General features: G+C 39.0%; 1 protein-coding gene across 1 annotated transcript; it reads left to right on the top strand.

Moving 5' to 3' along the window:
• The first annotated feature begins 14,041 nt into the window (after nt 1–14,041).
• On the top strand, nt 14,042–59,835 carry IL17REL (interleukin 17 receptor E like). The gene is made up of 17 exons (XM_061467519.1): nt 14,042–15,432; nt 32,188–32,215; nt 37,870–38,019; nt 38,822–38,931; nt 40,344–40,458; nt 42,075–42,119; nt 44,112–44,251; nt 44,411–44,482; nt 46,721–46,775; nt 47,741–47,904; nt 50,194–50,241; nt 50,890–50,947; nt 51,282–51,427; nt 53,833–53,892; nt 54,880–54,937; nt 57,222–57,276; nt 58,870–59,835. Exons 1-17 carry the CDS (start codon nt 15,331–15,333, stop codon nt 58,895–58,897), a joined length of 1,434 nt encoding a protein of 477 aa, XP_061323503.1. The 5' UTR covers nt 14,042–15,330; the 3' UTR covers nt 58,898–59,835.
• The last annotated feature ends 41,610 nt before the right edge of the window (nt 59,836–101,445 follow it).

The following is a 101,445-nucleotide window of genomic DNA, read 5'->3' as shown; positions in this document are numbered from 1 at the left end:
GCTGCTATTGCACAATGTCTTAGAAACTGTTAGTCTCTTGCCTATTTCTTAATTCTCTGGTTGCCCTTATTGTGTTCTCAAATTTCCCTGGTAGACTTTAAAATGGTAACACTGATACATGACTGTGGGATTTTTTTTATTTTTTAAGGAAAGAAAAATATGTTGTGATAAGAAGCAACTTGTGTTAACAATTCAGATTACATTCATGCCTTGATGGTAAGATTAAATACCTATTGTTTTTCTATTTTGAAGTGTATCTTTGTTACCTGTAATATTTGTCATAACAACTGTTTCTTTAATTTTCTTTTATTTTCTCCCTGTCAGAAAATGTTGTTTGTTTTGAGGTGTTTTTTTTTTTTTTTGCTATTACAGTTGCAACAGGCTAAATTTTGCTGAGAACAAGACACATGACAGGTATTTACCTGAAGGCTAGCGGAAAGTGATGCCAGTAAATACTTGTTTATGCTGGAAAGAACTTGGCACTGTATCAGCTCAACATATCATTTTGGAGTAAATCAGGCATGTATAAATGTGAGAGGGATCTGTAGCCCTTCTTGAATCAGGTGTTATATATCAGATTGAATTTCATGGGTAAGTACAGAGCTAGTAATGATGGACAAATTTGCAGCTGTTAAGCAGTTAAAATGATCATTTGTACTCCTGAAATCAACATCTGTGGGTCATACCTTGTCTTATTATGTACTTGCAGAAGCCAGTGTCATTCTCCTTATTGTCCACAATGGGGGATGGAAATTCTGTGCATATTTTCTAGAAGTGAAGCTTCATTGTGCCTGGAGAGCAGGTGAAATGATGAGCTCCTCTGGCAGTACAGACAGTGTATAGGCAGTACAGTGGTCTAAATTGTATTTAAAAGATTAGCTTGAGGTTGTTTCATAGTCACAGTGTGTAAACATGAACTGCTGCTCAGGTGCAGGTTTTGAGTGAACTTAAGAACTTTTGAGGAGGAGGGAAGAGAGATGGTTTGAGGGCTTCGGGTGTGTTTGGGCCTACACTTAGCCCAGTCACTTTCCATGACTGGCTTTGTTAAAGTATTATGATGGCTTGATGAGTGTCTTGGGATATTTTTTTACAGAGCACTCTAATGTTGTATGGCTCAAAGACAGGTGGGATCTACATGTTATTTAGATTTGGGCAGTCTTTATAAGTGTGTACCTATATATAAATAATCTGCACATCTGCGTCTACCAGCATCAGCGTGTCTTCTGCCAGCATTGACTGTTGTGTGCCCCATATATCAAATCTTTATGTTATAAAGACAGTCTAATACTCCAAGAAAAACGTGTTCTTCTGACTAAGTGATTACAGTAGTTCATCCTTTCTGTGACTTTATACAGAAATAGTGTGTAAAACTCTTCCCAGTCTAATATTTCCAAGGATTTAAGTCTGTATGATGATAACACAAGTTTTCTTTTTATATAACTCTAGAATGATAAGAAATGAAGACATCTCTTTGTTCTTGACTGTAAGAAAGTGTGCTGTAACTGCCATACTTGCGTTATAACCAGATGTTGAATTGTTATGGAAAAGCTGGTTCTTTCACAGCTGAAGGTAATAGGTTGGTGAAACCGCGTGGTTTCCAAGTTGCAGATGGCAATTAATGGTGCTGCTGGGTTACATAGAAAAGGATCCAATTTCTTGATCACCAGTGAGATAAGAAGCTTTTCTGTATTCAAACATGAATGTAAATATTGCAGAGATGTCCCAAATGTTTCTAAATTAGATTCTCAATTACATGTTTTTGCACAAAGCTAAGTATGTTAATATGTACAGTGAGATTTCAGGTAGCTTTTTTTAGATTTGGCTTCAGAATTAAAAGTTGGCTCTATTGTTGGCTTCAGATAGAAGACAGTAATTCAGGTGCTTGAGAAGTAACTTGCAATTTTAATATCTCAACAACGGTTTAACAATGGCAGAGGAGTAAGGACAAGAGAAAGAGGGCAACCATAAACAGTGGCATTCTAGGGGTTAGATCTTGGTTTGCTTTAAATCTTTTCTTGGCTTCAGACCTGTTTTTTTTTTTTGAGAAAGCATGGCAACATTCATGCAAAGGGCTTGGACTGATTCTCCTGCACTGCATAAGGGGCATGCAGCTTTTTCTCATATTGTCAAACTTTCTGGTTACTTTCATTGCAGTACCCAGGTTTGGAAATTAAGTTCTGTTCTCTAGGTGATGAATAGAAGAAAAGGACCTCCAGGGGGCTTCAGATTCTATCTTCCTCTGTTCACTAGGGAGAGAGTCAAAGGAGATTGGTTACTTACTGAGGCTGTAGTTTTGTGAGATGGTTTGAACTGAGTTATGTGCTGGACTAAAATTTAAAGCCGTATTTTACTTGATGTCCTCTCCTTCCCCAGTGTCCATTCCCAGCCCTGCACCATTGCTGTTTGTTTGCCCTGAGTCAATTTAGGTATTCATTTCATTTCAGACTAGATTTAATGCAGCAAATAGATTGTTTTTTATTCTTGCAATAATTAAATTCATTCATTTTTAATTAAATGAGTGCCAGAGTCTGTGCAATGGCAGAAGGAAGAGTGAAATTTTGAATGTGAAGGATAAAAGACCCAGGAAGGAAGGAGAGAGAAGTAAGCTGACTTATCTCTCCAATGCTTAGTTCCAGCCATGCATTCCCGTCTTGTCCTCTAGGCTCTTGTGTATCTGAGCTTTCTGGCCAACCCAAAGAAAGCTGTTCAGTTCATTGGGATGGATTATTTTTTTAATAGGTCAACAAATTTAATCAAATTAGCAGGTAATCTGACAAACAGGGCTGAGATTGAAGGAAGCAGAACTGCTTGTTGTGGCACCAAGCAGCTAGAATTGGATTATCTGTATGATTGCATCATAAAAGCGTGAAATGGGATCCTTTTTACACTGGTATGCTCAAGCAAATCCTCTTACCCTCTTTCCCTATTCTTAGGGTATTTACATGAAATATGAAAAGTATTTATGATTAACCGTTTAACCAGGAGTATTTTTATATACCTACAACTTAATGCAGGAAGGTACTGAACACTTGCCCATTATCTACTAAAGTGCCTTTGCATGTACCATATAAAGCATGCTTAGCTCTACTGAAGTAATTAAAACATGCCATTAAAACAGATCCTAAAATACTGTGTTGATTTGGGTTCAGAAAACTCAACACCTTGCAACATCAAGTACAGTCATACATTTTCTGATGTTTCACTGTGTATCTTCACATCTTTGAGAACATACGTATAAGCAAAATCTATTGGTTTAGATATGCTGGTAAATGCAGAGAAATGCTCTTATCATGATATTGGAAAAAACCAAAAATGTTAAATCTTAAAATACCTTATTTACCTCAGAAGCTTTCAGAAAGCTGAGGTAGATTCCTTTGTTATACAGCTATCTACTCCAGCATTTCAGCATAACTTACTTAACTAAAGAGTTTGGCTTTAAAGAGGCAACATTTTCTTTCTATTGCATGAGGGAAAAGAATGAAATTTTCTAGCTTTTGAAAGTGACCTTCTTGTATTAAGTTGCACAAGTTCCATGCCTGTTGTAATTTTTACAGTGCCTTTGAGATGGATCAGCCTGTGGGTCTTGGTCATAGCCTGTCAGTTATTTGAAAAGTGCATGCATAACTTGTTTGTTACTTTTCTAATAGCTATGCTGCTCATGTGTACTAAAGCTGAAGATAGCTTCAGCCCCTGAAGACAATGCCTTCCTTTTTTATGTTTTCAGGCTAAGAGTCTTCCCTGCCACAGAAGGGTACTGCTCCCATAACAGATACTTCAAGCACAGCAAAGAATTACAGAGGAAACAAGTATTTTGAATTTATAATTGAGTATCTAATTTAAAATAGTCTTACCCTACTGATATAATGTGCTAAGGAAGATCCATCATACTTGACTATGAATAAACAGTTCACAGAGCAGTTATGAGGTCAAAGAGTTTGAAGGGGCATATAATGCACTGTACACCTAGTTTACAGAGTATGTTCTTTTGCTTCGCCTTTGCCAGAGCTCTGTTGATCAGCCACCTGGATTAGTAAAGCAGCTGTAGATTTTTAAACCCTGGCCGGCGTCACCACTGCTGGTTTTGCACACTAGAAGCTTAGGGGAAACATATTGTTGATAAATTTTTACTGTTGTTAAAGTGGAAAATGGCCACAGTGCATGGGATGATCTTAGGAAGTGCATATAGTCTCTAAAGAAAATTTCTCCTTTTTTTTTCACTTCCACCCAGAATAATGGGTTGTTTCACTGGACTTTCCCGAGTCCAATTTGTGCTTTTCATTAGGGGTATTGTTGCTAAGTATAAACCCAAAGAGATTATGCAACAGTTCAGAAAGTATGGGCACAGATTTACTTTCTTCCAAATGTGCAAGACCACACATATAGAACTTTTAAAGTAAATGTTAGAATTCCATAAGTGGCATGTGAATAGCATTCTGTCTCTTAAAATGTATTTCAAATCAATGAATGATTGATGACATAAGGAGAGGAACTTGGCAGGGTTTTAATTTTAGAGCTTGATCTAGTTCAGACAAATGCCTTAGAGTAAGGAGGCTGGTGCCAGTCCACTGCCCAAACTGAATGTCTTTTTCTGTACTAGATTGAGGGTTAGTCAAAGGATTGATTTACCAATGTTTAATTTCCAGAGGGCAAAGAGGCAGTGGAATTCCTTTACAGTTATTAATGGATTGATTAGATTTAGTGAAACAGAACTCACAATGGTGTGATTTATTTTAGAGGACTTCTGGAATACAGCAGCTTCTGTATTCTTTTTCAAGTGCACTATTTAAATGCCAGCAGTAGAATACCACGGGAGGCCAAAGAAAAAAATCAACAAGAGAGATGTAGACACAGATAAAGGTGTTTCTTAAGTAATGTATTTTTTTAGTTGTTTTTTTTAAGGGACAAATACTGTTGTGGGGTTTTTTTGTTATTTGTTTTTTTCCCCACAGATGTAACCAAAATGGTTGCAATTTGAATTTATTGTTGTGGCAGCCTCTTACACAGTTGTACATGTTTACTTGTAATATAACAGTGTAAATGTAGTGGTGAAGGAATAAGTTGGTGGTTGTTATTATTACTACTTTTATACTTTCCTAAGCATAGTAAGAGTCCCAAGTTCCTATTTTAATTCAAATATAGTTTTTAAAACAGAAAGGTTGACCATACCGTGGAGATGACTCAATATATCTTTGAATCCAGAAAGAACAGTTTTGAGTATAATGGGGCAGATTTTATTCTTGTGCAGGACTTTAACACCATGGGTGACCAAAGTCAGCACCAACCAAATCTCCTTCAGCCCCAGTCACCACAAAATTATGTATGCAGGTACAAGAAAATGCAAACAGGGTTGTTCTCAATAGTAAAAAGGATTGAAGAAAGCAAGGATGCAGAAAACTTAATTTCTCTGGAAAAAGTATGGAGGATACAGCATTACATTCAGGTCAAGGACAGTGCATTCTGGAAATTGCTTTAAAGTCTAAGAAATGTTTTATTGCTCTTGTAGTTTCAGTTTAATATGGAGCACTTAAGTCAATTTTATATGTTAGAGAATATTCCTATGACTTCTTGTGAAACCTAACAAATTCCTTCTTCCAGTATTATACAGGTCTCATGACAATGACTTCAAGTGAATAGGTCAGTTGGGAACTCTGTAGTGTACAGTTCAGCCCCAAAATGTTTGTTGCAATGAAGTAATTCTGTGTGGTGTGTGTGTGATTTTCAATTTTACTAAAGACGTTATTAATTTTACTACATTTTTGGTACTTTTTCTATGTTTAATTTACTTAAAAATAGAATTTAGTTGTATTCAGCTTGTATAGCTATGTGGAGTTGTTTTACTGTTTTCACTACAGTTGTGTTTGAGGAGCTAGATAAAAGATCCAAGTCCCATTGTGCTGGGCTCACTACCAGATCAATGCCAAGGGTAAACTTACCTACTAGGTGTAGGAAAGATGCAACTGACAGACAAATATGTCCAGAGGGATTTTAGGATTAGTTAGCAATAGTTTACCAAGAAAGCTGATACTTTACAGGTTTGTTTTTTTTCTCTTACTTTGTGTTTATTGTATACATATGTTCTTAAGTTTTTAGGTTTTCCATATTGTCTGATATGCATTTAGAAGTAGTTTATGAGACTGTACAGTATGTAATATTTTGACTCTGTCACTGATCTTTCTCTTTGTCTCCAGAGTACTTTCAATCTGCTTTCAATTAATGTTACAAGTCTCAAGACAGAAGGCTGTTCCCACCACTAATGTTAATGTTACAGAATCAAAGATACCTGAGAGTCTTTTCAACCAGCTGCCAAAAGTAGTCAGTAGTACCTTTAGGTTATGACAAAAAATGTCAATATGGAAAAGTTTAAAGTGTTCATTTTCATGCACAAGAGTTCTCAACTAGAGAAAGTAAAAGATGTGCAGACAAAATCCTTTGGGCACACTGATTTCCCCAGCTGTACTGTATAATCTACATGGGGTGTTCCAGATCCAGACCTTTTCCCACCTATTTGTAAAAGCAAAGCAGAAAAAAAAAGCAAGTTTCTGGAAAATAAATCATGCATTTCTTCCCTTTCAAAGAATGCATTCCTTTAACTGACCTTTACATCAGTATTCTAAAATACCAGATATTCCAGTACCCATTTAGGAAATATTTAACTGTCATGAACAGCATTTGTCTGAGTATAATGCTAATAACATAGGATGAGTCTTAAACTGATTTGTGTAGTTTATTGTACATCTGTATCATATCCACTCTTTGTTTCTTCGCTTTTTTAGCTGCCTCTAGTCTTTCCAGCTTTTTCTTTTAAGGCAGTTCTCTTAATACCAGCTGAAAGGTAGGTTTCCTCGAGAGTCTAGGAATAACTAGGTGGCAATCCACCTAAAAGCTTTATTCTAGGAGCATGTTTAATGCACTGTTTTGATCAGATCCTGGTCAAAAAGTGGCTGTGACTGCTTTAAATAAAATGCTGATGCCTGTGATTTATGTACTGGCCTTAGGACCAGAGCACTCATTTGAGAGGATGAGTACTTCGAGCCAGTATTCTCGGCTTAGAGGGGTTTTAAACTTGAATTTCTTGTCTCTGAACTGTCAGTTCACAGATGAATAGGATGAAATAGCTGATTGATGTAAAAGTGGAAGCCACCACAGATTATATATGTATCTAGTGTTTGCTTTCATATAATTTGTGCATTTGTTTTAATTCAGTCACTGTTAATGAAAAATGCCATGCTTAATTTTTCTTTCCAATGTTTAAGTGCCTTAAGGGGCAATATAATTTCCTTTTAGAACTGTGGAAAAGTGAACATAAAAGTCTCTTTGCAGTAATGAATTCTTGAGGTGTCAAGGGGTTTAAGCATGGCCTCTTGTTAGTATTTCCCAATAGTCTAGCACTAGGCAGATCTGCTCAGGATGCTTGCAATTCCAGCCCCTCTTCTCAACCTATGCACAGTCTCCATGTACTATATAGAGAAACCTAGTATATAAGTTGGCTTCAGATTCCTTTTTGAGGAGTAAGTGCCTAATTTGCAGCTTAAGCAGCTACAGCCATTTGAAATCTAAGAGCACTTGCTTATACTTGAATGATGATGGCTTATATATACTGTGCATCTCTATAGCAAGTATTTTCAAGCTGAATTTCAAGCAGAAGCTGACTGAAATGATGTTTTACGACTTCTCCTCTCTGAAGGTAGATGGACTAATGAGCAGAATAAATATATCTGGAAATATTTTCAAGTGGGAGAAAATACGTAAATGCTACAGCTCATTTTGTTCAGCTGTATTGTAAATACATAGATAAATAAAAGTATTTATCTATGAATGCCTGCCTTAATCCCAAAAAGATAGACAACAAGTCGGTAAGTGATAGAACTGTTTTCTGTCCATACATCTGGAGTCATCTAGAGCACTTTTGTCTTTGAAAAAAAAAAAGTGGGGTTTGTTTATTTCCGGGTTTTGGTGATTTATTTTTGTTTATTTATTTGCTTTTAATTCATAGAATTGTGCAAGAATTGAATAAAATGATGTTGAAGAAGATGATTTGTCATTAACAAACTTGCAATATTTTAAATACAACCCTTAAAGTTTTAGCAGCATTATTAAAGCAAAAACTGATACTGCTGACTGGCACCAAAAGTGATAGATCTGTGAGTCAGTAATCTGTAGCAAATTTTCTGTGTATGGAAAGCTCAGAATACAGGCAGTTTCATTTTTTGCAAGAGTTCAGTTATAGAATCATAGAATCATAGAATCGTTAGGGTTGGAGAGGACCTTAAGATCATCTAGTTCCAACCCCTCTGCCGTGGGCAGGGACACCTTACGCTAAATCATATCACCCAAGGCCTCGTCCAACCTGGCCTTGAACACTGCCAGGGATGGAGCATTCACAACCTCCCTGGGCAACCCATTCCAGTGTCTCACCACCTTAACAGGAAAGAATTTCCTTCTTACATCCAATCTAAATTTCCCCTGTTTAAGTTTTAACCCGTTACCCCTTGTCCTGTCACTACAGTCCCTAATGAAGAGTGCCTCTCATCATCTTAAGTGTCAGACCAGTGCTGCTGGGAGTGTGCAGAGAAAGAGCAGCACTGCCCCTTCAGCTGCAAGGGTTGCTCAGCCTGTCTTACCCAGCATATGCTTGAGGCTGTTTCTATAAACAGATCTGGATGGAAAAGAATGGTAACAGTTCACAGATTCTTTGTGGGTGAAAAAAACACAGCAACGGGCGATCCCTCAGTAAGTCAAAAACTGCATGTAGATAATTCTATATATGCCAATTCAAACTATTCATTGTGCTAAGTGTCTATTAAGGGATGTGTTATAAGAGGCTGCCCCTCCGGCAGCTCTGGGGATGGGGGTGCTTCCTGCCTGGCTGCTGGAGCCCAGCCTGGGCTGTCCTGAGGCCCAGAGGTCTCTGTCCCAGGCTGATGGACATAACTGCTGCTTTTCTGATTGCAGGTTTAACCAGCAGCAAGTCTGAGCATATGTCCCAGAGACACACATGTAGAGGACACTGACACAGCCATGAGGAGGCAGTGCCTTCAACAGTACCCATGTATTGTACCACAGGACATATGTAAGTGCAGACAGGCAAATCTCATCCTATTCAGCTCATCAAGATTGAAGCTCACTAGTGAAACCACACACCGTCACTCACTCTATTCACAGGGACATTTGTGGATCCCTTGAGCATCAGCATGGCTTCTCTGTCCACTACCCCTGCCCAGATCCCAAGTGCTCTTACCTGGTCCATAGGTCTGCTACTTGCCAGCTGGTCAAGCTTGGTGTGTGCTGACAAGCACACTCATCTCATAGGCGCCCTGTGCTTGTGTTTCCTCCCAAATACCAGCATGGACCCCCTTGCCTGTCTGATACCTATGGTGGGTGAACTTTAGCTAAGGGCTAAACTCCAAGTGCTCGCACTCCTCCAGCAGAACAGGGGGGTAAAATAGGACAAGGAAGCATGTGGGTCACAATAGAGACAGAGAGGGTGCTTACCAGTTACTGTCACAGGAAAGCAGACTTGGAGAAAATTCATTTATTGCCAATTAAAATTGATTGAGGTAATGAAAAACAAACCTTAAACCGCCACCTTTCCTCCCTTTCTGTCCCAGGCTGAACTTCACTCTTTCCATCCTGATTCCTTTCCCCAACCCTAAGTGATGCGGGGAGGATGGCAGCAGTGCAGTTGGTACACAGTTATTCCCCTCTCTCCATCCTTGTTCAGGAGCTTCAAGGAAATAGTTGCTCCCCCATGGTCCTCTCCATTGGCTGCTGTGGGTGGTCAGAGGAGAAGTACATACAAGGAGGAACTCTTGGTTACTCACTGAAAAACTCACCAGGAAAAACTGGCTTTGTCAGGGAAGCAATATCACTGGACATAATACTACAGCTAGTAGTTCTACCTGGAAGTAAGCCACCTCTTAACCAAACATTGTGGCCTAATACAGTATACACTGATTTTAATAGTACATAAATAGGAATTAATCCCTGGGTGTCTGGTGCACTGACCTGCCTCTGCTGAAAGACATAGTTTGAAAGTTGCTTTTTCCACAGGAGCACAAATGCAGGATAATTGCAAAATGTGTAATATCATCAAACTGGGTCTAACTGTTAAGTGCCTGCTTATAGTACAGCATAATCCAGGTGAAATAGGAGCCTTCCTGCACCACACTGAGCTTTTTGTTTGCCTCATGTACTGCAGATTTACGCATGAATAACATTTCCAGCCTCTACCTGCAGTTCTGTGTTAGGGTTAGGATTTTGACTGATTCTACAGGTTGTTGGCAATGCTCCTAAGGTGCTACTTACTGTAACATTTGCCATCATTGCTGAATACTTGTCACTCTTGTAGGAAAGGAATGGGGTGGGGGAAGAGAGTGAGGGTCCTCTTGGATCATGTAGTTGAAATAAGGAGCAATTGTTTTTAGACAGTGAAGCTGTAATATGCTGGGAAAGCAGTACAGCACAGCTCCTGCTTCACCAACCTGTCTTGTGGCTCTGTGGGATTTATATGCCCTGCTCATACCCTCTGCTGAGTACCTGACTTGTCCATGCAGGCTCACTCTGGACAGGAGATGTAGGCACACTGCTGGAAAAGCGCAGCTCCCAAGTAGTTCTGAATCATTGTGCATATCTGGGTGTGATGACAGTAGCACCCCACACAGCTCGGCTCCAGAGCTTGCCTAACATGACAAGAAGCTGTTAAGTTATAAACACTCAGCTGTCCTGGGGTTGATGTGAGTGGCCTTAAGGCAAGATGTCTGTTGCCTGGTACAGGCAGCATGACTGGCATACTAAGTTAAAAGAGGAGCCATGGGACTGTACTGGCCATGGTACTTCATCTCAAGACAGCTCTAATAATAAGATATGTGTGTCTGTGTTGGTGAGACATGAAAGTATGTAGTGCCGTACCACAGGATACTCTTGCAAAATGTAGTGTGAATGTGGCTATTGTGCTCAAAAGGAGGCTGGGACTTATCCAGTATGGAAGGGACAGGGACATGCCTTCCAGCCTGGACACTGACATGGTATTCTCAACAAAGTCAGTGAATATGTAGCCAAGGTAGAAATCTGTGTGGAGTTCTGTGCCTAAACTCCTACACAAGTGACAAAATCCATGTGTGGCTGCTTAGGTATGTCTGTGATACACATCCTAACTTTTATTTCCAAATACGCTCCTTGAACTCACTTGAAAAATAGCAGAATTATATTAGTGGTATCTCTTGAAATGGGTCAAATATGTAGCCAAGTATCAAAGCTGATGAAGCCAGAGAGCAATTAAGGAGAAGGGACTTGGACTGATGGTTCTGAGATCAGGCTTGAGCCAAGAGAAAATGGAGAATGTGAAATACTGGATTTTACTCTGTACTCCAGGGTCTGCCTCTGCATTTTCTTAAAACAAACAAAAAAGAGCAGCCAGGCTGCCATCCTGAAATGTGCAAGATTTGGACTCAAACCTTCTTGAATGGAGAAATGTTTAGATTTTGGCTTTTCTATATCCTTGACCAGTGCTCTAATAACATGTTAGGGCACAGTGTCTAAATTACCAAAGGGCAAAAGGAGGCACTTCTTATTAAGGGTTTTTTAACGAGTCGTTATTCTTAAGATGGAGGGAACATTGTTAGAAGAAGGCAAGTACGTACTTTGCCATGATTTGTTCTTCGGGTAATAAATTTAAATGATAAAACCATCAAGCACAAGACAAATGTTGATCAAATATAGGTGAGGTGTGATGAGGAACAAGGAATAAAAGAAATCTGTTATCAAAAATGGTTTTCAATAATTCTTGTCAATAATTAGAGTCACATTTGAGCAGGGAGCCCAGCAGCCAGTGCCCATATACATTTCATGTGCACAGATGCTCCTGTGTATTTTTTTCAAGCAGCTTGGCATGGGTCCATTATACTGCCCAGCTTTTAGTGGGAATATTGCCATAATGGGGGTTCTATAACATGACATAATAAAAGCAATGGATGAACACTGTGATTCCAGGACACAAATGATGTAGGAATGATAAAATAGATTGTGCTAGTTTAGACATCTTTTTTAAAAAGCTTACTGTAAAATGAAGCAAATAATAAGGTTGTTACCTGCTGAACTTAATAACAGGTATTACAGAAACTGTCTGGACTGAAACACTGTTTCTGCTTGAAAGAATGTACTGCTAGAGCAATGCTACCAACTGCTTTATTCAGAAGGTGACAGAGGTGTGCTAAGAAATACCAGAAACAGTAAGAGAAGAAAATGCAAAAAGTGAGTAACATCACTCATTTCTATGGAAACTCAAGGAGTGTTACCTCAGGGCTGGATGCAGAAACTTAATTTGTAAACACTACAAAGGACTGTTGCTTGGGGCAAGTAATCACAGACCCCAGAGGAAGAGAAAGAACGCTTGTTTTCTTTCCAGGCTGGCACCCAAAAAGCTGTTCTTCAATATTGACAGAGTTCAATATCCAAAAAAATGTGTTATGTTAATGCATAATTAAAAAAGGAGCTATATAAAATTAATATGTCTTCAAAAGGAAATTAAAAGGAGCTATTGAAAGATTAGAAGCTTTCCAGGCACAAGGAGCGTTTTTAAAAGTAACAGTACATATATAAGGTATTCCCCAAAATGCCACCTGTGAGAAAACATCCTTTTGCAGCCCCCAACATGGTATTTTAAAGAAAGGTCAATACCAACCCTTTTTAACCAAAGATGAGAAGGAAGCCACCTAAAAAAAATCTATGAAGCTGATTAGTAATGGAGATATGAAAGGACCTCTTTTCTCAAGCAATCTAATGGCTGTAAGAGACTTAACTGAAATCAGACTCGATCATGCGCTGTCTCAAAGATGAGTGTGGGGAGCTGAGGTCCACTATATCCAAGATGGCTGTAAGGAGCTGAGATGGGACTCCACCATCCATTCCCTGAGAGATGGGTGCGAGGAGCTGAGATAAGACTCCACCATCAAGGATTGGTGTAGGGAATTGCTGCCCGTTATGTCAAGGATTGCTGACAGACATGTGCAGTTGAAGAGCTGGCTGCAAGATCAGCAAAACTGGATGCACGTGATCCACCAGGAACATGCAGTACGTGACAGTAAGAACAGAGGTACTCCTCCCAGCACAAAATAAAAGGGGAAAAAGTTAATCACCATTCTGGCCACCCATCTCTGATGAGGACTATGGACCCTGGGGGACACCCACCACTGAAGATGATGACTATGGACCCACAGTGGTGACTATCTCTCTGCACTCTCAGTGCTTGCTTGATTTCTATCTTTTTTTCCAATCTGTCCTATTGCTAGATTTTTGTATAATAATTTCATTTTTTATAATAATTATCTTTCTGTAATAATCATCTTTATAAAAGAAACTGATCAATTATGGTACTTGACTTCACTTGCATCTTAATTTCACTCTTGGGGTCACAAATCAAGTAAGTCAGATACTGGGTTTTATGCAGTCGGACTCTGGCAATGACACAGTAAAAAAAATGAAGTGCTTGCTTGCTTGCAGTGGAGTTCATTACAGGAGAAGCTACTGAAGAGTGGAGCTGGAGGAGTTGTCTCAGATCTAAGTTTAAAACAAATAATCCAAAAGATTTAGACTAGTATCTGAAACAGTAGTCAAACAGTATTCTACAGGGACCCATAAATTACAATGGAAATTGAGGCTGCAAAACTACAAACTGTGGAGTGTGCTGAAACTGGCTTGCTTGCAGTAGACATGCTGCTAAATGACCCACTAAGCAGAGTCAAAATGTCTTTTTGGTAGAGGAACATCATGACTCTGATCATTCAGTAAACATCACTGTGCTATTGTGTAAAAGATCCTTGATCTGCTCACTCCTGAATATTGTGTGTTGGACCTGCTATCTCAGAAAACAGTATAGTAAAAATGAAGGGATATAGTCTTAGGAAAAATTGGCTGATGTACTAGAAATCAATAAAATTGTGGCTGTTTTGGCAAAGGTGAGGTGAGAATGGATATTCTCTATTTTTTTCTAAAACATGAACAAGGGGGGAACCCAACTGAACCATTTGGAAGCAGTTTTAAAAACAAAACAAATAAACAGTTTGGTTGTGTAACTTGTTGCCACAAAAGTTTTCAAAACTGGAAGGATAAATAGATGCAAAGAATTGTGGTATAAATTCATGTAAGAAAGGTCAATAAAAGCTATTAAAAACAGTACTGTGCACATGGCTTTCAGCTCAGGAAATCTGTAGGACCCAGGTCATTGGAACTGGTAGCATATAGGTTAAAATAATCCATGGAAGTAGCATAGTTAACTTCTTTCTTATTTTTCCTAAGCATCTGCTACTCTAATCCTGTTAGGCACAAGAGAGTGGGCTGGGCAGACCTCTGATCTGGTGTATTTGATCAGTACTGTGATTGATACTGCTCTTTTTCTTCCAAAAATGAAGTCTTACTGGAAAATTGATAAACTGGACTCACATGAAAGTATCTAAAATACAAGTACAGTAGATACATTGGCAGAGTAGACACTGTCTTTTACCTGTTTGTTAAAAAAGAACATTGATGAAATCACATCCTAGCAGATGGTGTTAATTGTGTATTCCCTACTTTAACTGTTGTAAAAGGTTTTGCAAGAGCACCGAGAACTTGGATTCTGGTACTGTCCTACTAAATAATAGCTCGCTTAGTTGTGAGCAAGCCCTCCCTATGGAGTAATAACTCCCTAGTTCACCTATGGGCATAACACACCACATAGAGCCATGTGAACCAGAAAATGTGTTTTTGGAATACTTGTTCCTTGTGATGAGTAGTGGGACTATGTAAGGCAGCACCCAGAAAGACATTCCTGGGCATTTTGTTGTGCTAACAGCTATTGAAGTGCTGGGACTCACTTGCACCCTGCTTTTAGAGCTGGTGATGTTGAGCTGCTTTGGCAAAGCTGTTTTTCTTTTTATTTAATGCATCAGAAAGCCAAGAAAACAAGTAGATGTAAGAATGCATTTGGATTCCAGTGAACCTGCCTGGTACATCACTCTAGAAACAAAATTCCTGCTTACACACAGAATTTACAGAAAAGAAATTTGTTAAAACTGGTATGAAGCTGCCATGGTAAAATCCAGAAGGAAAATGCTTTGAATGTGATTGTCAGAGATTCATGTTTCCTGTTTTTCAAAATGGGACATGAGTTGAACGTGTTGTATGTTTCCTACAACTAGCAATTTTCTTTCTTTGAAATGTGTTAGAGGGAGGAGTCCAGAAGTGCTGTGGGAGGGACTAAAATTCATATTAAAGTTTTAGCATGAGAGGGAGAATTGTCAGAGTAGAAGGTTTCTTCTGAGGTTTTGCTTTCTTATTTTTTTTTTCCAATTTAGGATGATAAATATTCATGTTCAGATTCTTCTAACAATTCTTTTTTGGAATTCTGATTGTCAGATTATTCCCAGGATTGAAGAATGTGGACTTTCATGTTCTCAGGTAATCTCTTGCTTATTCCTATTTGCTACCTATTAATTTAGTAGTTGTAGGTTGCCAAAATAATAGTGAGAAAAGCAAGAAAGAAAAATGGAAGACTAATTCAGCTGTCCTGAACATTCACTTTATATTTCTGTCATTCTGAATCAAGTGTCCAAAGTGGCAAAAATGATTGTTAGGAAGGGAGTAAGAAATGTATCTTACAAAATTTCCAGCTGCTGTTGTTAGTACCTTTTAAATCTGTCCTTTGTATTTGAAAAAATTTACTAAGTTCGTATTCATTGCTTTGGAGAGCCAGTGTTTGCAAGAGCAGTGCTGCCAAAGAGATGAAGGAGGAAGGGATGGAAGGGTTCAGAAACTGCTAACTATGTTGGGAGTACATAATACTGACTTTCATGTGAAAAAAAAAATGAATTAAGCTTGAGAAAGCGTAAAAACTGGGTTTAATTTTGTGGGATGAATGGAACTGCAGTGTTAAATTAATTACTTATGTATGTGCATAAAGTGGAGTCTGAACCATATGCCATCTCTTTCATGTATTTGAAATTCGTATGTTTCCAAATATCCCCACAAAGGGGCAGTGTGGAGATATCCTACTTCTGTTGGCATTTTGAAACTGTAAGAATAATCTGAAAGATATATAAATAATAATAATAATAATAATGAATAAAATAATAGTGTACTTGACTTTTAGTCTTAGTTGAGAATGATAACTATGTACTTTCTACAGAGAAGCAGAATTGATGGCATGAAAGACAGTGGCTGTCTGTTCAGACTTCTTGAATATGCCAGTGTTTATGAGAGGCAATGAGGCATCCTAAAGTGGTACTACACAGATATTAAGTTAGTACATGTTTCAGCAAGTTATTCTATATTTTATATGTTTATCCTAGAAAATATCAAGAATAAAGATGCTTATAAAACACTAGGTTGAGGGACCCCTCCCTTGAAGTTGTTTAATATTCCCACATTTAAATTCTGTAGTGTCTATCTACTTAAATAATGTTTTCAGAATCATAAAGTATAGTCATAAGATGTTAATCTCTAGATGTGGCTGAGGACTTTTAAAGAATTTTAATGTACTTAACATTTATGAATGCAAACGTGCATTTTAAATAATTTATGCTCCTCAGTCTGCTGCAATGAGAGTTTAAAATAGAGATGATTAACCATTCTAATTTATCCCTCCACAGAGTGTGTGACTGTCAGGCTCAGCATGTGAAAAACAACACCACTCTTTTTACGGTGGGGCTCTCTCTAGCGGATAGGGTTTACCTCTGAGGACCTTAAACAGCATCTTTCCCTGTCATAGGCATGCATGTAAGAAGATTGATTCATTGGATGCTTAAGATATAGATTTGTCCTACAACATATTAAATGAATGTTGGATAAATGAGAAAGGTGTCGTATTGTTTGGTTTTTGTGGTTTGTATTTTTTTTTTTTTTGTCATTTTGTGGGATTTTTTGTTTGTTTGTTTTGTCTTGCTTTGCTTTAGTTTACAGGGGAAATACATTGTTTCCACTATAATGGAATCAATGAATCATCTGTGATGTTAAAGACAGGATTCAGTTCATGTTCTCTATGTGATGTTTTTGCTAGTTGTATTCTGTGGAATCTTGAACACATTAATGACTTTTTAAGACAAAAATGTTTTCTCACTGGAAACAACAATGATCTCAACAGGATAAATTACTGCCAGCACAGCATTTCAGTCTACTGCAGAGCATTTTAGCTACATGAAATTAGGAGTCTCACTACTAGCTTGGTAGAGAAAACTCCTTCCTTTTCCTTTGGAAGTAACTTCAATTTCCCTACAAAACTGACCACAATTTGTGGCTTCCATCCCATTCTTACCTGTGTTAGTTTGAAAGGGAGCTGTTTAACTTCCTCCATAATTTTGCCTCAATGGTCTTTATAGGGGCACTAACCAGGGTTTAAAATTTGTCTTTGTCTATGTGCAATATGTGTGCTGTTTTCAATGCCATGTTTTGTAGCAATTTGCTTAATGTGATAGTGAGATACTGTAATTTTAAAACCACCATAAGTTTTCTGTAGCTGCTATTGCTACAAGTATTACAGAAAATTGTTTTTTTATGAAGTTTTCTGATAAGTTTATATAAGTGGATTTCTCTTCTGCAGAGTCAACCCTGAGGTTGTGTGGCTCTTCATCAAGCAACAGGGGAATGAAAAGCTATTGATTTGCATTTTGCTACTTTTTTCGGACTGTGGGTGCTGTCAGAAGGTTTTGAGTAGCATTAATAACTAAAACCCTAGAGTTTGACCAGCAGATCAGATTTTAAGGTGGCTGTGTCTCCTGAATATTTGTAAGCAGTTTTGACCTCCTTGGCTACTCCACTTTGGTTATTCACTTTGAGTTGTTCATTCTATTAAGAGTAAAGCATGGGCTGCGAGAGGGAAATAGTGACACAACTGTTTTGAGGTATGTGACTTAAAAACCCTTCACTGATTAGATTTCGGATCTTATTATAGTTTTATGAGTCTTTCTTAGTTTAGCACATGTATTCAAAGACATCTTTGCATTGCCTTATACAAGGCAACATCCAGGTTTCATTACTATACCACAAGCTGTACTTCTGTTCAGTACACGAAAGGAAAAGACAAAAGAACATTGGACGTTTATGCAAGTAAATGAAAATTTAAACAGCATGAAAATATACAATTGTGGGTTGAGTTATGACAAAGGAACAACCAAGCTTTTATTATGCACTATGATTTATTTCTCCTTCCTTATTTTAATGGCTTGGCTTTAGAACTTGTGTGGTATTCTGGTATTCAAAGGTTAAATACAATGGGTTTGGTCTCTATGCCTCACCCAATAGAAAACACAGTTATCAACCAAGTTTCCCTGTAAAACCATAGGGGAATCCCAGCCTGCAATTGAAATTGGGTTTGTGCCCTACTCATTTTACAATCCGCATTGTTTGCAGGCTGTACACAAAGAAACAGGCTTACACCAAATTTGACTGAACAGCTGGTAAAGATCAAGAGCACTACATTTAAAAAGCTCTCCAGAAGACTATGAAATAGTATTTGTATTGTTTGCCATTAAATGTAGTAATGTTTCCAAAGTCCATGGATAAAGAAGGAAACCCAAAATGGAATCTGGGATTTCCCTGCAATTATAAAGGTTATTGGCAACAAATTCTTGATATAGTTGCTCCCTGTTCATGGTATTCACAGTTGATGTATGTGGTGTTTCTTTACTGGATATTTATGCCAGAGATCAGTCTATTGTTGCTGATTACTACACCCTGCAAAAACAGTGCAAAAACCAGCCCTTAGGCCACTAACTCAGCTGGCATAGATTGGCATACTTTGGCATTCTTACGGTAAGCAATTCGTATTTTGACAGTGATCCCAAGCCACTAAAAAATGGGCCTGATAAGCTAGGTGACATAATTCAGTTGTTCCCTGAAATATGTTTGAAAATCTATTTTCAGACCTAGAAAATCTATTTTCAGACCTGGCTTCCTCAGAACGAGTGAGAGAGATGCAGTGTGAAGTCCTGACATAGGACGATGATTCACCACAGACTTTTTTGTGCATTCATTGACATAGTTGATGACCAGAGGAGATGCATAGAAATATAAAACGTACTCTCTGCTAATATTTGTTGAGTATAATCCACAAGAACATGCACTACATAGAAAGCCTGGGTTTTGCACTCCTGCCTGTCACTGACTCACTTGTGTGGCCCTATTAAAGTAATTTCCTCTCTCCAGTTTTCACAAGTACAAAATAGTGCTGACCTTCCTGTGTGATGTCTTAATTACATGTTTTAGTTAAGTGCTTTGAATACTATGATTAAGTGTTAAGTACTCATTAGTCAAAACAATCATATTGAGTCACTGTATTAGAGTGATATTAACCCATTTGCTTAGATATCCCTGCTTGCCTTCTCTGCTGAGAGGACAGCTGCACTTCAGTGAGTTAAGGTGACTTATCTCTTGAACTGTGTTTTACATTTGCTCTTAAGGTCAGAAATAGCTTAACAATGATATAAGACACTTAACTTCCATGTTTCCTGCTATGTCCTATACCATCCCATTTCCTCACCCCCTGAGAAGAAAACAGCCCGTGACAGATACAAGCAGGGACTTACAAAATACTTCAATGTTCCTCATTATTAGAGCATCTACCAACACTTTCAGGAGTGGTGGAGATGGAGAAAGCCCTGCAAGTCCCAACTTGCAAAAAATGCAACAATAGCTCTTGTTTATTTTCTTTCTCACCTCTTCCTTCCTTGAGAGCTCTGGAGAAAAGTTAGGTTTGAAAGAGGTAATCCACTGGAGTAGCAGGAGCTGAGGCACTACAAGAAAGTCGTGGAAGCTGGGGTCACAAAATTAACAGGTGTTGGAACTGGACCTGACAAGGTATCCTGAAACTGAAACACAAGGCAGTGCTAGAATCTTCACCACCATCATATGTCACATAAATATGTGCAATCAGTATCCGTAGCAGGAAGTAGATTTAAAAAAAAACCAAACCAACAAAAAAGGGATATGTAAGCAGGCTCAGCAGGAGATGGGAGCAGGTGACCTTTATTATTGGCTGTGAATGTTAGCTCACAGATCTCTCTCAGCCCTGATCTTAAGGAGGGAAGATGTTCGTCAGCTCCATTTGAGCATACAGTGATGAATATGGAGATCTGGGAGTAGGTGCTTGCCACAGCTGCAGAATATTGTTATCTGACTGCTTTGCAGTTGGAAAGCTACTTGTAATTTGATGAAATCTAGGCTGACAAATCTTTTTTAGGAGTGGTAGTAACTATAATGAGACCATGTAGTGTGGCCTGGCTGGAATTCATGCAGTGAGGTTTAGGGTTAGCTTAATTTGTACATTTGCTGAAGCTGACAATGCTGTACCTGTTACTTTGTCATGTTTGTTTATACTATCCTGGTATTCCTCTCTTGCCAGAATGCCTATTCATGGGAGAGAACCAGGGATGGTAAAAAATGAGAAGGAACAAAAAGAGGGTTTAAACACTTATTTCGAAGGATAGCTTGTGACTTTTTGGTTCAGCATTGAGAAGCTCACCTCATTCCCAGATAGGCAGGTAATTTGGACCTAAGAAAGAAGTTTCCCCCTACTCTAACCATAAATAATTTGGTTTCTAGGAGCCCTGAATTCCTGTGTGCTGTGGTTACAAGGCTGTTCAAATCAGGAGCTGTTATTTGAAGTTCTGTGTGTTTTGTTACCATCATCCTTGCAAGAGATGCCTAGGTTTTATATATCAACTCTGGCACAGATGTTTTTGTATTAGTCTTCATACTCTCAGGAAAATATTTTTCTTTGTGGAACTTTTTTCATTTTTTGGCATTTATTTGCTTTCTGTTTTTGTGTTTTTTTTTTTTTGTTTGTTTGTTTGTTTGTTTTTGTTTTTTTTTTTTTGAAACCAGGGGTTTATTTGCCATCTTAAAAATACAAAGCAGAGAATATATCCCGAACAGCAGTGTGTCAGTGTCCAAGTTCTAGACCAGCTCTATGATACGGACACATCACAAAACTGACCCTGCTTTTACAACTGCAGGAATTCAGTGGTCTAGAATTTTCTGAGGTCATGAATAAGCTGGAAAGTCACAGTAACTAATGATGATGAGATCTGGAATGGATTGCTTGTGGAGCTTATAGAGATCTCCACACATGCTAAGAAAATCTCAGTTGTCTCAGATAAAGGTCCTTCTTCCTAAGGCTGAAACGTAAAGTAGATGGCATCTTGAGTTCTTTCTCACCCCAATATCTCTGCTTTCATTCATAATTTTCTCTCTTGTGGGATGTAAAGATGGTCTGTCAAGTCATATTTAGCTTATTCCTTTGGAACAGTCAACAGAGCCGAGGTTGCTCTTGCTGTATGGCATATCCTGCCCTTTCAGCATGCAAAGTACTGAACTCACCATGAAAACTGTATGGGACATATAATCTCCCTCAGGAAGTGTCTATGCAAAAAAGATGAGAGTTTCAGTTTTACTTTGCAGATTATCTGTGGCTCTTGCAAGAAAATGTTTCAACTTAGTTGCTTTGAGTATGTGTGGTAAATTTCAGTCATTTCTGGAAAACTGATTGTCTTGGAGTTGCCTCTACTTGCCTGCATATTTTCAGAAAGTATGAATCATATAAACAACATTGTACAGTACTAGATGTGCATTCATTGTCTTTTCTTGGAAAAACTTTGAGGAAATAGAATTTATTGCACTTAACACATTTCACTGTCTTCAGTTTTGTTTTTCCCTTTCATCTCCACTTATGCAAACTTCCTTGATCTTTTTCCCACTTCCTCATCTCCCTGACCTGCTGTTCTTCCTTCCATGACTGCAGTGACAGTTTTCTGCATTACTTTACAAATGTATATATCTTTCTATTATATCTCCTTTTAAAAAAAAATAATTTTTGCTAGTCTCATTATAGTATCATGCTTCATGCTTAGTTTTGGTCCGTGGTGTGTTAGTTTATCTATAATATGGCATTTTTAAGTGTAAGAGGACCAGAAAATAGGTAAGCAGGGTTTTTAGCTCTTACCAATTTGTTCCAGGAAGAAATACTTCTAGGAGCTTATAGGGATTACTAGAATTTGGAGCAGGGGTTAAAGGAGCTATAGCTCTCTTGTCTCCACTAGCTGTATTTTCCCTCATTTTCAATATATTTAGATATAATAGAACAATTTTTGCAGCATGGTCTCATCTGTGTTACCATTCAATGCAGATGAGGCCATTAGTGACACGGTTTAGGGGTGGACTTGACAGTCCTGGAGTAATGGTTGGACTTGATGATCTTAAAGGTCTAGTTGATTCTATGATTCTATGATTATTTTCTCTTCCACTTAGGGGAAAAAAACCACATACTTTTTAGCCAAATGTGAGGCATAGGTGGTTTTCAGTGAGTAAGAGCTATCATTAAAAATGAGACATAGAGTGAAGCAATATATGAAGGTACTGAACACCGATGGGTTTATTAAGCTGAGGCAATGCCCAGGAATTGTTTCTGCCTTTAGGGACAACAGCATGATCAGGAGAGTCAGGTGAAACAATGCTGCTGTTGAAACATTGGTAGAATCCTGCCTCTTTGGAAGCCCTTCTTTTGGACCTCTGCCTTCTTTAGTTGGACTGTGCTAACTTTAGCAACTACAGTACCTGGAAGGTACACAAGATGAAGCCAAACATAATTATTCCATAATTTGGTCCTCAGCCCCCAGCAAAGTTAGAAGTTCACAGTAAAAAAAGAAATAGACTGTGTAATGACTTTTTGAGTAATTATTTTTTATTTTGTCTTTTATATTATTTATTCTTCCTTAGCATTTCCAAATTTATTCCTAACTGGCTTCTATATTGGTTACCTCGAACTGCAAATGTTTCAGCTGGAATGCACAGTATAGATACTTTCAGTAGAGCTTTTGTATATGGCATTTTTTGAATGTGTTTTAATCTTTCATGTACATACACTGCTAGCTCTTTCAAGGAAAGCTATTTTGGCTTTTTGTGGCTCTTGATAGGAGAGGAAAGGCAAGTATAGAGGGATTCTGGTGCAAGATTTCTGTTGTAGGATTAAGACTTTCAGTTGCCATAATAATACAAATAGGAATAGTTAGGAAGTAATCCTGTGAAAAAATTTCAAGTGTGCAGCTGCAAAATAAATGAATGTATGTTTTCACCTTTGTGTACTAGTCTTTTCCTCATTTTGCTGTGGCTAGAGTGTTTTTGTAACTGAAGCAAGCACAGTTAGAGCTAGTCGGGTGTCTTAGTCATTAAGTCTTTAATGGAAACAGTTCCTTAACTGATACTGTGGCATCAGGAAGGAATGCAGTGGACTCTCAGGATTGCCATCAGAAACTACTTTACCGCTGCTTCTAGCATGACCTGAGGTATCATTTGTACAGCCGTACGGCCTTACAGCCTTACACAATCATGTAACAAGCTACAGCTAGAATAAAACCAAAGGCAACATTTTAAATATTTCCCATCAGGAAAAGCTATAATCAGGGGTAGTTTCAAGGTTATTTAAGTTTGAAATTCTTCTGTTTAAGGAGAAGAGGAAGAAACACATTATGTATGGGAGCTACAAAAAATCAGAAACGTGCTCCTGCATATATTTCCATGGCTTTGAAGGGTGTCAGCCCTGACACGTGGCCTCCAAAGTCTTGAAACTGTTATAATAAATTATTGGCAAGTGTGCTTCATAGTTCTAAATTTTGGTATTTGTGATTCATGCTGGCAGGGTTGGGATTAGCAAGTGAATTTTTGGTTTTAAGCCCTTCTGCTCCCAGCATTTCTGCAACATTCACCCATTCTATGACCCTGCTCCTTTCCTGTTGTTCCAGGTTATTAAATACAGATTAAATGGAGACAATGAAAAAGCATTAGTGACTTGTCAGGGCAGTATAAGAAACCTGCATGCTCACCATGGTGCTGCCTCAAGTTAGGCAAGGGAAAAAGTTAAGCCCTATGTTAGTCTCGCCTCCAGTCTCCACAACCCAGGCACCTGAGTTAGGAGCCAGACTTTGATGTTCTTTCTTCAGAGTAGCTGCTGAGTCACTCTTCCGAAGTTTCAGCTTCTGGTTTTGGGGTGGTTTTTTGAAGAATGCTGAAAATAAAATATAAGTGGCTTTACAGATTTCCCACTTGAACGGTGAAATCATTCAGTGTCCTGGGTTTAGCAGCAGTGGTCAATTTTCAAATTGACCGCTACTGCTAAACCCAGGACACTCAGCTTTAAAAATTACATCTTGCCTGTCCTTCTCCCAGGCCATTTTTTTCATATCCTCCGTATGCAGTATCACTGCTTTGACAGGAGGCCTGGGAAACCCTCTCCTTTACTGGGCAGTGTAGCAAACTTAGTAGCAGACCCAGCTCCCTCAGCCTTTCCTCATGCGAGAGATGCTCTGCACCCTTCGTCATTCTTCTCTTCACTCCTCAAGCTGGGTTATTCTTGTAGCCTTTTCTGTGCTACAGAGACCATTATTCCATGCTAACCTCAAAGCATGGGGTAGCTGTAGTTGTCTGGAGAGCTTGTGGAATCAGTGTCCTCCAGTTTTTCAAGAAATGGTAAAAGAAATGGCTGACGTGATCTGGTGTTGGTGACAGTACTGCTTCTAGCAGGAGGCTGGACTTGGTGACCCCCAGAGGCCCCTTAAAGCCTAGATTTCTTTGTTTTTATTTTATCATCCTCTGTGTGAGATCTCCAGTCATTCACTGAACTAACCATTAATGCTGTGTTAGAATGTCCCTGTCTCATTGTTAAGACTAGAAGTGCTGATTTGGTAGATTAGTCTTCCTTTCAAGTAGCTGAGTAGTCTGAAATTTTTGACACTCTCTGCATGGGATAGTGCTGATTTATACCAGCTGAGGATATGGCATTCAAAGTACATTTTAATTTTACTTTGTCTATTGTATGAAATTCTGATTTGTTAACAACTTTTATGAATGTTTTAGGAAACATGACATCAAAATGATTGGCATATATATATTTTTTTTTTTTCCTAAAATGTTGCTTCAAGTAAGTTTTGCTTCTAGTCTTGTAGTTGAAGCATACAATAGAACAGGCAGCTTTTATTTCAGACTGTCATAGCTCCCTTTAGTCCAATAAATTTAAAAGCAAGTGGTTTCTATATACATCCTTTTTGTATCATGTTATTTTTACATACAATTCACTTAAAAATATGAGGGGGCATTCTTCCCAGTTTTGAGACCTCGAAGCAATATTATTTTGTCTGGATATTCACTTATAGGATAAATGCATGTCTCTGCAAAGAGTTCTCAAAGATATAATTACTGTGCTGCCAACTCTTTCACTTGTCCTGCTCTGTAAAAGAGGTACAGCCATGCAGCCACAGTAAAGGTCAGAAGATATTATATGCTGCATGCAGTCTAGCTAAAGTACATGAGAGTCCAGTTAAAATACAGGAACAGGATTTCTCTGCTTCAGTATGGTGCAGGAGGAAATAATACTGACTTGAAGACAGAAATCTCTGTTATACTTGCATAGTAGCAGGTAAAGAGAAGGACAAAAATCAAAGGGGCCTGAGGGTCTTGTGTCAGTCGTGTTCCTACATTACTGAAGTACTGCTAGATGGTTATGGAAGTGCTGGCCGTGTGACAAGCAGCAGGTTTTGGAGGATAGGTCCATACATTTGCATGTGCATGTGAAATGGCAAATGCAGGAGACAAAAATTGGTAAAAGGCTCTGCTTTAGACCATTGTGAAGCATTACTGAAGGTTGTCCAATAATCTTCAGTAGCCCCAGTAGTATCTTCCCTGTTGTCAGTTCACTGTTTAGCTGAGAGCACATCAGCATGGCATTAGCACAGGCTGATGTTACCTTGCTCTGCTGGACACAAGCCAGCTCTCATCCAAAAAGCGTGTGACCTTTTTGGCACTCTACTGAGCCTGAGCATAAGATCCCACTTCTCAGTAGTACTTGACCTCTCAGGTTCAGCACCGCACTAAAGTCATGGGACTGTTTTTGTTTGGCTTGGAACACACAGAGAGAGACTTGGAGCTGGATAAGGCATACACATGATTCAGTGTTTTGTTTTTAGTGTTCTGTTAAAAAATCCAGCAGCATCCAGGCACTCCTGTAGAAGCAGTAGTTCAAAGTAGTCCAAAATAAAGCTTTGCTGTAAGTTCAGGTGCCTCTTCCTTTTCTGCATGAACAACAGTCCAAATGTTTCCTTCTATGATTGCTTAGATGATCCCATTGCGTGCTGTTTACATGTATCTGATCACCACGCTGTCAGTAAAAGTTGAAGAACAACCTTGTGGTATGCCAAAAATTAAGAAGGATCAAGAGTAAGAGAGATAGTTTTACCTTGGCAATGGAAGTAATGCCACATGATATCAAAACAAATACAGATGCTCCTTTTGAGAAAAGTTCTTCTGGGGACACTGCATCAGCAGCACTATGAATTTTTAACAGTTCTAATTTATCATATTATATGTATTCATCATTATAATTCCTGTTTCTCAATAAATATAACCAGAATTTCTCTAAGCCTATTATTTTTCTTTTTCACCCATTTCCAGTAACATGTCTTTTTGTATGAATTCTTGACTATGATATAGTTAAGATTATTTTCTCTTAGTGGGACAGGAATCATTATGTGATCCATGTGATTTTTCTTACTGTAAAGAATCCTGTTTCCTTATATTTGGGAAGATAAATACAGTGGTAACATTTATAAGAATAGAATGAGAAAAGTCCTGTGATGTCCCAGTCCCCACCAGCAACAAGGACATGTAAAGTGCAAAGCTGTTGTCTCCTTTGCTTGTGCAAATAGCTCTGGAAAAAGCTAAAACATACTCTGTTTCCATTTGTGAAGTTATCCCTAGATACAGTTTTGGGGGCTGAATGTCTCTGTGAAAGAAACTGCAACTATTTTTGGTAGTCTGAGAAGCTTTTGATACTGCTCGTTTCCTCTCATTTCCATTCAAAGTTCTTATGTTGTATAGAGCCATATAACTGCGGCTGTCCACTGCTCAAAGACTTTTTTGTTTATGGAGGTGACTGAGGTCGCATCAGCATGTTCAAGTTTTTCACTAAAGGCCATGAGAAAGCTTTTAGGACTCTTATGGCCCAGTATCTTTAGGCTTTTCCCCCCCATGAAACAAATGGGGTGAGCAGATGGAGAAAAGAAGGCTGCTGCTGGATTGCTGACATAGAAAGCGGTAAATAGCTCCATCTCTGTATTGGAGGATAACTACTGATATGACATGGTTTTGGTGCTTCCAATTGAGACAAAGATTACCACTTTCTGACATATCAAATAAACCCTAGTGGGAAACTGGCTTTGGAACTGTGTGTGGTTCTGGTCACTCCATTTGGACAAATGCGTAAAAGTAGAAAAAGCTGCTGAGAAAGGTGATGGTAAGAAGGAAAGCCGGTTTTATTAGAGAGGAATAATGAGCTTGGCTTTTGTAGTCACAGAGAAAAAGATGAGAAAAGGTTTGAAGATAAATGGAAAGAAAATTCCAGGGTGGAAATCATCTATTTAAGTGAAAAGATAATGGGCACAATGAGAAGTCAGTACAAGCTAACCATTATTGTGTTTACATTAGAAATTAAGATTTGGTGATGGCAGAGAGCAGGGATTCTGAAATAGCATTGGCTATTGGAGTAGTGCACACAAATGGCTGACTGGTTTTAAAATGAAGCTTCACCACTTTTTGAAGGGGATTGGATGATGTTGTTATTAGGGGACTAGACCCAGTGATCTGGGACATCCTTTCTAATTCTGTGCTGAACAAGATGGATCTGTGCAGAACATCCCCTCTGGACTGGAAAGAAAAAAGAACATGATTAAATTAATCATCTTTATCAGCCTTTTGGCTACAATTTGAGCATCAGTTGTTGCAAGGCTACACTTTCCCTGTGTTGTAATAACACGCACAGTCCCATGCTTACTGTTAATGGTGGCCAAAACCAGAAATTGCTGGAATAGAAGGAAACGTCAGAATATGGTGTGTTCCTTTTTCTCTGCCCTCTCTGTTATTTGAAACTAAGTAGAAATGCAGATAATAGCTTTGCCACTGAGTATCTCTCAAAGGAGGAAGAACTCTTCACTCTTGTCCTGGGTTCAGCAGTAGCAGTAGTAGCTACTGCTGAACCCAGGGCAACTCTACGTACACTGGCTTTAATGTAGACACCTTAACAGATAATTGTTAAGTGTCTAACAACCTTGTCTCAATTAAAGAACAAATTTTAAGGCATATTCAGGAATAGTACTATTCCTTGTGGAGTTATGGAAGAGCTGCCACCAACTCTTCTATGGACAAGGTACAACAGTGCTAACAGGTGAACTGTGAAACTGAATTTGCCTCAGATTCTTTCCTACATGACAGAACATTCAGGGAAGAATTTCCACAATTCTGCACTTGATTCATTGCCTGGAGACATGAGAGGAAATGGGCAACAGGTTTAATCTTTGTTTCTTATCCATGGCAATTTTAATTTATGGAAATGCTCTCTGTGCCCCCAAATCCAAGTCTTTCTCTGCTGATCTCACTTTCTTCTCTACAGTCTTTAAACAAAAGAATTTGATATTACAGTTGGCTTAGACTGAGAAATTGCTGTGCTAGCTAAAAAGTTGGCACCACACCTCCTATTCAGAGTGCTGCACGTTGGTGGTGTCTGTTCAGATAACCTCTAGCTACAGTTGAGTAATACCACAAATGGGGAAAACCCTAGAGAAATAGGAAAATCCCTAACTGTTTGTGCATTGTGTAAGTATATTTTGCTTAGGCTCTTTGCCAAAGCGGATAGGAATCAAAGATGCTCTCTGTATAGGAGTAAAATGTGCTATCATGATCAGGATCTTATTTTTTGCATAAAAGACACCCATGGCATTTGTGAAAGAGGAAGAAAATTTCCATTCTGGTTTTAGTGTGTTATGTTTTTATATTGCATTCATCACTGAAAATTCCTGAAAACAAAAGATATGGAAAGTGGGAGAGGAACTTGATTAATTTATTTGAGCTCTTCTTTGAGACAAATGGTCTCTTTTGGCTATTTTGCAAAAGGATTATAAAAGAATATACTGCCTCCACCCCTCCCCCTTGGTATTGTACAATAAAAAGAAACACTTGTTAAAAAAGGAGGAATTTAGCTGTGACAAAATGCTCTCTGTAACTGGCAAGTGTTTGTGCAAATGTTTGATTCTTTATGTAAACCTTCCCCACAACGCCTCACCCAGAACAAAACCAAGTGCTTAGGAAGGACAAAACATCTCCCTACCAGAACAGAAATCACTTACGGATATGTTTCTTTTTTTCCCATGGAGAAGATGAGAAAATAAATGCAAGATGGTACTGGGAAGTGCTCAGATGGTAGCATTCATCTGAGCAATAGTATAAACCAGTAATTAATTAAGATAGACCAGAAGGTACAGGTGGATTTCTGCATCATCCAACAGCCTCATGGAACTGGGTGATTGTCTTTTTTTTCCATGTTTGTAACTTAAGACAATTTATTTACATGTAATTTGCATTCTTCAAGTGTCATAACAGGGGCATCAAAGCACCGGCCCTTAAATAAAAGGCTGAATCCTCTGAGTTTTGTGAGATTTTTGTTTATTTCAGTGAGATCTTTATTTTTTCTAATGTATTTTTGCACCCTGATTGTAACCAGACAGAACGGTTGGAAAACTTAATTTAAAGATGATGTTCAAAGAAATTTTAACTGGCAATTGGGAACTCTCTCAAGCCACCTAACCAAAATATTTTCAGTAGTTTAGCTGCCAAATGGGAAGTTAAAAATACAGAAGTAATTTGCTAAATTATCAACCTCATGAAAGATTAATTTCTTCCAGTAAGCAGTGGCTCAGCAATGAGCTGATCCAACAGTTAGGTTTTCTCAGTAAGAAAATTAGCTCCTTAGCCCACTCAGTTGAATTTTTGCAGTCATTTTGTATATTTGTCTGTTCCACACCCTAAGGCCATGGAGAACCTCAAGTTAAGAGGCTGAATTCAGATTGTCCTTCTGCATACTCCTGCAGGGTTCTATTAGAATGAATTCAAAATTAGGGCTTTGAAACAGCAGTTAAAATTCCAGTAGTTTTATATGAGCTGGCATGTTCCTTTTTTATTGGTTTAGTGTTGCACTGAATTATTCAGGAAGCTGTGGTCTTCTTTCTGTTGATCATTGTGCATTAGGAGAATCAGCAAACTACCAATGAAGTTCTTTTGTGGGGGGCAGAATTAATATATGACAAATATTTCTATGAACATATTAGAGCAAAAATGAGGTTGCATCAGTTACATTTTTCAGTCCTTCAGGGGAATTCGAGGAATTTATGAAACCACTGAAATAGAAGTACCCCAGTTTTAGAAGAGTTGTGCAAAGAAGTTTGATTTCCGTGATAGAATCATAGAATAATTTGGGTTAAAAGGGACCTTCTACTCCAACCCCCCCGCAATGAGCAGCAGCACCTTCAACTAGACCAAATTACTCAGAGTTGCCTCCAGCCTGACCTTGAATGTTTCCAGGGGTGGGGAATCTACCACCTCTCTGAGCAACCTGTGCCAGTGCTTCACAACCATCCCTGTAAAAATTTCTTCCTTATGTCTAAATTTCCCCTCTTTTAGTTTAAAACCATTACCCCTTGTCCTATCACAACAGGCCACACTTTTTTGAGTGTTGATGTAGTATCGTGTAGAAGCAGCCAAAGTAATACCTTTAACAATGTCACAAGTAATTTTTATAATCTCCAGTCTGAAAATATAGGACCATCTTTGTCTTTTTATAATGAGTGGTTTAAAATGCTACCTTTAATGCATCTGCACTTTTATGAGTCATAGTGACAAACTGCCAGTTGTAAAAGGTGACAACTTACCTCCAGAAGTTATTTTTAAAAATAAAAGTGCCAAAAGGACAGAGGAATGAGAACTGATACAGTTTAGATCCTGTTGACTGGTTTTCTAAAGGCCTCCTTTAAAAACAAAATTACCTAGCTAAGAACTTAAAAGCAGCAATGAAGGACAGAAAACACTTCTTGGGTACTCTAGGCAGCTGCCACAGCGTAGCTAACATGCTGTCATTTCTCACCTGAACAATAATATGATTTTGCTCTACAGCTGTGTTTATGAGGAGGACAGAATTACCTGTGGATGAGAATGCCTCACGGATGACCAAACAATAGTTATTTTATGGTGTGCTAACGCTTACGTGGGTTGCAGTCTGTTTGTCTGCAACATGGGAACTTCAGGCCTGGGAGACTCGCTGGCTCTAAACCTCAGAGGTTGTTGTTTTATTGACTTAGTATGTTTTAAAAAGGCCGAGAGCTGCCAGTCCCTTTGAGAGCAGAGGAGACAAGGTGATGCCTGCTCCTTTTGTGGGTGTGACAAAAGTGTCTCTGTGAATGAGACACTGATTTTAGAGGGAAGCAGAAAGCTTTGCCCTGTACAAAGTACTACTGGTATAAAAGTGCTATGTCAAAAACTTGAGTGCCAGAACAACATAAAACAGTATTTGCTGGCTAAGTAATAGCCTTTCTTTAGTATACCATGCATAATAGTCAAAATAAGATTTGTTATTTTTATACTCTACGGAATTTTAGTGTGTGGTTAAGTACTTTTTTTTACTGGGAAAATGAATGTAATCTGTCTGAAAGATAGTTGGAAACTCACTAAAATCTCACTGTCACATTCACTTTGCCTCTTACAAAAACACTTTCCCACCTGAGCACCCTAAGTGCTGTGCCTAATTTTATTTTCAGGATTCCAAGCCAGATAGTTCTAAGAAATAAAAATGAAAGTCTTATTTCTAAACTTCATTTGCAATTACTGTAACACTTCCTTCCACTGGCCTAGTGTGATCCTCTAAAAAAATCATATAATAGTCATTAGTGTTCTAGATATCTTCCATTAAAAAGTCACTTGGTTTCTTTGCCCTGGTAAGAAGCAGTCCATTGTAAAGAATAAGCTATTGGTCACTGTGAATAGCAGTACCTGATGAAATGACATCTGTATTTGATTGAACACTTAAACTTGTTAGAACAATTGCACCTCAGTAGAAATACTTGAAAATAAGGATATTACTGATCTTGTGTCCCCACATATATCAGGTTGTCATACGGAGTAGTGATGTCCATTTTCAGTGTATTTGAAAATCTTTGTTTAATCTCAAAAATTATTTCTGTTGTGGACTGTATGTTTACTTGTTTAAGGTATGTTTGTATTTGTGTACAAAGATTAAGCAATATTTATTTTTATTGTCACCTCAGCTTTTATAATATTTTTTGTTTCTGTTTGCAGGGGATTCATTGTAAAAGCAAGCCTTCCAGTGAGTATACCTCATTCACATTTTTACTACATTTGGTTTTGTAAGATAAAGAAAATTTATTGCAGCTAATAAATCCACTTGGTGACATCCAATCCCTGTCCTGCCAAGATGTTTGCCACCAGTTTCTTTCTACGAAACACTGCAAATTGGTAGGCTCCCATAAATAATAGGTTAATAATGACTGTGCATTGTTGCTTTATAATTTTCCTTACCATAGATGGTCATTGGGAGAATTTGCTTAGTCATTTCATATGTTTTTATTGCTTCTACTTATCATTATTACCTACAGTAATAATACAGCTCTTGAATTACCTGAACCTGAGCATCCATGAATCACTCCCCTAGTGCACATGGTCACTTGACAGGGAAGTATGAGGCAGGTACCCTGTAGACTGTTCCCTCCTAGCTGGAGGCCCAACTCTGAGCTCTGCTTGTCTCCATGGTGCCATTCCTGGATGCATTTGGCAGAGTCCACAGGCAGGGAGAAGCTGCAGTGCGAAGCTGCAAGTATGTGAAATGCTGATGCTATGGCATGAGGTGTGAGTTGGATATCAGTGCCGGGAGTCTTACTCTGAAAGCATGGCATTTATGGGACACGTGTTGAAGTGGGGAGAAAGGACATGGCTGTGGAAGGGTGTAGTTAAAAGTCCCACCTGAAAAAGTCTGTAGTCTTCTGCTGGTGAGCAGAGTGAACCGTTGGTGGCTGGTTCCTAAAGAGAATGAATCTCTTTAGGATTAGGCAGCTGAGCTCCTAGTTACACAAACTACATGGAAGGCTGGAGAAGAAACAGGGACACTGACCTTTGCTCTGCCTCACTGAAGCATGCCTTCATGCCCTTGGGCGGCACAGGCTGAGGAATCCAAACCCTTCAACCTTGATCTCAAAGGGAAGGACACCTGCAATATTGTTGGTTATGAGTTAAAATCTGTGCTGAGTGTTACACAAATTTAGATCTAGATAGTGAAAACTCATTACATGTACCACGAGGTGGTGATTCACCCATCTTAGGACAGGGTCTTTATGGGCTGGGAGGGAGGTGAAAGGGGTTCTCCCTCTGTTGACTGCCAGAGATGCTTAGATCACAGGCTGGTTGAGGCTGGAAGAGACCTCTGGAGGTCATCTGCTCCAAAACCCCTGCTCAGGGTCACACAGGTGCAGGGTAACGCATATGATGCACATAAGCTTAAAATAGATGTTTAGCTCTTAGCTGGATATACACTTTGGGCACAGAAGAGTTTGTAAGCTAAAGATCTTATCTTTCAAGATGATGTACATGAAGCAGACCTGGTTGTAGGTTTTCAGTGCTGCCTGAAGATGACTTATCAGCTATCTTTAATACAAGTAACACGCCAGATGACTCAGCCTTATGGGGGTGATGAAAAGACATTTTTCTAGTCTTCATCCTAACTCACTTGTGCAACAATGGGTGTATACTCATTTCTATATTTCCTTTTCCATGGTAATTCTTTTTATTATTTACTGAGATAAAATTACCTTAAAAGACCTTAACTGTATAATAGAACACCTTTTCAGTAGTCGCTGCTTTTAGCTGCCACAAAAAGATTATTTCCTTGAATTCACAGCTATGAGATGAGTGGTATTTGGCAGTAGCTTTCACTCTGCCTTCTCCCGCCTGCTCTTCTACACTATTAGTAGTCCCTAAGGGCTACTGTAGTATTTGAAATTCACTGCAATATATCCAGACATTGATATCAGTATGTCTATGATTTTTAAAAAGCCTTACATTTGGCACGGCTTGTCACTGTGCTGCCCAATATCCTTGAAAATTTGAAATGTTTCTGAACGTACACCTGTGAAACTCTTCTAATTTACTGTGCGTTGAAATCTATTGGGAAAGAGAGGCTGTCAGTCTGAGATCTAATCAATTTCGTAATTGGTGTAAGTACTTTTAAGTAGTCAATTTTGGTATTTATTAACTGAAGTGCACCATGTGGTTATCTTTAGAAGAGGATATCTAGTTTGTTTATGGTTTTGTTGAACCATCCTAACACACAGATGCATCAGATACTGTAGTAAATCATATGCAGATAGGTTAGAAATGCTACTATATTTTATACTCATGGAATGATGCTCCATTGAAGCAGTTTTAGTGTCCTTTAGATATGTTCACAGTTTTAGCACTGTCAGCATCCTAAGTAGTTCAGATTCTTATAATTCCTGTAGGGGAGAAATACAGAACAAAAAACAGTTAGGATTTTCTATTGGGTGTTGGCCTGGACTTGTTAATGTGTTTCCTCTGCAATTTTTTTTGCTGTTCTCCAATTTCATATTCTTGCCTGAGGCTTCAAATTATCCATCTAGTAATTTCTGTTACGTATTCATTGCTCAGCTCTGGCTTCTATTATCCAAGTATACATAAGGTGTGTTTTGCTGTCGTGACAGTTCTGGGTAGATTGCTGCATCATCAGATAAAAAAATAATCTGCTGTGGTTGAGCTGATGGCGAAAGTACAAGGAAAGTGTCTACATGCTGAATGATAAGCCTTGGCTTCTTTATGCCTGGGCTTATATGTGTCCATAATTAAGGAATCTTTTATTACAGCAACAATCCCTCTCTCATGTAGGGCTAATTACAGTTATAATTCATAAAGATAAAGTTTAGGCAAGATTTATCCAGCAGATGGTTTGTGTAGCAAGATGTATCTTTATGTCTTCTGGGGTGTAGATCAAGCTACTCGTGAGAAAAGGAAAGAGGTGTATGTTCCAGAGGAAACTAAGGCGGGGGGATTAAATGATGATAAGGTAAGAGTTTACTGAAGAATTAGTCAGAAATGAGTGTCATACTGCGATGATTTATAGAACTAAAATTATTTTCTGACAGCTTTTCCTTGTATCATATATTCTTTTTGATCCAAAACTAATATCCTCATGCATGATATGATCCATTTAAGTTATTAATAATGAGTTTTGCAGCAACTTTTGCAACTCTCAAAATGGATCATAATGGAAAAAATCCAAAGTGGAAGAATCATTTTATTTTATCCAGTGTATTGCTTATTTGTTCTGACTTTGAAGGCAGAAACTGTGAAGAAGGACAGTGTCCCTGCTTACGGATAGTCCCCAAAACTGTGTTTTGGCATCTGCCTGATGCTAATCTAATGTCAGTAATGCACCTAGTCATGATTTAGAATTCTTCTGAGGTAGTTCCAAGACTGAGACATCTGGTAATACTTTACCTCAGACAGTAATAACTAAGGACCAAATTCAATTAAGTCATGATAGTCTCTCCTAAAAATTAGTAGGGTCAAATAATATAGTCAGATTCACTCAGACAGAATAATTTGTAAAGAACTGTCAGCTGTGACACTGTATATAGATACACATTGCTCTTCCATTAAATTGTTTCTACACAGACATGGGTATTGGCTAGTTTATAGTCCTGGATTGAGAAATTTACACCAACAGTCAAAGAATTGAGCAGAAACAATTGCTCCTAAATACCATTTGGTAATCTCAACTGCATGTCATGCAATGCAGTCAGGAAAGGATCTTTCTGAGGAAAGAGACAGAGCTAAAACTAATTATCACTTATCACATTATTAATAATAATTATCAGGTAGTTCTGCAGTATAATAGCCTCCCAGTTAACTGTGGGTGGATTGATTGGGTGATGTACAGCAGCTCTTCATCCTGATACCTTCAGGATTATTACACCACCCATTCTTGACACATGGAATACAGTGCTCACATCTGGCAGCTGTGCACTGTACTATAAGCCTGTCTCATCTCTGTGGAAGCAGGTTTACAGATTCTTCAAAAGTCTATGTACTCCTCTGCTCTTAAAGCCTAATTTGTATGTTTTGAATGATCTGTGCTTTTTCTTTGGTTTGCACAAATTGTCTTCTCTTGTTGCCAAGATTACCTTGGATAATCAAGAGTTGACTCTACTGTCAGTTGAGGTAAAGTGTCATTGTTTTTCCATTCTTTTCCACTTGGCTCATATCAGTAATCCTGTTGCCTCCAAAAGATGCTTAATGGCTCAAAACCAAGATGATGGAGTGGAGATTCAGGTGTGAAGTGTTTGTTTTTTATGACATTTGATGTGTATCATGAAGGATTTATTTCTCCTGATACCAAGTGTGAGGGCATCTTAAGGCCCGACATGTTCAAGCCTTATGTCAGCCTGTCTTCACATCCTCCATGTATCAGTATCTGATCCTTGACCTTTAAATTTAGAGCACTTTCCTTCACTGGAGTGGTTGAAGGGGTAAGTATGGATAAGCTTTGTTCGTCCTCCTCCACACCCTACCTTTTCTCTGTGAGAACTGTGGATATGTCTTCTATGTGAGTCAACAGGCATCCATGCTTGACAATTCTTGGGTAGGCATTGAGGGATGCACCCTTTCCTGACAATTTAAGAGTGTTATCCTGTCTTTTATGGTGAGCATAGTGTTGTGGCACTGCTGTTTCATCCTACGCTCTTCACCATACTAGTTGAACTCCTCCTAGGAGTATGTTAAGCAGTGTAAATAACAAGAGTCGAGTGTTTTTTTTGTTCTCTCCTCTCATGGGGAGAGGAGAATATGCAGTAAAATACTTTGTTTTACTTGGTTGACTTTTAACTTCCATGCTATGTACCAAAGTGGAAGGGTAAGAAATGCTTCAAAGAAATTGCTATGAAGTAATTGCAGCTACACTGAGGTGTGCTGTATTGTATACCACAAAGCCCAGGGGCAAACCCTAATTCCCTGGCTATTTGTTCTGATAGTTTCTTGAATCTCTTAATTTTTGAGACTAAAAGCAGTGTATGTGATATAGAGACTGCCAAGGAATGCATTTGGGATTAAATTTAAAGGTTGGACTTTATGATCTTAAAGGTCTTTTCCAACCTATTTGATTTTATGATTCTGTAAATCCACTGAACCAACATAAATTCATACATAAATACTTGATTTCTGTGCAGGGCAGTCTGAGAAATAAAAGCAGATAAAGTATCATTCACTGATGAGATCTGGGGCCTCTTTGGGGGGGATTTCCATAGGAAAATAAAATGAGACATAGTAGTTACATTCTGTGCCTACTGTTTGCACCTTGAAGAAAGCCTGGATAATATTTATCCTGCTCTTGCTGTTCCGGCCTAAAGCGGAAGGAAATCTTGTAGGTGTGAGGGACTTTTCCAGGACTAGGAATACAATGGTGCCCTCTTGTGTGAAAGGGATATTTTAACATTTAGCATTTAATTTAGCATTAACTAAATCTAAAATTAAAATGCTATCTATGAGAGTGCTAATAAGATACAGGTAATGGTTTTGAAAAAAGTTTAAATGGATTATTAGCCTAGCCATGATCTAGCAGATATGATTATTTAAAATCACTTTTAGTATAGGTGTGCTCTTCTAGCTTTAATTATTAGAAATGTGATTCCTTTCTCTTATGGGTTAACACTTCCCTAAGCCAGGAAATGTATTATCAAACCCCATGTGCAATTTAGTTTTTTCCAAATCCCCCCTGCATTGGTAGTGAAGCCAACTAGCTATATTGTCCATGTGAAAGTGTTAAGTAAATTACTGGCTTTGCTGAAGTCAGTGGTGACTTTCTTATTGATTTCAGTAGAACTGGAGCTTTATCTTTGGTGCTTTCTCTGACTCAGGTATCCTGTGCACAATGAGATTTCTCTTTCTTTGAATTTGCAGGTGGTATTTTTAACAGCTTCTGCCATGATGCTCCTGCATCCTTATCTTCCATGGTACTGAAAAGCATGAAGATCTCAACAGTGATGAAATGTGCCCAAGGAAGCCCATGCTCTCTTCATTTAAACATTAAAGGAATACTGAGTCTGGATGGTAGGAAGCACATTTGCTACTGAATATTTCTGTTTACTTTTTGTTTGTAGATTTTCAGCCAAATTTTGTTCCATATTGCAATATTTGTGTCCAAGCTGTTTTCATGTAATTAGAAAGATATTTTTTTTTGTGAAACCATGTTACTACAAAACAGGATAAAGCTGTGGCCCTTCTCAAGGGAGTGAGAACTGAGATAGTGAATTAAAGACAACTGAATTTTTCCTTCCAACATAATACACTTATCCTCTACCAGTGCCCCAGGCATACTCCTGCCCTTTTCTTTCTTGTTCTGACATGCATGCATGCACACACACGCTAATTCTCTCTGCCCTGCTAACCCAGATGTGAGTGACTGCCCCAATAGAAGGAAAAAACAGATTATGTGTCTGAAGTTACAATTCTGCTCTAAAATAAAATGAAAGCACTCAGACTTTTGGGGCATAGTCTATTTTTACTAACACCTCACCATTCGTGCGCTTAGTGTGTTGCTATTTAGATATTTCCTGGTGTGCTTCACTCAGAGTTAATAGGTTTGGTTTTGTTTTGTTGTTGTGTTGTTTTTTTTTTTAATTTGCATGAGATTTTGCATAGTTAAAGTTTTAATTTGTAGCAATCTGTATTAAATCCTTGCTCCTACTCCCATTTGTGTGTTATATATAATGTCCCTTTTTTTAACAAGATAAAATACATGTGCTTTTCACTCAGAAGGAAAGCTTACAATATGATATATTTTAATTTATTTTTTCCTTTTCTTAAAGATGCTCAAATTATGGTTTTGAAATCTATTCCTAACTCATTTCAGAGAATATCCGTGGGCTGGAAATCTGTTCTCTTTCACTGGACACACAGCAATCTCAGTGCATAAATGTGAGGTTTGCTAGGAAAAAAAGCAAGATGCTTAATGGAAAAAAGGTAGACTTCTTTATTTTGGGTTGATATTCTTTTAAATGTTTATGAGACTTTGGGAAAATAAGGATTTATGTCTCCTATTTTCTGTTTTTATTAATTTTGTGGAAAACTGCAATGAAATGTATGCTTCAGCATTGTTAGATGAAACTAACAAAATGTTCTTTTACAACCTATAAGTTGAATTCTCCACCATTTTTGTACTTCCTCCACTTACCTTTTTTGCAAGAGAAGCTTCCTCTGCAAAGCCTAATTTTCACAACAACCTTGCTAGCTTTCCTTTTGCACCCACCAAATTGTGGGAAAACTTTTGTAACTCCAAATGATAGGAAGCACAATTCCACAGGGATTTTAAATGCATACATATGATTTATGTGAGTCCAACCATCTAAGTGGAATTTACACATCTAGAAGACAGCCATTGTGTCCTAAACTCATGGTAATAAATGCAACAACAGAGTACAATTTTTTACTTTATTAAACCCAGACGTATTTGTTATTAAAATTTACAATTGGGGATAAAACATAAGAACCATCCTTGACCAACTGTTTAAAAGACAGTTACTGGTGGGTAACTGTTATTAAAATGTGTTACTTCATGTGCTTTGTAAATGTTACACTGATTGCACATGTGAAATAAAGTTCTTGTTCCAAACTGCAATTGCAGTTTATGCTCTGTACCACTTGATGATCAAACGGTCTTACAGGCAATGTAGGGCCAGCATTGAACAACTGGTAGCTTTCAAAGTAAGCTAAGTTTATAGGCAAGAATCAACAAACACATTTAATTAAATTTTCTTAGTTTTAGCTCAGTGACTAGAATGGTGATGTAAGATGCCTTTTCCCCTCCAAATGCCTTGTACCAAATAAGAATATACACAACATGAAAACCTACATAAAATTTAATAGTTACTGCTGTCAGAATGACGTGCTGTAACTGGACCTCAACTTTTGTTACCTAAATTATTTTCTCTTTCACAAACTGTTACTGGAGTGAACACATTTGCTGATGTTGCCATTAAATCTTTAAACAGACTTTTTTTCCCCTATCTTGCAAGTGTTTGTGCTTGTAAAATGCCTACAAATTGGGACTTTTGGCAGTGTGAAAGAAGTTTTTGCTTTTGAAGTCCAACAAGCCTTGGATACCTGTATGCTTTTAGGATTAATTGATGGCTTGTAGATATTCGGATTTGTGGAAGTGATGAAGACAGCAACATCCTGAATTAGAAATAATGATACCCTTTGAAATCTTGATTATTTTACACTCTTACTGCTAAAATATCTGAGACTGCTTGTTGCTCCTTGTAAATATAAATAAATATGATCAAAGAATATTACTTGCTTAGCTCTAATGACCAGTGGTTTTCATGTATTCTGGAAGTCACACACAAACTTGATTTTGTAAATGTTTTAAACAGGTACAGATACAATTCAATTGCATTGAAGTCAATGTAGCACAACACATCTATGTGACCATGAAAACAGTACCAAATTACTGTGAAGTCAAGCTGAGTCAGGAATACTATGTTGAAGGTAGGAAAACATCTTAAACCAGATGTTTTTCAAGAAACATCTTCTCAAATAAAAAACTCAACAGAACCCCAAAAAAAGCCCAAATGCAAAGCCAAATCACATTCTGGGATACACTGATCTAATTGATGGTCGTTCATGTATGCAAAGACCAGTCTTATTCCGCATTTTGATGATTTATTTTATGCATATGAATGTCTGACTTGCTATAAAAAAGAGAGACCAGAGTTTATATCTAACAGTATATGGGAAACTGAACTACACTATGTGTTCATCCTAATTGGCCTTGTAACTGGCATGGGCTCTTTCTCTCCCTGCAGGTTCAATTCTCTGTGCTCTCTGTGCAGAATGTTGAGCCTCTGCCTCTCTTCATAGTTAGGCCACAGGTGGTTTCAGAGGCTGAAGAAAACTCAATAAGAAAATGCAAAGAAATTTCTTTTACTTCCATTAGCTAGCTGTTCTGTCTCTTGATTTCATGTAACTAGATAAGGATAGGTATCACTTTTCCATGGTTTTAGGGTAAAGCGCCTACCATATGCATATAGAAATAGTTTCAGTGCTGTGGTCTAACCAAGACGCAGTGTGGCTAGTGGAGACTAAATGGTGGTGCAAAAAGTGAAATGAGACCCCATGTTTGATCCAGTGCCTGGGACTGTCCTGCCTTCCCATCCGCAGGGCCCGTGGATGGGTATCTCTTGCCCTTTCCCGTTGGTAGAGTGTCATCCCTTCCACACAGCATCAGGCACATTTTAGCACTTTCACGCTTTCCTTGGAGTAAAGCCTTTTTGCATCTAAAAAGCCTTTCATTTTCTTGGTAAATCCCGTTTCACTGTTGAAGTAGATATGTACTTTGTGAATAAAGAGGGGGAGGAAATACGGTTTTATAAAGATGAGTTTTAAGACACTCTTCAGACAGTAAGGGTGAGTAAACAAACGAAAATAGGAAATATTTCCCAGGGAAAAGAGTTGTGTGGGAAATGACAGCAAAGTGCTGCCCTGAGTTAGGCAAGGAGAGGTGAAAACAGTAGGCATATTACGAGCTGATAGAGTGTTCTTAAATCACAATTTAAGTTTTGGAGATACAAATATTAGGTATTAGTTCTGAAAGTATTGCCTGTGCTGTAATTTTTCCTGGGAGCTAAATAAGGTGTTTCTTTCTGAGCCTAGAGTACAGTCAGAATAGCAAAAATACAAAGTTGTTTATAATAGAGGAACGTGCTTGGTAAACAACAGGAGTAGCTTTCAAGGGAAGGATAACTGAAATAATAATAGTAACAACAGCAACAATTATTATTGTTAATTAAATTACTGTTAGGTACTAGGTAAAGAAGTGCAGTGTTATAATCTAGACTGCCACCGTAAACTGCTGCTGAGGTTTTCCAGTAGACATCCCCCACCAGTGAGACAGTTGCTTAAAGCAAGTTGTGATATAATCTCTGTGTGTGGCAAGGGTACTTTTCTTTTTTGGTGTTTATCTAGAAGTGGATGCAAATCTGCTTTTAAAAACAGGCATAAGAGAGAAGTTTCTGGTTGGGAAGCTTTTGGATAATTTGGCAGTTTGTTTACACAGTTATATAAATAAAGCAGCACTGAAGAAAACTCTAGCTTCTATTTTGCAGATTGCAGAAACAGTGATGTGGGAAAATATATTCCAGCTTGTTCAGGTGAGTTGATCTTTTATAAGATTTAAAGCTGTGAGATATTTCTGGTGACATATACAGAGAAATGTTTTCATAGCTGAATAAGCAGGGGAAAAAAAACAGTGATTTACAACTACCATTACTTATAATTACCATGTAGTTGATAGGTAATGTCCTGGAAGGTGTATTTCTTTATATTGACTTGGAAATTCTAGATAGCAGATAAAGATACTGACAACCTATTTAATACTTAAAATTTTGGAAATCAGTTTGTGTCCTTTTAATTCTTTTCAGATTGCTGGTTTTATATTTTGTCTGTGGACAGATCTCATAAATAAATTTAAATTAATTTGCCAAACTGCTATCCTGATTTTGGCACACCCATGAATAAAAAAAAACCACCATCCCCACCACTGTATTTGTCTGACATAGCTGCACGTAGCAGTGGTGGATGTACCATCCCTGGGGACATTCAAGGCCAGGCTGGCTGTGTTTCTGGGCAACCTGATCTAGTTGAAGATGTCCTTGCTCATTGCAGGGGGGTTGGACTAGATGAGCTTTGAAGATACCTTCCAATCCAAACCATTCTATGATTCCATGATATTTTCTATGTAATGAATCATAGAATCATAGAATCATAGAATCATTAGGGTTGGAAAGGACCTTAAGATCATCTAGTTCCAACACCCCTGCCGTGGGCAGGGACACATTACACTAAATCATATCACCCAAGGCGTCGTCCAACCTGGCCTTGAACACTGCCGGGGTGGAGCATTCACAACCTTCCTGGGCAACCCATTCCAGTGCCTCACCACCCTAACAGGAAGGAATTTCCTTCTTATATCCAACCTAAACTTCCCCTGTTTAAGTTTGAGCCCGTTACCCCTTGTCCTATCACTACAGTCCCTAATGAAGAGTCCCTCCCCAGCATCCCTATAGGCCCCCTTCAGATACTGGAAGGCTGCTATGAGGTCTCCACACAGCCTTCTCTTCTCTAGGCTGAACAGCCCCAACTTCCTCAGCCTGTCTTCATACAGGAGGTGCTCCAGTCCCCTGATCATTCTCGTGGCCCTTCTCTGGACTTGTTCCAACAGTTCAATGTCCTTTTTATGTTGAGGACACCAGAACTGCACACAATACTCCAGGTGAGGTCTCACAAGAGCAGAGGGGCAGGATCACCTCCTTCGACCTGCTGGTCACGCTCCTTTTGATGCAGCCCAGGATACGGTTGGCTTTCTGGGCTGCAAGCGCACGCTGAAGCTGGCTCATGTTCAGTTTCTCATCAACCAACACCCCCAAGTCCTTCTCCGCAGGGCTGCTTTGAATCTGTTCCCTGCCCAGCCTGTAGCTGTGCCTGGGATTGCTCTGACCCAGGTGTAGGACCTTGCACTTGTTATGGTTAAACCTCATGAGGTTGGCATCAGCCCACCTCACAAGCGTGTCAAGGTCCCTCTGGATGGCATTCCTTCCCTCCAGCGTATCAATCAAACCACACAGCTTGGTGTCATTGGCAAACTTGCTGAGGGCGCACTCAGTCCCACTGTCCATGGCAGCGACAAAGATGTTGAACAAGATCGGTCCCAACACCGATCCCTGAGGGACACCACTCGTTACTGGTCTCCAGCCGGAGATTGAGCCATTGACCACAACTCTTTGTGTGCTGCCATCCAGAGAGCTGAAATTGAAACCTTGGTATAATCAGCTTTTGTAGTAGTTGTAGTGTATATATTTCAGGTATTTGTACATTAACTACATGATATTTCAAGTACTAAGGTTGAGGTACAATCAGTAAGTGTCCTGGCCTCTCAGTATTGCCAATGCTAATTCTAAACAGAATAATATTGAAATTTATTCCATGAAAATTATTGTATTTCAAAAAATAATAATATATTTAGGAATATCAGAATATAAAGTTATAAAATTCATTCTGTACCTTTTCTAAGGAAATAACAAAATACAAATAATAAAGTAAAAAAGAAACAGATGTGAATTTCATGCTTGAATTTTCTTTTTCAGCTGGAAAGTTTGATTATAATGTGGACAGAGCAAGGAAAATTATTTCAGTGAATGTATCCAACTTTCTTCGAGATCAAGATTATTACATTCGCCTGTGCCACAAATGGTTTACATGTGAAGATGTAGGATCATTTGCTATGGTGAGTTAAACCTCAAAGCAGTTTGTTGAACTGGTGTGAGGTGATATGTGGAAATGCTCATTGAGGTCATAGTCATAGGAAATGGCTTTCTGTAGCTTTATTTAGCTTTATTAAAACTAATTTACTGTCCTGGCTTCATGGCTGTCTTTTTAATTTCAGATAAAAGGGAAGGAATCACTAAAATCAGTTTCTCTGAAATATTCTCAGCTACTGCCTTGTCTTTGCATTGAGGTAATGCAATCTGGAATTTACTATATACTTGTGTTTCTGATTAAAGAAATTTTATCTCTGATTTGTGCTAAGAAAGGAGGAAAAATCTGTAAGAGAAAGGTTCTAGACCTAAGTTTTTTACAAAGGCTTGTCTAACTTTATGATTATGTAAATGAAGAATATATTTTTTAAGGAAACACTAATTAAAACACAGAGATAAGAAAATGGGAGACAATTTACATTAATTTATGGAAAGTATTGTGTAAGATTAATTTGACTGTTTTTTTTCTAAGCAATGAAAAGAAAGAAAATTTAATCTGACTGAATTCCAGCATAGCATCTGATATAGTACTGCCTGAGAAACTAAAAGAGGAACTGAAGAAGCTGGGGGTGAGAACAAGATTTATATGGTAGATAACACCTAGCTGGAGGGCTAACTTGACTACTCCTGTTGAATGGGGCTGTGCTAGTAGGAAGGTTATTTAAGGACCACACTTAGAGCAGTTTTTGTATAAATATTTTCCTCAATGACATGGGCACAAAAAGTGTGAATGTGTTAAAGAGGTTTGCTGATAACACAGTTGAGAGGTGTAATCAAAATGAAAGAGGGTCGGGATAACTGGAGAAGACTAGAGATCTTTATATGTGACATAACTAAAGGTGGATAAAGTGTAACATATGAAGTGTAAGCTCATGCACTTGTTCTAATAGAAGGAGCTCTTGTTGTAAGATGCAAGTCTTCATTTAGAAATAACAGTGGAGGAAAAAGGATTTGGGTGTAATAGTTCATTGCAGGATGATTAAACTAACATGCTTACATGATGTAAATATAACAAAGGTCTAGTGCATTAGGTTATTCTAAACTAACAGGAAAGTACAGGCAAGGCCTTCTTTGAATATTTCTTGTATCTGTACTCAAGAAAGAATGATTCAAATGGAAGATGTACATAAAAAATCAAAAATGGTTGGGGAATGGAGAGACTGTCTTATAATAAAGATTCAAAGAACATGTTTTCATTAGCATAGTAAAACACATGAAAATAGAAAATACATTTGTGGTCTAAATACATATCAGAAGGGTCACTTATACAGAAAAAGAACAGCTTTTTAAGCTAAAGTCATTCTTGCCACAAGAATGGAGAAAACATCATTTCATGAATATATTCAGGATAGCTACAGACTTTTTACTTTTTATTTCTGATCATCTGAGAAGTGAGATTTTGGAGTATCTTTCATAAAAAGTTATAAAAAGTCACCAGCCCAATTTAAAATGATCTTGGTAAAAGATATAAAGATACCATGTGAACCTAGTTTCTCAGTGAATTTTGGGATAGGATTTAAACCTCATGGATTAAGACACCTAAATGTTGATGTCCTCTTGTAGATATCTACAATTGAATTAGATGTCCAGACTCTTTATTCAATGGAGATCTAGTTAATGTAGTCAGTTAACCAACCAAATGTTGATGGCTATTCTGAGATGTGATGGATAGCACTGTAGACTGCATTGGCTTGACTCCATTTGGTCATTGTAATAGTAATTTGGGCACTTCAGTCACACACACTCAGATGTGTGCGCTGTAGGCACCAAAAATCATATACCTTAATATGCAAGTTGAACCACAGGGTCTTTTCCTAGCCTAGGGATTTTTTTATTCTACTCTGAAAGGTATGAGGTCACCGGAAAGATGTTATTCCTCTCAGGGTATATGCAGAGAATTCCACAATACGATTGCTGAGCAAACAGATGGGAACTGTGAGTAATAGGAACATCTGCACATTAATCTAAATAATTAGGTTATAATAATAGCCATGCACATATACTTGCAGATTGGGTTAAGCTTTAGTCCTCATATTTTAAGGATACATCTTTTACCACTACAAAGGCCAGAAGGTCTGATACTGAGATTCTTGAATGTCTTTTATTACCCCTGGAAAGTAATGACACTGTAAGAAACTTAATGAAAATCAAACTGGAAGACTTTCTACAGGAAATTCGCCTAAATATATGACTCAGAAATAGTAACAATATAGTGTTAGAAGGGATCCCCGTGGTTCATCAGCTCCAATTCCCGTAACAACAAACAATAAAATAGATATCTAGTGCAAAAGTTTCTTTTAAAAAAATACTTCCAAATCTTTCTAATAAACACGACATCTTTATCTTTGGCGGAAAGGTTTTGTGTCTCATTCTGACTAAAAGGTTAAAACCTGTTGTATCTGAGAACCTCTAGCTAATGACCACTTTTTGGGTTGTAGGGCTGGCTGGCAATTCCAGATGCAAGGAGGATACAACTTTGCCCTTTTGAAAATGGCAAGTACTATGTGATTACTTTTTATATGAGTAGCTCCAGTGGCATGTCACAATTTGAAATTCACTTAAAACCATACATTGCAAAACTTCAAGGAAATCATCATATTGTTTTGTTTCACTGTGGGTAGACTAAAGAACTTACTCTCAGACCAAATTGTTCACCAAGTTTATGCCAATATAAACACTAAGTAACTTTCCAGTAATTTCCCACATTTTCTAAATCACACACAAACTGGCAAGAAGAAGGAAAAGCCACTGAGGTCAGCTTTGCAATACTGCTATGAGAAGAGGACTTCAGGGAGAGATTTTCCTTTTTATTGAGCCCAGTCTTCATTCCCAATTTATTTTATTGTGGAAGAGTATTGAGTTTATGACAATACCATTCCTTTATAGCAATGGAGTGCAGTTTGAATAAATAAATTTTCTCTATTTATGCAATAGAGAGCACATACAGGAGTGCTCAAGCTCTGTCTGTAGCTGTGTATATGCCATGTAGTCAGATCTGGCTTAAAGGTCATCAAAGCAAAGCGTATTGGCCATCTGCAGTATGAAGTTCTAACTTCTATTCTTAGTAGCTGTTCAGCCTGAGAATGGGTCTCATGGGGCACAGGTTGTTTTTTTCCAGTTTTACCTATTTCCTGCGCTTGGAATAGTTATGATTTGCAAGCGCAGGAAATCTGGATCATGGATCCCATGATTCTTTTCTTCCTTCTTTATTCTGCGTCTTTTCCTTCCCCTCCAACTGCAGTCATTCTCTGATGCCTACTACAGGGATAGCTGAAGCATAGGTTACAAACCTTTGCGTTGCCACAGGAAGGACAACACTGCAGTTTTGATGGGTGAAAATACCAAGGAAATGGAAAAGCAACGGTTTTGGTTTTAAGCACATGCATAGGTACCAGGTTTATGAACAATTCTGTTTCATCTTTGACATCTTTAATAACATTTCCACTCTTTGTGCACAGATACGAAGGCACTATGGGATAATATTGTTTATAACCCAGTGACACAAACCCTAGCTTGGGAGCCAGCCTGTCCTGTGCTTGTCATTGTTAACCTATGCAGGTTAATGAAGTCTAATGACTACTGTGAAGACATACAAAACTCTTCCAGAAGTTCTCCTGAGAAAGTAAGAGCTGTGCAGATTTATTCAAACTGTGAGATTGAAAGCCACTACCAAAGGCATAATGTGAAGAGCTGGACTTTGGAAAAAAAAGCAGTTGCAAATTCCTCTCTTCTTCTCTGAGACTTAAAACTATTCATAAACACAGTCTGTTCTTGTACACTAACCAAATGATTTATTCAAAATGCTCACTGACTCACTACTAAGAAATAAAAAGTGGAGATGACTGTGAAGCTACTAATGTTTGCTAAGTTCTTTGGGGTAAATTGGGTCTGCTTTTCATTTATAGTAAAGGCATGATTCATCTGCCCTGACATTTTTAAAAGATAGGTGTTCAAGTCTATGCTATTCATGTCAGATGCCCTTTAAAGTGAGTGAAAGACATACTGAGAGAACAATTCTTTTCATTTGAAAATAGGCATAAAAGAAAGATAGGAGGGATTTCCCTCTGAAGGTACCTCTTTCTTTTAACTGAGTCTATTATTATTGGGTCAGATTTGGATATTTAACATTTAGACGCCTAAACTGTAAGTGACATAAGACTAAACATCATTAAATATTACTGGAGACATGACAGTGCTTTGGTAAGGCAGAATTGCTTTGTACCCTATTAAGATCTCTTTGAAGTGTCTTCCTCAGCCTGGTCTGATGTCTCAAAATTGGGCATGTTGAAATTCTGGGTCCCTGAGTTCTTCCAGCGCTTATGTTCTAAAATTGAAAAGGGTTTTTACGACATGTATCTTTCAGTGCTTCATACTTCAATCTGAAGTCTCATGATGCTGATTTATGGATTTATTAAGTAGGTTGGTTAGAATTCTAGCTTTTGTCTTGAAAAGTAGGTTTCAGGCTTTGCTCTCTTTGTGGAGATGAGCCAGGAAATTTGAGGTAACAACTCAAAAGGCAAATAAAATCCAATAAAAATTCTTAATTTTTTGAAACTTTATAAGCATTATTCTGATGACATGATCTGGGGGGACTGACTCAAGCCTGTTGAATGCTTTTTGATTAGGAGCTCCTGGCCAAGTGTTTAGTGATTCTTCAGATTCACCATTTTATGGCTTTCAACAAAACTTTGATCTTGCAAAGGCAATTATATTTAATTTTACACATGTGAGTGGCCCCTGTGGGATTTGTCATCTGCTGACAACAAGCACAACTCTTTGCTTGAAGAGGAGAAAAATAAAAAAGCCTAAAATGAGGTTTGGCTGGCAGTGCTCATCTCCATTACCCGGAACACAATCCAGTGTTAGTTTATTACAGACAAGGAGGGTATTTACTCATTGCTTTTACTGGCTGAATATTAATTCATGGACAGAATGAATTTCCTTTTTCCTCTAATTAATTCTGAAAGTTTTGATATTGAATTTGGTTCATTTATTGTGCAGTAACCCTGAAAAACTTCTCTGTAGTGTGCTGGAGATGGCTGCAGAGGTTACTCAGGTAGTGCTAGCTCCCCCAGTAAATCTACACAATGCTCCATCCTCTAATACTATGTCCATGTACTGACTTAGGCCCAAAAGCTACATAACTCTTCAAATTAGGATAGGGCTTTCTCTGTTGATGGCAATGCTGTCTCCATATCTGAGTGAACTCTTACAGAACTATCTTCTGTGACCATCTTGTAGGTATACATGAGGATATACATTATGTTCTTATCAAAAAGTTACAGGAAAGAGGTGTATGGTCACAATGCTATGTGTTGTGCTCACTCACTTGAGCAACAGTGTTTATTAAGAAAGATCACTTGCATGGGTAATAATTGTTCATAGGATACAAGGCTTTTTATGGTGAAGCCCTTGGTGGGTAAACAGTTGTTAGGAAAACACATTTTGTAGGTCACTTTAAATGGATGTCTAAAATTCAGATTACTTTTAATGCTTTTCTGGAATAGGGGTACAAAAAATTTAAATATTTCTGAACTGAATGTGGAACGGCACTTGAGGGTGTATGTCTCAATGTTCCGCTGAGTTGTTGATGAGTGGTAAATAAGGGACCGAAACAAGGCTGTGTAATCAGAATTTTGCACAGGCACCACCACAGAATCAATTCATTGAGCTCTAATGGGTCAGACTGACTGCATAAAATGTTACATGTTACAGATAAAAAGAAGTAAATTGTTACTCCAAAGTAATGATTGTTTCTATTCTTACTGTTTTATGTGCTTAATTTCCTGGGATGTTTATAGAGGAAACGAACCAGTTCCTGTCTCAGTAATCAAACCATGAATATTTTGGGCAATTGTTTTTGTGAAGCTAGTTAATGAAACCAGCTAATGCCGACTGCTCTCTTTTCAAGCAGGTTAAATATTCTCGTGTGGACACTCACCCAAGGCTTTGCATGAAGGTAAAGGGATTTCTTTGTAAACCACCTATTACCTGCCCTCTTCCCGTCAGCTCTAAAAAAATGAGTTGCTAATATTCTTTAGGATCCATATTTTCTTTCATAGCTCTGCTGAATGGGAAGTAAGAATGAAGGAAATGTGAAAGATTGGACTAAAAGGAGGTTCTTTGGAAGTGCACCAGCAATAATACATAGGGGACAGGTCAGATTGTGTGCTCTGTTTTCTCTGCTTAAGAAAAGCAGGGAAAAAATGTTTTAGGTCAATGCAAACTCTGAAGTATACACTACACTTAATGTTAACAGGTTTTCCATATTAGGTACTTGTTAATAAAAATGATTGACACACTACATTTAATGGAGTGTCTTTTATTATTCTAGTTGAGAAAAAGATGCCACATAAGGTTAATATAGGTATATTATTGCTTTCTTTTAGATTACTTTTAAGTCAATGCAACTACATGTTTCTGTAAAATAAGCATGTGTATAAATACCTGAAGTACTGGGGGGACCTAATTTAAATCAAGGGTCGGAAGAAAAGCTGTGAATTCACTTTCTCCAACTTTCTGGAATACACTGATCTGTATGAATGAATCTGTAGCCACAGGCTGAAACTGAAAATTTAGTTTTCCTAACAGATTTCTCTGCTTTCAGTTTACAACCAAACAAGGCTCTTGGGTTAAATGTCCATTTGCTCATGGAGAATTTCCAGGTAAATACAGACTTTTTAATTACATAATATTAAATTGTGAAAAATATTTAAATCAGTCACTCTTTATGAGCCTTCTCTAGTAAGCAAATGAGATGTGTTCACAACACTGTAGCTTATAAATTATGGCAAAGAGATTTGATAGCTTGTTATTTCTATGTAACCCCAGTAGATCAAGTGTTTATCAGTATAAAAAGTAACTTGTGGGAATCAAAAAAAATTACTCGCATATCACTTGATGGCACTTAACAAACTAAAAAGGCTTTTATTTTAGATATAACAACTTAGAATATATGTCCTTGTACATCTAAAAGTAAGTCTTTTCCCCTAATATCAGCTTGGAAAATGAGAACTGCTGCAGTTGCAGAACAAATACAAGTTTTCTTCACATCCCAAACCAAGGCACAATTCTCAGTACTTGTGTGTAACAGGACGCAGCTGGCCTCATGTGAATCTCTTGGGATGCACCATTCAGTCTCTGTGGTTTGTATATATTATTTCTTAAACACTCTAAGACTTTTTGACAGATCTAACTGCATTCATTTATTTATTATTCTGTTTATTGCTCTGCAGCTTGAAAGCATTAATAAACCCATGTACATATTGGAACAATTACTGGAACTTTTTTAAAGTTGTAGTTCTAATTCTGATCTCACACTGAAGCAAGAAATAAATAAAGATCCTGAAGTCAAATGGATCACATCAAAGGAAGTGACTATTGAGCGGAAACTTAATATTCTTTTAACATCATTTTGTGGTGTATTATTTGTATTATGTATATAGCAAAAGTTAGTGTTAGTGTTTCATATATGGATCACTGGTACATCTGACCTGGCAAAATTCACATCATGAAATGTAAGACTTGAGGCATAAATCCATGATGATCTTGAGCTACTCTGACTTCCACAGCTGCCAAAGCAATCTCAACACTCAAAAAAGGTAAGTTTTCAGCCAAATTAGCTTTTTGAGCCAGCAGGCTGTGTGAGTACACAACTGCTTCTTCCAGCAAAGCTGGGGGAGAGAAGGAAGAGATTATGGGTGGGTGATTTCTGTTTCAGGCACAGCTAGTGATTCCTGTCTTGCAGCTAAGCCTGTATCATGCATTTTCAGTGCAGCAAGTTGTCCTGCCCTTGCCCTTCAGCACAGCCTGCCAGAGTTACCCTGTTGGACTGATCTGTGATCTAGCAAGAGGTACATCTGGAATGTGGGGTCAAGGAGCAGAAGAATGGCCATAGCATTATTTTTCAAATAGGAGAAATATTAGCAGGATAAGTCCTAGGAGCTACTAGGACCACCATGCTGAAAGGTATCCAGCTGGTTCAGGAGCCAGCTCCTTGGTAGTGTTATGTCCACCCCCAAATGTGTGCTCCTGCTGTCCGCTCCCCTGACCAGGTATATGAGATGTCGTATGATGGACTTTGAGAAAGCTGAGAAAACCAGATATTGTGATTTCCACTGTTATTCCTGACTGTGTGCATTGACTTCACTCTGCTGTAGAGGGATGTGCTTTTGAAGAGAGAAGTATGTTGTAGCTCCTATACCTCTCCTTTTTAGGATACTTACCAGCTGTACTTCTTTCTTGCCACTGTATGCAGGTATATGCTGCAGCTGTGACTTTTTGAAGTACCTCTGATGCTTTCACTGTGCAGGGTGTACATACCAGGGGGTATATACGAAGCAGGCCTTTATGCGTAAGGGTTTCTTAAACTGAAAAGGGTGGGCACTGACAGCTGAATTAATTTTCTAATGAATCAGTTTAGCTCTTACACCTCTGGTGCTGAATGCAACAAAGCAGCTGTTAAAAGCAAAGTTTCCTAACTCAGTTTTGCTGCTCAAGCCGAGAACATACTTTAGTGGAACAATAGAACTGCTCCTGCAGGTGATCCTAGAGCTGAATAATCATGGAGAAAAGCCCAGGAAGAAACAGCTCTCCAGATCAACAGACCACAGAGGGCATTGTGGTGCTATGAAGAGCCTGTCCTAGTGACCTAAAGGTTTCCTTCGTGAATTGTTAAGTGAGACGGGGTACCAGTAAGTCACAGCTAGGTTTTGAAGTGTGCGTTTTGTGAAGGGGACTGACGCATTTAAAAATGCTGTTTTCTTCCCTCTTTTACAAGCTGTTATATCCTCAGCTATTGTAGCAGAATGGAAGCCCAATAAATTACATACATTTTCTGTCACAACGCCATGAGCAATGTACACAAAGTTTTCATCAAGACTTAGCTCTCTGCTGCGAGAAACCAAGATTCATTCTGCACAATCCCTGTGAATTTGTGCTTGAAAAAAGAACATATTCATCTAATTTGCCCCCAGTTATTTTTGGAGTTTGCCACGCTAAAAAGAGCAGTGTAGGATTCATAGTTATTAGTGGAGTACACCAGCATTATTTTGAGGACAAACCAGAAACAATCAAACATTAAGTTTCAGGACAGTCACATAGGACAGTTTTACCCCAAGGCTGAACTTATTCTTAGCATACAATGTGGTAGGAAGTCCAGAAGAACTGTAAAGAAAGAGTCATTCCTTCAACTCATGTACACCAGGGAAATGAAATTAAGATGGTCATTGGCTAACATGGTGTGAGCAGATATGGCAGGGAGGATGTCCCGACTTTTGGTGCTTCATAAAATGGGGGAACATTAGCCCTCTTCCTGTGCTGCCCAAATTGTGCTTGGCAAAACTACACCACTACTTACGGTCATTGAGATCCGAGGATATCTCTGAAAATAAATGACCTTCCAGAGTGAATATGTACTTTATTAATTTTCTGACAGGATAGAACGTGTAGTATTACTGGCAAACAAACCAAAATGCTGGAGAGACACAATATATTTCCATTGTTCCAGGGTATGGAAAATAATAATTTTCAATTCTTTTATTTTCATTAGGGAGATTCTGTATCAATTGCTATGTCACAGGAAATGTGTGGGTCAGCGTTTTGCATTCAGGTATGTGTCCTGATTTTGCCTGGTACTCTCTACAAAGTAAAGCATCAAAAAAAGGAAACCCAGCAGGCACTCTCACTGCTTTCCCTTCCCAGCCAAATCTGAGTACTGTGAAAACAGAGCTGGCAAAGAGCATTATTTATAGCTTGATGTGCTGCCACCACCTCTTGTTGAGATGACTTTAATTAACAAAGAAGTTGCTCTCCATGATCTTGCTACTTTGTCAGTGGCATATAAAGGGATACCAACAGGAAATTGCTAATCCTGTCTTTATACATTCCTTTGTAATAAAAAGTTCCAAGGTATCGAAAGATCCAAGTAAATCCTAGATGAGTTTTTCAAAGATGATTGGCATTAGCTGAAGAAAGTTAGACATATAGCAAACAGCACGGTAAGTGCATCATAGCAGGCTAGAATTAGTGCTCCTGAAAGCAGAGCTGAGCAAATGATTTTTGACATTTTTGCACATTGTTTCTGTAGCTGAACTTTATTAGGACAACATTAATAGAAAATGAGCATGAAGCTGGTAGGTTTACTTGTCTCTGGAGTTAGTGTTCTCAACAGACACCAGGACAAGCTGTTGTCAGCTTCGCTTTCCAGTGCTAGGAAGAAAGGGAAAGGTGAAAGTGAGACTGACAACAGCCTTCTGGGTAATGACAGTTCTTCTTTCCCTAGTGAAAATCAGATCTGGTGGTAAAACTGGTGTTTACTTATATAAATAGTTTATTTTGTAAATAAGACATTATCTGTCACAATAAAGCCCCCACCCAAGAAAAAAAATCTGATTAGCTTTATCATTAGAAACCTAAAAGTGATTGAAACTCACTAAATATACAACAGACCATCAATCTCCATATGCATATATTTAAAAACAAATTAAAAAATGTAGTCATTTGTGTAAACTAATAAAGCAACCTCATTTTGTCAACACAAGTGTTTAGTAGCAGTGCTGCTGAAAGGGGAATAAGCCTCAATTCTTTCTTTTAAAAGGGCTGGAGGACAGATGTAGATTATTCAGTTCCACTGCAGATCTGTGATATCCACTGCGGTAAGTATGAATGATAACAAAAGAAAAATTAGGTCTCAACTGTATAGAAGAGAGCACTCTACGTGAAGTGCATTTTCATTGGGAAATCAAAGTGTGATTCACCTGACTGAACGCAGAAGTCTGCATGTGAGCTGGATATGCTCAGCTTTCCTCATAGATAATGGACTCATACCTCAACTAGCATTTAATTAGCTAGGGCAAGGACAACTTGTGTGGCTGGCTGTTTTCTCTGCTTCCTGGGTGAATTTTCCATCACACGCCAAATTCTGCATGCCACATCTCTATTTACCTTGCTGTCGGTACATGAGGTAATTAGTTAAAAACAATCCTTGGCAAGCAGGCACACAATGCTGTCATTGTAGTGATTCCAGCAGAGCCCTACTGTTCATTCTTCACCTCTGCAAATGGGACAGTAGTACTTCGCGTATTACAGAAGTACAGTGAGGATATTGTTATGATTTGAGCTCATGGAATCAAAATCTCCAAACCCTGGAAGTAAAGCCCTGGAAGTGTAGAAGTTAGTGAGTTCAGGGTGAACTATGGCTGTGGGGTTTATGGTGAGGAGGAGTGGATTGACTAGTTTAAAACCAAAAGGTCTAAAAGGACTTAAGCTGAGAGAAGACTCAATCTGAGCATTGCCAAATTGCCTCAACCCCCCCCACCCAAACTTCCCTTCCCAGTTCATTGTAAACATAGTGATTCCTATGACAGATGTTCTTTGTTGTCTAGAAATACCTGCCAGTTAACAATAGCTTCAGATTTGGAAGCCTGACACTAAAAAGGAGGGTGCTTGAATTTGCAGTCTTGAATTGGAAGTGTAGCTCTCTGTGCAAGCACTTGCATAATGCAAGTTCTGGTTTCTTCTCCACTTAAAAACTTGCGACAAGCCCGCTCAAGGTGAATCAACTAAATAATCAGTGTGTTGTGATTCATGTAATCTGGATGCATTTTCCTTGTTCATATTTTCCTTTTAACAAATTGAATGGTATGACAAAGACATGTAAAATACAGAAAGGGTTCAGAGACGGCAGTCTGAGAATGCCCTTCTATCTTACGGTAGGAGAGAATGGGTCTGTGTATTAAATGAAAATGTCGGAATACTGAAAACTGACTAAAGAACTTTCGGGTCACAGTATTTTCTTTAATTGTGGAATTTTTTGTCACAGGTTTTGTTCTGATTAAGAATTTGTAGGGATACAGAAAAATGATGAGAAACTTTGTATCAAGAATATCAGAATATGTGATCAGTGTTTGTTGTATAGAAGATATGAATTATGCCATGCTTTACATTTTTGGGAAAAGGTAGTCCATCTCTGTTGGCTGAGCAGGAGAGGGTTCCCAAAACCTTCCTCTGAGGCAGATTGGTACAAACTAGTGTCAGAGATGGGACAAACCTAGGTGGGTCTAACTCACTGCTGTAATTGTGTAAGATTTCTAATGTAACAGTAATAGCATTGCTACTAAGGACTTTTGCATACTTAAATGTTTATTTCCTATGACAAAGATATTTTCTCAAGCTCTAGCTTTTTCAAATCAGAAGATGATGAAACTTTCTTGAAGATGATGTCCCCAAGGGTGATAATTCTTACCCTGGGATGCTGTTGTGTTTGAACCTAAGATGTTAAGAAAAACAATCCACGTAAATTTGAAGGGAATATTAAACCCAAGATTAGTCCATAATTTGTGACAATTTGGATTATACAAAATGTCAAAATAAATGAGAGATAATCTTATAATGGCATAGTGAAAATATGTCACTGTTAAAAATACCAAGCAGCATCATGGTGTTATTAACACATATTTTGTTACTCAAACCCAAGATTCCAGTAACAACAGTATCTATTATATAAAGATCAGCATACTTAACCATCACGAAGGCTGCTTTCTTTCCAGCTGCAAGAGTTTTCTGACACTTAGTATGCATTATACTGAATTCCATTGCATTTTTCTACCAGTAGTTGTGCTTTTGAATTAGAATGGCTTGATGTTACTTGCTTTACAGAGGATGGAAATGGGAAAATACATATTTAATTTATTTATTTTGTTTTAAATAGCATTGGCTTAGAGGCACAACTTTGTATTCTTTTTAAGTTTTATTTTCCTTTGGCCATTTTTCTGGATTCCATTTAATGTAGCCAAACATTTTGAGACATGATTTCACGCATTAAAAAATAAACTTATCTATTCTGAATGGAACAATAATCCAAAACAGTTAATGTGAGAATAAATATGTGAATCTTAATGAAACCAAAATGCCAACTGACATTTGAACTTGTTTCTTCAGGTTTCCGTGGTCAGACATATAGTGATGGAAACCCAGCAAAGGCTATGGCACACAGGTATCCATCCAATGTATATTTTAAAACACCTTTGTGAGTTGTTTGAGTTGTTAATCCTGAAAACATACCACTGGCCTCTTTAAAGAACAGAAGTGATGTCTGAGAGAATTTTGTACTAGCAAACTTCATCTGAGTTAATTTTGTGCTATCATCTCTCCCCTTTCCTTGTCCTCACTGAAAACATCTCTTGCTCCTGTGGTCTTTCTCTTCTTGCTCTCTTTTCTATTGCGCCACAGTGCAGTCTGGCATCAGAGGCAGCTGCCTTGCTGCCAAAGAGAGAGGGCAAAAGGAGACAAACAGCCAGTAGAAGTAAGAAGTTTACAAATTAAGAAGACAACCTTCAAGAGCCCTGGAACAATCTCAGATTTGCTGAGCATGACATTGTCATGGTTTAACCCCAGCAGCAAGTACCATGCAGTTGCTCACTTGCTGCTCTCCTCTTCTCCCTGGTGGGATGGGGAGGAGGATCAGAAAAAGATAAAACCTGTGGGTTGAGATAAGAACAGTTTAATATTTGAAATACAGAAAAATATAATAATCATAATAATAATGAAGAAAAGGAGTCTGTATGAGAGAGGAATAAAATCCAAAGAAAATAGAAAAAATCCAAGTGATGCACAATACAACTGCTCACAACCCACTGACTGATGCCAGCCTTTTCCTAAGCAGCAATTGGTCCATCCCAGCCAACTCTGCCCAGTTTCTATATTGGTCATGACGTGCTGTGGTATGGAACACCCCTTTTGCTACTTTGAGTCACATGTCCTGTCTCTGCTCTGTCCCGGCTTCTTGTGCCCCTCCTCACTGGCGGAGTGTGAGAGATTGAAAGCCCTAGATCAGGGTAAGTGCTACTGAGCAACAACTAAAACATCAGTGTGTTATCAGCGTTATTCTCAGAATAAAGTCGAAAATACAGCACCGCACCAGCCACTAGGGAGAAAATTAACTCTATCCCAGCTGAAACCAGGACAGAGATTCATATTACTAGCACCTGCCCCCTGCTTTCTCTTTGACATTTGCAGGCAGATTAGTTCCCTCTGTGCTTTCACGCATTAGACATGTCTGCTCAGCTATTCCAGTGTTTCTTTTCACTCCCACAGCCCTTTGAAAAGCACCTATTCCCAGATTGTAAAAAAATCAATAATTAATGCAGTCCATGGGTGTATGATTTGATAGACCCTGAGGTCTTTAATATTTTTAGGATACCCTTTTGGAGAAAACCTTGAATAGTGGGAGTAACCTAGAACTCCAAAGAGAGTAGAGATGCTCTGAAAATTCCTTGTTCAAAGGAGGGAAAAAGATGCAGCTTTGCAGAAGTTAATACAAGTCATGAGGTTGACAAAGTGCTACCATCTTTGCTTGGAGGCAGTCTTTGGCTTTTCCCTTGTCAGGAGATACCATTCAGAATAAAGTGTCTTGGATTTGTTAATTTGTTCATATGAGTGCTGTTTGGACTGCGACAGGCAAGTCAACAAGCTGTAAACAAATGGTTACATGTATTATTTAAGTCCAGCAATGTATGAATGCAATGAACTCACTCACACTTAAGAGAAAAAAAAAGCCAATGTTCTTTCCTCCTCTGTTTTTCCCTAGAATGAAGAGTGTGCATTCCTTGCATTGAATTTAACAACACATTTTGAAGGTCCTTAGTATATTCTCGACATCAGGTTGTATTTTGGTGTAACTTGCAAATCTTGTCTAAATGGTCATCTCTCATGTTGGTAGTTTCTACTAATTACTGTGAGATTATTGTTGTGAGGGAAGCATATAGCAAGTTAGACTTATTCTAACATGTCCAAAAGAACACGAATTATCATTCCTTATTTCCTAATATTTAAAACCAAAAAATGTCTTAGATCACTTAATCAGGTTCACATTTTCTTCTAAATTAATATTATACATACAATATTCTATAAATGAGTATTGTCATAGTACCCTGTGTACCTATAGAACAAGTATTTCAGATTTTCTTATTTGTAACTTTTGTTTTTAAACCATAAGAAAAAGTGTCTGAGAAATTAAGAACGGAGGAAGTCTTCTCAGCTTCTTTACATTATCATTCTTTGCAGTTTCCTTTGTTTTCTGATGCCATTCTGATGAATTCACCATGACAGACCATATTCCTTAAATATATCTAACAACTGCTTTCTGTGTTTGCATTTGTATTTGACTTGGAGATAACTTTCTTATTTGTCTGAGGAGGTACATGTCTTTGGTTTGATAGCTATTTAAAACTGTCATGTGGAAATCCAGCCTAGAAGGAAACAGTTTAGTTGAAATAATTGAAGTATTTTTTTTCCATTATATCAGTATTTATACTCAATTATTCAAAATAATATTACACGCTGTACTGATTATCACGTTTGGCCTTTATTTCCCTAAATACTCCCTTCAAACATCCTTACTTCCTGTTGTGCAACAAAGAAAGGAAGAAAGTCAACTAAAAGATGATTATTAACAAATCCTGAAACCATGTGGAATTGCTCATATGGGATCAAGAATATGGGTGGGGAGTGAGGGTCTGGAACAAGAAGCTGATCAATAAAGAAATACTTTCCATCTGAGTGTGGTTTTTTTGTTCCAAGATTTTCAAAGAGCAATTTATAGGAGACAAATATGGTGTAAGAGACATATGTGTTGTGTTGAAACACAAGGTTTTTGAGGTGACCTGAAGAGAACGAATCCTGCTTGACTCCTCTGATATCAAAGCTTCGTTGTGTAGACTACACATCTGTTGGATACATTCTTATTCCAGCAGTGCTACAGCTCCAAAAGCAGAGGTGGCAAGGCACACTTCCTGAAGCATTTACTTACTTGCTTTGGCTGTCAGGTAGAAGCACTGATCTATTCAGACATCTGCTTTTCCTTCATTACCCTCCAGACTGCATCCAGAAACAAGACATTCAGCCATTCAACTGAGAGAGCATCATAACATTACTCTCTTCACTTTCCTCAAGTGGAAAAGTCTTTTCTGCAGGAAAGGTTGATTTGTACAGTGTGCTTTTTTTTGTGAAGCGAAGTCTTAAGATCAACTTTTGAGTATGTCGTCAGATTAACAATGAAATAAAATGATAGCGGTGTGGCAGGATCTGAAAACCTAAGTATAGTTAAGAAAAAACACCACCTCCGATGGCAAGCTTGTATGAGGTCCTGAAGCAGCAACAGCTGTACTGAAGCTGAATGCTTTCAATGATAAGATCCTGTTTCAGCTGCACTGATGCTGAATATCTTGCAGTCCATCTTCTCTTGCTGGCTGCAGTGCTGGAAATATCAAAGAGAATATGACCAGCCATGGTCCTCATGACTTTTGTGCTGTTTTAAATGAAAGCTTGAATAGTGATTATAGCAGACTTATCACTTAAACTAATTGTCTGAAAGTAAAGTGTTCATTCAAAGGCAGTACTTTAGGTTTCCATGATGGCCACTGGAGAGACACAGATACTTTCCAAGCATATTTCATTCTGCTTGGGTACTTGCTTTTGAAGGATCATGGACAATGTAGTCTAAATGCTTCCCATTAAGATATTCCTGCTTATGGCAATGTTTGCAAATAATCCCTAATAGAATTTCCATACTTTGGCTCAGGTCTGTTCATTTTATTTAGGTAGTGAGAAAAATCGCTTCTAGCTTTTCTGATTGACTTTCAAGCTGATCTTTAAAAGTCCTGTTTCTAATACACTACTTCAGATACAAAATTCCTGCTCTACCTGAGACCAACTCTTCCCGCTCTCTCAAATAGTGACTGGACCACTCTATACATCTAATGCACTAGAAGGAGTTCCACTCACATGGTGCCATAGTGCCTTTTCTAGAGAAGTTAGTTTGGCATTACTAAGCTACCCAACACTACTGTCCTTGTGACATCACAGCTGCAAAAATAAAGGGGTTTGTTTGTTTGTTTGTGTTTTCCACAGGGTGTTTTAAACATTGGTAGGTCAATCCCAAAAGAAGAAGGTCTGAGAATCTTTCCCAACTCTAAAAGTATTCATTTCAATCTGCTGACCACTGAAATGTTTTCTTTTCTCACCCAAACTACGCAGCAGTTTTCCAATATTGACTGATGCACAAGTAAATGTTCTGTAATAACAGCCAAATGCAAAAATCCCCTATGTGATTGCCTATAGACCTGGCTAATTCTGTAGAGCCTTCATTCTTTTCTTGAAGAAAATTCCTCTCTTGCTTATTATGGGCAAAGTCCAATCACCCTCTTTTGAGATAACCCACAGTTATTTGGTTTTCATTTCATATGTACATTTGTAGTATTATCACAGAGCACCAGTTCTTCTGAGATACTAGCATATATCAGAATATCATTGAAATATAGCAAAAGCACTGATAGATGCTTTGTAGCAATCTCTTCAAAAGACTTTCAGTGCTGTCTCGTGCATTGCACAAACCTGAAAGTAACATTTAAAGTCACCACATAAAGCAGTTTTCCTCCTCTTATTTAGGGGCTTATTTTCACTTGCTACACCAACAAGGGGTCTGGTGTGGGAAATCAGACTGCTGCTGCTGCAGTATTTTGGATGTCTTTATTCAGGTTAGCTGTAAGGAAGAAGCTCTTTACTGTGAGGGTGGTGAGGCACTGGAAGAAGTTGCCCAAAGAAATGGTAAATGCTCCATCCCTGTCAGTGTTCAAGGCTAGGTTGGACAGAGCCTTAGGTGACATGGTCTTGTGTGAGGTGTTGTCAGGGTCCGACTGGAGAAAACCCCAGTGTCAGACCCATTTCCTTCCTGATCCCAAGAGTGAAATTAAGACAAAAATGAGATCAAGTACTGTAATCAATCAGTTGGTTTATTACAAAAAGTCAATTATTATAAAAAAGGAAATTATTGTAAAGGAAAGAGATAGCAATGGGACAAATCAGAAAAAAGATAGAAATGAAGCAAGAATTCAGGGTGCAGAGACAGATAGATAGTCACCACTGTAGATCCAGCGGTGTCCCTGGGATCCGTAGGCATTGTCAGAGGTGATGGGAGTCCTTCAGGATCTGTAGTTGGTATCAGAGCAGAGTGTCCCCAAGAGTCTGTAATAGTCGTCGGAGGTGGGTGTCCTCGTGGAGGGTGTCCTTGTGCAAGTGTCCTCCTGGAGTTGTACCTTTGAAGGTGAGCTCATGCTGATGTTTTTTTTCTCCCTTTTATACTGAGTCTGGGGTGGGGGAGTACCTCTGTTCTTAACATCACATATTACACGTTCCTGGAGGGCCAGTTTCCCTGGTCTAGTGGACAGCTCTTCAACTGCACATGCCTGCAGCAATTCTTGGCAAAATGGACAGCAATTTTCCTCACACCAATCCTCAAGATAATGGATGGAAGAGTCTTAGCTCTTCCCACCCATCTCTCAGGCAATGATGGTGGAGTCCAGGTTCAGCTCCTCACACCCTTCTCCCAGGCAATAGACATTGGAGTCTTATCTCAACTCCTCCCACCTATCTCTGAGACAGTGGTCAGTGGAATCCCATTTCATCTTCTCATGCCAATCTTTGAGACAATGGACAGTGGAGTCTGATTTCACGTCAGTCTCTCACAGGCGCCCCTGCCCATGGCAGTGGGGTTGGAACTATTTGATCTTAAAGTCTTTTCCAACCCAAACCATTCTATGACTCTAGGATTTGCAGTCATGGATACATTTCCTTGACAGCAAGTTAGGGTTGAGTGGCATGCTTGAACCACCACACCCTAATGAGTAGTTAAGCTTGAATCACCACACTAAGCCATAGTAACAGCCACAGCAGGTCTAGTCCAGTGGTCTGCATGCTGTGTTCCTGACTCATTTCTCTTCTGGACTTACAATAAACTACTTCAGAGAAATAAATAGGAAGAGAAATAATGACTACTTTTGAAGGGTTAGTTTACTGCTGATTTCATGCCTTGAACTACAAAGTCAGACATATGTGAGCCAGCACATTGGACTAAATGACTTCTTAATATATACCTGATACAACAAAACCAGGACAGTTTATCTACTGAAAAGCAGATGATAATTTCTTTAGACTGCATCTTTCAACAGGTGGAATTTGTAAGATATACTTCCTGACTCACGAAACCTAAATCATTCTCCTTTAAAGCTGTGTAAATTCCTATCTAACTTCTAAGGGTCCAGTTTTCAAAATCAGCTTTGGGTGGGATCATGTTCCACATTGCTGTCTCCACATGAGTGCTGGAAGGTTTTGGATGTTTTCATATTGTAGGCAATATAGTTAAAAAACTCTTGGTTTTGACCCAATAGCCACGTAAGTGTGCATATGGGCTTCCTCCCTATGGGCCTTCATGTTTTGTTCGGTCGTCAGCAAGTCATCTTCTCAGCTTCTAAGTGCAGAGCATGAGTTAGAGAGGGTGTGGAAAAAGCCTGTAATATATTTTTTAAGTTCTTCAATAATATCAGTCCTAAAGTCCCAACACTGGGGAGGGACAGCAGAGGTGTGATTTAGACAATGGAGAAACACTGAGTTACACGACAGCCATATACAACCTTTTTATGTTCATTTTCCCCTTTGAAAGTACTGGAACTTGACAGAGCTGATTCTCTCATTTTTTGCATTCCTGTCAGTTCCCCTTTACTTTTAGAAGTAGAATTCTCACTTTAGTTACTTAAGATAATGAATCTCTTCCTCTCTTGCAGTGTTGCATTTCATGGCAGTCAGCTTCCTCTATGGTGGCTTTATCCTCTCCTGTTCTCTATTCAGATTCTTTGTGAAATCCAGAATATCTTCCTTCATCTACTCACTGATTCTTTATCTGCAAGACCCTGGCCAGCTGAGTGCCTTCAGACTAGGCTGTTCCCAGCTTACCCTGGAAGACATGATTGTATGTCTGCAGATACCAACATCATAAAAACCCTTAAATGTTCTGCTTCTTATGTTGATGTACTCTTTATCTACCCAGTTTCTTTTCTGTGCCCTACTGAGGTTACACTGACGAACCTTACAACCATGAGTGGCTGAATATCTCAGAATATTTCTAGACCATGCATGATTTTTCTGTCCATGCTCTACAATGGCTTTGTATGAGTCCTGAAAGTCACTTAACTGTATTTGTGTGGGAATATGCTTAATCTAGTAAGATTTACTGAAAGGCAAAATAGATAATTTTGATCACAGCACTAGTGTGGTTTCCAGATTGAGGATAAGCAATCTGGAATCTGTCTTCACCTTGCTATATAAACAAAACTTCAGCTTTTTTTTCTGGATTTGTGTGTTGAGTTGCATTTACCAAATCTGCTCTGTCTTGGCTTATTTAAGGTATGAGACAGAGACAAACGAGTTACCTCATTTGGGGTCCCTTCTTTCAGAAACTGTGGGCTGTTTTTATGATTCAAGCTGAGGTTTCCTTCCTGTGTTTCTTTAGTTTCTGTGAGTTGATGATGAGCAGAAAATTGTCATAAATATCTAGCCTGACTCAAATCCTTTGGCCTGTTTTCAGGTAGCTGAATTCTATGGTGCTTTGTGACCCTCAAGTCTCATCCTAGAGAAACACTTCTAGCTGTTTAACGGTGTGCTACAGATCACCTTTATTTGTAAGCTCCAAGGTGCTCAGACTTCATCTGCTTCTACTGCCAGGAGAATGTTCACCAAACAGCTAGCTATTGCTGGCCATCTTATCACACACCATCCCCACTTCCCAGAAGTGCTGCAACAGGTCTTGAAAACCGCACCCAAATCCAACCAACATTTTATTTCTGCTTGACTTTATGTCCTTCAACTATTAATGCAAAATCTTCAGATGCCATCTTGCTGCATTGTCTTTTAATTTTGTTTGCTAATTTTTATTCCTGGGAGCTGCTCCACTGCAGCAACATCTGTCTTCCACATGAAAATGAGCTCACAAGTTCTTGAATTGGATACCTTGGTCAGGGGGGAGGGGGTTGGAAATTAGGCCTTTGTGGCATGCCCAAAATCCAACAAAGGCCAGGGACAAATCAAGAACCTATGCCTTCACAGCTGAAGCATGTGTTAGTTCCTCACTGATGAGCAAGCAATCTTCTGATTTTTCTTCTGTAAGGGTAGAATCATAGAATAGTTAGGGTTGGAAAGGACCTTAAGATCATCTAGTTCCAATCCCCTTGCCATGGGCAGGGACACCTCACACTAAATCATATCACCCAAGCCTTTGTCCAACCTGGCCTTGAACACTGCCAGGGATGGAGCATTCACAACCTCCCTGGGCAACCCATTCTAGTGCCTTACCACCCTAACAGGAAACAATTTCCTCCTTATATCCAATCTAAATTTCCCCTGTTTAAGTTTTAACCCATTACCCCTTGTCCTATCACTACAGTCCCTAATGAAGAGTCCCTCTCCAGCATCCCTATAGGCCCCCTTCAGATACTGGAAGGCTGCTATGAGGTCTAAGCAGAAGTTCAGAAAGCTTTGTTCTTCTGTCTTTCTGTACTCCAGAAATGGATTTGGAGATCTCTTCTTGCATGAGTGAAATTATTAATGGGTTTGTCTCTTTCTCTCTTGTCCTCCTATGTTTTCTTGTATCGTGTGAGGTGAAATGCCTCCAAGGAGGCAGTTCTTTCAATCACAGCCAGCTGGAACTGATTAAATCAATACTTTGGAGAGACAAACACCAACAGGATGCTGAGGTAAATGTGTTCCAGTTGCTACAAAGGTCTTATCAGGCACTTAAATGTGATACAGGGCTAGCTTTCAGGAAATCAATCCTGAAGAGGCATTGTGAAATGACCCTCAGTCTCTGGGGAATACAAAACTCTGATATTCTGTTATTTTCTTTGTCTAAAAAATATGTCGGAGTCCCTAGAGTGAACTTTATTGTTCCAGTTTACTTCAGGGTTCTGATCATCCATATTACATACATATTAGCTCAGTCCAAGGCTTTCATTTGGAGCAAACTAACTTTTCCCATCTGAGACAAAGCATGGGCACAGCTTCTGCTCCAGGGTGTCTTCCCTCCCTTCAGGGGCTGTGGACACAGCCAATCTGGAACTGTATATATACAACCTAGTCTGCACAAGCTGATATTGCAGACTAAGATCTGCTCCATGGAAAAGATTAAAAAGTTAATGTAAATGAACTTGTGAGGGCTGTTAATCACTTGTCCTTATCTGCTTGCTGCAGAGACATTTGGTATCATGCGAAATAGCTGTAAAAAATTGCTGCCATTGTGTCACTGCCTCAGATGAAACAGAACTCTGTGATTCCTGAATGGATGCTCTGCTGTACTCCATCTTAGCCATACTCCGTCACCATTACAAGAGAAAAGTAATGTTTAAAGAATGTAACTCACCTTCTATGTTTCTTGTATTTTATAAGACTCAAAACAACAGAGGCTAATTTGGTTTAGATTCTCAAAAGGTTTCATTATCTTACTCCATTAAATACTCCAATATTTTGGTTCCAGCTCACAGAAATGAAGAACCATTGCATCAAGTCTTTCCTGGATATAGGTTTGTGTAAGACTCGGCATACAGGGTAGCATCTATATCATAAGGTCTGTAAAGAAACTGGTTTTAAATGTAATAGGCAATCTTATGGAATTCTGAAAAACTCCAGCAAATTGGGAGGCCACTTAAAGAATGTTCATTGTAATACAGTTCACAAGTACAATTCCCATCCCATGTCTAATCTGACAGTTGTGAATTTTTGTGAAGGGTGTGTGTGTGTTCATGTGTGTGAAGTATGAGACAAAGGGAGACAAAGAATGAACATTGCAAGAAACTTTTTCTTGTGACTTATCTGTCCTGTGAACCACTACTTGACAATAACAACCACTGTTCCTGCCAGAAACATCATTCACAGCTCACTTAGTTTTTTCACAAAGAAAACAGACTTTGTCCCGCCCAAGGAAAGTACTCTGATCTGTAAGTCATCTGTACTAATAAGTAGTAAATTCCAGTCAAATATGGATTCCATTTGTCTTTTGTGCTATTTTTTGGTTGGCAGTATATGCACACTACTGAGTTTCACTTCCCAGAAGCACAAAAGCTCTTAATTCTCTTGTGAAGTCCAGTGATTCATTTCCAGGTAAGCAGAAAACAAGTTTTTAGACTATGAGACATACGGGACAGCTTTTGGAATGTGGGTAATTATAGGTTTTGTTCAGTGAGTAAATATCATGAGAAATCAGTCTGCTCTTCACTAGGCAAATTTTGATGGGTTCTGGATCAGGACATTATGATCTTTTGCTGTCATCCTTGCTAGTTCTCCTAAATGCTTAACTTTAGTTCACCATTGATATAAGTCAGGGCAGGATGCAGACTGGATATTTTGTGACGGTATCTACTTTTCCATGGTTGCCAGGATAAAGATGTTCCTCCTTCAGGCATTTATCACATGATGAAGCAAGCCACTTCCCTTTATGCCATCTCCAAATCAAGTGCATCCTGGGGGAGGACTGTGGGGCTGGAGCTAGAGGTACACATTCTCTTGCCACACAACACTGTATTTCCTCTCCTGTTCTTGCAGCCCAGCTGGCTGGTACCTGAGAAATTGGGGCTAAGGAGCTGGAGAGCAAAAAACATTGTTATAGAATCATAGAATCATTTAGGCAGGGAAATATCTTTAAGACCGTGAAGTCCAACTGTTAACCTAGCAATATCAGGTCCACCACTAAACATCTGGGAAATTACAATCACAGACAGAGGTAAGAATAGTTACATCTTTCCCTTGTAAATCCCATCCCTCCTTATAGAGCACTCCAAAATCAATCTTGATGAGTTAGCCAGGAATTCAATGCACATTGTCAACAGAGTTTCTTTGCACCCCTACCTTTTTCACATTTCTACCCAGTCACCTCTGGCTTCCCTAACTTTGTATAAGGACATGTGGGAGTTTGTACTGAGCCAAATCAAAGGTTCATCTAGCTTGTACTGTCTTCATCAGGTACATCTGCAAATAGTCAGGACAAGCATAAAGTAATATTCCCCAACTTCAATGGGGAAGTTGTTCTTTAGAACATGATGAATTATTTTTTCTTGTGTGTGTTTAATATCTCTAGAAGGGTTTTTCTTATACAAATTTACGTAAGACTTTTACTGAACTTACATAAAATTCTCAAATTTTCAAGTGACTCCACAGTTCAATCAGGTGATGTGTGAAGTATCTGCCTGCTCTAAGCCTGTCACCAATCAGGATGCCATTCACCTAGCTCTAGTTGTCCTCTACGTATTATGTTGAAAGGGACAATGAACAGTTTCCTTGTACTTATTTTCTCACACTCTCTATGCTTTACCAACCTCTATGTTATTGCCTCCTGATTTTTATTTTATTCTCTTTTTTTTTCAGTTTGAAGAATTCAGGTCTATTTCATTATTCTTTGTGTGGAAATCACTTGAACTGCATACAGTATTCAAATATGAGTGCTTCATTAATTTATGCAGTGGTCTAGTGATGTTCTGCCCTGTTCTCTGTTCCCTACCTGATAATGCTGACAATTACATGCCTGCTTTTAACCAGTACTACTGAGTACTGAACTGTTGACAACACTGAACTTTTAGAAATCTGAAATCTCATTCCTCAGTTCTTATGGAAAAATCACAGTTTAGCACTATATTACAAAATAATAAAGCTTTATGCTCTGTGCAGACTCTGCTTCTTGTATACTGGACAGAAGAGAGGTTTTGTTATTAGTTATTTAACTGATCAAAATTGGAAGGAAGAAAAAGACAACTGTGGGCACTTTCCTTGTATTTTTTGTAACAGTTCCATGTGTGTTAATATGCCCCTGTGCCAGTCTGCAGGGAAGACCCAGCCAGAGGATGTTCACTCCAGACATGAATGTTCCTGTGGTAAGTATGGATCCCAGCTGAAGGATCAGTCAAGTCAGTCATCCTTGGAGCAGTGAGTCTGTAGTTGGGACTCTCCTCTTGGGTCAGGACACTGCTCAAGGTAACTCTTCGAGGTTGAGAGCACTGGCCTTACTGGATGAGTTGCTGCACATTCCGGGTTACCCTTCTATAAACTTGGGAATTAAGTCAGTTCTGTAGTACCAATTGCATTGACATCCCAAATCTGTGATCCAGCAATGTTGATGGAGCTTCAATTGCTTTTGTAAAATAGATTTTGTTTAAGTCTATTATTAGTCTCACTTAATTCATGTCTCCATGACAGCACTGTTAAAAACTGTGCTCTTAATATAGTCAGATTTTAAAGGAAAATAGTCCTGAGCCTCCAGTCCAAATCACTTCTATGCAGAGCAGGCTGTATGTGACTGTATCATATACAGACAATAATATTTTTCTGCAAGTTAGATAGCTTTAGAAAAGTTTTGAAATTTAGTCATTATGGTAGCTTCCCCCCCCTCCCAAGTCTACTGAGTTCCTGTAAGACAGAATATATTCTGCATGTAATTAAGGTTTCATGGTAGGGGTGGTGATGGTGGTGTTGGTATCAATGGTGTTTTCCATAGCTGTGAAGTTAGGATTGTTTTTTTCCTACATATATCACTTTATTTATCAGTATTGAACATCACCTACCATTTTATCACCAGCTGCTCACTGCTGTGAAACCCATCTGTAATTTGTCATATTCAGCTTGAATACCTTAGGATCACTGGCAAATGTTTTATGTCAGTAGCTAGATGATTTATGAGCATATTGATCAGCTGAGAAACCAACCCATGCCCCCTCTACAGCAGTAAAAATTCACATCAATATTTCTTCTTAAATTGCTGTATACCTTTTCCATACCCTTTGCCTCATCCTAATTTTTTTGTCACTTGAAGACATCATTGTATTCAGATAGATTGCTTAATAGCACAGCTGGGGCCAAAAATGAAAACTGTGGAATGACATTGCACTGACTTGCAATTAGCTGTAGAATGCTCCAAGGGGAAGTACTCTGCAGTGAATAATATGTCTCCCTGTATTTATTTCTTAATTTATGCAAATTACTGTTTACTTTGGATTAGTCATTCACCTTCTCAGCTGTGATTTTTATCAAGTGTTTCTTTACAGCTGCATAGGTTTAGCATTTATTTAATTAATTGTGAAAAACTGAGCACAGCATTCAAACCATAATGACTGGTTAAGGAAAGAACAGAATACCTGTTGGGCCTCAAGTTTTGCTGCATTTAGGAATCTGACAGGGGGAATTTCAACCTGTGTTGAAAGGTACTTCCACAACTGAGTGGTTCTTCTGAAAATGCACAGCAAACTTCTCCGTGTAATATCCAGGACACCTAGTTATCTCCTGTTTGGTTTCGTTTGTTTATTCTTGACCGACATCTGTCAGTCTCTGATTTTCAAGACAAGCCATTTGACACCTCTCTGGACACCATTGCTCTGTGTGTTTTCAAGGCCCAGTGGGACTCCTCAGCAGCAACTCAGCCTCTCTTTCTTTTTAAAAGTGACAAAGAAGAAACAAGGACCCTCTCTCTTTTGGTGCACTTGAGTACTGAAGGTTATGGTCTGATGGCTTGGAAGTTACCTTATCCAGCAGCTTATTCAGTAAGATGTGAAGCCAGTTGACTGCTAATGCCATTTGTGTCCAGCCTCTGTCACTGACGTTTGTATTGCCCCATCTCCAGAATTTGGGAACTGTACAAATCACCTTCTGGGTTTGACAGAAAACAAGATCAGGGAGAGGGACGCCATCTACCTATGCAATCAAAAGTGCAAAGTAGGGGCTTGAGGTGCAGTGAGGAGAACAAACAAGCATGGAAATTCCCTCCAGGGACTGATGAGACAACATCAGTGCAAACTTGTTATGACAAACACCCCACACTGATGTGTCTCTGAGCTGCCTTTGCCTGGCATCTCAGTAACTTATGGGAAGGAAGGGGAGTCCCTCGATCAGAGCCCAGGAGTGGCCCCTGAATATATGACTGTGCTATGGTACCTGTAAAGGCAGAGCTGCAGCTTTGGTGGGAGTGACACTCCGGCATGGCGGAGCGCAACATTTTTGTCAAGTGTGCTGAAAACAGACTGCAAAACCTGGGGCCTGGGCCAGCTTGCAGACCAAGAGAACCCACAGCGTGCCAGGAAAACATCTCCAAAGCATTTATGTGGAAAAGAGGATAGATAAAAGGTTCATGAAATGCTCTACCTTCCTGTTCTGACATGCATTTTATAAAGCAAACATGTATGTATGCAATGCTGATTAACACATGAGGTACAGGGAGCAGGTCCAGGTGAGGCTCTGTTTGGGCTGTTGCTCATTCCAGAGGAGAGCTGCTCATCCTGTGGTGAAAGGATTACTCTGGGAGTGACTTCCCTGATGCTTCACTGGAAACAAAATATGGGCTCATAAAAGCAAATGAAAGCTAATTACAGATTAATCTGTTATATTCATAATATTAGTTACTGGGAATTATTTTCCTAATGAAAAGCAGGGGTGGCTTTGCCATAACGGCTGCAGGGCCTGGTTGCGCTATCCATAGATGTGCCTCCTTGAAGTTTCCCTAGAGTTACTCCACATACAGCTTTCAGAAGTAAACCAGGCATGGTCATGAATCATAGAAGTTTTGCAAAGCTTGAAATCCACAGTTTCCTAATATTTTTCCATCAAGGCAGCTAAGTAAATTTTTCAGATCCCTTTTCTTTCTCATCTCTTTTCAAACACTCATTTCTTACCCACTTCTATCTACTGTACATCACCCTCATCGGTTTCTTTTTCGTGACGCTGTTGTTTCAGCTTCAGGGTTCCTAAAACATTCCTCCAATCTGAACAGGAAACCACAGCCAGAACAGCAAGTACGGCCATTTTAACTCACAGCTTTTTAACTCTTCGTTTTTTACTAACTTTTCTTTACTTATTACTATAACAGCATCAGACCCCATGGGAGGTCCTTCCACTTTGCAAAGACAAGAACAGGGAAGCAAATGCAAGTTTGCAAATGCTTTTTTTTCCCCCTATAAAAATCTCAGTTCCACTTAGCTGCAAGCAAACCAAAAGGAGAATGCTAAAACGCTATATAAAAGAGAAGAATGTGCATAAGAGGAATGCGCAACCTGTGACTAATGCAGTACCTTCTGAAAGAAAATACAAAAGATATATCTGCTGTCAAATTATCCCTTCCTATGAGGTAATGACTGAGGTATGAACTGCAGAGCCAAGTCTTCAGGGACCACACATGCACACAGTAAGAGGTAATTTCTAGGGAGGGAAAACTGCTTGATTCTGAATCCTGACTTCAAATGCGCCTTGGTTTTACTGCCTTGGTTTTCCTTATTACAGGGGTATTAGTTTGTATTAATATTTCTTCCCATATTACACAAAGAATTACACCCTGATCTGTTCATAGTGTCCTTGGATCCAGCCATGCAAAGGCTGGCTTCCACCTCCTCACCCTGTCTAGCACTTCTTTCCTATTGAGGGCTGGGGAAGGGAAGACCCACAGACTTAATACCATTTTATTGTATTGTGATTTCACACATTTTTTCCTACTTTATTTTGCCAGAGATATTCAAATGTCATTTTGCTCTACACTCTCCTTGTGGTGAGAAGCTGGCCTCGGAAGTAGTTTCTGCATTTTTTTTTCTTATCAGTATTTCATTTTACTTTCAGAATTTTCTGTGTGTATTGATTTAGTAATTTGCATTGTCCAACCATTTATGTGGAAAGACATCATTTGTCATTGTGTAGGAAGAAGGTCATGGTATCAGTGTTTGTCTCAGATGAATTTTAATTCATTCAAAGCTGTCTTTCAGAACGGCTTTGCTCTCAGGCAGGAATCTAAAAGCTGAAATCAATCATCTTATCTCTTTCATAATTTCTTCCCTAATTTATGTTTTTCTAGGCCTCCCTGAAATTTGTTCCAGTCCTTAAACTGTGTTAACTTCAGTTTGAATTCACAGACTGAGTTTTAACAGAGCTTTACACCCAGTAATAACCATTTTAAGTGTAAATTCTCATTCCAGAGTTTTATTTTTAGCTTCAGCATAAGAGGATGATTCCAGGTACTCTTTCAAGCAGACAATACGAGCAAGAAAATCATGCCAGAGATTTCAGAAGGCGAATTCATATAATCAGTACCTCTGCCACAGTGGCTGTGCCACTGCAGGGAACAGCCTATTGCTGTGTCCAGGTAATCGAGTTGCTTCTTTGGCTCCAGTGCCTGCATGCTATGTCGGGGAGAGCTGAGCCTTGGCACAGAAACGACAATAACCAAGCTTATGATCTGACATACAACCCATTACAAAACTGCTTATCCTTGGCTGCTTTCCAGTTACAACACAGCTTCTTTTCATTTTCAGAGGAAGGCAATTTAGAGAAAGTAAACCAACTAATTCTAAAAGCACAGCCTGTCCCCAGTTTCCTATAAGGAAACTAGGCAAACATAATACGGACTGTAATCTGTATAAGTGGGTTCAAAGTTGGGAATTTCCACTTGACAAGCACTTCTGAAAACTGGTGCAATAATCATGAATGATGAACCCTGTGAAGAATAATAGCAACAGGGATGACAGTTTCCAGTAAGGCTGCCATGATAAGACCAAACCAGACAGTGCTGGGAACCCCTGACAGAACTAGAGAGCAACACAGTGTGATAAAGGAAGAAACTACCTCAATTCAGCAAAGGCCATTAGTGTCAATCATCTTTGATGTGGGTGTGTGAGGAAGTGTGACTTCCTCTTCTCAGCTGGTTATGGGTTATTTCAGATGAGAAAGCCCCTTGGAATCTGCACAGATAACACCGAGCAAACTCTGGCCTTTGCAGGCTGGAATTTTTCTATGCTGCTCAAGGGACTGCCACGGCTCAGGCTGTGCTCATCTGAATGATCCTAACTGGTTTGTTGAACTGAGAAAAATCACTGCACCTAAGGAGGGCACAGATCAGTTGGGAAGGTCTAAGTCACAGTTTTTTTGCCGTAGTAACCAATCCTCAGCCTGCTAGCACCTGCTCAAGGTTAATGAAGTTAAATTAAAAAATATTAAAACCCTCTATAGGTTTAATTTTTCTTAATAATAACCAATGAAGGGAGCAAGATAAGGAACCTCCATAGGAGGTCAAGGATGTAGTATCCTTACTCCTTGGATATTTGGAACATCTGAAAGAAGAGTCTTTAAGTGTAGCATCATCTAGCCTATATACACTGATATTGGAAACTACTCCTTCCAGCAGGCTGCTTTCTGCAGGAGGTAGGTGGAAGGCTTTGCAGTGGCCAGTAACACATGGAGTTGCAGCTCTTAAGCTGCAGCAGTTGGAGATGATAGTGTAATATTCACATTTCCATAGAGCTCAAGGGGTTTCAGAGATCTGGGCTACTGCAGACAGTCATGCTGAGTGCACTTCAAATAGTATGGTTTACCACTGCTTTTCTCCATGTCAGTATTTGAATGAATGAACCAGCATTTTCACTTTTACTGAGGCACATAAAGTGTGAAAGTTTAGAAAGAGATCAGTCACTGGATATGCTCTGTTTGCTGTAGATATTTGCTCTTTTCCAGGCTAGCTTGTGCCATGTTGTTGGATGATGACACACTGATCTGAATTATGGAAATACTTAACAGGAATTTATTGCTGATATATAGTAATCCACAGGAGTGTAAACAGATCAAAGGTGATAAGAAATGGCTACTTCCTCTTTTGGGTGAACTTTCCAGCTTTCATACATGTGCTGAACTAGTTATATAGTCCTAGGCATTAAAACCTTATCCTTGGCTAATGTTCTGTGTAATGAATTTTTTGGAAAATAATTACCTATGACAACATCAGCCTGATTAGGCCTATCTGAAATATGAGTGACAGATTTATGCTAAACAGGAAAGGGTAGCATTTTTTTTCCAGCTTTTGAATCATGACAGAGTTGATCAAAGTTTTATTATGAATTTCAAATTTGGTATAGAAAGGGAAAATAGCTTTTTTTTTATTCCTAATTAAAATCTCATTTGAGGTACGCTTTCTGATCAGTTGTTCTGAGCCAAAAAGACATGCAGTAGGTCTTTTAATAAAAGGACTGTGTCCCTTAATGTAATTTGTTACATGGAGTTAAATAGGAAGGAGTAAGTGTCTCATGAGCTGCTTTTTCAAGCAGAAGCAGATCCAGCTCAGCAGCAGTTTCTGTGTAGATACATGCAGTAGGAAGTCTTCTGGGGACCAGGAAATAAGAACAGAGGATAAGGCCATATTTATGTAAGTTCACAGGCTCTTTAAGATCTAAGTACAATGTACTGGTGTTGCAGTATAGACAGAAGTGCCCTTGAAGTGAGGAAACACATGCCTCTCTTGAAAAGGCTTCCGTAAAGTGAATGTGGGTTTTTTAGAGCAGCCATAGGCAGGCACAGGCTTGGGGACTGGAGTGTGGGTATCAACGTCCTGTCACTCCGGGGTAACTTTCCTTCTGGCAACACCAGCCTTGTGTAGTCCAAAGGCTTTTTAAGGGATGGCCTCAGGCAGCCAGTCATTCAGCATGTTGTATCTGTGCTCTGTGTTTGTCTTTCCTTCTGTAGCTAATTCCAGTAAGGAGCTGCCTCCTGCAGCTGGCACTTTCTCATCACATGATAGGGTTATTTATAGATATTCTTCCGTCTGCTCTCTCAGGAGCATAATATCTCTGCTTCCTTGTTTACTTTTACTGCCTTTCCTTCCATGGAGTAAAAGGAAAGGCGATCAATTTTTGCCACCTATCAGGACCAAAACACTGTTTTTTCTTTTCTTTTTTTTTTTAATTTATTTTTTATTTTTTATGGGAAGCTCTGTCTTTATTAAAAAATAATAAAACTGAAACTAAAAATAAGGGAGAAAACTATTTGCATTCTGAAAACTCTGAATTCCAAGAAAACCTTAGACATTTCAAGCCATCCTAATTAGTAACTGTGAATTAGTTTTAATAATAAGAGTGGAAGATATGTAATTTCAGGGGTGATAAAGTTGAATTTCTGAGACACAGTCTTGTGGGGCTGATAAAATGTTTGAGTATATGAGAATTATTGGGATGAGGAAGAGGTGAAGACAAGTTAGTTGACAGCATGTTTGCTACCTGTACAGGATAATGAACAAATATTACATCCTGTGTTAGTCACAGACCTCTCATATTTGGTTTGTGTAGCTCATGGTTGTTCCCATGCAAGCTGAGGTACAACCTACTCATTCACTTTTCTTTCTTATCAGATTTATAAGAACACCTCCTTTTCAGTAGCACAGGGACAATCTACCCTATGAGCACATTTGGGTGACTCCTCATTTTACCTTACTCACAATATTTTTGCAGTGTCACTTCTTCCTAGAAACCGAAGTACTTCTGTGTTACCTAATTCCCAGCATGGACTTTCCCAAGCTTGGTTTTGGTTATATCGTCAAGTCAGCACTTGAAACCTTTTGAAACTTCTTTTGGTGTATTTCTGGTGCTGACTGAAAAAGAGATGTTGAGGTCAAAACACACAGAGTATAGCAGCAGTGACAAACACATGGCCTTCCTGCACAGTTCCCTTTTGGCTCTACGGCACTGTGGCTCTGTATCAAGGAATCATGTGATTTTGCAGATGAATGTGGCAGATCTGACAGGAGATAAGGGATTTACAGTGAGGGACTATGCATGGGATTAGGCATTAAGACAGTTGATGGTAGGTGAGAGGCAGTGCCTGCAGTGCTGAGTGGAGCTGGCAGTAAGGGGGCCCAGGATTAATAGGCATTTTGGGTGATGCATAAGAGAGGGCGATGCGCTGATACACTGCGGGTTTTGGATGTAGGCTGCAGGTGCAGGTGCAGCTGCTGGGTATTGAAGCAGTCTGGGGAAATAGAGGCTTGTTACTGAATGTGAGTATCTGCATGGGCCTGGCCTGGCAGATGGAGTCCCTGGCCCACCACCTCCCAGCCCAGGGGACTGGGCTAGGTCCTGCTGTGCATGAAAAAAAAGGGAACTCTTCTTCAGTTAACTGACAGAAGATGCTATCACACAGATCTGAAATGATTTCACATTTATTACATTTCTGTTATTGCCGTTGCTCTGAACCATAGTTCTCTGTGAGGAGTCAGCAGTCAGTCACGCTAAGCTTTATACATAAAAGTGTGTAAAATCAAAAGTGATTCTGCAGGGTGTTTCCCAGTAGATTACAAACCTGTATCTACAAGATTTTGTAGAGTCTTGGTTATAGTAATTATTGTTTCTACAAAGACAGTGAAAATAACATGCTTGTACAGAGCTGGAATTTGTCTGTGCAACACCAGTCCATCTCAGATTTATTAGTCCATAAAAATTACAGGCATAAAACCAGGCTTCTTTTGGGATTTTATTAAATCTGTTAAAATAATCTAATGCTATAAAAATGTGATATAATTTGTGACATCCCTTAAGTTACAAAAAAAGGACTGAATCAAATTTAAACATGCTGTCTATGCTGCTGCCAAAAATATAAAATCATGCTTAAGTGCCACAGCCTTATTTTATAGCACATGCCTACAGATATATTTTATGGTTCAGATAAGGCCTTTTGAAAATAGACATTTATGAATCTTTTATAAAGGGGAATCTTCTCTGGGCATTGCTGTACTAAAATCATATCTCTACAAAACAGATGATAGTGTCACTTTGACTGTTACCATGCAGGAGAGTTGTTGTTTCAAAGCCTGGCCACAAACCATACACAAAAATGCTCCACTTTGGAACAGCAAAGGTTTACATTATCCTGTGTGCAGAAATTTTACATTCTCTTCAAGTTCACTTGTTCTAAAATTGAAAGTGAAATTCTGACACGGAAAGGCTTGGCTTTAGAGAATCTGCAAGCTATGCATGGTTTGACTCTAAAGTCCAGTTCTCCAGTCCACGGTGAGTTCTCAAAAGCAGTGATAGACCATTGTTAAACATTTTATTACAACCTGAAGTTGCTATTGCTGCTAAATGCACAAGGGCAAAGGAGAGAGACTTTGATTATTCACTGTGTTTGGTTGTAGTTTCATTCCATGGTTCTGATTTGGCCCTCTCTTATCTGCTTGAGCTAGGACAAAGCCATGTTGTAGTTCTGGGGGCAGTTCACTCCAGGGTCTTTTCTCAAAAGGTAGCATGTATGTGAATATCCCAGCTTTGGCTCTCTTCCCTTGTACAGTCTTTCTATAATATGTGAACACCTTTTGCCCTCCCATTCACCTCCAGACACTGCCATAGTAAATCCCTGGGCACACAATACACCCCCAACATCACTTGTAATGGAAACATCCTGATGGACTGCAAAAAACCTCTTACATTACTTTAAACACTTTGAACTGAAAGCAGTAGATGGAACAGTAGGATATCTTAGAACCACCAGTATACCACTGAGGCATGAGGAGAAGGGAGCTCACACTCCTTGGTGCAGGCATGAGTCAGCCTATGCCACATTTACTTAGCAGTGGTAAACTAAAAGCAAACTTGAAGCAAGCTAAACAGGGCCAAAGCATTGGCTTGAGGAGTAGCATCTATCATTCACACTTTCTGGTGTCTACTGCCCCTCAGTTTTGTACGGTGTAGGACCATTAACTAGCAATTCCTCTGATGATGCCCAGGAGTTTCTTGAGGGATAACACAAGGCCAGGGGCTGGTTGCAATACACAGCATGGTGAAGACCATGCTTTGGAAATGGTGTTGCAAGCAAGCCAGGCTGTCCCATTCATTTACATGATCAGAAAACATACCCCACTTGTCCAGCTTACTAATAGAGGTATGGTCAGTATTTCATAGCATTATGGTTTGCTACAGTAAACATAAAAGGAAAACACTAAAAAGCTGTTTAAATATGGTATGCTGTTCTTTGCTGTAAAGTTCTTTTGCAACTCTGTGACCTAATTGGCTGAATTCAGTATGTTTTTAGTGCTGTTAAACACAGCCCAGTTTCAATTAAGCAAAATTCCAACATTTCAACATTCGTTTTTGTTACACATGAAGAAAAAACGTGAGCATGTAGCTGTTTAGAGAACAGATGTTCCCACAAAAAGTTTAATTAAAAATCTAGACATTTTCCTGCTGTTTTTGAAATCTAAAAGAAATGTTATCTTAGTCCACGATCAAAAAAATCCACTTTGGTTTACCAAAGTGAGTTCAAATGATTCATTTTCAGATCTTTACCTCCCATTGTACACCCAGCATAATGAAGTACTACGACTATGTAAAGCGATCAAAAGGAATTCACAATGAAAAATGTAGGGATTGAAAGGCCTCTAATCTAGTAGCTGGGGCAATAATTTGGCTGCTGATGGGATTCATCTGATCAGGTGTAGACATCTACCACTGAGTTGGTGTCTGCTCTCTTATTACAGTCACCAGAGAGAAATAGGCACCATTTGGAAAATGAACAAGGTTCAGTCTCTGAATGTAAATTAAACACACAGACTGCGCTGATGATCTAATTCTAAGTAATTTTAATGAGTAGAAACAGGCGTTTTGGGGTGAAAACTTTTGCCAATGTTTACTGCAGAGGGAGACAGAAAGGGACTGAGGGCAGGCACAAAACATATTTAACTTGCATTTTGTATTATACTTGGGTAAGTTTCTGTCAGGTATTATTTTACTTCACGTATTGCCTGAGAGACAGGCATTCGCTGCAAATTCCTTCAGCACTGGAGTCTGAAGCAGACCAGAAAGCTCCTGAATGATCTCTGCAGCATATCTCAGGATAATCAGTATAAGTAATGATAGACAATGACAATGAAGGGAGAAGCAGTCAGAGCTTTTCTGAATGCCAGGAGGTAATCAAGCTTTCAAACACATGCTTTGATCTGGCAACAGATCACTCTCTGCTGCAGTTATTAGAACAGTCTGGTGGATAACTTAATCAGGCATGTCTTTAAACACCGCAAGTGAACAGTCATAGATTCTGAACAAGAAGGATTTTTGTGTACTTACTGCAGGTTTGACATGTTTACAGGGCTAACAAAAAAGAAATGTAAATGTTTCCATTTCTGAAGAGCTCAGAGTTAGGAATGCCTTGCTGGTGTGTCCTGGACAGTGGAGACTGTAGGCTTGCTCTCAGCTCCTTCTGATTGCTACAGTGTTTTCCGGAATCAGAGGGGAATCCCATGACACCACCCAACCCAAACCTTCTGTACCCAAACATTCTGTTGTCAGAGAACAGAAGTGGGAGGAAAAGCATCCCATCACTGCTCAGCCTAAAGCAAGATGGTGCTGTGATAACTTAAAATCTCTTCTAATCTTTGCTACCCTAATTGGCATCAGCAAAACCTTGTTAGGCTTTCTGATCTTTCCCACCTGAAAGAGACTCTCTAACACTGTGTGACATATTGCAACTCTCCACCCCAAACTACTCTCTGGAGATGTAAGAAGCACTGAAGCAACCTGTCCCTAAATTTGATCATGCTATATTAGCAAATCCTGGCATTGTTTCCACAGGGACAAGGTATTTCTTAAAAATCCACCCTGCTGAAAGGATTGGAGAATCTTTGCTAACCTAAATAAGTTTAGTGATGTCCTTTCCCAGAGCTCACAAATACCATATAGGAGCAGTAGCCTAAAATTTAGGTGCCAAACAGTATAGGATGTGCTTTTGGATCATGCATATTGGCTGCCTCCTTGGTGTCGCTGTAGCCCTAATTGGAGGCAGAGAGTATGCCAATCTCACAACATTTAAGAACTCTCCAAAAGGATAGCAGGGTGCATAAAAAGCTCTTACAAGATGGTCAAGATGGACTTAGTAGTGAATGTAAAAGTATTGTTATCATTTTTAATGGCCCATTTTCTGTTGATGTTACACTGTTTAAATTCTTTTTCATATGCAGTGAAACAGAGAATCAGAGATGTCTCTGCAGGGTCAGTGAGAAAGACATTTGAAAAGCAAACCTAAATCTAAATCTCTGTTACTTTACAGAAACAAAACAAACCTAAATCTCTGTTACTTTACAGAAACCTCTGGATTTAACAGCTGGCAAAGTATTCCTGTAATCACTGTTCCTCACTTCTGCATATTACGAGCTAGGTGTTGCCCTGTGTTTCTCACAGCAGAAAACCCTTCAAAAGACTTCTCTTATATTACAGTAACTCTGCTGCCTAGTCTTACCTGCCTGGTTTTCTTCAGCAAGGGAACTGCTATGTTATAGGCATAGGCTGTCCTTTGTGTACTCACTGTGAACTGTGAACCACCACAGAGTGCATGCCCACTGTATGTCTATATAGGCAGGTATAGATATATAAATATTTACACTGCTGTGTCTTAAATATACACAGCAAAGAGACTGAAAGGCCAGGTACAGGTGCCATGCATATACCAAGAGCTCTTAAACCATTCTTCACACTCAGAGCTAAACCAACTTCTCACTTCTAAATTTGCTTTCCTTTCATCCTGTCCTGGCTGTCTTGCATCCCAGAGTGATGGTAGCTCTGGTATCTTCACTCATGTAACTTTTCTGGCAGGGACTGACTAGTAGAAAAGTAAAGAAGGCACTATTCAGTCTCTTGGCCAAGTTCAGTCGCTTTGAATCCCTAATAAATAAGCACATGCACACTCTGTTTTGCATCCCCATGCAGAACTGTGGAGAAATTCAATTAAATTGAGGAAATTAAACCAAGCTCTCTAGCTTTGAAGAAAAGGTTTTTCTTCAATCATAAGCAATGCACTGTACAAGCAGGTATAAATAAAGGGAACATGGAGGAAAAGAAACAAAGTTCATGTCATTAATATCCCCAAAGGCAAACCACCACCCTCAGAATACACTAGTGCCAGGCTAGATTCAAATTTTTCCCCTTTGAGGGTAGAAGCAGGATGTAGTGGCCCCCCTCAGACAACCACAACAGCAATCACCTTGTGTGCTCATTGATCTGGAAGATTATGACCTCTGCACTTGAATCTTATTTTTCAGGTCATGGCTGAAAATGAAGGTCCGGATTTTCCTAGAGAACTGCCTGAAATTCTTTTTCTCTAAGCCAGTTGCCAGTGGATAAGGAAAGACTTCCTCACTTGGAGCTCTACTGGGTGACCAGACACCTGAATGGAAGGCAAGTCACTTAAGCAAACTATTAATATTTTCTATTACAAAGGGGATGAAAGAAAACAAGGCAACAAGAAGAGCAAAAAGATACGTTTGATATATGAACAAGCTTCTTAATCCAATGTTTTCCACTGCAAATGACAAAAGGTAACTTCCTTTGTACAAGATATTAACCAGTAAGTTTTTGATGGTAAAGGTTTTTTAATGTTGCTAGATTTTTTGCCCAATATAGAGTAATAGGACATCTTTTCTGGGCTTGCAGGAATGGGGAATTAATTTAAATTTATGGCTAACTTAGCTCATGTACAGGAATTTCAGTTTTAGGGGAACTCTCTTTTAGAGTTTTCATTTGACGTGGTGACTAGAAATTACCTGGCTGACTTCATAATCAACCAGGAAGGATTTAAACTTGTAAGTTCCACTTTTGTATTTAAGTGGCAGCAGCAGTTTCTTTCTGTATCTTCCCTCATATGGGAGGTTTTGAAATGTCTTGTGAGCCATGAGTTGCTCATATGGTTTGGGAATCCCTGACCAGAGGCCAGTCTGAGCTGCCTCCCCCCAGTTCTCCCAGCCTCTCACACGTACATATTCCAAGGCTCTGCTCAGAAGAGATATTTTTGGCTATTTCAGAAAGCTGTATTTTTTATTCCAGGAACCCATCTGAAGAATTTACGTATCAAAGCCCATGCTGCCAAGGGCATGGAAATTATAAGTGCAATACAAAGGATGTTTAATAAAACCAAGATATGATCCTAATGAAATAAATGCTTATTGCATCCACTATTACAAACAGGGGATTTTAATGTGTGTAAAGGTATAGGACAGAAATTCCTGCTGCTCAAAACGGTGGTATAATTATTTTAATGGGACAATAACTAGGTGAAAACACATTGAGGTCATGTCAATGAGATCTTTTACAAAGAGAAATGCAGAAATTGCACCTGTGGATGGGAAGACAGTGTTCTGTGATTTGTCCATAAATTGTGGACACAGTCCCACAGCAGCTGAAGGGCAGGGGAAGTACAGGTATTTTCCTCTCTGCTGGTATCTGTTGCTCTTCTGAGCTGCAACGTGCCTGAACTTGCTGCCTTCACCCTTCAGCTTGCATTGCCGATATTCCAACTGTTTCTGCAGATCCCCTCTGACTGGTTGAAATTGCCTTTTTAAGTATATGTCAGATCTTGATGAACAGTCAGTGTCTTGAAAAATGATAATCCCATGTACAGTCATACAGCTATGCAGAAGCAGCGTATCCTTGTCTTCCTGGTACCTGATTGTCACTGCAATTGAAGCAAACGGAAAAGTCACTCAATCAAGTGTCCCTGGATGTGGAGAATGTGAAACCAAGCACGACTGTTGCTCTTCTGGAGGTCATGGTCACCACCAGGAGAATGCACACCATTGCTGAGCCTACTACTGTCCTTCAGTGGGGTGTGAGAAAGTTTTGGTAGAAGCCCCAAGGATTTCTCAAGGATGGTTAAGAAATAAAGCCAAAAGCAGTTGTACATTCTGTCTTTCCTGTGCAAATGCAATTTGAGGGAAAAAATACAAACAGGGCTACTTTATCGAGGAGTAGGGTTTCCATCTTTTTGAGAAGATATTTTAATCAACAGTTTTCTGTCAAGTTAGGGGGGAGAATGTGCTTAAAGTCAGGACAATTTTATGCACTTAGGAGACAGGGAGGTTTTATTTGTGCATGAACTTTGTTTTTCAATAGAACGCGTTGAGACCTCCCCCCCCCCCCCCATGAAAGGACTAAAAGCTTCAGTCTCTTTCTTTTACTTTTTTTTTTTTCTGGCAACATCATGTATACTTTAAAGTCACCTACAGAAGGAAGGGAGTCCAGATGTGACAAGCTCCAAATCCTCTCTCAGGGAGGTGGGGTTGGTGTCTACATTTTTTCAACTACTGGTGGTGAAGTTGATGGCTTAGGATGGCTTGAGCCAGTCATCACAGCTGAAGGAGTGAGGTCCTTCATCCTCTGTTTGTCTCCCCTCACTCTCAGCTGCATGACTTCCCTATTCATCTTGCACCCATTTGCACCTGTCAGACCCTGAACTGATTTAAGTTCCTTACTTAGCAGAAAACTGACCCAAGAAAGAAATGGTCTTCTGTTTGTTTTGAGATAGGTTAAAGCTTCATGGAGAGAGATACAGAGATTGCAGGAAAAACACCTCTTTTAGAGACCATATCTTTTTCACCATTCTGTTTAAATTTAACCCTTTCTTCAGATGAGGGTTGATTCCTGCCCTGAGAAAAGGATCTAGTCCCAGTGGTACTGAACTAAATGTTTTAATGCTCTTAGTGTTTCCCCCAGAGAATGAGTTCCTGCCCCCTCTGAAATGGGGGGGATTTGCTTTAATGGAACAATGGTATTACCTCTGTTTGTGGAAATTTGTTGAGATTGCAAATGGGAATTGGTATCCCAAGCTGATAATGGTTCTTTCCTGCCTCTGGAAGACATGTTTTCAGGGCTCATATGGTTGATATCTTGTCACAGTTGCTATGCAATGAAAGCTGTGTGAGAGTAGTACAGTGAGAAGCACCAAACTATATGATGTGGAAGGGTGTGAATAGCTGCAGAAGCATGGTATGAGACTTACTTGTTGTATAGGAAGGTCGATTGGAATTTGGGGAATCTGAGTTCTGCCCTGCGCTTTTCCTATTACTTAATGACCTAAAGTGAATCACTCAACCCTTCTGTGTGTTATCTTTTGTATAAATGACCCTGAATTGATAGTCACTTCTTGCTTTGACATCAAGCAATAAAAAAACCCTCTTGCGTAAAAGGTAAGTAGTAAATGTCACAACAGAGGACACAGAGTGTGTCTCCTGTGGCACTGCACCCCTTCACAGGTTACCTGCTCTACCAAACCCAACCTTACTTTTCAAACCACAAAAATTCCATTTACTGAAATGCACAGACTCCTGCAGAGTTCGGTCCTGGAGACAATCCCCTACTGTCACAACTCATTACCACACTCTGATTTGCTCAGTATCACTTGGCAAACATCCAAAATGCCATTTCTGGGATTTCATCTGCTCTTGCGCACAAAAATAAAACAGAAAGGGTCGGTGCATGGATAGCGCTCACTGCCTTCCCCACCCAACTCTCCGGCTTTGCAGGGCTCTGACCGTTGCCGCAGCTTAGCAGGGCTGCGTGAGCGGCTTCCCCCCGTGACACCGATCCCGTTTGGGGCAGCCAAACCAGCCGGTAAAGGGGCGTCTTGCGAGCCCCGGGAGCGGCACGGGGAGCCGCGCTGCCCGCCCCTGCCCGCGCCGCAGCCCTCGGGCGCCCCCTGGCGGCCATACTGCATGCGGTGACGCAGGGAGCTGGCCGGGGGTCCATGGCCGCCCCCCAGGGTGCCCCAGCGCCGGGTCCGCAGCGGGTACCGCTGCACCGAGTTAGCCCCGAACCCAAACCCCCTTCTGTCTGCCCCACAGAAGAGCTGCCGCACGGCGGCGCGGAGAGTCATGGGCACCGGTAGACATAACATTCCTATTACTACTCAGTCAAAAGGACTGCAAGCCTGGGATGGGGATTTTTTTGCTGGCCTGCAAATCTGTTGGGAATAACCTTGTGTTTTAGCTGGCTGCCTTTTTCAGCAATGAGATTAGCAGTAGGTTTATTTGTCATCTTCAGGCTGGTATAAACCACCTTCACCGTTTGAATAGTTTGCATGGGCTTGTTCACTGAATGTTAGAAATTCATTATAACTATGCTTTTGAATGCCACAGAAATTAAAAATTAAATTTAGCCAGTTTTCTTTCTTGTTTCTTTTTCTTTCCATTTTTTAATGATTATCTGCTTGTATTACAAATGTCCATGTTATTAATATTTGGCAATAAACCTGAAATGAAAAGTACACATTTGAAAACCTAATTGTTCTCTAAAAGTAGCATTTTCCATTGTACTTTCACAAATATGATGAAAAGTTATCAGTATTTAGATAAAGATCTTCTGATCTTTCTTGTGGCATGTGCTGCTCTGTCAGGACAGACTGTCACTTTAGAAACTGATCAGACTCTGGCCAGTCTCTGCCCCAAGGTCTGGCCCTTCGATCACAGCATTCTGGGTCTCCTAGCTTTGTGTTCCAGCACGGAGGTGGGACAGCCAGCTGGAAGTTAGCCTGTGTGACATGAATTTGATGCTCAGACTAGGGCAATAGTAATATGTTTGATCAACGGATGCAGGCAGTCCTCCCTCTTCTGAGCAGCATTATGAACAGCTGGGAGACGCCAGAATTAAGCCTGTGGGAACAGGGGGAAAAGAAAGATTCCCACTAGGGACTGTAGCTTAAGCTAAAGGCACTTGCAGAGCTTTTTATTATTCAGTGTAGGGTTTCTGTGTTTCTATCTCATCTTCCAGACTGAAATATGGGTGTGGATAGTGAGAAAACTACTCTCAACAGATCTGAGGCACGCAGACTGGCATGAAGAGCATAAACAAAATAGGATCTACTTAATCCCATCTGCATCAGGACGGCTATATTTCAGGTGTTGAGTTGCAACTGAATGACCACAAGCTTGACTCAGATCCCTGAAGTCCTCACAGGTACATGGACAAAACTTGCAGATGGAAACAGACAAAGAGCTCAAATGGATGATAGCTTGATTTCCAAAGCAGCTCTAGGTTGTACCTGTAAGGCCTTCATTGTCATGGAGCCATCTGCTAAAAATCACGAGGCAGACAACACAGGAGTTTTTGGCTGTTTTTTGTTTTTGTTTTTTTTTTTTTTTTAATTTTAAATTAAGATTTGTTCTTCCTCCCTACCTGTTTTATTCCTAGTCTCTGTTTCCACTGCCCTGAGACTTTCACGCTTTTCAAGAGCTATGGTTTTAGTATAACTATTGAGAAGATTCAATAAATTGAGAAGTTTATAACTGAGAAAAGTCATCCTCCCTTTCATCTGTTGGCTTTTCTATTTTTTTAAATTAGTCTAGTTTGATATTGGCTCATTTCAAATTAATCAAACCAGACCATAGAATGAAATAACTTTTAAATTTGAAAAGCTGAAAATGTTACTGAAATTCACCATTTAGTGAGTTTCTGCTTCTATAGTTTCAACCCTAGGACAAACTAGAGAAAGAAAAGTTGAGACTCGGCTTTTCACTCAGGTGGAGAGAAAAGGAACTAGCTTTTGCCTGATTCCCCTTCAGTGGCTTCTTAAAGCAGAGTGCTTTAAGAGTTCAATTAAACAGAAAAATGATTGCCCGTGTCTGGAACAAAGTTAAACACATTTGCAAGTCGAGAAGCTGAAATTAAGATTTGTTGGAACTACCAGATTACTTAGAGATGTTCTTAAAGATACACATGTTAAGCTGATGAACTATTTTGGAATACATCTGTTGGACTCAGGCATGAAATATAGCGTCTCTTGGATTTCTCAAAGTTACTTGAAATTAGTAGGATTACCCCCCAGAATCAGAGCATTTCCCAACTATGCTCTGTCTGGTTCCCTAAATGTATAATTACACGTATAACTCCATTCCTAAGAAGTTTGGAAATGTTCAGGTATATTATTGAGCAAGGACAGTTGAAGTAAATATTCATAGCTTGACTAAGAATAAATTTTCTATCAAACACATGTTCCTGAATGTCTCATTCCGCTTTCCAAAATGCGCGACTCTGCTTGAAGCCAATTGGTTTGAAGTTGGAAGATTGTTCTCTCTCACTTTTAAAGAAATTTAAAATAGAATTATCTGTTGCCTGCAGCCTGTAAGGGAATTTTCATAGGTGTTAAACCATAAACGCCTTTTGGAAGTCTGGCACAATGTGCACTAAACATATTTATAGTTAAAATGCCTCAGGTCTGTATTTTACACATGTAGTTCTGATCTAATAGTGTCAGTAAACTGTAGATTAGCTTTAAATAGTATGCCAGTTTGGATATGAGAATCTGACTACAGATCTGGAGTTGATGATGGTATGTTTTATAGCTGTCTTCCTGTTTCACATGACATGGATTTTAGTACTGTTCTGGCATTTCATATGCTCATTTAGTGGAAAGACCTCTGATGTGGAATAGTGCAGGAAAATGACAGCACAAAGGCCTTCTTACATGTATGTAAGTCCACTAGATGTCCCTCCAGCTCTTTGTGATGATAATACAAGGCTAATTTACCCAGATCTAAAACGAAGAGCACTGCATTTTATGTCCTGTATCTTGCATACATAGCTCTTCCTGGGTTCCTACAGAAGTTGAGTCCTGTATAGATCCAGTTTCAGAAGGTGAAGGTAGGCATCTTCCCTTCCATGTGTGCACACATAGGATTCTGATTTTTCAAATTCTTTTTGTTGTTTTAACTATCCTTTTAAAAGAATTTTTGCATTTGTTTGAATGGAAGAAAAATGCAGTCTCTCTCTGTATGGATGGTAGGCAGATTGAGGTGGAAAAGTGAATGCATTTGTAGGTTGTGGCTGGCTTTTCTCAGGAAAAAGACAATTTAGCTCAGTCTCAATATTTCTACTCTGCGGGTGATGATAATTTAGGAGTTAATCTAAAACAGCAGTCTAGTTAGGTAGCCTGGTAAGACATTTGGTTTTACTATGGAAGTGTCCAAGTGTCCAGCTTAGATACCTCAGAAAAGTTGAGATACTTTTTTATGACACCCTGAAACATGAAGATTAATCTCTGAAATGCTGTTAACTCTGTTCCATATTTTCTTCTGCTGCCTCTGAGCATGAAATCTCCTTTTCCATCTTGCTACTGTCCTGATGCTTGTGGCATCTGGAAATGTAGTTCCAGAGTCTGAGTATCATGTGAGATGATACTTTATTTTGACTGAAGAGATTGTACTCTATTTTGATTGAATATCCTCTTACTTTTGTGCTTTGACACAGAGGAAATGAATCTCTTGGTCTTGTTCTTTGTATTTTTCAATCCCATAACCTCTTATTCACCTGCTTTCTAAGGAAAATAATCCTCCTATTTTTATGATTTCTGCTGATATCCCTACTCTTTCTCATCACATTTTCCTTGATGTTTCTCCCTCAAATTCTCTATGTTATGTTTTTCTTGGTGAGGTGACTACTGTGGCATAAATTTCTTTAGATGACAAACCCACAGGATTTTGGGCTAATATGTTGCTAATTTCCCAACATAGCTGTATGGAACTGTATGTCCATATTTCTGTTGGCAAAATAACATACTAGGAATACTACATGTAGGCAAGATAAATTAGTTAAAATACAGACAAAATACCCCTTTGGGTAGCTTCATCTGCAGCACTACTCATATAATGATTACACAGACTGCTGGTTATTTTTAATAGAGATAAAATTGTCTGAAAATAAGGGATATTGCTTTATAATTGGGAGGTACTTCTGTTGTTAAATTTAATGTGACCATTCCATTATCTCGTGCTTGCTGTGCATCTCATCTCTCGAAGAACATCTCCTGTACAGTGACATAGCAGGTGTATCTAGATGCAGAATTACCAACAAGTCAGCAAGTGCTCTGTAGAAACCTTTGCTAGATGTCAGGGGTTTAAATAGTATAGGGCAGACATAATTGTAATCTTCTGCTATAGGTTTGTACTGTAATCTCAGACAAGAGATGTTTAGTTATGTGATGTGGTAACTAAAAGCAAGGAGACCTCAGACAAAAGACCTGGTGACTCAGAGAGACAAGAACAGTGTTATTTAGATCCAGAGCAACAGGTCCTTAAATCCTCTAGTTACCTTCTGCTCCAGTGATTAGCATAGCCCACCTAAGAAATTTAATATTATTGAGCTCAAGATGTGGGTAAGACATAATGCAAAGAAATTATTTGCGAAAATAATTCTTTGCGTTATGTCTTACCCACATCTTCAAATGCCTTGAACATATCTAGCAATGACAGTGGGTTGAAGTGAGGATGGAGGGAAAGAGAGTATACAAAGAGGCAGTGTCGTGGTTTAAACCCATTCAGCCACAAAGTTTCTACTCCCCCCCCCCATCTTTCCTTCCTACCCCCTCCCCCTGCTTCTGGAGGGATGGGGAGGAGAATTGAAAGAATGTACTCCCATGGGTTGAGATAAGAACAGTCCAGTAACTAAGGTATAACACAAATCACTGCTGCTACCACCAATAATAATAATGATAAGGAAATAACAAGGGAAGAGAATACGGTACCACCCACCGAAACAAGTCTGGCTGAGAGGAGAGCACCCTTCTGGGTGACTCCCAGTTACCTCTCTGGGCATGACATGCTGTGGTATGGAATACCTCTTTGGTCAGTTTGGGTCAGGTGTCCTGTCTCTGCTTCCTCCCAGCCTCCCCTCCTCCCTGGCAGAGTATGAGACTCACAAAGTCCTTGGTCAGAGTAAACATTTGAGCAGTAAGTAAAATCATCGGTGTTATCAGTGCTGTTCCCAGGCTGAAAGTCAAAATACAGCGCTGCACCAGCTACTAAGAAGGAGAAAAATTGCTACTGCTAAACCCAGGACAGGCAGCAACATAGATGTGCTGATTTACATTAGTACATCAGAACACTGGACTCTGGCACAGAAGTGCACTACTTCAAGCCCTTATTAATGGAACAGATTAACCTGTATTGAAAGCAGAAGGTGGTAACCCTACATCTCTATTAAAACCAAAGATCAAATTCAGTTTTTCTCTGTTAAGAATTTGACAAAAATCACATCAGACATTTTTCTCTGGCCACAAGCATGCAGGAAGTTTAGAAAGTTGCAAGTTAATTCACTCTGGGAAAAATACTCCCAGTTATATATACAAAAAACCAAAGAGGTAGGGAATGGGAGGAGCAGGAGGGAAAATTAGAATGGCCAGTCAGAGAAGTTATCCTTATGATTGTAGGGTTTCCTGGAGTAAGCAGAAGCGGGGAATCTAGTGATATTTCCCTGTACTGGGAATTTGAAAGCCAGGACTCAAATGTAAAAGGGTCTGTATAAAATTGGTACAAAGGAACAGATAAATTATACTTTGGTACTTAGCAGTGTCAGAGATGCATCCAAACATTCTAATGTTGGTGTGTAAACTCATGCTCATATGCAGACTGGATTGCTAAGTCATTTCTCAGGGCCTATGAGTAATAAGAGATCTGGTGATCCCCAGGGCACCTCCCCCTCTTGGACCTTCTAGCCTGCTTTAATCCTTTTTACCTACTGTTGTTTTGTTACTTTTCCTGTGGCATTGCCTGTCACAGATAGGAAGGAGAAAGGGAAGAAATTAGCATTGTTTTCCTCTTTCTCTTCTTACCTCTTCTTCTAACTCTCCTCTCTTCCACTCTCCTTAGATAAGGGGAAACCAGATGAGGGGAAGAAGATTAGGGAGGTTGACGGGAAATTCCTTTCCCATCTCTGTTCCCCTTACAAATGAAAAGCATGTGCCTGAACCAGTCCTCTAACTCCTTCAAGTCCTAAAGTTGTCACTTCATGACTATCTCTTACTCAACCACCTGACTGTTTTCCTATCCAGTTGTCCTGTTTTTAGGGCTTATTAAAGAAAAGGGATCACAATTTGTTGGTTAGTTAGTCATGTCCATGACAGAAGTCTTCAGAGCAATACTCCTCAAATTCTTTGCTGCCAATGTTAACAGTTCATATTCAATAGATTATTCATAACAATAAAGCCAAGCAAGAACTCTATTAATTGTTTCAGAGGCAAATATTTCCATGATAACAATTTCAGTAAGAATTTTCTGTATGTACCTGTTTGTTTTCTTTATCTTTTTGAAAGTCTTGTGTGAGAAGTCAACTCTTTATAGTAACACACAGCAACTGCAATTTTAGTGCTTTGAATGACATGGCTTTATAATTGCCAAAAATCCTCTTCAAATATGTCAATTTTGGAGTAGTTTTTACAGGCCAAAAGATAGTCATGAATAGGCTGTTAACGATTTCAGATTCCAGATCTGCAATCTAGTAAATATTAGTCTGCTACATGGCTATCACAAAGCGCTACTTCCCTCTGATGACACTGTTTTAAGTAACACAACTGAAAAAAAGCTCATTTGTCAAGGATGATAAAACTTAGTCCCATCTTGGAGAACATGGAGACATCACATTGTGTTTAGGTTGCATCTTTTAGATTGTCCATAGAAATTTAATTTGTGTTTGTGAAGTTCACACAGTGGCCATGTTCATCATTACATTGTGTAGATCTTTAGGGGTACAGCTTGGTGTGATCATTTGTATGCACTCAACTTTCACCAGAAAGGACAAGTTCATGTTTTAGGAAGGGTAAATTCTGAACCCAAAACTTAATTACCTTGTCATGAGGATCAGAGAAACCATTTGAAGATCTGGATTTATTTTCCTTTTTCACTCTCCCATCCTTTTTGACTGTTAATTCTCAGGAGAAGAAATACAGGACTGGCTGAGCCTAAACCTCTCCTCACTGCTCCTGGAGAACTTTTTGACTTTACTTCTTGATGATACCATTTCTTTCTTTTAATAAACTATCCAAAAAAAAAAAGAATCTACAGTTTGACTTGTCACAGCTTGCATGGAACTTGAGGCTTTATAGTATAGTTTGTGACGCTATTAATAATCTACGTGGTTAGGAGCAAACTGAGATATTGTGATAAAATATGCCAGTTTCTTAAAAATAACTGCAGGTAAAATTTCTCCACTGTTCTGTGACCTGAATTATCTTCTCTTCACAGTAGAATCTGTGCACATTAATGGATAATTGCTACAGCAGTCCTACGCACCAAGGGCATGTCTTGACTGTGTCTGACTCTAAATTGTAGTAAGATGTGGGTGGCTCCCTTCTCCCCTCCTTGGCAGGGAGGGCAGGCAGGGAAGAAGGGAGGTGTGACATGTTCCCGTAACTCCCCCATGGCAGAAGACTGGGATAGGAGGGTTAATGATGATTCTGACATGGTCTTATCAAATTTAGAGAAAAAAAGTGTGCCAATAAGATGGGTTCAATTTTAATAAAATACATATTGACCTTTGTTCTTCTGCACCCTACACTGCCACCTATATTTTACACTAATAAGAGTTTAAATTGAAAATGTGGGGCATCTCCTGAGATGAACTGGTGCTTGCGACCCTTGTGAAGTGATGAAAATGGCAGTACCAATTATGTAGGAACAGATCACCTTTACCATAATTTCATCAGATCAAAAATCTCTTCACAATTTTATGTATGAGCACAGTGTTAACAAAAGCTGCGTTACTTTGGTTATTAATGGGCATAAAGGCTTTTTATTGAAAGATGTAGTTCATTGAACATGCTCTGAGCTGAGTTTCTCAGAAGTCAGTCTTCTGTGCTGAAAGTCATGGAAAACACTTCCGTTTTTTCATTTTAGTCATCCTATTTACTATGTGCTCCTTCTCAAATCTGTCATCATGCCGTTGTTCTTGCCTCATGTTTTCCTCCTTTTCATTCTGTACATTAGGTTATTTTGATCCAGGCTTTTATTTTCTTTCAGTTGGGTAATTAATAGAGCTGGTTTCACTCCTCTTATGCCTGTTCTGAATTTGCCTCATTTCTATTTTGCTTTTCAATTCATACGTCAGCAGAAATCTCTAGTTACAATAGCTTATGTTTCCTGGAAGTTCTGCATCACAGGGTCAAATTTATACCTGGTGTATTTTCCATTGACACAAAAATTACACCAAGAATGAATCATCCTCTGGTGTTTATGTTCATCTGGTCTTATTTTTTTCCCCTCAGACATTGTTCGTTTATATTAATCATGTAATACTGTTAGTCATTTGAATGCTCTGCAATCAAATTATGTTGTTTGGGGGACTTGGCAAAGACACGAGCAATGAAATAAAATTATGGAAGTCATAGATCCAGGCTAGACCTGTTTCATTCACATAATGGGAGCAGTACTCATGGTAAGTACTATTGCAGTCTTTTTTTCCCTATTCTGAAAAAAAAGGAATGCAAGATGAAAAAATAAATTTTAGAGATAATCTTGCGTTTGAGAGTACAAAAGCTGCAGATATCTCTGACCCCTAAACAGAATGAAAGATGGCTCGCAGCAACTAGCTTTAAAGTGCTGCACATTTAAACCATGTAGAGCAAGTGATTTCTGATATAGCTGCTTAATATGGACTTAAAAATGGAGCTTTTCACTGTGATTTTTAATAACCCTTGAAAACTATACATGCATAAAGGTAAAAATACAATAAAATTTGCAAAACATTTAAGTCTGGTAGTTTCCTCCTCAATGCTGTCTGGTTGGCAGCAGCTGGGAGGGACAAGCATAAGAAGAATGGTAATTTTTTATTCTCACTTCAGTGCCTGTCTTCACTCTGGTCCTAAATAGCTGATAAGAAATAGTCTGCAACCCAGTGTTTTCTCTGCAGTGAGTGCATTCGGTGAGTCTATAGGGATGCTCCCTGCACCACCGACAGCAGGAGGGGCTGCAAGAGAGCAGAAGAAGCCATTTAATTGCTTTTACTCTGAGCTGAGAGGCAGCAGTACCCAGCCAGTTATTACAGTCTTTGCCAGCTGGCTAATATATCAGCACATGGTGGGGGAATCTGAGGGTGAGACCCTTCCCTGCCCAGCCTGCCCCTAGCCAGGGAGGGTAAAGGAATTCTGGAAAGTAATCTGGATTTTATCTGAGTCATTGTGATGACAAACCCAGCTGTCTCCACAATACGAAGGTTGAGCTTCAACCCACCATGAGGAGCCTTCTCTTTGGTGCCTTGCAGGGAGCACTCTGCAAAGGAAAAACAAGTTGTAGAATGTGACAGATTGATTGATGAAAGAGGAAATCTTCACACATTAAGAAAATATATGATGGAAGTCTTCTTTCCCACATCTGCTCTTCAGTGATGCATACTGCACAGCACCCAGTTGTTTCTTGTGAAGTCTGTCATAACTGGGGGCAATGGGTACGGCAGGCTCTGTTTGCAGAAGGTGAAATTATGGAATCTCTGAAGCCTGCTTGCTGCATTTTAAACTCACTCTAAAGCTGCTTTTACCTCATTCTTATAGCAGAACTGTGAGCTGGGGAGCAGGAATGAGCCTTAACTTTTCTATGTTCTGCACTCCAGTGCTGTGGTGGGCTGAAAATTACTCTTTTAGCTCTGGCATCAAAAGTGAAGCAGATTGGGGCCAGGATAAATACACATGTGGGTGCTGGAGTGTGTCAGTAGGTCTTTCTGGCAAAGATGGCTGGTGAAATGGGTCCCATACTGTGAGGCAGCCAAGTAAGACAGAGATGCAAGGAGAGCTGGGGAGGGAGTTGATGTGAGAGTCTTTTGTAATGCATGTATTCAGTGTCCTTGCCTTCATACATATTTTTGTAGAAGCAAAACTTGAGATATTTAATCCTGGCTTGGTCTCTTTTTTAAACTACAAAAGAAACCAGGAATAATATTTTGGGCTTTTATTTCAGTTGTCAAAACTATCAGCAAATTTAATCCTAAATTCACCAAAACATTGTGTCCAAAAGAAAAAGACAAGCTTTGACAACTGCATTTTTGCAAGTTTGTGGTAAAAGCATGAAGAAGTGAATTACATTATTCATTAAACAACCAGAAAGAAAAATTTCTCTTTCTTACTTCTGCCTACCAAGCCATTCTGGACTGGAATTTTTGCAGATGAGAAACCCAGATTCAATTCTCTTGCAATTCAAGGGGGTTTGAACCTATATCTCACAAAAGAGTTCACTAACCACTATTGTATGTGTTACTCTAGAGTGGATTTCTCTCAAGTACCCTTATTAATGATGTTCAGCATCTCACAGATTACTAAACCTTTTGGTGCAGAAGTGATAGGAACTTGGTTGTCTTGCCTGTTTTTTCTCTTTTTACCCTGATAGATATTTCATATAAAGTAGACCTACTGTAGCAGGCGAGATTAAGAACATAATTCAAAGACCTTGGAGTGGTTCAAAGACTCCCTGGGAGGTGGGAGACAAGAGGAAATAGGAATCCTGTATCCTCCAAATAATCTTAACTCCGAATATCTCATTTCTCTTAAATACTCTTAATACTGCACTTTCAGTGTGTATGATATGGGGAGGAGGTGTTTATTGTTTATTTCCTTGAATCTGCCTCCTCCAGTATTGCAAGAACAAAAGCCCAAATACTTTCCTTGATGGTCCCTTCAAGGAGGTTCACCTGTGAGAAAACTAGAATGAAAGATGTAAAACCTCATTGTAAAAGATGTAAGACCTCACTCAAGAAAGCCTTTAAGCAACAAACAAGAGTGCCCATCACAACCTTCAAGTAGCAACCAAACAGGAGCAAACAAGCTGTTTTAAAGTAATCTCACTGAGCTTTAACAGGTCTTGCAGGCATATCAGCAGCACCTCCACATCAGAGACTGATGAGAGATCAACTAAAACTGGCAGGAATACTTAGTGTTTTGAATGATAAGTAATTATAATGGAGAAAAGTAAAAGAAAGCAGGAGTAATGCTCCAAACTACAAAGACTACTGTGGGCATTTGCGCATGAATATGACTTGCAGTTCAGTATGTCACCTTGAGCTAATTAAGACCAAGTATTGTCTTTGTTCACTGATTTAATAGCTACAAAAGCTGTCCTTAAAAGCTTTTACTTTTATCGTCTCTTCAATTTCGTGTGAAAAAGCTGTCTAAGTGTCTCGAGGTGCTCTACAAGGTAGGAGCTTTGTAGAGATTGATTGAAAAACAACATATAAGCAAATGGAATGGACAGGTGTGTCTGACAGTAACTTTTGCACAGTGTTTTGTCTGAAAGGCTGGAAAAGCTGTCCAGCTGTGCTGCATGATCTTGTTTTATTTTCTTTTTCATTTCATAAAGTCAGTCTGACAGAACTAGGATGTGATGAAAAGGCTCTTACACACTTGTAAGTGGACCTACAGTTTACCAAGCCATTGCTAAACAACGGTAACTTGGATTATGTGCAGATAGTTTCCATGTGGTGGTAGGCCTGTCTTTGTGTAGTTCTGACATGGGAATGCCATTTTCAATATGAATTAATGTATAACAAACAGTTCATAGGTTGATTAAAGATTTATGTGTTGCAAGACAAGTTCTCCAGTATTTTAAACTATTATTGACACAATGACGGTGGTTCCCGAATGTGAGTATTCCTCCACATCAGCTCATATCAGCGTTATTTAGCTGCTGTTTAAATATTTAAAACTCAATTTTAGTTTAAAAATTCAGACATTGTAAAAGGTAATACGTGTTTCTAAACAATCGAAAGGCAGGAAAGGAATGAAAGTACAGTTATTCTTAGACTTAATTTGAAGTGGCTTGCTGATAAGGGTAGTGTATGTACTTTCAGAGTAATGTCTTGCAGTTCTCCTTGCAAGTTTTGGAATGACATGTCCATATTATGAATTCACTCTGATAAATATTTCTTTCCTGTCTCTTTCAAACAGAGATCCAATGCACAGCATGAGCAAATGTGAATCTCATATTTGGAGAAGCATAATAAGCATTTCAAAATTCAGCCCAAATATAATAAAATATATTCCCTGTTGTAAAGAAAGACTATAATTAACCTACTAAAGATTTTCACTGTGTATGATAACATTTTGTTTTCATTTCTTTCAGGACCACATGCTTGGAACTGCGTGGTATTTTAAACTATGGATAAAACCTCATGGCTTTATTTTTACTTTGAGAAGACAGGTTTATTGCTAGATTCAAGAATGCGACTTCTCAGAGACACCCCTTTGTAGGGAACTCAGATTCTTTTAAAGAAACTAGAGACGTACATTCTTCCGAATTTTCACTCCAATGACTTCACCTAGCTGCATATGCAGAACAACTTGAATCCTGGCTTTCTTGGCTCTCTGATTAGGTATAAGCATGTCAGAGTTTTCTCAGAAGTTTTGAGACGTCTGTCTGTGCTACGGGGGTTATTAAATCTCCATGGATTGTCTTTAGATAAGGCACAGCTTTCACTCCATCTAGGGATCAAGTCACCTGGTAGCAAAGTGTAAAATTCCCTGGCATTGGCTTTTTATGATTGGCCTAACCCAGACAAACTCTTTAAAGACTTCTGTCAAGTGACCTGGAGCCTGACAGCAGGGAGAGGATATTAGTGATTTTCTCAGTTTTTCATTTCACTAAGATCTGTGTTACTAGTCTAGGAAACATTCTTTGCTTAGCATGTCTGCCATGTGACTTCACAGCAACTTATTTTCTATTTCTAGTGATGCAGTTGTTCTTTGGGCTTAGTGGCTTTATAAGGATGGTTTCTCATGGCTTATGATTAGGTTGCATTCCCGTTGATGCTCAAAGGTCATTAAGCTATTCCTTTCCAAAGAGCACAGCCAAAAGATGATACCTGCTGCTGCTGATACTACAGTTTTGCCCTGCAGTCATTCCATGCAAAAAGCAGGTATGATGGGAAGGAGGGCAGAACCTCTGCCTCTTTTAAAGCAGGTGAACAATGGGTCTGTACTGTTAGGATCATCCTTGATCTCTTCTTCTGGACTCAGAAACCGTGAATTCTGTTCTTTACGGAACACCTGCTTCAACAGCAGGGTTGGGGTGTGCTACTCACTTCATTGTGGTGTCGTGATCAGTTTCAGAACAAGCTCTGGAGAAAGCAAAGCATCTGAGAAATGCCTTGGATCCAGTTTTTTTACTTGGGGTAGAGCTCACTCTACAACATCTGCCAATGCAGGAGGGTTAAAGTGGATTTATGAGCCACAGTTGACAGTGTGTGCTACCATTAGAAACTCTTTGAGATGCTGGGCTTCAGGTGAACTTTGCTTTTCTCCAATATAGAGAGGACTGAATTTTAACCCTTAGGCTGTTGCAATGTCATGCCCCGTTTGTATGGATAACTGATTTTGTCTTTTCTATTTGCCGATGGGAATGATGAAGATTCCAGGAAAGTTGGATCGTCCATGCAGTTTCACACAACATTCATGTTGTGCTGGGGGAAGATGGCTCTAATTTTGGGAGAGGTGGGATGCCACTTTTTAACATTTTCTACTCTCTAATGTATATATTTTCCTCATTATTTCTCTTTCATATTTTTCTGTAGTGCTACAAGATATATATATGAGATTTACCCTTAGCAGTAGCCAATTATTTCCCTGCCCTGGGGAATTAAAGTATCTCTACCTGTGCTTTATCAGACTAAATGGGTGCTCTATTTATGCTTTAAATATTCCACTTGCAAAAATGTTTATTTTCCACAGAGAAATGTAATCCAAATCCCAATCCTGCTCAAAGTGAATGTTGCTTTAAAGCCTGGCATCTTAATCTATGCTTACATCTCTAATTACACAAACTATTAGCGCTTATGTAATAATACATCATAAAGCCAGAATCAATGTTTCTGGATATTCAGTTTTGATTTAGCTCTCTGGTTCTGACTTCTTTCAAAACACGAACCAGGTTCAAGTTCCTTGGAGCTGATGCTGTTGCAGATCTGGGTTCATGGGTGCTCTGATTCCATTGAAGATAGCAGGGCGTGTATCATATTTCACACTGTGTTGCAGTTTCAGGGGAGTTTTTGTTACAGGCATTCCAGTGATATTCGCATTCAGAGCACATATCTAATTTCAAGCAGGCTCTGCTAGTCTAGTGCCATTAGACATATTGTTTGCACAGTTGGTAGAATTTTGAAGAGAGTTGAAAGTAACAAGTGGATTCACTTGTGTCTTTGAATTGCCAGGGAAACACAACCGTGCAATCAATTTTTCCTGTGACATTGCCATCTTCAGCCAGATTTGTTGAAAGTATGTAGCTTCAATATGTGAAGCATCGATGACTTCAGTTATTCTTTATCACATTTAGAGTAAGATCTCACCGTTTGTGTCTTGCAGCAACTGAAATAATTCAGTGTGCAGTGAATTGCAATCACTGAAATCAAAGGCAGTTTTCTTTCTACCTGAGCAGTAATGGCACCTTCAGCAAGGTGGAAGGATTGGCTTGGAACATCCCAGGAGATCACAGGAGTAAAGGAAGATGAAACAGCTAGGTGGCCTTGGGGGAAGTAGCAACATCATTCAGTGAGCATTTGAAAAGTGCATGCTCTGTCTTTGTAAGCAGAGGAGTCTGACTGTTGTTCCTAACCTGGCTAGAAGGACTTGAGCAAGTGGCTCTCTACAGTGATTTAGGAATACTCACTCCATCAAAGCAGCTGAGCATACATGCTCAAGAGGGAGTTTAACTTCAATTGAGAAGTCAAAGCAATTCAGAAAAAAACAGTAAGTCATCTTACTGGCAGTAAAAAGTGAGCCTAGTTTCTGTCTTCTTTTTAAATGTATTTGTTTAAATTTTTTATCTTGTTACTAGTAGCCAAATTCTCTGCAATATGCCGGACACATATCAGGTATTTTTTTATTTCAGAACCTCTCAGGTCCAAGAATTGGTTTCACTGATACTCTTCCCAGAAAAAATAGTCTGTTTCTGCTGCTCTATTACCCTGATCTGTTACAGAGGAGACTGTGAGGAATTTTTAAACCAATCTTGTCTTTGCATTTAGTTTTTGTCTAATTTTATTATTTGTTTGTCCTAGAAAATGCATTAGCCCACCTGTGTTACAGCTCTTGAGAAGGATCAAAAATCTCCTGTCTTCTAGTGTAAGGAAAGCCCTGGGGGCAGTGGAAGCACTCACTGTTCTGTTCACAGCTTTGTTCCTGCACTTGCCCTGTCATTGCCATCTAGAGCTTTAACTGATCCTCAGTACCTCAGCCAGTAAACTGTTGCTCCGTACATTTAATATAAAAGCACAACCAATTTTGTAACATTTGTCAAACTATGAAAGTTGAAATGGAGCTTTTAACCATAGCTGATGCCATGTATGTCTCACTCATAACTTCCGGAGGTGCTGGAATCCAGGCAATCTTATTTTCTTCTGCCGCATAGGGAGAATTTAATGCTGTGATGCCTATTTCTCTCCATTCTTTTCTCTATTCCCTTTTCCCACATATTGTAGTTTGTGTTTAGAAAGCTTTACTGACCCTCACTAGGTGATATTAGTTTCCAGACCTGTGCTCAATGACTGCTAGGAGCCTAGCAGCTATCGCTGAAACTGAAAAGACATGTAAAAGGCTTGCAAACCTGAAGCACTGGTTCAGAACATGACACAATCTGTCTTTCAGTGAGTTACAATTTTCACAGGCTTTAATCCAACTATCTGAGAATTTCATTGGCATGGGTACACAAAGGAATTGAGAACTGGTCATAAAACAACCTTAATATGTTTTTAAACAAGTTCGCTCCTCTGTGTGAATGCCAAATATGACATGATTTTTGCAGTACCCTGGGAAACTCAGCTGCTTCCCCAGCTAATTATTATTTTATATCTTTTCTTTTGCTACCAAAAAGGCTGAGAAACCACACAGTCTCCTTTAGAAAAAGCTTTGTTTAGGGGATAAAAATGCAAAACCAGCCTGCAGGAGTCTCTTCTTTTTCAGCATCCTTTGAGGCTGACTCATGGTTTAGCTTTTTGTTTTTCCTCAAAGGGTGACCTCC

The sequence above is a fragment of the Pezoporus flaviventris genome, unplaced genomic scaffold (assembly GCF_033815535.1).
Source record: "Pezoporus flaviventris isolate CSIRO_AGI_PZ_B2104156 unplaced genomic scaffold, CSIRO_AGI_Pfla_v1 ptg000045l, whole genome shotgun sequence".
Lineage (NCBI taxonomy): Eukaryota > Metazoa > Chordata > Aves > Psittaciformes > Psittacidae > Pezoporus > Pezoporus flaviventris.
Note: the sequence above shows the minus strand (reverse complement) of the source record. Positions and strands in the feature narration are given on the sequence as shown.

Excerpts from the sequence above, each read along its gene's own strand:
- IL17REL (XM_061467519.1), top strand. The coding sequence starts at position 15,331 with ATGATAAATATTCATGTTCAGATTCTTCTAACAATTCTTTTTTGGAAT. Across the intron at positions 47,905-50,193 it reads CCAGAAGTTCTCCTGAGAAA|CAGGTTAAATATTCTCGTGT; the intron begins GTAAGAGCTGTG and ends TCTCTTTTCAAG. Across the intron at positions 57,277-58,869 it reads GCAAAGGCTATGGCACACAG|AATGAAGAGTGTGCATTCCT; the intron begins GTATCCATCCAA and ends GTTTTTCCCTAG.